The sequence below is a fragment of the Sminthopsis crassicaudata genome, chromosome 1, assembly GCF_048593235.1.
Source record: "Sminthopsis crassicaudata isolate SCR6 chromosome 1, ASM4859323v1, whole genome shotgun sequence".
Classification (NCBI taxonomy): domain Eukaryota; kingdom Metazoa; phylum Chordata; class Mammalia; order Dasyuromorphia; family Dasyuridae; genus Sminthopsis; species Sminthopsis crassicaudata.
In genome coordinates this window covers 500200978-500345156 of record NC_133617.1, presented here as the reverse complement: position 1 = coordinate 500345156, position 144179 = coordinate 500200978, and the positions used below count along the sequence as shown (strand labels likewise).

The following is a 144179-nucleotide window of genomic DNA, read 5'->3' as shown; positions in this document are numbered from 1 at the left end:
AGAAAGAGAATTGTATAAATATATTTACATATATTAGATTTAACATATATTTTAACAGGTATAATATATATTGGATTGCTTGCCTTCTAGGGGAGGGGATGAGGGGAAAGAGGGGAAAATCTGAAACACAAGACTATTCAAGGCAATGTTGAAAAATTATCCGTGCATATATTTTGAAAATAAAAAGCTTTTAAAAAGCAGGCCTTTCAAAACTAGAAGATGCAATCTTCTACAAAGAAAGAAGCATAGGATAGGGAACTCAATTTTTCATCAATGGTAATAGCAGTAGCATTTTTTTTGCTTTTCACAATAGAAACAAATGCTTTGTTAATCTCACCTGAGAACAACTGACATCTGCAGAGATGTCACTGATGAAGACCAAAAGCAGAGAAGTAAATCACAGAAACTGACTACTTTGATAAAACTTAGAGGTCATTTGGTCCAAACCCTTCATTTTACAGATGAAGAAACTGATGCTTACAGAGATTTAGTGATTTACACAAATCACTAAACTAGGGTACCGTAGATAATGAAGTAATAGCAATACTAACTATATATGCATTGAGTAGTACAGCATCCAAATTCTTAGAAAAGAAATTAAATGAGTTTCAAGAAGAAATAGATGCCAAAACTATAATGGGGTTGGGGAGAGCTCAACCTCCCTCTATCAGAACTTGATAAACCTAACCATAACATAAACAAAAAAGAAGTTAAAGCGCTGAATAGAATTTTAGAAAAGTTAGGTATGATAGACCTTTGGACAAAACTGAATGTAGATAGAAATGAATATACTTTCTGCTCAATGGTATATGACACCTACACAAAAACTGACACAGTATAAAAATATAAAAAGGATATAAAAACCTCACAATCAAATAAAGTAGTTTTTCTCTCTTAGATTCCATTATTTTAATCAGCATGTATATTGTTTTCTTGGCACTGATTACTTTGCATTAGATTATGCAAGTGTTTCTATATTCTACATCATGCAAGTGTTTTTCCATTACATTCATGTAGCACATTTTGTTTAGCCATTACCCAATCTTTAAGTATCTACTTGTTTCAAATTCTTTGCTTCCATAAAAAAAAAAAATGCTGCTATAAATATCTTGGTCAATATAGAGACTTTCTTCTTATTAATGACCTCCTTGCAACTATAAGACTCTGGATGTCTGAGAACTGACTAATTTGCATAATTCCAAATTGTTATCCTGAACCATTTTACTTGTTCACAGCCAACCAATAATGCTCTAATGTGTTTATTTTCCCATAACCCTTCCAAAATTAGCTGTTTCCTTCTTTTGTCATCTTTGCCCAATTTCAGAGTAGGCAATGAAACCTCAGAGTTGTTTTTGGTTTGCATTTCTCTTATCACTGATTGGAGCATTCTTTTATATGGTTGCTAATAGTTTGTGATTCTTCTTTTGAGAACTACATGCTTATACCCTTCATCCACTTATCTATTGGAAAGTTACAGCTTGATACCTAATGTTTTATTCATTTTGTAGTTATTTCAATGGGTTTTCCTTTCTCTTCTCTTGGATTTTGTTTTTATTATAGAGAAATGTTGTTGCTACTTGTAAGTTTATTTTATAGCCTATAACTTTGCTGAAACTCAATATCTTTACTTATTCCCTAGGATTTTCTAAGTCATATTGTCATCAAAAAAGCATAGTTCCATCTCATCTTTGTCTTTTTTATGGTTTTAGCAACTATCTTTTGTCTTATTGTTATTGCTAACATTTCTAGAATTATGGCAAATAATTATGGATAGAATGGTCTTACTTTACTCTTGTTTTTTTTTAAAGCTAGTGTGTTCTTATTGCATATGATTTGTTGTACTCACTGCTCTAACATTAGCATCCTCTTAGTTCAGATTTGATATGGAGACAAATAAGGCACTGGCAAATCACTGAAGAGCAAACAAGAGATTTACTTTTCCTTAATACAGCAACCCTTGTGCAACAAAGATACAATGGTACTTAGATTATATGGTCACCTACCCCACCCCACTCTGACCCTGCACTCCATCTGGCAAAGCATTTAGTTATTCAGTTATCAGGTATTGTGACTCATATGTTCTTGGGTCAAGTCTGAGAGTTTCTTATTGCACACAACTGAGATCTTTAATTTCCCAGACCAGGAAGCTGAATCAGGGAAAGTGGAGCCAATTAGGTTCTGGGAGGAGGTAGAAGTTATGTCAGGGTCAGGAAAAGTTCCCTCAAGAAATCATTGGACCTATCACATGATTCTTGCTTTTGGATTAAGATATTTGTTTCTTGTGATATTATTAGAGGAGGTTTTTTTGGGGGGGTTGTTTTGTTTTGTTTTGTTTTTTGTTTTTTGGAAAGGCAGTTGGGGTTAAGTGATTTGCCCAAGGTCACACAATTAGTGTTAAGTGTTTAAGGTCAAATTTTAACTCAGATCCCCTTCATTGCAGGGTTGGTTCTCTATAGATGGTGTGACATCTAGCTGCTCCCTAAAGTTATATTTATTAATGATATTTGTCTATATTTTTCCCTGGTTTAGTTGTTGGAACAATATTTGCCTCATAGAAACAGTCTGGAAGAGTAATTTCTTTTTAAATGTTTGATAATAATCTATTGGTTATTTGTATAGTACAATTTGCTATTTAAAAGTTTATTCTGTAAGTCCAGCAGAAAAAGGAGATACTTCCCCACTCTTCACCCCACTTTGGTAGCACCTTAACAATTAGTTCTTCTTCATTTTCTTAGATTAGGTAAATCGATGATTTTTACTTGGGTAAAATGCTGCTATAAATATCTTGATGAACATAGGGATTTTTTTTATCAATGGCCTCCTTGCAGCTATTAGTCTCTGGGTCTCTGAGGACTGACATTTTAGATACTTCATTTGCATAATTCTAAATTGCTATCCAGAATCATTTTACTTATTCAAGGTCCACTAACAATGCCTTAGTGTATTTTCTCATAGCCTAATATTAAATCTTTCCTTCTTTTGTCATATTTGCCAATTTGTAGGGTGTGAAATGAAACCTCAGTATTTTAGCAGCATTTTATTTGGTTGCTTTGCTTCTGAAGGTATTAATCTATTTCTTTTCTATTCTCAAGTCCATGAGTCTCTATCTGCTTCATAGATTTTGGCCATTCTTTTAACTTCTGATTTGTTGTGATTCCTCCTTGCTCATTTTCTGTTTCGTTGGTTTGATTTTCTACTCTCTTCATTTGAATTAGGTTGGCTAATGGGCTATCAGTTTGATTAATTTTTTTTTTTGATAACTACTTCTAGTTTTGTTCATGATTCTATGGTTTCTTTGATTTCCAGTTTATTTATATATCTTTTACTTTTTTAATAGCTCTGTTTCTTTTGAATTTCTTGGTGACTTTCAAAAAAAATTTTTAATGCATACACTTCATTAGTCCTCTTTTTATTTTATTAATTGTGGTGATAGGTATATAAATAATTCACTGAATACTGCTTTATTTAAATCCCCAAAATGTTGTTTTATCAACATCATTTTCATATAATTCTTATTTCTGTGATTTATTCTTTGACATACTCATTATTTAGAATTTTATTGTCATTATTTGGTTCTATTGTTTTTGTTTGTGCTGCCTAAACTGATTACTTTTCATTTCTTTGGCATTATGGTTTATTAAAGATAAAATTACTGTTTCTGCCCTTATACTATTTTTGATGTCCTAATACATAGTAAAGAAAGGTAAAAAACAGGAGACAATATATAAATGCAAGGTACTATCTCTTTAAGATTCTATTCTTTCAAATGGAATGATTTGTTGCTGAGTCAAGTCTGCTTTTCTCAGAGCTCTAAGAGAAACAATTGCTATCGCAACTACTCTAACTTCAAATCTAGAGACAGTTTGGCACTGATTTTTTTGGAATGTGACAAGCTTCATCATCCTGGAGAGATATGAACCTCAAAATTGTTGTTTTTTTTTTAAGGGATAAATCCAACTTAAATTATTTCAAGAATACTTACAAGGTGTTAACTCAGTGGAATTGATGAGATGATGGTTCTTTAGTACACATATACTTAGTACTGAGCATGGTAATGTAATGGTTCTCTAGTTCACACATACATAGTGTGCTGTAAGGATGTAATCATATCAAGGTATTTAAAGGCTGAGAGGATTGGAAATGAGACCTTCCATCTTTGACCATCTTCCTGGTGGCTCTCCTGCCTCCTGCAATCCTCCACTAAGATCAAGGCTGGTCCTGAGGTCCTCCAGAAAGCTAGCCCAGACATTACAATTGAGCTCATCATTTCTTATAGCACAATTTAATTCCATCACAATTATATGCTACAACGTATTTAGCTATTTCCCAATTGATGGCCATCCCTGCAATTTCCAGTTCTTTCCCAAAGTGAGTTGCCCTAGTTTCTTTCTATACTATTCTTCTATTTCTGTCTAGACTACTTTTAGTCTGTGATTCATAGTTCTCATATTTATTTATTCCTTTGTTACTTTCTTTATTCCTCATGGAATTAAGTTCCTAGCTATCTATTTTGAGTTACCTCCTTTAAATAATTCCTATTATTGCCTTGCAGTTCTGGCCACATTCTCCCTTATAACTGCTCATCCCTTACTCATATTAATTCTTGAAGGAGCTAGAGAACAATGGGTTGTCCCATTGCAGAAGGTTATCTGTATCCCTGATCATTAATTCTTTCCTTGTTTTCATTTTTTCCCCAATTTGCCATTAAATTTTTCTGGGTCTATTTTTTTCACCTTTTGGGACATCAGATTTCACTAGGAGCTCTGATTACCCTTATCTTAAAGCAGAATGCTATCAATAGAAGCACAATATCCCCTCAGAAGTAGTACTTTTTCTAAGCAAAGAATTCCTTTAGATTATACCCACTATAAAGTCCCCATCTCCCATTACAGAATACCTCTCCTTTAATAGGAGTATTTTTTTGCTGAGACCTTTTACTCAATAGAAATTTGTCTTTTTTTTTTCTTTCTGTTTCAGTGCCTCACTTTTATACCTCACCCATTTCCCCAAAGTTTTTCTTCTTCCTCAGAAGTTATAGGAGATATTCCCCGTTCATTATTTATTATTGACTTGGTTACTTCACATATTCCCATTTTCTTCTCTTCCTTCTGTCCCTGATTTTTTGTGCTTTCTCTCGATCTACAATTTAGTTTAACAAACATTAATTCATTTATAGATTGGATAGTGTAAGGTTTAATCCATGATATTTCCAGATGATCATCATTTTATGTAAATTCTGCTTTCTTCACCTTTTTTGTTTTGGGGTACTTTTAGAGAGAAGTCTCTTAATTATCTATTGTTATTTTATTATTGTTGTTTTGTTATTTTCAACCTAATAGTTATTTCTTTTGCCTTTTCTCCATTATAATTTATTCCATTACTTATGCTTTCCTTTATAGTGTTGTTTGGTCATTATTGTTGTTTAATCCTGTTTGACTCTTCATGACCATATTTGGGGTTTTCTTAACAAAGATACTAAAAATGTTTGCCATTTCCTTCTCCAGTTCATTTTACAAAAGAGGAGACTGAGATAAACAGGTGTAAGTAACTTACCCATATTCAAAAAGTTAATAAGTGTTTGAGTCATATTCTAATTTAGGAAGATTTAAGAAAGAGTCCTTCTGACTTTAGGCCCTCACTCTAACCATGGAGCAACCTAACTGTCCATTTTATTTGTCTTTCTTTTATTTCTTTGTAAGGAGTGTCTGCAAAGTAAATTATCACATTTGTCTTTCCTTTTTTGGTAGAAATTCTTCAAATTTACTTCTTTTATTGAATGCTCATCTCTTTCATTAATGACTAAGGCTTTCATGGTGAGCTTCTTTAATCTTTGAAATACATTATTCTATTCTTTTCCATGATTTCAGGTGGGTACAGAAGTGCCCTCTGTTATTTGAATTTGTTTTTCTTTATATTTTAATGTCTTTCTCATGATCATTTAAAGAATTTGGTTTTGATCTTTAGAATTGTTGGACTTAAATATTTTGTGTCTAGTAATATGCAGTATAGTTTTTTTTTTCTTTTAGAGGTGTTTGATTCTGTTGATGGGCATCTAGAAGTTCTGAGCAATTATCTTTTATTTCTTGCATTATAATGTTCAGATTTTTTGGACTTGTCCTGTCTTTCTGGGAGACCTATCATCCTTCTCTACACATTATATCTTTTAATTGTTTATGTATAGACATTATGTATTCTTTTAATATTATAGCTTGTATTTGCATTATTGTATATGTATAGACATTATATATTCTTTTATTATTATAGCTTTTTTTCTTCTCTTTTTCCAGACAATCCTTCACTCCCATTTGTGTGTATTGCTAATAAGTTGTTCTCTCTGTTGTTTCTATGAAGAGATTTGCCATCATAGAATCAAGTTTTTCTATTCTACCAATTACTTTTCCTTTGTAGGCCAGAAATTCTACTTCTTTGATTTTTATTTCTTTTTAAATATTTGGGCACATCTTATTATGATTTCATTACTTCTTTAGAATACACAAAATATTTTATCATCATGTGTTAATTTTCCTTTGTTTTGAAATCTTAAGAGATATTTGCACATTTTTATTTGATCCACCTTTGTTTTTAACATCTTTTTCTCTCTTGATTTATATGTTAGTTTTCAAGATTTATAACTGAATTTTCTTTCTTCTGAGATTGTTTAAAATTTTACTTCTTTTTTCTTACATTTCTCTATATTTTACCTTCTAACTTCACATTTGATTATGGATATCTGGACCTCAAAGCTCTCTCAAATGCTTCTTTTGTTACAGAATTTACTTTTCACTTTTCTCTGCCTTAAAACACAACTGGTCCTGACAGGGTTCCAACCCCCTTTCATTCAGACATAGTAGAGTTTAACATATGTTGCCCATCTTCCCGAGTTTTCTATTTCTTTAGATCTTTGAGAGTTATAGAATTGTAGTGCACTGTTATTCTTGACTAAGAAGGGTTTTTTCTATATAGACTATAGAAGGTGACTAGATAGAAAAAGCCCTTCTCAGATGGAGAAAATTGGGCATAGCTGTGTGAATTCATCAGATTGTTGTATCAATAGATTTCTTGGTGTTTTTACCTATGGAGACCATTGCAGTTACTTTACTTCTTGTTTATATTTCCTTTTGGGGGGAAAGGAAGGATTTTGAGAGTTTGGGAGGATCAAAGAAAATGTCTAATCATTCATTTTATTGTCCACAAGACCCAGAAGTCTTTTTTAAAAGAAAAGCTAGATGAGCCTGACTGAGGTAAGACCTTAGGAAAAACTAGCTCTAGCTATGTATTAGGGCCTTAGGAAATACTGCTCCTATCAATAATCAATCATCTATTAATTCCAAGATATTTTAAAAAGTGATCTCTACATTGTTCACACTAACAAGATTATGATCAATTTTTATGAATTTGTCTCACCTATGAAGTGATTCAAGGCCAAGGCAATTCTAATAGACTCATGATGGAAAGTGCCATCAGCATCCAGAGAGAAAACTATGGAGACTGAATATGGATCAAAGCATAGTATTTTCACCTTTTTTGTGTTGTTTGTTGTTTTTTTTCTTTTTTCATGTTTTTTCCCTTTTGATCTGATTTTTCTTGTTCAGCATAACATATATAGAAATATGTTTAGAAGGATCGCGCATTTTACTTATATTGTATTACTTGCTGTCTTGGGGAGAGGGGAAGGAGAACAGGAAAGAGAAAATTTTAGAACAAAAGATGAATATTGAAAACTACTTTTGCCTGTATTTGAAAAAAATAAATACTATTTTTTTTAAAAAAGGGAAAAAAAAGTTTTCCAGAAAAAGGCCTCTAACATTTGCCATGAAACTTACTCTAATGGTTGCTTCTATTCTACTATCTTGGCTCTGTTCCATGAATTGCTTAGACATTGTATTTGCAAAAGGAAGGAAGTTGCTTCTCTAGCAACCTCAAGTTTGATTCCCATCTTTGAATAGAGACTGCAGAGTTGCACTAAGAGACTATAAGGGAACTGCAAGAAAGTTGGGGCTCATTGCAGAGAAAAATAAGATCAGTTATTAGGAAACTACTGTGAAATTTTTAATGTATATTCACTATGTCCTGTGAGTGAATTAAACCCTGTCTCCTGATAAGTATTGTTACATTGAGTATTTACCCTTAAAATAGAACCTATAGAGTACCAATTCTGCATGAAGAAAAAAAATTGTTTTGCTTTGATATCAACATGAATTATGTTTTGCTACCAAATGAAGCTATCAAAATTTTACAAATGTAATTGAGTTTCATAAATCTTGTAGTTCATTCCATGAACTGTATCAATTCAAGCTTTTTTTTAAAAACAAAGATTTTTTTTAAGTCAGTTTTAGCAATTAATGTTACTCATTTATTTCCACCTCTAGGTTTGTAGGTCTCTTAGAAGTTAAGCAGGAAAAAAATATGAGAATTGAAAGGAAAAAGAAATAGATTTTTATTTTGTTTTAAATATGTTTAAAGTAGTTCCAAAAGACTACAGGTTTTTTTCCTAAGGGTATAGCAATAAGGGATTGGATTGGAGCTGGTCCTATGATTGCTTTGCTTTAGGGAAGTCCTGGGTGAAGAGGTTCTGAAAGTACTTGGCTCTGTCCCAGACATTCAGCTCCACACAGAGGAACACACCCAACTTCAATGGCTCAACTATGCAAAGTTGGTTCATCACAAACTCACTCTGTGAGGCTTAGATCCCAAAGGAGGTGAACTTGTATGGAATATCTTTGTCCTTTCTACCCTGTACAAACGTATTCCTTTTTCTTCCTTATTAATGTGTCTTCTCTCACCTGTATGTGTGTATATACACACTGTTTTTTGTATTTAAATATTTCTCCCTGGAACTTATAGTTGAAAGCATTATATTTTTTTCTGGAACACGGAAAGGTTGACTTGAGCAGCCTTTAGAAGCAAAATCTCTGGCCTTTAAAGCTAGTTTTCTATCTACTGCACTGCAGTGCTTCAAAAACAGTAATAGCTGGGTGAAATAAAAAGAAAGAAAAACACTTTTTATTTAGGGGTGGGAAATAGTTTTTGGATACTTAATGATTTGCTATCATATACTTTAAAAAATTTGGTTCTTTAAAAAAAAGAGATGGTTCAATTATAACCAATTTCTTTCAATTAAAAGTGGTACATGGCCAGAAACAACGTTTGACTACTCAAGATATTTTATGTCTCATCATTATATCTAATCATCATCTGGTGACTTGGAGAAGTAATTATTTTAAAACATCATCTGTTCTCTGTTTTGCCTAAGTTGATGAATTTCTGATCATTGGCAGAAATTGTTGTTATTTTATTGCCAGAATGTAATTGCTACTTCATCTCTGAAATTGTTGGGTTTCAGCAAGGGATGTGATCTGTGCATTGGATGAGTAGATCTCTGTGCATGAACATTGATGTCCATCTGGATAATTTGATAAAGAAAGCCTAACTTACCCTCTTTTTAATCTCCTTTGTTCAAGGTATAGAAAGAAAATAGTGCCACAGATAAATAATTTCCTCAAAATTATGAGTCACTTTATTTGAGTCTTTTTCAAGTATCTAGAGAAGCTGAGGTAAAGATAGTGGGAAAATGACATTTTGAGGACACTGAATGTACAGAACTATAATGTATCTATTGAAATATAAACCAGTATATTTACCTTTCTTCACTTTACGTTAGATTTTATTTTGTTTTTCCCGTTCATCATCTTATAATCTTGGTTCCTTTTAGTGGTTTTTGCCAGAGATATTATGATCTATTAACAATAAGGATGTCATTTAATAAATAGAATGAAGCAATCATGTAATTATTAGAAATTTTAAAAAATTGACTATATGATGATTTTTCAGAGAGAAAAAAAGCAACTTAAGTCCTAAATACAAAAGAATGAGCAGTGAAAACAATATACTTTATTTTAACATATACTGGTAGGAGCCTTCTTCATAGGTTTAGCCATTTTTTCTTTTATTATTTTTAAAAAGTACTTTATTTTCCCCCAACAGTTATATGTGTCAAGAAAAATTTTTATAAGATTTTGAGTTTCAAAATTTTGTCCTCTTCCACACCTCTCCTATTCCAAAGTTGGTGGACAGTTTGATATAGTTTATACATGTTTAGCCACTCTTTAAAGAAAATAGTAACTTATTTTATGAACTGTTCCAAAAAAATTAATTTCCAGATAACTGAAGTTTATTCTATAAATGTGAGAACTTTCCTTTCAATAATTTTATTTGAAAATTGTTCTAAAATGTATTACTGCTTCCTTCACTGCTTCTTGAACAGTACATGAAGGTTAATTTCACTTTTTTTGAGGGGGGACAATTTTTCTGGAAAGACAACATGAATAACAGATAGATTTCTGGTCCTAGAGTCAGGAAAATATAGCTTTAAATCCTTCTGTAGATATTTAATACTTTTGTGATCCTGGAACTTAAATTCTCTGAATCTAGACCCCTTGCAACAAAATGAGGAGCTCTGATAACATGGTGTCACCTAAAATTCCTTCTGGCTCCAAATCTATGGTTTAGACTCATAAATCAGTTCAGCTGTTTTTTCAGTCATGGATGGCTCTTTACAATCTCATTTATGATTTTCTTAGCAAAGAAGCCACTCCAAAGTGGTTTGCCATTTCCTTCCCCAGCTCATTTTACAAATGAGGAACTAGAGGGAAATAAGATTAAGGGACTTTCCCAGGATCACACAGCTAGTAAGTGTCTAAACCCACATTTGAACTCAGGGAGATAAGTCTTCCTGACTTCAGGCCCAGTACTCATATCGCAGAATCACCTAGCTGTCCAGACTCATGATTATAAATATTAAATATCAAAGCTTCCATGACTTTGAGATTTATAGGTTTATTTGACCATGAACAAAATGGCCTAGCCATGTGTGCTTTAATAGTTCCTCTGTTTGCTTTCAGTCTCTGTCTCATTCAATATTATGAATTTGTCTAACTCTAATAGCAAACCTTTACCCAGTAGTGCTTCTAAATATACTGTTTCAACAGCAGAGGTAGGAAGAATTAAGTTTTCAAGGGAAACCAGCAATTAAGTTTATTAAATTAATAATCCCATTTTAAACACAGTTCTGAGTCAGTAGCCTCTGGATTAAGTCCTGAAAGTGGTTTTGTGTTGTTGTTGTTTTTTTTTTTTTTTTTTTTTTTTTTTTTTAATATGGCATAAAATCTGAAAGCACCAAATTCCTGTGTGAACTTGAACTTGAACCAGTTATAACTAACAGGCCTTAAACCTGTTGATGAGTTAGGAAAATGCCTTTTGCAAGCATTTGAAGCCTTCCCCTAATTTGGGTGAATAGCATGACCATGAAGTTCATCAATAGAACAAATTTCAGGCTTTGGGGGGTGTTAGAGTTTGGTCAAACAGTGAAGACCCCAAGATCATCCATACATCACTAGTTAACCTGATTGTCTTGCTACTGCACTTCAATGACTCTAGATGAGAGTGAAATACTTAAATCCAATTCATATGCAAATCAAGACATTATCCTATTAAGTTTTTGGTCCTCTTCAAAAAGAAAGAACAATAACAACAATCCAACTCTCTTCATTTTAGAGAAAAAGAAATTGAGATCCATTGAAGTTAGATGACTTGTACAATATCACACAGGTAATGAAAGAAGCTGGATTTATACTCCTGGATTTATAAGCTTCCTGTCTCCAGGGCCAAAATCCTGTCCACTGTGCTACTTACCTGACTAAAAGAATGCTAGCCTTCGAGTTAGAAGACCTGAGTTTATATATTTGACATAAATCATCTAAGGATACTTAGATAAGGTTCTTTTATCAAGCCTTTATAGTAGACCTCTAACTTTAATGTAACATTCACTAATTGTTTACCAGTCATGAGACTTATTTGCGCAACTATAAGAATGCTGCCAAAAATACCTTCATCTTGTTTTGCTCAAATTCCATGTCCAAGTCTAGGAAGGATGGTATGGTATGGAAAGTCCCCAATTTGTTTTTGGTATTTTTGTACTACCCTTTATCACTTTCTTTTGCTTAACATAAGGAGGAACCCATCTATTCTATGACCAGTGGAGATATCCTGTGCTTTACCCAATCCTTTATGATGATACATAATTTTGGATCCTCAAAATTTTTGTATTTTGCTTTAGACTCTCTTGAGTATCTCCCTCCCTCCCTTCCTCCTTCCTTTCTCCCTCCTTCCCTTTTTTCTTTCCTTTTCTTCCTTCCTTCCCTCATTTCCTCCTTCTGTCCACATAGAATATCATATCCTTATCTATAGATTCCAAGGGGGTATTTGAGTCTTGTAAGATAATACAGGTAATGCTTTGGTGTGGATTCTTCTCACTTGTGTCCAAATTAATTCTCCATGGTTTCTAAAGGAAAAGATTTAGAAGGTGTCTTCACACTGGTAAGTTATATAAAGATTGAGGCTAGGGAGCAATTGAGGCAAAGAACCTCTTCTTTCACCTAGTCAACTCCCCCCCCAAAAAATCTAAATAAATAAATTCAGGAAGGGAAGACCCTCAGGATTTCTAGCCAAAGCATAAATGATTACTATTTATATTTAATCTGAATCAATCCAGGCCTGAACAACGACCAAATGAGGCTTGGCCTAGGACCTGTTGGTGGCCAATGAGAATCAGAATGGTATTGGTTTAAGGCCTCCGTCAAACTGAAACTTGTCAAAGACTTTAGGTTAAAAAGGCCAAGGTCTCACATTAAACCTTGGGCCATTTCCAGTCATCCTGATTTATACTTGGCCCCTGGACCCAGATGGTTCTGGAGAGAAAAGTGAGTCAGGTGACCTTGCCCAGCCCTCCCTCACTTAATTAAGTCCAATTCACTTGTATGTCATGGCGTCATCTCCCTGATGTCATGGTCCTCTTCCAGAAGGAAAAACAAATAATAGCCTCTATGAGTAAAGCTGGCTCACAAACTGGGAGTTTGTCTGTTGGAACGGTGTACACCTCCTTCTCACTCTTTTTTTCCCTTCTCCCTTTCTTCCTTCCTGTTCCTTTCTCTTCCTTCCTTCCTTTTTTTTCCTGTCACTTCCTGCATCACCTCTCTGAAGTCATAAGTCTTTTTTCAGAGCAAAGGACAAACAACACGAGTAAATCCAAATTATTACTCTATACTTTTCTTTGCCAAATTATCTTAGCCTCTCATCACTTGAACAAATCACCATGTCAGTTGCTAATCCCAGCTCCAAAAATCCTAGCTTCCTCATAAAATTACCCACCTTTAAGTGTTTTGCCACCCAACTTCCTAACTTTTTTTTCATTAAAACTTTTGATTTTCAAAACATATGCATGGATAATTTTCAACATTTATCCTTGATAAACCTTGTGTTACAAAATTTTCCTCCCCCATCTTCTTCCCTAGATGGAAAGTAATCCAATATATGTTAAAGATGTGCTGCACCAGAAATATCAGATCAACTACTAGAAGACCTTATTACTTGTAGTAATTAAATGAACCTTTTGTTGAGATCCTGTATTTCTTGGGAGGGAACCCTGCCAGTAATAAGCAAGGCTTTGTTAGAGAAGATCATCTTCCTTTAATAGTTAGTTGCCATTCTCTGTGTGGTCATTGTGAAAAAAACAAACCACATCTTATTTTATGTAGAGTTGACACTATGCAAGGTACTATTCAAAATTCTGGGAACTCTTAGGAGGTCCATGCCAGAAATAGCAAATATTTCAGTATATTTGTAGAACTCTGTGTTGAAGCACCTGTGCCCACAGCGTCGGGATATGATTATTAGTCCTGCACTTTTCCGAGGAGTAAACTTGTTCACAGATGTTATTGGAGGGGAAAAAATGTGTCCTATTTATTTAGTAGACTCACTCTGAAGAAACCATTATGCTCAGCCATGGAAATACTTTAGCTGCTTTGGTATTTCTTTAATTTTGGAAACTTTTATTATTTGCAGTGTGGACCAAAATAGTCCATGTCGCAGGCACAAATAAACATCAAATTCCCTTTTAAGATCCTAGGGATCTTAATAGTTCTGGGAGAGAAAAAGAGGAAGGAAACCTGTACGCACAGTCAATCTAACATTACTGGCAAAAGGAGGTAAATTGGCTAACCCAAAAACTAGTGTCTTTTCTTGCATCTGCAACACAAACATTACAGGAAATGTAGTTGGAATGGAGTTTGGATTCATCCCTGAGTTATAATAGACCTGCGAAAGGTTCATGCTCAGTATTCATACTCATTTTATACGAGGTATTTCTGAGAGTCACAAAAAAGTACTAACAAGAACTTTTAGGAATGGGAATAGCTACAGACATGAATCTATATTTAAGCTCCTTTTCTGGCAACCAAGAAGGAGATTTAATTGATTGACCAGTGGAAGTAGTGAATGAGAGTGACCATGGATTTCCTTTTCATAGAGTAATTGCTGCACTCCTGTGTAGTATAGTGCAGTAAAAGTGGGTATCTCATGTGTAATGCCTGTTTGGTCTCCCATAGCATCTAGGGCCATCTCTAATAGTCCTAATTTATATTGGCCACTGGACCTAGATGGCTCTGGAAGGGAAAGTGAGGCAGATGATCTCGTATAGCCCTCCCTCATTTTAAATCTAACTCACTTGCGTGTGATGACATTACCTCCCTGATGTCATGGTCCACTTTGAGGATAAAGGACGAACAACAACAATATTGTAGGAAAGCATGAAAATGTTTGGTTTGTAAGGATAGTGAAGGATACCCTCAATACCATGAAGTATTAACACTCTGTTGAGGGTGGTTTTATCTGGGCTCAGCTCACATTTGCCTAAAGTTTATTTATGTTATGTGTATGTGAGTGGACACACAAACCCCCCCCACACACACACACAGACACACAGATAATGGCTATCTGTTCTCTTGCTCATGTGTTTGCCTATGTTTGTACAGTTCAATTCCTGAAAGTGCTTCTCCAGCATCCTAGCTGTTTTGTGCTTACTTATGAAAGTGGAGAAAACTTTTTTTTCAGCGCGCATTTTCCAGAAGTCTCCAAAATCAAGTTCAAAAAAATATTATGAAAATAGTAAATTCTGAAATAATATTTGTCTGAATCTTTTGTTTTATAACAACATTAAAATTCTAAGGTGTTAGACTTACATTTACCATCTCTTTTTCCTTTTATTTCCTCTTTCTTAGTATTACACTATGGGCATGACTTTCCATGACTTTTTCTGACTTTATCTGACATTTGTGTTGCTTATTGAATTTCATGAGGTTTGTTATTGTTATTGTTTTACCCAAAGAAATATTTCAAATACACTCTCAATGAATAAATTAGTATAAATTAGTTTATTGATTAGTTAGTAGAAAAAATATTGAATGATGATGAATCTTAAAAATATTGAATGATGGATATGTGAAGTTAAATGGAAAACTTTAGGAGAGGGATGTTTATGAGAAATTTTGCCTCTTTAGGGAGGACTCCTTAGATGAAGTACCAATGGAGTATGATGAGATGACCAGGTAGAAGGCAGAGCCTGGGAAACCACATAAAGGGAGCAGCAAAAAAGGAAGAGGAATGATCCAATAGAATTATAAATTGGTACCAAAAAGGAATTAGTTTTGCATCATGCTATCCCTGGCCAAAGTAAAGATTCTAGAAGAAAACATCATTTACATGTTATAAATAGCTTCTTCCAACCTTTGGTTGTCAAGCTCTCTTTCTAAGTTTCTAGTAAGACCATAAGGTAAACGAATTAATGTTTAAAGCACCTGCCTCTCAGATGGTTAATGAGGTATCTATATATCACACAGATTGAAGTCAGACAAGAGATTGGAGATAGGCAAAAAGTGAATGGGTATGAGAGGCTTTCAGGAGACAGTGTAACCAGTTTGAAAAATTGGCTTTCAACGAGAACAGGACAGTATATGTTTAAAATGCATTCACTTTATGACTAAAGGGAGAATAGTGCCTCCAAAGCTGGCATCAGTTCTTGGTAATTATTTTCTGTCCCTTGTCCATTTTACTTGGGAGCTATTTGTGCTGGTTCATATTTGGAGAAATTTCAGCCCTTGTGGTGAGCTTATAGCAAGAGTTTTCCAGAGTTAGCTCATCTGGGCTTAGAAAAGTCAATTGCTAAATTTTCAGTATGAGGATTTATACTTCAGAAATCAGCAATAGTTAGAAATTGACTTAATTTATTATTATTGATTATCTAGAATTATTAAAGTGATAGAGAAATGTTTATAATTTAGATTAAACTTAAAAGTATATATATTTAGAGAATGGGGAAAACTACTTACTTGTTAAACATTTACTAGCACACATCTAGCTAATGGCTACTAAATCATTTCCCTGCCTCCTCCTTCAAATTTTTAAGAATAAAGTTTCAGAACCTCTAGAAGATGCATGTGGATTTTTTTGCGTGTAAATGAATATTATGAAAACTCTAACTGCAAATTAGTTGTTTGGTAGATTGGGAATTAAAATTTCCCCAAAGAAATCATTTTATTTCAAGCCTGTGTGTTTGATAAAATGTCTGTCCCTGATTTTAAAGGGAAAAATGTGTAATTGATGGAATAAATGCCATCTACCAAAATATACTATTGCCATCATTCTAATCTCTCTGGGTTTACAAGAGATTCATTTTGGTACAGAAGCCAGAGAACACTCTTGGAAATAATAATTGATTTATGCTTGCAATATAACCACATGAAATCAAGATTTCTTGTAATACATTTGGCTAAAATAAAAAGAAGTGATATTTGAGTATTATTTTAAGGTTTGCAAAACGCTATATTCATTATCTCATTTGATTATCACCATTTTTACAGAAGATCCCAGCAGATATATATAGTCCAAACCAATACTGAAATAGGGCAGATGAAAGGGCAAATAGATTTTCACTCATTTTTTTTCACAAGGGAATGGAATTTCTGGAAGTTTGAGAATTTCTTCTGGTGGATAATTGTAGATTATTTTGATACCTATGATTTTAAGTTGGAATGCACAGAATACACTGAAAAGGGTGAAATCAATTGTATAAAATCATATACTCAACAAGTGATCATCCAGCATCTCCTTGAAGACCTCTGAGAGTGAACCTACTTACTCTCTCTTGAAGAAGCCCATTGTACTGTGGACAACTTTAATCTTTAGGAAGTTGTTTTTTTTTTTTTTTTTTTCCTGATACTAAGCTTCAGTTTGCTTCTTTGTGACTCCTATCTATTCCTCCTGGTTCTTTCCTTCTGAGGAATCAGGAGCTCTCCCTCTTTCTAGATGTAGAAACTGAGATTCATAGTGGTTATGACTTGCCTATAGTGATGCAGCACAGTGCTTTAGATGGGATTAAAACTTTCTTTTGTAACTCATGGCACTCAAACGGTATACTACACTGCTTCATAGTTATTTCTGTGAGCTATATATGTATATAATGTATATATATGTATGATATGTATATATGCATATGTAGATATATGTATATGATGTGATATGTAATATATAATACTATATATATTCATGATCTATATATGTATATGACAAAGATTGACAAAGCACTTATTTCATTTGATCTTCATTCCAATTTATCAGTGGAATAGATTAGATATACAACATATAAAAATAAATGTTTTTAATGTCTTAGTATTTAATAAATACAAAGAATTCAGCTACTAGGATAAGATAAAGTAGATAATTTTGATTACATAATATTAAAGAGTTTTGCACAAATACATTTAATAAAGCTAAGATCAAAAGGGAAACAAATAACTGTGGAAAAAATTTTGTAGCAAGTTTCTCTGATAAAGGTCTCATTTCCAAGATATAGAAGGAAATGATTGAAATACATTAGAAAAAGATTCATCTTCCAATTAATAAATGGCCTGAAGATAAAAAACCAACAGTTCTCAAGGAAGAAATGAAGTCTTTCTATAGCCATATAAAAACAAATACTACAAATCATTACTAATTTTTAAAAAATGAAAATTACTGTTTTGATTTAATTTGTCATCTCAGAATAGAAGAAAAGCTGATGCTTTCTTTAGGATTATTGAGAGGAGCTAGTGCCTTCCTGTACCACACAGATCAAAAATAATCTACCTACTTATTATAATACAAAGACATTTTAAAAAAAGAAAAAATGAGTCTTTTTTAATACCTAGAAAATATGGACCACATCTATTTGATTTTGAAGAGCACACACTGTGGTGCAATAAATCACTGGGTTATTAATTAACAATTATTATTTGATGTTAATCTGAATGATAATAATCATGTTGACATAGTTTCACAAGAGAGCCACAAGGTCCAGAAAACCTATATGAATGCAATATTTCTGTGAATGAATGAATGGAATACACACTCATACACACATATGTGTACACATGTATTCAGAACTTTTTATTGAGGATTTACTAATATGACATATTGAATAGTAATATAGAGTGAAATTAAGCAAAAAGCAGCACAGGATAAAAATTTGGAATTAAGAGACAGCCTCTATTCCTGGCTCTGCTGATAACTTTTCTTTGACAAATTACACATCTTTTCAGGCCTTAGTTTCCTTACCTCTAAAATTAAGACTGATTAGATGATCTTCTTTTTAGCATCATATCCATGATTCTCATTTGAACTGTGAATCTGTCATTTTTCTTAATAAACAGAAAAGGGAAAAAAGATGATTATATTGAAATGAAATACTATTTAGTTAATTAATGTGTTGCCTATGTTAATGGATATGTCAATAAATATCTATTAAACACCTACTAGGTGGCAGACACTGTACTAAATACTGGGGATCCAAAAGGAGCTGTATAATTCAATGACAATTCAATGGATCTATGATCTTATTGATGTGGGCATTCTCTCCAGTGTCTGAGATTGCCTTCTCATCCTGAAGGACTCTTGCCAGTGAGATTTATTTTGTTTGAAAAATCATTGTCAATTTATGTGAGCAAAGAAAGCCAGAAGTAATCATAGCATAGGTCCAGTCCAGTCATTTCCTAATAGCAGAAATATTCTCAGACAGGAATTAGTAAATATCTGTCTGTTGAATCTGAATCTACAACACCATCACTGACTACTCACAAATGGCATTTTCTGTGGGCTTTGCAGAGGCATCCTAACCTAACCACAAGCAGACACACACATTATAGGGGAAATACTCACACTGCCTATTCATCTGGCTGCCTCTCTATGAGATTTAGTCATACAAGCAAAATGTAATACATACAGAGAAGGGTAGACCTGATAACAAATTAAATTTGATAGCAGTCAAGCTGTTTTCTATGGATCTCCTTCTCCCTTGTGTTCTTGAGCACTTAATAGTTAAGGGGCTAATTCACAAATTCTACCCAAATATGCTTAAAGGCAGCTATCCATGAAAAGTAACCTGATATATTCCCCTGTTCCTTTCCCCACAGGGAAAATTATCTACCCTAGTCCAACCAATATCCTGCTATACTGATTTTCTTGCTGTACTAATACAATCCATTTACAATGGATTAATTATCAGCAAAGGGGGAAATAGCACAGATTTTAGAAAAACAGAAAAGATAAAATACTCCACATCACACAAAATTTTCAGATATTTCAACAATATATAAAGTGATTGCATGATATAATGAAAGAGTGCTAGTGCTAGAGTCAGGAAATATTTGGATTAAATTCCTAGCTCAAACATTTACTACCTAACTCATCTGTCTGTCTAACTATCTATCATCTACAGATAGCCATGGTGAGCAAGTCATGTAACTTTTCTAAATCTCAGGTTCTTTATGTTTAAAATGTAGATAATCACTTCTATAGCATAATACAAATATCATGTGGTTGATGTAAAGATCAAATGAAATAAATATGGAAGACATTAAAGCATTGTTTACATAGCAAATCCTAAAAGATTAAATTACATGAGGACTTCTTGGTTCATTCATTTCAATAGTGTCTGACTCTTTGTGGCCCCATTTGGGACTTTCTTGGTAAAAATACTGGAGGGGTTTGCCATTTCCTTGTCTAGTTCATTTTACAGATGAGGAAACTGAAGCAAAGAGGGTTAAGTGACTTGTCCAGGATCACACAGTTAATAAATGTCTGAGGTTGGATTAGAACTCAGCTCTTCCTGACTTCAAGTCTGGAGTCCACCTACTGCACCAGACATCCTGGACACCCTGTATATTAAGTGATCTTTGCTGACAGGACTTTGGTTTATGTTATGCAATGAAGTAAAAAAGATGATTTCTTCAATTAATTAAAGCTCATACAATTTAATTTTGTTAATTTTGTAAATTTTGTTTACCCATTGCCTCAAAACTTGAGTACCAAAAGCTAGCTTTCACTGTTAGTTTTTTTCAACAATATACTTTACTGCAGTAATTTTAGTATTCTTTTGCCATGCATGATTCTACATATGGTACAATGAAAAGAGCACTAGACCTGGAATCAGAAGACCAGGATTCAACCATTTAGTATCTATTTGATTTTGAACAAATCACTTATTTTCTCAAGACCTCAGGTTTTTCATCATACTATAAGAGGGTGTGACCAATTGGTTTTTATCCTATTACATTGTCTAGATAAGGAAAGAAATAATAATAATGAACTATAAGCACCTACTATATACTAAGCACTGTGCTAAGCATTTTATAAAAATATCTCATTTAATCCTTATAACAATCTTAGGAAATCTAGTACTGTTATTATTCCCATTTAATAGTTAAAGAAACTGAGATAGAAGTCAAGTGACTTGCCCAGCATAACACAGAAGCAGTTGGTGCTAAGGCTAGATTCTCCCAAGCCTGGATGAGACAGCGCATGTAGATTATTCTCTCTACTGTTTAGGAGTAGATGACTCTTTCATTCCATGGGTTGCTCTAGACATTGTGTATAATCTGTGGTATTTTAGCAGTTACTATAACCTTTTTTTTCAGGGAAGTGGATTCAGAGACAATGGGCCCATGTAGGTCACTGACTACTGGTCAGTACTTTGACCCAATGGATGAGCTATCTCATTTAACTTATCCTGAGTCCAGGGGAGTAAAGTAGAATGGGTACAAAAGATATCTTCTTCTCTTTTATAGTCAGAGAAGTCACGTTTTCTTTTACACAATGGGCTGTTGAACTCTGAGAATTAAATAGTCCTTGGAACTTTTTCAGAACATGAAGCGTAGACTTCATCAGTGGTATTGTTAATGCTAGGTTGAGACTTTCTGCATATAATTTTGGTAGAGGTTCCTGTTTATAATAATCTTGAGGCTTAAGGATTGTCTGACTCAGGGGAATTCAAAGGAAAAACATTAAAGTCAATATAATTGAAGGGAAGGTGCAGGTTGTAAAATAGCAAATTTCTGACTCAGTTCTGGTTGGTATGAAACATTTCTTTTACTGGAGCAGCTAATAAAATTCTATTTTCATGGGCAGTTTTTCTCTATTATGCATTACTTTTCCTGTTTAGTGAAACTTTATTATGAGAGCTGTTTATAAAAAAAGAAAGAAAGAAAAGAAGAAATAACTTTTAAAGAGTTTTGGAAGCATTTTTCAAAATGGGAATTCTTTTCTCTTTTAGGTTTGAGACTATAAAAATCAAAGAGCCCTCATGTAATGGCATCAGAAACCATAAGTTTTTGCATTTGACAGTGGTGATAGATCTCTGGGGTTTATCAAATGGACAAATTTATACAGTAAGACCATAAGGGAAAGCAGTTTATTAGTGAAGAATTATATCATACTAAAGGAAGAACAAAATATATTGTAGAATATTAGTTCAATATCCTTCCTTTTTATTTCATTATAAGATAGTGTAAGTATGATTCTATCTTCACTCAGGATAAGTATAACTTAGTGATAAAATTAATCCTTTCTCACGGTTTTAGATATAGCAGATTTTTCCTTTGTCTTGAACTAATATACAACCGAGAATTCTATTCTCGTAATGGCAACATGGTGAACTTTTAGAAGTTAGAACATGAACTCATTAAAAATGTTGAGATTCAAAAGAAGACCCCAAAAGGTAGGAGTCATAGACTGGTATGGTGGTGTCTCAAAAGAATTTGCAGGCTTGAAACCATCTTCAAGTCAAGGGGCTATTGTAATTGTAAAGCCAAAAATGTAAAAATTCCAAAAGGATTTAGCAAAGAACCCGGAGCTAGGAGACAAATTATCCAGTTCTTCACATCACTGATATGCTAATTTTATGGCCCAGAGATAAAACTGAGGAATGGTCTATTCACTATTGTCTCAGGAATTTGGTTATCACTGACCAGCAGATTATTTATCTGACAGTTAACAATATTGTAGGACAATACTAAAACCAGATTTTAAGGATCATTGACATCAAATTGTTAGAACAAAAGTACTTTAAGGTCGGGGGATCTTATCACTGTTGTTTCCTCTAGAAGTAATACCCCATCAAAAACAAAAACTATTTCATATTCTTCTTTGTATCCCCAACTCCTAACACAGTGTGTGCCATAAATTTTAGTAGGCACTCAATAAATACTTATTGAACTGAATTTGATTGGAATTTCTTTGCTTTTTAATCTGTCAAATGGATAATACCTATCCTACAGGATTGATGCAAGGATCAAATGAGAATATGTATAAAATGTGCTTTGTAAATGTCAATTAATATGATTTAGAATCTTCCTAAATGGGAGATCTCATTGATTCATAGAATCTTAAAAAAGAAGGGATCTTAGATACTACCTAGGCCAACTTCTCATTTTCTTAGATAAGAAAACTGAGACTCAGAAGCCAAGGTCCTTTACATATCTGGGATTTTAATCCTAGACTCTTCATTCCCATTCCCAGCTTTCTTTGTATTACATCATGCTTTCCAAATGGCAAGTCCAAAAGAGGATTGGGTCACACAAAAAAATCCTTAGTCTTTTTGCAGGAAGCATATCTGCTTATGCTGGCCTATCTCCCTGTATGGGATAATAGCAACCACAAAAACAATCAGAGACTCTCAGAATAAGAAAAAGCAAAAAGTGGTATTATGGTCTCACAAGAAAGGGAATCTCTCATTTATCAAGGTATTTTTCACCTAACAAGGTGCAGAGTACAAATTGCAAAGTCCTCCTCCTTTGACCTCTTCTGCCATTGTTTGGGGGAGTTCAGGCTTACACCCCAAAAACAGAAATCTATACAAGTCAGTAGTAAATTTTATCACTAAGTTATACTTATCCTGAGTGAAGATAGAATCATACTTACACTATCTTATAATGAAATAAAAAGGAAGGATATTGAACTAATATTCTACAATATATTTTGTTCTTCCTTTAGTATGATATAATTCTTCACTAATAAACTGCTTTCCCTTATGGTCTTACTGTATAAATTTGTCCATTTGATAAACCCCAGAGATCTATCACCACTGTCAAATGCAAAAACTTATGTTAAAAGTTTTGGTTTCTGATGCCATTACATGAGGGCTCTTTGATTTTTATAGTCTCAAACCTAAAAGAGAAAAGAATTCCCATTTTGAAAAATGCTTCCAAAACTCTTTAAAAGTTATTTCTTCTTTTCTTTCTTTCTTTTTTAATTCCCTAGAGAAGAGCTATACAAACAGATATCCTCAGATGAGAGAATTCAAAGCCACCATCACCTTTAAAAGCACTTAAATGCTAATCAAAATAGTGGGAAACAGGAGGGGAATGTTCATTCAAGATGATCAAACACCTACAACTTTTTAGCTATAGCTCAACTTACTGCAAAAATCTCGTCATAATTAGAGAACAGTTTAAGACCATATTCCCATAAGAGGTTTTTCACTCAATTCATTCCACATAATCTCTCCTCTTTATTCTTTGAAGACCTCTCACCCCATTCTTGATACATTTCTTTTTTTTTTTTCCTTTTAAAAAATTAATTTTATAATTATAACATTTTTTTGATAGTACATATGCATAGGTAATTTTTTACAACATTATCCCTTGTACTCCTTCTGTTCTGAATTTTTCCCTCCTTCCCTCCACCCTCTCCCCTGGCAGGCATTCCCATGCATATTAAATATGTTATAGTATATCCTAGGTACAATATATGTGTGCAGAACCGAATTTTGTTGTTGTTGTTGCAAAGGAAGAATTGGATTTGGAAGGTAAAAATAATCTGGGGAGAAAAACAAAAAATGCTCACAGTTTACACTCATTTCCCAGTGTTCCTTTTCTGGGTGTAGCTGATTCTGTTCATTATTGATCAATTGGAATTGGATTAGCTCTTCTCTATGTTGAAGATATCCACTTCCATCAGAATACATCCTCATACAGTATCTTGATACATTTCTTCAACCACCTTGTTCTCAGTTTCCAATCCCTCTGGATCTGGTTTGTCTTTTTTCTCTGCTGGGGTCCATCCTTGTCTAACTGGACTTTCCTCTCCAGATCACTCAATCTTTCCTCTGTGGAAATCCCAGTCATGTCCCTGAAGTATAAATCTTTCCTATAAAATTTGTGGGCCATCCCATAGCTGCCCCCACCCCCTTTGAATCAGCCCATCAAGGTACCTTTAGTATCTTTTCCCTTCCCCCATACCATGTGTTATCTCTCCTAACTGCACTATGCTTTGTGACCCTACTTCTCTTCCCTACAGCTAACTAACTTAGAGTGCTAAGTCCCTTTTAGCCTGCTAGCTAAGGGCATGCCCCAACCTCATGGGGTACTCTCTTTCTACTGAAAAATTGTGAGTTCCACCGAGGAAATTGTAAAAGCCCTTTCCATGCTAACTATATGGTCTCTCAAATCTATAACAAATCCAGTGCCTTTATTGTCTAGTTGGTAATTATTTTGATCATGGCCTGGAGTTTAATGAGCCTATTCAGCATACTAATTGGGGTCCCATATGAGGCCCAACCATTTACGTCCCCACTAATTAGAGTAGGTAACCCTTCACAAATAAAAATGCCTATCACAAAAGATACAAAACAGTAAAGCAACAAAAATACTAAAAGACAGACAGATATGCATCTAGCAACAGATAGATGACTAGACTCATTTATTTAGGATATAATGAATACATATTTTCAGATTGGAAACTGCAAGATTTTACATCTACTGAACACTTGCCCCAATTAAGGAATTTTCTATAAGAGGAAGAAGCAGGGACATGATTATGATCAAAAACTGTTCCTTCAGGCCTTAGTTTGAGAGCACATACATGACAGGATAAAGCATCCTTAGGTCATCTTAACAATTCCATCTTATAGTCAGTTTTAGGAATAATCAGGTTCTTATTCAAAGAAACACCACTGGGAAAGTCAGAAGGATCTCACCTTAAACAGAGGCTAATGTTGTCCTCCCAACTCTTGCCCAGATACTAACCTCTACTTGTAACAATTCAGGATCATGTTCATCTGAGTGACTTGTGGCATATTCCTTTCAGATGGTGGACTACTGGCTTGATGATTCATCAGACAATCATATCTGAAATAAAAAATCAACTACAGTCCCAAGAGATTTTATGTCAAATATAAAATCTTATTCAAAGCTTCAGGTGAATTAGCTCTCAAGGAAGGGTCACATATCCTAAATAAGTACTGACTATACCTATTTACATTGATAATAATAAGAGATTCATCCTAGAAAGTTCACAGCTTATCTTCATATCTAAATAGGTTTTAAATTTAACATTACACAAATAATTTTACTTTAAGATGCTCAATAACCAATCGATACCAAAACATGTTTAGGTATTAACCATGTTCAAAGGGACAGTGACATAGATCACTGTTCTCAGAATCTCCCTAAACAATGGGACTTTAAATGACTCAAATGACTCAAAAACAATGACTTTAAAATGACTCAAAACAATCAATTAAAACTCACATAGAATGTAGAATAAATTAATTTCATACTAAAGAACTTTATCAGAATTAACATTAATGATTTCTTCAGCCTAAAAAATGTTAATTCAACTTTCTCCAATCAAGAACTTCCTATAAACTTTTCTGGAAATAAAAATAACAGGAGCAACATCAATTTTGTTAAAATTCCTCTAAGCATAATTAATCTTGCCTCCCACCAAAACATTCCTAATTGCAAAGTGAATTTTAGAGATTATAAAAAAAATAAGAACCTTAACAGTCCATTCTTCAGGTTCCTCCAAGGTCCTTTAAACCTAATATTTGCAGCCTCTGGGCTTCAATTTCAGTCATCTGTAACATCTCGTAAGGTCCTTTCCATTTTACTTCTTCTAGAACTACTGGAACTGCAAAGTCCAAAGGTGTTGTCTGGATCAGCAGTTCTTGTTTCCTAAGAGTTAAAAAGGTATGAGGATATGGCCAGTATGTAATTTCTTAAAAACTTATCCTTTGTTTCAAAAGAGGGTATTTCCCTTTTTCCTCCCAAATGAAATAAAACAATCTCATATGGAGAAAGTCTCAAATCACTTCCTAGAACAGTCCTAATTCTTTTAACAAAGTATAGGCAAACATTTGGTCCAAGGAAATTTTGTCTCAAGCATCAATTTTTAGTAATCTGTTTCTTAAGGATCTGATTCATTTTTTCCACTTTCCCTAATGAGAGCAGATGCTCAAGTATATGGAATTGCCACTCAATTTGCAATCCTTTTATAATTCTTATAAAATATTAGAAGTAAAGTATGTCCCATTATAAGACTAGTTTCTATCAATCCATACTTAGATATACAATGTGTTCCAATATTACTCCACTAACCCTTCTTAAAGAAGCAGAGTCCAGGGGGAAAGCTTCCACTCATCCCCAATTCATTTCATTAAAACCTAACCTGAATATTTTAGAGCCAGGCTCCCTCCCTCTAAAAGGACACTGCTTCAATACCTTCTTATTTATCTTTAGACATATTATGCACCTTTCAGATACAATTTGTTCTGCAATTACACAAAATTCTATACATCATTTTTTTTTGCTTATACTTCTTTGTTAAAGGGAGAAAGCAAGACAAACCTTAAGATTAATATTCTAAATATCTTTGGACTATATTTCATAAAATTTATACCACATATCCAGCTGGACTGACAAAATGTTAAAGCATAGCTCATACAATTGTTATAAATTACCCAATATACAATTTGGCAAGCAACATAGTAGCTTAAAAATATATTTCATCAAATTAGGAGATACAAATGTGACCTCTTTAGATTAGTTACCAGAGAACCAAAATTGTAAATTCAAATCAAATATTTAAATTTCAAATATTCAATAACAATGCACCCATACTTCTAAAATCTTATACTAGACTAAGCAAATTCACAATTTTAGCAGATACTAGTTAATAGTAATTATCTCATACAATTTGAGAATCAGAATTCCAACTTTAACACACATAGCTCCAAAATTTAAGGTGGCAGAAAACTGCCTTTTCAAGTCTGTCCACAAGGTTTAAAGCAATTGGTAGACTTTAGGAACTTGGGAAATAGAATTGGAGATCCAGGTGTTCAACTTTAGGTTTGTGGTCTGGTAACTAGTCCATACCCCATGCCAGAAATGGCGGGGGGAAGAACATGTCAAAGATATTGGGGCACCAGCACAAACCTCAGAATTCAGGCCAGTCAGGGACACCATCCTGCAGGTCAGATTCACAAACCTGAAAAGCTTGGAAAATCCCAGAGGGCAGTTTTTTGTTTGTTTGTTTGTTTTTTTCCTCCTATAAGCTTCAGTTCCAATCCTCTGAAGGTTTTAAATCATATAAATTAAACGTACTTAAAAACACAATAGACTAACTTAATTTAGCTGATAGACAGGGCCAAGCAATTTGAAACAGTCTCAGAAACCCCAGAATCTGCTAAAGTGTTTTAATGGTTCTGTAATTTTAACTATTTGTAGACCCAAATTGATCAGTTTTAGGTCCACAGAAATGTCAGGTTTTGTTGTTGTTGTTGTTTTGTTTTTGGTGTGGCAGTTAAAAACTCCCTACTTAAGAACTAGAACTTCCTCTCTCTAGCTAAAAACTATTTGCATAAGTCCAATTATGTACAAAACAAGCACTTTTAAAAAATCCTAAATAGCCAGATTTTTTCCTTTGTAATTCTGCTGAGAAAAACATTGAAGACAAATACAGGTACACACACACACACACACACACACACACACACACACACACACACACACACACACACAAACTGCTTTTCTAAATCATTCAAGCTCCCATTCTTGGCCCCACCTAGAAGTGGATTGAGGAGGGGAGTTCTAAAGCCCTTAAGAACTAGCTGGCTGGTGTTGAAGGCTCCTTTGAATTTACATCCAACAAAATGACCGTATTTTCCTATATCTTTGATACTTCATTACAATTCTTCCTGAAGAACACTACATAGATTTAGATCCAGCTACCTTCCTTCTCCAAGGCTTATCCAGAGTACTCATGTGATTACCAAAGGAAAATTGGAAAATTCCTTACAGACTTGAACCATCTAGGTTTTTCCCAATATCAAAGGGAAATAGTAGCCTTTTACAGACTACTGCCTAGATTTTCCTAGTCCCAATCCCAGTAACCCAGGTGGTTCACCAGTTACTTGACAGAAGAAAATCTTTTACAGATAGTCTCTCTTCCCCTTCCCTACTCATAAATTCCTGCTCATCTAGACTGTGCTACATAACTCACCTGACTGATTTCAAACTTTTCTTAGTTGGTTTATCTCCTACGCCCAATTAATTCTCTATCTTTGCTTATGTTTTGCTTTCTCAAAGTAGGCCTTTTAGGGACTTTACCCCGGAGTTCCTGAGCTGAGTCCAAGGATCACTTGGAAACTCTCCAGAGGGTGTCTGCCCAAGTATGGGGCGGGGAGGGCAGCTAGGTGGAGCAGTGGATAGAGCACCAGCCTTGAATTTAAGAGGACCCGAGTTCAAATCTGGTCTCAGACACAACACTTCCTAGCTGTGTGACCCTGGGCAAGTCACCTAACCCCAGCCTTAAAAAAAAAAAAAAAAAAAAAAAAGGATTCAGTATGGGAAAGACCTCTCATGAACAGGAAATATTCCTTTAGGCCTAAAGGTGTGAACTCTGAGCTAGAGAATTGTTTAGACAACCAGAGTTATCACCTTGTAATCCTAACATCAACAAGCCCCCAAACTGTGTGGGACAATAGTAACCACAAAAACAGAGTAAGAAATAGCAAAAAGAGTTTTTTACAATCTTGCAAGAAAGGGCATTTCCCATTTGACAAGGTGATAAGAGTACAAACTACAAAGCACAAAATTAAATGAACCAGAAGCCCCCCTTCTCCTTGACCTCTCGTTGTTTGGGGGAGTACAGGCTTATACCCTAAACCTAGAAATCTACACAAGTCAATAACAAAATCTTAATTTAAATTTCCTTAGAGAACTGCTATCCAAGCAGAGAGAATTCAAAGCTGTCATCACCTTTAAAAGAAGTGCTTAAATGCTAATTAAGAAGTGGTGAGAAACAAGAGGGAAATGTTCCTTCCCCTCTGAAACACCCATAGCTTTTTATCTATAACTCAGCTTGTTATTGCAAAAGACTCGTCATAATTAGGAAATAGTGTTAGGCCATATTTCCATGAGACGGCCTTCACTCGGTTCATTCCATATAGCCCTACTATTGCCCTGTTTTGATTTGATAAAATAGGTATGAGTGAGATAAGTGAAGCTTTCTCAAGAAGTCTATGAGACTGGGCCTAAGTCACATGATCCCTCTTTCCAGAGGTCTATGGAGCTCAAAGATCAGGCCTTGGGCCCAGGTGGCAGGAAGTCACATGATCTCTAGGCCTACAGGTCTCTAAAGGCCAAGACCCTAGGTCATTGACAGGAAGTGATGTAACTCACAGGAAGCAGACAACATTGGTGATCATTGGTCAATGATGGTTACGACCTTTTAGTCTATCCAATGAAAAGGCTTGGGTCTTTTGCTAGTTAAAAGCTGTTTCCTGCTGATCAGGTGCCCCCTGGATGTTCTGGGCCTCTCCCTGCAGGACTAATTAAATGCTTTCTCTTGGTACCCGAAGGTCTAGCACCTGTCCCACACAGGTATGGATTCAATCCCAGAATAATTTTAAAGTTCTAAGAGGGGAAGAAAATTGAACTCTAACAGTCGAGCAGTCTGTTCATTCGTCAGATGACAGACATTTATCAGCCTGCTTAATTAAGTGTGAAGATGGGTTAACAGTTATGTACAGCCAATATTATGTATACTAAGGTGAATGTGTATGGAGAAAAATTAAGGTTGAGAGGGGTAAATAGTGCCTTACAAGAGGGGTAAATAGTGCCTTACAAGCACTTCTGACGTCCTTTGAACTGTTTTTCACGTACAGAATTCTCCCTGATTTGGCCAAAAGGTCCCTACTCTTCTCAGCTGGCAAACGATGGCACCCACTAAAACAACTGTGACTTTCAATAAAATCCGCGGTGGGGCCAAAACAAACGTGAAAATTGTTCACTTTTCTACAGCACCAGAAGAGTCTATAAGAGTGCTGGAATCACCATTTAAAGGAATTTCCCTAAGTGCTAAAAGAACTGTGTTTTTGATGCATTTGAATGGAGATTCTCCTAAATTGTAGAAGTATTCAGAGCCAAATTTGCATTTCATACCTGGAAGTAAGACTTAGAGGGCAGGAGCCAGAGAAAACCATGAAGAGACTCCCTGCCCTGTGCTCTAAGAAAGAAGTGTGAATGATAATTGTAGGGATGTGGGGAACTAATTCTTGGTCATTTGTTAAGGCTTCTTTGGGTGGTGCTTTCGTTTAAAAAAATAAAAATACATACATGATGCAGAAAACAAATAAGATTATTAAAATAATCTTTTTTAACTTTAGGAAACCATTGTGGGGGGTGTCTTTTTCTTCCCCTCACCCCCCTTCAGTTTAGGAATTCCCTTGCCTGTGAGTTTTAATAGGATAGTTTATTGTTAAATCAAAATGTCATCACTGACCTTGGCAATGTCACCTGGTAACAAGGATGAAAGTTACATGGAACAATTTGTATCATAAGTGAGCAACCCAGTTTTCCTTCAACAGCAAGAATGTGTCATATGTTTTGTCATTCTTGAGCTATTGCTCAAGCAAAAGCCTATTTGCTCTTCCAAATTTAGTCCTAGGTAAATTGTGAACAATATGATTTGGAAAATTTTTATCTCCAATTCAATGAAACAAATTTTTTTTTTTTTTAATTATCTACTATGGGAGGAGTCAGTGTATTGTAGGGAAACAGAGACTTCCTGAGTGAATAGGAGATTTGGGTCCTAATTCTGAGTTTGTTTTGAATATTATAACATGATATAATACAATAGGACATACACATATATAATCACAGACACACATACCATATCTATGCATGTCTATATACACATGTATATGTATGCATGTGTATTATGTGGGTGTATATGTACAAACCTGTAATTAAATCGGTGTAAGGAAATGCCAGTGAAAAGCTTTTTTACTAATTCAAATTGACACATGCTCTGCAATTTATGGTGTTGGAGACTTGACTGGAACACTGAGAGGTTAAGGTTTGTCATATGCTAGGTTTGTGTCAGAGACAGGATTGAACTAAGGTCTTCTGACTGTGCAACTACTCTCTATCCAATACAAAAGATCTGAGAAACACAGGGTAGGAAACCTGCTCTCAAAAGTGCTTGGCAGCCAGTTGGATAAGCTGGACATAGCATTAAGAAAAGTTAATCAGGAGCAGCTAGGTGGCGCAGTGGATAGAGCACCAGCCCTGAATTCAGGAGGACCGGAGTTCAAATCTGGTCTCAGACACTTAATACTTCCTAGCTTGTGTGATCCTGGGCAAGTCACTTAACCCCAGCCTTAGGGGAAAAAAAAAAAAAAAACAGTTAATCATCTGATGCCTTGAATTATTAACTAAGTTATAACTATCAGTTCTTTGTTTTCAAAAAAGGGTGAGATCTATATAAAGTTAAATGATTGTAAAGATTTCTTAAAGAAGGTGGAATTTAAATATTTATTGAATGATGGATAAGAGATATATGGGAAAATACAGGATCACAAGACAAAAGATGAACCTTGGAAGATGACTAATCCACTCCCCACCTTTGTCTGACAGTTAAGGACAAGATTAAGAGCTTTGCCCAAGATCACATAAATAACAAGTAGCAGAGCCAAGAGCTGACTTTGAATTTTTAAGCCAGAAAAGAAATCAAAGATAATCTATTTCATTTGCTCCTTAAATAGGAGACAAGCCTTCAACATTTATAACTGGTTGTTTTCCACTTGAAAACCAATGGAGACTGAGACCCCAAAGTAATAATACTTGAACAAGAATGGTAACAAGAGGAATAGGGGGGGAAAATGTATGGATAACAAGAAGTATTATGAAGAGAGACTTCACAGACCTTCAGGCAAGATTTGAAATAGAGATGAGTTAGGCAGTGATGGAAACAGTGATTCTGTTGATAGAAATAGACACATCAGAGGAAGAGCTGATTTGAGAGGATGGAGGAAGCCTCAATTTTCAATCTATTGAATTTGAGAATATGATGAGTTCTAAATATAAACATATGGCAGACAGTTGAAGATAAGGAATTGAGGAGGGAAATTGAGGTAGGAGACCCTAAAAAGTCACTTTCCTTTATCATGACCTAGAAGTCAGCTAACCCCACCTCTGCTAAGTACCACTAATTTACCTTTCTATAGAGTTCAGCTGACACTGCCCAAGTTTTCTATAGAGCTGAATTACAGTTATGTACTCCTACTTAACTTTCAATAGAGCTGAATTAATATTAAGTACCACCACTTAAGCTCTATATAATTTGAACTATCACTAATCAAACTTTCTATAGCCTTACTGAAGCCTATTCAAACCCAATAGCTCTGTATTGTCTCAAATCATATATACGAGGGTGGGAAGAATGGGTGGTATGGGCAGAATGAACTCTAATTCCATCAGAGAGTTCTGCTCCACTGAGATCTCTCGAAGACTTAAAATAAACTTTTACTTTTACTTTAGTAAATTCTTTTACTTCACCTGTGCCTTGTCTCACGCATAAAAAGCCTGGAAAGTCCCCCACAGAATTGTAAATTCAGAGAAAAATCAGAATTTTATGCATGCATGCATATATGTATGTGTATGAATACGTATCTTCATATACATATATACATTTATATATATTCTTGATTCCAGTTCCTAAGCATATGTAGTCTGACCTAATTGGTGACAACCTATGTGATGGGACTTCTAAAAAAGTGGAACAGAGGACCCTGCCCTCCATCTTAGAGTGGGTATAAATATATATTGTGACTTTTCTGTTGCCTTACTACATGAGAATAGAAATCATTTTGTCTGTTGAATCAAAAATGAGCCTACATACAAAAAGTTATCAAAAAGATAAATTCTTTTTTTCCTTTCTGCTAGTCATGAGGTCTAAGTACCAGAAGATCAATTTCTGCCCTTCTTTCCAAACAGCCAACCTATGTGTACATGGCTTTCTAAGAAAACCTTTGGAGTGATGCTACTTTCTCTTTGTGTTTCCTTTAATACAGGGCTTTGTAAGATCACAAAATGTGGAAAGAACCACTAGAAGTCCAGCAGGCAAGCCTTGTGAGCTTAGCTCTGAGGGGTTGTAACTATGTGTCTGTAAGAACTGTGACCTAGCCTATCAGGGGCACCTGGGTTGCTGAGATATTTCAAGGTTCTTTTTCTATGTTAGTTCCTTTATATCATGTTCAATTGATCTTTCTTAGATTATATAATTTAAAGTATTTATTTTGTTAATATGGCTTATATGTATATATATATTTTTAGTAAATACTTCATTTTATTTTGGTTGTCAGTTTTGCTGTCCTATTGGGCTTATAATTAAGCGCAATAGTTTCTGACAATTTCTGTTTCTTCTTCCTTTGTGAATTCTTTTTCTTTTTCAATATAAGCAATTTGGTCTTCCTCTCTTTTAATCAGATTATTTTATTTTATTTTATTAGGTTTTTGTTTTTTGGAAACCAGTTCCAAATTATATTTCACAATTCAATAGTATTTTTGCTTTCAATTTGCTTTATTTATTTGCTTTATTTTTTGAATTTTTTATTTTGGCATTTAGTAGGGGTTTTTTGCAGCTTTGTCTTTCTAGTTGCCTATTCAATTTATTGAATTTTTTGGTCACTCATGCTCTTTTATTTATATTTATATTTAGAGATATGTTTTTCTAATGATATAAAAAAATTCTCTTTGCATCTCAAAGTTTCCCATGTTGTCTCATTGTCCTTCCCTTTAATAATAAAATTATCTAATTTTTCATGATGTATTCTTGCCTTCATCAAAACCCCAGAGATCTCAAATTCTTATCTATTCTTCCTTCTTAATCTTGATTTTATGATCTTCTGAATTTGAAGTTTGTTTTGTTTGTGATTTTTCTTTTCCCAACATTATTCTTCCTCTTTCCTCCCCCACAAGAGTTTGCTTGAGCTAAGGAGAATCTATTGGTAAAATTTCATTGTGAAATTTTATACCTCAGAAATCAGCAAATTTTACAAATCAGGCCTTGATTTATTTGTTGACTAGACTTTTAAGAAAGTATTGGAGAAGATATTAATGTTGCAGATTACAACTGTACTTCAAAGCACATCATGTACACATTTCCCCTCCCTGGAATATTGTCTGTCAAATATTTACCATCATGTTTTCTTCTTCCTTTCCTTTTCCTAAATTTTTTTCCTACTAAGTTTAGTGGTTTTCTATATTACATTTTCTCTGTGTATTCATTCTTGTCTTTTTCATATAAGAATAAAGAATGCTGAACTGAGAGTCAGAAAGACTTGAGTGTGACCTTAGGCAAATTACTAACCTTAGTTTTTTCTCTCTACCTTAGTTTTTTCTTCTATAAAATGGGAATCATACTATCACCCACTTTAAAAGCTATTGTTAGGAACAAATGTGATAATGTATGTAAAGCACTTTTCAAATCTCAAAGTGCAATATAAATGCTATTATCATTACTAAAAAAGCCATAAATTGTCTATTCCTCTTACCCCCTTTCTTCTTTATGTACTCTCCCCACACACATCCTTTATGTGAAATAATATTCTACTTCTTTTATTCTTTCCCTAGTGTATTTATTTATTCCTCCATTTTATTTCTTCTCCTAAAATGAACAAAAATGAAATTTATAAACTTTATCTTACTGAAGTTCCTCTGTCATATTTAAAGATAACATGATTCTGAAGTTTCTCTTCTCTCTACCCATTTGAACAGAAATACTCATAATCATTTATCCCCTTCTAAGTACTCAAAAATATTTACCTTTCTACAATTTTTTTTTGGATACCTTAGTTTTTGTCTTATTTTTTTCCCTCATGTCTGTTCTTTTCACCTAAAATTTTGGATAAGATTCATTATACTAAGGATTAATTTTTCCTTTATATTATTATACTCAGTGTTGCAGAGTAAGTTATTCTTGAGTAGAAATCTTTATGTTTTGACTTTGGAATATATTACAAGATCTCCTTTGCTTTCAAGTTGTTGCTGCCACATCTTTTCTGATCCTTATTGTGGTACTTGAATTCTTATTAGTTACTTACATCACTTTTTTATTTGTTCTTGCTTGCTCTGGATTTTGGCTTTGATATTTCTGGATATTTCCATCTGGACATAACTTCTGGTCCCTTATTTTTGGAGTTTGTGCTGATTATTCCCTCTTCTCAGATCTTTTTATGACTTCACGTTTATTTGCATGAATTCACAATAGCTTACCTATATGCCTCCTCTCCTCACCCCTAACTGCTCATGTGTATGTGTATGCGTATGTGTGTGTGTGTGTATTTATTTTTCTTGAGCTGTATAGCTGATTTCCTTAGTGTGACAGCTCTACTAACCACTATAGTTTTTTAGCTATCTTTTGAAAAAAAATTTTTTTGAATAAGGGATTTTAATTTTGTTTAATTTTCAGTTTTATTTATAATTTATATTTCTGTGATCCCTTCCAGATAATTGCTAGGAGAATAGAATAGTTTATATAGGGAGATAAGACTTCTCCAAGACCTTTAATGTGTACATTTTGTGATAAAAGATTTGTTCTATCTCTACCCTAACAATATATCTCAAATCCATCCTCTTTTCTCTAATTACATAATCATCTACTTTAGGTTCTGATGACCTTTTGCCTGTGATATTGCTATAAATTCCTAATTGGTCACCTTGTTTGAAATATCTCCTCTTAAAAATCTGTCCTTCCATAGATACCAAAATGATTTTCTTAAAGTGGCTTCCTAGAGTTTGTAGGATTAAATATAAATTCCTTTGTAAGTTTTTAGATCTCTTCATTTTGGGGGCTCAACTGTATCATATATTACTTTCCTTCCCACATCCATGGTCCAGTCAAACTGGCCTTCTTGTTTCTCACACGAGATGCCATTTCTCAGTTTTATGCCTTTACATTAGTTGGATGGCTCCTCTGCTTGGAATTTCCACCTCATCCCTACTTCATATAATCCATTGTTTCTTTCAAAATTCCATTTAAAGGGCACCTTCTATATGAAGTCTTCCTTATCTTTCCAGCTTCTAGTGTCCTTTCCCCCTATTTATATTTATTTTGAACATTTTCTTCAACATAATTTATGTTCCTTGAAGAGCTGTTTCATTTTTGTTTCTGAATCTCCAGTGACTATCATAGTGTCTAGAACATAATAGGTTTCTAATAAATGTTTGATTTATTGACTGTTGTAATAATACAGGCAAGAAATAATACATTAAAAGATTTGGTTACAGTCTAAAGAGAACACAGGGCTAGATATAAGAGATATTGAGGAATTATACCCATAGCATGTGACATCTGATTGAATTTGGATGTGAGGAGGTGAGGAAGTGGGCAATGTTATAGAAAACTGAGGTTTCAAGCATAGTGATGCCATTAAAAGAAGGAAGGAGTAACTAAGAGGTTTTTTTTGGGGGGGCTAGGTGATGAGGTTAATTTTTGATATAATGAATATTAAACATTTGGCAGACTGCAGGTAGAGATGTCCAGCAATTGATAAATATTGGTTTGATCTTGGGAGAGAATGGAGTATAGATTTGGAAGTCACTCATATAGAAATCACAAATAAGGTCAATAGAAATGGATAAGTTCACTCTAATAGACAGTATAATGAGAAAAGAAGAAAGTTGAAGATTGCTTAAGATGTAACACCTCTTTTTATGGTGTGAGAAAACCTGAAAAACAGATGAAATAGGGGACATGGTATGGTGCTAAAGAAGGAGAGAGCTAAAGTGAAGATTTTTGAGTAGATTCATTGCCTTTTAGTTTACTGAAAGGTGATCTATACAATGGTACAGACTTTTGAATACATTGAAGTTTAAAGGCAGTAAACTTTATTTTTTTTAAGTCATATTGTAGACATTTCAGAATTGACCCAAAGATTGCCTCATGGAAAACCAACTGCTTTGTTAGATGGAAAACTTCTCATGAATGTTGATTATATTGAATATCATTTTATATAGACAAGAAGGAGAAATGACACAGTCCTTTTCAAATCTAAAATGCCATAATTCTCTGTAATTATTTTGAAGAGATCAATTACCCTGTCAATTGGTTTTTTATTAAACCTCAATAATGTCAACTTTATACTTCTGCTATGGCCACTGGGGGGAAAACAATGTGAGCATTGCTTTGTGTGAGCTCAGAACAGAATCATGTAATAAGACAAGTAGCACTGCATCAATGAGATAGAAAAATAACAACAACAATAATAGCATGTCTTTTATTCCATAAAATCAACATGATTTCTATTCCTTTAATGAAAAGTTTAATGTGGAGCACAGATACAAGAATCATAGTTTTGTGAAAAGTAAAATAGCCTGGAATTTCCCAATGAGAATAAAGGTACATCTGTGAGTCAAAATGTGGGTTTTTAATGTATTGATGAGACTCTTTGGTTTTGTTGGGCTCTTCAGATTATTGTTTGGAGTCAAAAGATTCTTCATAATACCTTAAGAAGTAGAAGAAATTGGATTGTTTTACAAATGATAAAAAGATTATTAAGGGGTGAATTGCTGCTTGAAATTTCTACTACCTCATTTTTAAAATGAAGAATTTGGACTAGTTAGAAGTTTCTAAATTTTTTGTACCCTTCTTGAAGTGAACTTGCTCTTAAAAAATTTTAAATGAATAAAATAAAATACATAGAATTACAAAGGAAACTAATTGTATTGAAACAGTTATCAAAATACTTTTAAAAACAAGTTCACAGGCCTCAAGTTAAAAATTCCTGGTAGGAAATCTCTAAAAACACTTCCTAATAACTAAGGATTTTATCAGCAGTAATAAATAAAATCAACTCCATTGGGGAACTGATTGAACAAGGGCTATGGGCCTTGTTTTCAGATTGAGCTCAGAAAGACCTGAGCAAAGTTATCTTGGAAGTTGCTGCTGTTTGTTGCCTAACCAACAGATGTGAGCTACTTAGAAGCCTTCGTGAATCAAGGGCATTTTTCCAGTTTTATAAATAGAGATGGGTAAATATACTGAATTCATCAACTTCCAACTCTTCCTCTGATGTTTGGGCCTTCACAACACCCAGAAGACATCGAACTGAGCACATTTTCCCTTAATTTGGGGAACCGAGTGTAATTTCTGGAAATGGAATCCATATGTTTCTGTTTCATTTATACTGAAATCATCAAAAGGTTGTGTTGTAAGAACTATTTGATGTCTAAGATGCTTTTTGAGCTTTTCTTAAGAAAAAAAAAAAAAAAAAAGGAAGAAATCTTTAAAGTCTTTTCTCCCTTGAAAACAGGAAGACATGCTTGCCAAAACCAAGTAAACTTGAACCAAAAGGTTCAACTTATGCTGAAACTCCAAACCTATGAGTTTCAACTGGCTTCTCAGAGAAACACAAAGGCCATTTTCCCAAAGCTAGTTACTGAGACATACTTGAGGGAATATAGAGAGGCCTGTAGTTTGGCAGCTAGTCAGAAGGGACAGCAAGAGCTCTGAAGTATCCCTTGTTACCAAACTAACAAATGCTTAGGTTACTCTAAGCTTGTATAATTTTCTAAAGTCCTGAAAACAGTCATTCCAGGTCAGGGTTAAGAGCTCTTGGCAGGAGGCTTATGTGGGTGAAGCTTTAAATACAACTACCTGCCTTTGTGTGGAACTTCATGATCAAATGATGTTTTTCTGGGGATAGTCTTTGGATCCAGGACATATTTTTTTTTCTCTGTATACTATTGCACACTCTCATTTTCAATATCTAAATAGATTGTATCTGGGTGAAAGTGTGCAAAAGCTCTTTTAAAAACTTAATAAACAATTAATTCTAAGGAATCTTTCATGTCATAGTTAAAGATAATGGAGTGCTTTGATGAACTCACAAGAAACAAATAAGTCTTTTCAACTAGATGGCCTGATTCAATTAAAAGTCAATTAAAAACATTTTAAAGTGTATTTTATGTGGAAAAAAATATTCCATATGTGATACATTATATATTGCTCACTTGTGGGAAGAACCTCTGATGCTCAGGAGATAGGGAAAGTTCTAGGGATAGACATGACATGATGACATGATACAGCCTCTACCTTCAAAGCACTTACTTTATAGGAAAGGATATGTTTTATACCAGTAACAGTAAGACAAGGTAGGGAATGATGAGGATAAAAGAGAGATCCAGACAAAATATTCTTTGGAAAATGAAGAAGGAATTCAGTGTTTTCAGATGGGGAGATCAGGAAAGATTTCATTGAACCTTAAATAGGTTTTTGAAAGCTGGAGGTGAATATGGAACACATGAACACAAAGATTTTTAATAAGATAGCTTACCAACTCTACACAATGGCGAAGCAATATATGGTTGTGGCTGACTTTGAGTTGGTGTTGAAGCCAGGAAAACCTAGGTTCAAGTCCTACCTGTACTGTCTAATAGCTGTGTCATAATTGTACAAGTAAATTAATCTCTCAGTGTTCTTGGTAATTTTATAAGACTCTAGTTTTCAAAGAATGTACTGACCTAAACTGATAGTTTCCTATTATCAGTTAATTCATTCTCCCAGATCAACCTCACCTGAAGATATATTGTGAATCTTAAAGTTAGAAAATCCTTCAGAGGTCGTCTAGTTTAGTAAATCTTTATGTTCCAAGAATTACTGAAAACAGAATTAAAAGTCTTATAAGTGGTCTCTGTCATCCATTTTGGTGGGCATAAAAGGAAAAACCCACTGAATTTATGTATCATTTTTGAATATTTTTACAAATATTGTTTTGCTTAACAGATTCAGATTTATAATTAAAATATACATTTTCAAAAACCCTCCATTTTGGTGTGACTTAAGTTCTTGACAAAGGAGAATTTTTAATGTTTTTTTTTTTTTCTAGAGAAAAGGAGATTAAGCAAACAACTTAATAGAAACAACATAAAAGAAATCAATTTATTAAAGGACCATGGCCTATCCCTTCTTTTCTCCCACTAAATAAAGATCCTCTAGTATTTTATTTTCCTTCTATTCCTTTTGGGCAGAAAATTGCTGCCTCTACCTATTTTCATTGCCTGTTGCTGAGTTTCTTCATTTTTGTTTTAAACCTGTCCAATCAGCTACTGGAAAACCCAGTTACCTTCTGTTTGTTGCCAGGTTGCCAGGTTACAACCAGAGGACAAAGAGCTTAAATTCCTGTTACCCAGGCAGTATCAAATGCTAATATTCTAAAATCTTAAGGGAGAGGAGACTTCAACCTGGGTAGTTTTGTTCCTATCTCTCACCAACTCTACCCAGGGCTTGGTGTGTATATTATGGCAAAGGGCTAAAACTAAAAGGTAAGAAAGAGAATGCCACAAGCCAAAATTGTCAGGATGTTATTTTTGTGTAGTTTTTGTTTTTCTTCAGTCTTAATTTTTCCTTTTAACTAAAGAGAGACTAGTTTTGTTCCTAGTCAAGGCTTGCACCTCATCTTGTCATTTGATGATCATTTAATCCTCAATATTCTTTGCTATAGTCAAGAAAACCAAAGTAAAGTAATAAACTATATAAGATGATATTTTAAAATTCCAATAACTTCATTGTTTGAAGCTGGTAATGTAAGCCATTATTAAATTGCACTAATGAATAAAATGGAAAATCAATTTTTATGCTGAACTTTTATCATGTTCCTGGGCTATGGGGGAAGATTATAAATTGAGAATGTTTTTTAAAGATGTTTATAAATTATCTGTGAAAGAGAAAGGACTATTAGGGCAAAATGTACTCATTTAAAAATTTTTTTTAGATGATTTGATAAGTCTTCATTTATGAATTTTCAATAACTTATATCATTGTTTTTAGTATTTATACCTGGGACAAGCATTAAAAACAGATGTATAGAATGATACCTCTTTTTATTTTGTTCTCCTGGAGCTGTAAAGGACTAAATCAGTCAATACAGATTTTCTCTATATATTACATACTTACATTTATTTTTTCCTGTACTCTGATGCCAAAAAGATTCTGGGGTTAGCCAGAGTCAAAGACATAAAAGGTTTAAAATCTTTCAAGCAAGATAATATTATAATAGAGAATTATTTTCAAATATGCTATATATGATGAAGTTAATACCTCAAATTTCTGTTAGACAAGAGATGTTTTATATGCAGCATATATATGTGAATATACATTTTATGTATGAACATGTGTGTATAGTGTTGCTTATTAACAAGTTAGTTTCTCTAAATAAGAAAAAATAAATTAAACCTTTTTTTAAAAAATTGGAGTAAAATAAAATATCTTCATATTTTTACAGCCAATTTACAAATCAACAAACCAGCCCTTTGAAATTTTTGCTAGCCTGTTATTATAATGAAGCAACAGATTTCTTTATATTTCATAAGTTTAAAGAAAAATAAGTCTTATATTCCTATAGTATTCTACAGCCAAAATGCTTCTATTCTTTAATTTTATCCTACTACAAAACTATGTTTTAGCTATTTTACAGATAAGGAAAATAAGGATCATAAAAATTATATGATTTGTTCAAGTTCAAACAATTAGTACAAACTCAGAGCTGGAACTCAGGTCCCAAGATTCCTAGCAACTATTCTTTTTACTGTACTATACAATATTGTTTCTATGGATCATATTTTCTAACTTCTTGATAGAAAGTATGACCCACCTAGAATGCCTTTCTGAGGGACTATTGAAATCACCTTTCGGAAAGTCTTTTTTAAAGCTATACATTCATGAAAATACATAGAAAAACATTTTCTCAATCATACGCAAATAGAAATTTAAGAGATGTGTGTGTATGTATACACACATATATACATAAAAATACAAGCATTTTATTATAAAATTTATATCTATATATCTATAAACATATTGGTAAATGAATTAAGTTGATGTTTAATGAAATACAAACCAAATTTGTTTTTTTTCCAGAGGACTTTATCCTAAAGTACATTAAAAAGCAACTTCAGAGTGAGCAGTCATACAGAGTCAAACAACTTTCCTGTCTGGGTACAATTCCTTTCATAAGCTCTGTAATTCCACTATTTTATTAATCCCTAAAACTTCAGTAAATTACACAAGCTGTTAGAAAAAGTTGAGTTGCTTCTTCATGAGATAAGGGATAACAGCAGCCATTTTGCACTAAATATGGCCAAATCAGCCATGTCATAGAACCCAGCTTCAAAGGAAGATTATGTTACAAATGGTGAAAGAAAGTTTAAGAATGATGCAGGGAAAAGCTCTAAAAATTGCTGATTTCCAGCTTTGATGTTTGGAAACACATATGGAGCTTAATAAAAGACTTGGGCCATTTAATATGAAATAGTTTGTTTTACCATTTTTATGCATGACAAAAAAGCTCTTTGGTTTAATTATGGAAAGCAGTCATTGAGGGAAGAATACCAGGGCGGTGTTCGTACTCCAACCTAGGGCATCATCCAAGATCTCCAATAAAACCATGATATTGGCCAAAATCTTTGAACCATGATAGAGAAGAGAAAAGAGAACAATAGGGATATTGCCAGAACTTTGATCATAATAGTCTTCAGATAATATGGGAGGAGACAGTCCATGATTGTCCAGTTAAAGACTGCTCTCTTTTAGTATAATTAGTATAACAGTATAATTAATTTTAGTATAATTACCACAAACTATCACTATTTTATTTAGATTATACTTAACAAAAGTGAGGTAATGCTCTGAAAACAATAACTTCTTTCCTCCTCTTCTCACATTATTTCTCACATCTTCTCTCATCTCTTTTCTTTCATTCCTTTTTTGAATGAAGTACTCTTTCTCCTTATCAAGGCAAATCCCTCTGCATTCATTCTTTATCCCATTCCCTAACATATCCATAAGATTATCCCCATTCTAAAATATTTTTGAAATATCTTCAAATATTTGAATATTATTCAAATATTCAAAATATCTTCATTATTTTCCTCTCTGCTGTCTTTGTTTCTTACAAGCACATCATGTCTCACCTATCCTTAACAAAACTTTCTCTTTATCACAATTAGTTTCCATTTTCTCTCTCTTCCTTTAGCAAAAATTATCTAATAAAGCCACCTATATCTGGTGACTTCTTCCTCCTTCACTCATTTCTAAAGTAGAAATTTAGCTAGATTCCAACCTTATTCAACTGACAAGACTCTCCAAATTTACCACAAAATCTCATTTCTAGTCTTTTCTCAATTCTCCTCTTTCTTGACCTCTCAGTAGCCTTCCAACATTCTTTCCCCTCTAGGTTTCTATGACTCTGCTCTTTCTCCTGCTGCTTCCATCTGTTACTCCTTCTCAGGATTCTTATAAATTCTGTTCTTTTCCCTGCATATCTCTCAATTCTAATTTCATTATATTAAAATGTTTGCTTCATTTTAGCCACTTTTAGAGATTGTACTATAAAATCATTTTTCTTTTCCTTTGAGAGACTGCTTTTTGTATCTCCTGGACTTCTCTCAACACATGGAAATTCTTGCTTATTCATATTTTCAACTTCAGTACTTGGATTTTGACTTGTACGACAGGTCTAGTCTGACACTTTAGGATTTGATCCTGCTCCCATGTACTCTTGATGCCATCTGCCTTGTTCCCTGTATTCTGACTCAATATCCTGATGGCACAATACAGGTGCTGACCTCAGCCCATCTCTCTCTTTCCCAATCCCCAAATAACTAGCTGGTTCTATCCACTGCTTTTCCACTAAAAAGTCCTAATTAGCAGTTGAATATTTCACTGATCCTTGATCACCTGTAAGCAACATTCTCCCTTCCCCAATAAAATAGCATATGGGTGATCAAAAATTGAATGAGACCATTGCTCCAAGGAGTGCATAGATAGGCCCTATCTCCCTGAACAGTGATTTATGGGGACAATTTTTATCTTCCACTCATGTTTAAAAAGCCAATACTGGAATCTGATTTCAGATTTCATTGTAAACATAACAAGTACAACAATGTCAATGAAAAATCATAAAAAATTGAATTCAATCCAAGAAAATAGTCCCCAAAGAAGAGATTTGAGTATTCATCTCTTTACATCTATATCTATATCTATATATCTATCTAATTATATAGATATATATCTATATATTTGTCTATCTAACCAGAGAGAGAGAGAGAGAGAGAGAGAGAGAGAGAGAGCTCAAACTGACTTTTGGCTCCTTCCACTCCTGATCCTGGGCAAGTTATTATTTAGAAGGCCTACTGATTTCAGTACTTTCTGCAGTTTTCTGCTAAATAACCCAACCAGAGAGGAACATTATTGCATTATTGTCAATTTTATATGAAGCTATAGTTATTATTCACAGTCAGATGTCTAATTATATCTAAAGTTTCTAGGTGAGCTGAAAGGATTCTGTTCAACAAAGGGATGGATAAAATTACAATTAAAAATTTGTGGGAAAGATACCGTGATGGCCAAATGTTTGTTTCTTTAACTATTTCTCTAAATAGATACCATATTTTGATAATAATGAATATTCATAACCATTTAAAAATAATAAAGTAGAAAAGTAGGTCAATAAAGTTCTTAATCATTACAAGTGAATTTTCATTCTGTGTAACTATATACATGATATCACAGTTTTTTGGCATTAAAATAATTTAGGCTTTATCAGAGAATCCAAAGAAATTATGAATTTCTCAAGCGCTAAGTCTGTAAAACCTAACTTTACAAAGTGATAGCAATGTTAAAGAGAAACTCTTCTAAATTAAAAATATAAAATAAGTACAGGAGTGGATTACATAATAGATAAGGAATAGATTTCATTTAGTACAAAAAAAAACTGATGAGGATCTCTAAAAAAAAAAAAAACATGAAGGGAAAATCTTTGAAGAAGACTTTAGAATAACTTCTCCCATGCTTGGAATATTTCCACCTTTTTTTTCCGTCTCTCAGAATCCTTTGTTTCCATTTAGGGTCAATTCAGGAGTATATTTCTGAAATTAAAAGAAAAAAGAAAGCCATTTTAAAGGTTACAAAATCTGAGGAAAACTAAAGACACTTCAGGGCACAGGTGGTATTTTCATCACTACTACATCAGATATTAAAAAGAGACAGATTTGTTGTTCAGATTAAGATGAATTTTAAGAATGAGAATTTAGATTTCTAGACTTTTATAGCATAGGAATAAATGACTCCTGATGACGAATGAAGTGTATCTACTCCTGCCTGATAAGAATATATTTTCCTGGATTCTTGCAAATCTAATTAGAAGGATTTTAACTGAAAAGGGCAAAGGAGAAACTGTCTAAAAGTTGAGAAAATAGCAAATAAGAAATCCAGAGATTCATATAAGACAAAATCCAAGAAAGGGACTAATGATAAAATTAACAGTGTCAAATGCACAAAGTCTGAGAAACAAAGAGAAAACAAAGAGAAATCAGCTTCCTTCTCTAACCATTGTGAATAAAGTTGTGGATAATATAATAATCAATTAATTATTACTCTTGGTATTAAATAAAGTTAGGTGATCTCCTGTTTTACTGAAATGTTGGAGGACATCAACTATGAATGTCTTCATCTTTTCTTCATACACACATTTTCCATACATTTGGCTTTACTGATTTTTTACTTTCTCCTGTTAGAGTAGAAATGCCTCTCCTTTCCAGGCTTAATTCTACTATTTTATCTTTGATTCTATCCTATCTCCTGAGATTCAGCTCCATAAATCATTTTCTCTTAAAAATCCAGAGATATTTGTTCTCTACTGACTCTTTCTTCTCCAAGAACAAAAATGCTCCAATCTTCTCTAATCTCAACCTTCTCTCTATCTGACTCTTAGGTATTGTTTTATTTCAGGTCCTTCCATTTACCACCAAATTTCTAGCAAGATAAGTCTAAACTAGGTGGCTTACTACCCATTCAGTAAATTAACTAAGTTGAGCAACAATTAAAATATGTATTTATTAAATGTGTGCTACAAATAAGAAATTCTGATACTTGTTTGGTATACAAATACTCAAGTGAGACATTCCATTTAAGAATCTTTTTAAAAATTTTTTATCCATTTTAAACTTAAATACAAAATGAGCATGGGGCATTTCCATGTATACAATAAAACATAAAGAGAAGATTAAGCATAAAAACCATAAATTTCTATATAAGGTGATCTTTTTTGAAAAACTATGTTATGAGTACTATATATTGTTTTCAAAGCTATCAAGCTTCTTTATGCTTCCTTCTATGTTTTCTTTTGTTTTCTGATGTGCAGTTTTTTTTCCTCCTATCCCACCTCAATACATACACATAATGTATTTAATTAGATTTACATACATATGTGTGTACACATATATACATACATTTATTCACATGCATACATACACATATAGACATGCATGATATATATATATATATATATATATATATATATATATATATATGTATATATATAAACCATATGATACATTTTTCTATTTATGAGTTCTTTGTCAGGGGATGTATAATATTTTCTTTCTTAGGTTCAAGTCTTTCCACGTTTTTGTAAAATCGACCAGCTTATTATTTCTTATAAGCAGTAATATTCCATTACAATTTGTTTAGCCATTTTTCAATTAAAAGGCATTTATCATTTTAACCACTATATGGTAAGTGTAAAATATCTCAATGTTTTAATTAGCATTTCTCTCATCAATAATAATTTAGAGCATTTTTAATATACCTAAATATAATTTTGATTTCTTCCTTGAAAAACTGCTTGTTCATATTCTTGACCAATTATCAATTTGGGAATAACTCAAATTTTTATAAATTTGACAAAGTTTTTTATATATTTGAGAAATGAGACATTTATTTGAGAGACTGTCTATGAAAATTCCCCCCCTAATTTTCTGCTTTCTTTCTAATATTGATTACATTGGTTTTATTTGTTCAAGAAGAATACATTTTGCTCTAGTCCTTTATTTTGATTCTGTGTGTATCTCTCATTTTTAATTGTGAGGTCTTGTAAACAACATACCATCAGGTATCATCACATTCAAAATTATAATTACTATTACTATATTACTCTCCATTCTATTTTCTCCCACTTTTCTTCTTTTACCCTATTTATTCAATCCCTCCTCATATATCTAAGTAATAAGTACCTTGCCCTCCTATTCCTTAATCTACCAAACCCTCTAAGAGTTCCTTCCTTGTCTTCTCTTCTGAAACTCCTAAGTTTTAATTTACACGCACTTCTATAAGTCTATTCCTATAAATTTAGAAAACTTCTATACCTTTCTAGCTGTATATATTGTTTTCTCTTTAACCCAGTATTGATGAGGGTGGGGTTCCAGCATTACTAGCCCTCTATCCCAACTTGCTTCTTCTGTATCATTATCTTCCTTTCAAACCTCATTTGTATGAGATAATTGCTTCTTTACCACTCCCTACCCAGTTTTATTAATTTTTTTAGGATCACCCTATTATACTTAGCTTGGGCCCAAACCTTTCTTTCAAACTACCTAAGTAATAATGATATAGTCATAAGATTTTATTATTATTATTTATAATAATTTATAATGTGTTATATAACATAGCATAATATAATTTATAAAAATATAATAAAACAAATATTTTATTGATTATTAAGATAATAATTTCACATATGAAAAGTAAACAGTTTAACCTTTAGTCACCTGTAATTTGTCTTTTATGTTTACCTTATGTTTCTCTGAATCTTCCATGTTGAATTTTTCCATTGAGTTCTGGGGTGGGTTTTTTTGGTTTGTTTTGAATTTTTTTGGTTATAAATATTTGAAAGTCATTTCATTAAAAATAATTTTCCACTTTGCTAGGTAAGAGCTCTCTTGCTCTTTGAAGTATTATGTTCCAAGATCTTTGGTTTTTGAATGTAGATGCTGCTAGGTCTTGTGTGATTCTGATTGTACTCCACAGCATTTAAATCGTAGCTTTTTTAGTATTTTTATTTTCTTTTAGCTTTTGTAGTATTTTCTCCTTAAATCTTGGAGCTTTGAAACTTGACTATGATATTTCTGTAAGTTTCAATCCTGGGATCACTTTCAGGTAATAACTGGTAGATGTTTTCTATTATTACTTTACTTTCTCATTCTCAATCTTCAGGGCAATTTTCCTGAAAAAATTTCTTGCAATATTTTATCAAGACTTTTTTTGGTCTTTACTTTCAGGTAGAACAACAATTTTTAATGTATATAATATTACATATATATATTTGTATACATATGTATTCATAATTTCTCCTTAATCTGTTAATTTTCCAGATAAATTATTTTTCTAATTTATTTTTCTAATAACATGTTTCACATTTTATATTCTATTTTTTTCATTATTTTATTTAATTTTATTTGTGTGTTGGGGGTGTGTGTGTGTATATATATATATATATATATATATATATATATGTATATATATATATATATATATATCTGGAAAATTAACAGATTGAGGAGAGTATATATATATTTATATATAAATTACATAATATATATATATATATAATTACATGTGAACCCAGATTTCTATCCCCACAGTACCTATTTATGGTTAGATTCTTTTTCCTTAACTTACTCATTCTTACTTTTGTTGTATTTTTAGTAACTTATTTTTGTGATCAGATCTAATCCCAGGATATGAGAAATGGTGCCTCAGATTTTATGGCACTCTTTAGTATTATTTTCTAAGTTCTGTCCAGGGGAACCCACCTTGCCTCTCCACCCCCAAACAACAACTAGGGGCCCCAGGCAATGCCATTCAGTAAAGCTCTTCCACCACTGCCATCCTGCCTCCTGTGACCAACTAACTTCTGTAAATGAAACCAGGACCTCCACTATCCTACAAATGCCCACAGCTAGTAGAATCCCTGCTCCTTTTCTATATCCACAGGTGTAATCTTTTGTTCTCTCCCACAGCTGCAGTCCTGGGACCATGTTTGGTCAACGCAGCTGAGCCTGGTGTCCTATGACAGTGGAGGACCCTTCCATCTTTGCCTGCTCTGTTGTTTGACCATCACACTGTCCCGGAAGTAAAAGTACCCGAGAAGCTGTTTTCCATCTCAGCTGACAACAGGTTTTTGTTTGTTTTATTCTACAAAATAGACCCGAAGGTGTTTGCACTTCATGCAGGATGAATCTCTGCCCCTGGAAATAGACTTTTTTTTGAGGTCCTCTTAAGTTGTCCTAAAAGAACAACTGCTTTACCTTCACTTTCATGTTTTCTGTGATTCTGTATTTTTTTTTTTGGTGGGGGGAATTTGAAGAGTCTGGAATTTTTTGACCTACTCTTCCATCTTCCCAGAATCCTCACACCCTAAAGAATCTTACATTTTGCCTATTAGAAACAACATAACCTAGAGAGCTGGATATGTATTCTCAGAACCATGTGTTCAAATCTTGCTTTTCCCTTAATTTGCCATGATCCCAGGCAAATCACTTCCATTTCTGGGTATCTTTCAAGTTTCTCAGGATACTCTTCTGCAAAATGAGGATTATAAAATTTATTTCATAAGTAGGATCAGATATTTAGACTTGGAAGGGATCTTAGTTAAACTGCCTTATTTTATATGTAGCATAGGGATGGTGCTATCTTATCTTCTTTTTCCCTAACTTTTTCTCTTTCTCTTTGGGATCTGACCCATTTATTTCACATATGCTTTCTGGTCAAAGTTAGTTTCCCTTATGAGGTTATAACATATTGCTACAACTCACTTTTAGAGTTTATGGGATAACCCTGTTGTAGAGAGGGTTTGCATCTCTAACTCACAACTGTAGATCCTAAACCCCAACCAGTGTGTTTTACATTTAAACAAAGTAGTCATTATGACACTTTCAACTCTCTTTTGCTTTTTTACTTGAGGCAAATGGAGTTAAGTGACTTGCCACAGTCTCACAGCTAGTAAGAGTTAAGTGTCTGAGGCTGTATTTGAACTCAGGTCCACTTGACTTCAACACCAATACTCTAGTACACCATCTAGTTGCTCTAATACCTAACGTAAGAAATCACTTACTAAACCCAATGCAGAAATATTAATCATAATGTGTCGAGTCATAAACTTGGGTGCTACTCTTCTGTTAATGTATGGAGATGTATGGAATAAGCCCAAATATGCATATATCCAGTAGGTAAGGTACATGAATAGAAAAAAAAAAAAAATCTGCCTGCAATAACTCTTAGATCTTAACATCTTATTTCCTTAGAGAATAGTCTGTATTATGTGTCACCTCATGATCAGTGAGACTGATCCTTTTTTTAGGATCTTGTTTCCTCTCTTGCTGAACAAAACACTTTCTCTGCCAGAAGCTAATATTGGGACACCCAAATCATTCTGCTTTTACTCTTAAAATAAAAAGAGATTCAAAACAGAATTATTGAAGTCTGTTCCTTTGCTTGGGGAACAGAAACAATTTTCCTAAGTCTGGAATTTGAAGAGTTAATTAAGTCAGTTCATTGGAATTGGGGGGGGGGGGAGATTCTCCATCATAAACTGTTAAATGACAATAAAGGTAACCAAACCTCTGAGGGATTTCCACATTTTAAACTGCAGGTGGCAGTAAAGAGTAAAGAAGTCATGCCTTTCCTTTCTCCAACCAGCTCTTCACACATCAGAAGATTCTCCTTTCCTCTAATCAGCTTTTTCAAATAACATAGTTTTTGTTCAATCAGATTAGGTCCTGGAAGCATCCAGAAGTCCTATCTTTTTAAAATATCATAACAATAATAACTTGCATTTATATGACATTTTAAGGTTTGCAAATTGCTTTGCAAATATTTCATTTTTCCCCTTATAGCAACCTTTATATGCTATTATTATACCCATTTTACAGATGAGGAAACAGAGGTCTTTGTAGTTAAATGACTTGTCTAGAGTCACAAGGCTATTAAATGTCTAAAATCAGCAGCTTCAAAGATTGTCTTTCTCAATTCAACAGATCTCAGCTGGGTTTGGGTTAAGCTTTTCAGGAAGACACTCCCTGGTTTTAAGTGACTCACTTCTATCTTGGGATGAGAAAAAAAACTAACAGTTCTATCAGAAACCACAAAATAGGCCATATACAATTTTCTCAGTGATTACAAAGATCCTAAGGGTTTTTCCTAGCTAGGTTGTGTTAGCTGCCTCAAAGTTCTTTATAGTTATGTAAATTTGTTGCTCTTACTTAGGCTCAAAAGTAAATGTTTCCCCCTGAGGAGCTATCAAGTACCCATTTATCTGAGTTATTACTTTCAGCTCTACCCATTGTAACAAGAGATTGCTTTTCTGATTATTTCTCAAGTGGTCCTTTTCCTTTCACCTTTTCAACAAATAAAAATGTCCAAATGAAGATGATGCACCTCTCATACAAAGAAGAAAAGCCATGGTTTATGTAGCTAGGGTGATATGCTAGATCTTGGGATTTGAATGTTTTTTCTCTAATTTCAAATCTAATCTCCTTTCCATGTTGTTTTGTGAAAATCAAGAATATTTTAAAAGTTGTTCATCATAGATGTGATTTTTATTATGCCTGTGTTTATCGAATTGAATTTTGAGGAATGGGGAGAATCTAGCTATAATCCCTGCCCTTCTTTGAAAGCTATTCTTTTTTTATGATTATCAGTTTATGGGTATATATCAATTCATTGCTTGAGCCAACTGTTAAATTTTCACTGTGAGAATTTATACCTCAAAAGTCAGCAAATGCTACTTTATCAGATCTTAATATGTTGATAGTCTAGACTTAAGGCAATAAAGTGTTAATAATGCAGATGAAATTTAAAAGTGAGTCAGATAATACTTTTTTTTTTCCCCCCCAGAGAGCCTCAAAAACTTAACTTGCTGTGTGACCACTGTCTAAACAACAAAATGGCCTGCTCCTGGTCCTCACCATTTTCTTTTCTTTTTTCTTTTTTCTTTTTTTTTTTTTATTAATTTTATAATTATAACTTTTTTTGACAGTACATATGCATAGGTTTTTTTTTTTTTTTTTTACAACATTATCCCTTGTACTCCCTTCTGTTCCGAGTTTTTCCCCTCCTTCCCTCCACCCCCTCCCCTAGATGGCAGGCATTCCCATACATATTAAATATCTTATAGTATATCCTAGGTATAATATATAAGTGCAGAACCGAATTTTTCAGGAAGAATTGTATTCGGAAGTTAAAAATAATCTGGGAAGAAAAACAAAAAACAAAAAATGCTCACAGTTTACACTCATTTCCCAGTGTTCCTTCTCTGGATGTAGCTGATTCTGTCCATCACTGATCAATTGGAATTGGATTAGCTCTTCTCTATGTTGAAGATATCCACTTCCATCAGCATACATCCTCATACAGTATCATTGTTGAAGTGTATAATGATCCCCTAGTTCTGCTCATTTCACTCAGCATCAGTTGATGTAAGTCTCTCCAAACCTCTCTGTATTCCTCCTGCTGGTCATTTCTTACAGAACAATAATATTCCATAACATTTATATACCATAATTTATCCAACCATTCTCCAATTGATGGACATCCATTCATTTTCCAGTTTCTAGCCACTACAAAAAGGGCTGCCACAAACATTTTGGCACATACAGGTCCCTTTCTCTTCTTTACTATTTCTTTGAGATATAAAAGCCCAGTAGTAGCATTGCTGGGTCAAAGGGTATGCACATTTTGATAACTTTTGGGGCATAATTCCAGATTGCTCTCCAGAATGGTTGGATTCTTTCACAACTCCACCAACAATGCATCAGTGTCCCAGTTTTCCCACAGCCCCTCTAACATTCATCATTATTTGTTCCTGTCATCTTAGCCAATCTGACAGGTGTGTAGTGGTATCTCAGAGTTGTCTTAATTTGCATTTCTCTGATCAATAGGGATTTGGAACACTCTTTCATATGAGTGGAAATAGTTTTAATTTCATCATCTGAAAATTGTCTGTTCATATCCTTTGACCATTTATCAATTGGAGAATGGCTTGATTTCTTATAAATTAGTCAATCCTCTGTATATTTTGGAGATGAGGCTTTTATCAGAACCTTTAACTGTAAAAATGTTTTCCCAATTTGTTATTTCCCTTCTAATCTTGTTTGCATTAGTTTTGTTTGTGCAAAAACTTTTTAATTTGATATAATCAAATTTTTCTATTTTGTGATCAATAATGAGCTGTAGTTCTCCTTTGGACACAAATTCCTTCCTCCTCCTCAAGTCTGAGAGGTAAACTATCCTATGTTCCTCTAATTTATTTATGATCTTGTTCTTTATGCCTAAATCTTGGACCCATTTTGATCTTATCTTAGTATGTGGTGTTAAATGTGGGTCCATGCCTAGTTTTTGCCATGGTCCTCACCATTTTCAATCTATTATTTTTGGTGATAAATCACCTCTTTCTCCTTGATAACCTTCTCCTACTTTGGTTTGCATGATAAGATACTCTTCCTAATTCACTTTCATAGTTCATTGACCACTTTTCCCTTTTCTCCTTTATTTGTTCACCTTCATCTATGGATTCCATAAATGTTAACACTCTATTTGCCTGGTTTTTATTTTTCTCAACTCTCTCTTCTTGGAAAACATCTATTCCAAAGGCTTCAACTATTACCCCTCTATATAAATGCCTTTAATTTTATAATGCCATCCAGTCCTTTATGTCCAGGTGACATCTCCAACTTCTTGTTTTATGTATGCATATGTGTTTGTGTAATGTATATACATATATTAAAGCATATGTGTATTATATGTTTATGGTATATTTATACAATTATAAGTGTGTGTTTTATTTACACACATGTTATATGTATATATTACATTTATACATCTATTAAATCTGTGTGTGTATAAAACTGTCTAGAAATCACATTATCACCTCATGATCCAAAGATATCTAAAACTGAATTTGTCATTTATTCAAAAGTTGCCTATCTTCCTAAATTCTTATTTATGTAAATTGAATTACCATTCTCTCAGTCATCAAAAATTGAAATTTTCATTTTATGCTTGATTCCACATTTCATTACCCCCAAGTCTTGTCAACTTATCTCACAATCTGACCTATCCTTGCAATTCCCATTGAATCCACCTTCAATTAAATCCACAAGTACCTTTAACTGAATTCTTGAACCAGTTTTCACTGGTTTTTACGTCTAGTCTCTCTGTATTCTATTCTAATCATGTAAGCAGCCACTGAATTTATCTTAAGCAGTGGTGTCAGAGTCAAATAGAAATGCAGTCATTAAAAATCTGATGTCTGCATACTGACTTAGAAAAACCATATACTAACATTACCTATGTTCTGTTACATTTTTATCTTATTAAGTATTTTCTAACTACATTTAAATTTGGTTTAGCCATGCTCTCCCTTCCCCTTCTCATCCCACAGTTAGGGCAACAATGTCTCCCATATATGGTACTTTGTAAAACCTTATAGCATGAACTGAATAAATGTCAGCTACTATTATTAAGGTTATTATTTAAGACTTAATTTTGCCACTCCTCTTCAAAAGAATATTCATGACTCCAAGAATATTATATACCAAATAAACTGACAAACTCCTTAGCTTGGAAATCAAAGTCCAGTCTTACTCTCCACCCTTTTCCATCCTTATCAAGCTATTTATTTATCTATTCCAAGACTTTTGGGCTCAAGCTCCTGGATTATCTCCAATGTAGTCAGTACAGAGGTAGTGGTTGGGGTTATGAATGCCATTGGGCCAATGACAAGAAATAGCACAAATAAGAACACTCTGTCATCTTTGTTTGGCAAGAATATTTATTGAATAATACAGTGGAAATACATACATTTCTTTTAAGAACATTCTAAAACCATGGTTCGTTTAGCCTTGTGATTTTGATCTCAAGTAAATTCATGATTTATTGTCTCAAAAGACAAAAAAAAAAAAAGTGTAATAATAGCACAACTGGATAAATTAATTTTAGGATGATTTTAGTGTTCACTTGTTGGTGGCTCTTATATTTGAACATGAAATTTCATTCAGCTTAAAGTAAAACACATTTCATCTTGGCAATAAATAGTTTTCTTTATAAAGTGAAGTTACTAGAGGTATTTAATTATTATAATTCTCAGATATAATTGCAAGGTGATAGGGAGATTCCAGATAAAAGTTTCTTCTAGAGATTCCTGGATTAATTTATCATACTAACAATTGGGAAATGGATCCCAATTTATATAAAAGTTTTTGGAGTGAACCCAACCCTTGTTTTCCTATATGAAATTAATTTATTAGTGGTTCATTAATTATAAAATAATACTTAATAAAATCGACTTTATTGCATCCTTAATTTTTTCATTTAAACTGGCACCTTTAATTTATTATGACATTTGATATTCATAAATCTTTTGAATTATCTTCCCAGGCAAAACCGTGAATATTTTATATGTCCAGAATGGATTGATCTTGTGTATATGTGTTTTAAAAGCATATTGATTCCACAGTGTCTGGAGAGATTTCTTCCTATCTTATATTTTTTTTCCATACAATCATAGAACTTAATAAAATCCTGGTATTTGAAGAATTATGAATAAGATTTGGAACAAGATGATATAAACAAATAAATGAAAACCAGTTTCCAATACTTAAAAGGAAGTTAAAGGAAGAAAATTGGAAGGAAGATCAGTAACTAATGGAAAGTAACAAATTGTGAAATCACCAAAGTACAGAGAGAGCAAATAACTTGATTTCTTATATTTCATCTGCGGTTTCCCACACTGTGGAATGCTATGAATCTTGATCTCAAGAGGATACCCAAACTGAACAAAATGCTTCTTCTTTTTTTCCCACTGAGGTAATGGGATTAAGTGACTTGCCTAGGATCACACAGCTAGGAAGTGTTAAGTGTCTGAGATCAGATTTTGAACTCAGGTCCTCCTGACTTCAGGGCGGTGCTCTATCCACTGCACCATGTAGTTATCCCTAAACTGACAAAATTCTAAATATTTGAAGTCTTCTAAATGTCCCTTGACAATGAAATTGCATATTCTCCAAGGTCCTTTCTAGATGTAAGACTCTATGCTGTCTAATTAGCTATAAACAAGTTTTTCAGAGAAGAAACTAAAAGTCAGAGAAAATAATAGGATTTATATACTGCCTTTAATGCTTGCAAAATGCTTTGCATATATTTTCTCATTTAATTCTCACATTCCTATGAAATATTGTTGTCCCCACTTTACAGAAAAGAAAACTGAGACTGAAAGAAATTAAATTCTACTAAGTATGAGGCAAGATTAAAACTCCAATTGTCCTGACATGAGATCTAATACCCTATTTACTATAACAGTTGCCTTTTTTGCAAATGACTTTTGAAATAGTACTCATCTAAGAGTAGGATTTTTATCTTTGTTGATAAAATTGCTAGACTTAGATAAATTAATTGAAAAAGGAGAAGGAATAAAAGAGAGAAAATTAGTAATATATATTTCTGGATTCTCCCCTACCTCAAGTTTTATGGAATTCCATAGTAAAAAAAAAAAAAAAAAATCTAGGAACTCCTTTTATTCAAAGACCAGAAAAACAGGAGGAGCTCCTAGAGAAATCTTAGGACAGAACCTGATTGCCCAACATTGGAATTTCATTCCAGACATAAGAGATTGAGGTGTTGTGCAGGTCATTTGACATAAACTGTGGAAAATGGCAAAGCCTTAAAATTAGCTAGGCCTGGGGACATCAGTGTATAGAATAATTAAAAGAATAGAGTATAGGTAGGACTGAGGTGGCTGTTAATAAAGCCATCAGGAGAAGTAATCCTCATAACTTGGATTCCATACTTCTTTCATCAAACTATGACATAATTCTTTTATCCTAGATTTTGTTCATTGGTCTTGTAAGTGTCCACTGACCATATTAGGGTTGATGGATTAAGGAGATCTTTTCAATTTACTAAAGTCCTCCAAAATTTCATTATAGAGTCATTTTCACTCCAGGTTATTTAAAATTTGTGCCAGAAGAACATAAGCTCATGGCAAGTACTTCCAAGCTAGAAAAGCTTAGAGTGTGAATGTAGGAGTGAATTGTGTCTATTATATTAGAATCAAGTTTAGCTGTGTTTAAGAGGTTAATCACTTGGCTAATTAGAGGATGTCAAATAAAGATCATCTACTTAATTAAAGAGAGGTTGTCATCTGTAGTGGAGTGGATAGCCCAACTGACAAAATTCTAAATATTTGAAGACTTCTAAATATCCCGACTCTAATCTTACCTATAAAGGATTGGATTTCTCTAAAGTCCTTTCTAGCCCTAGAACTCTATAATGTCCAGTCAACTATACAACAACCAAATGTGCCCTAGATATTTTTTAATGAATTCCTGCTTAAGCCAACTTCAGAGAGTGCCACTTTTAGGCTCACAGAAATTCCAGTGATTCTTGAAAAATTGCTAGTAGGCAAAACCTGTCTCTTTTTTTTTTCCTGTGGCACTCTTCCATTTACTGTTGTCATCCATATCATTCCTCTGTTTCACGTTATTCAACACTAAATTCTTCAAATCTAGTCTTGTAATCAAGGCTCATGAATATCTGCGAAGTTATCATGATAATTTAGGTGATAATAATGTCTAGTATTTATATATTGTTTTAGGGCAGCTAGATGATGCTAGGCTTGGAGTAAGGAGGACTCATCTTCCTGAGTTCAGATCTGACTTAGATCCCTTACTATGTGATCTTTAGCAAGTTTCTTAACCCCATTTCCCTCAGTTTCCTCATCTGTAAAATAAGCTAGAGAAGGAAATGGCAAACTTATTCCTGTATCTTTACAAAGAAAACCCCAAATGGGGTCCCAAAGGATTAGACCAAACTGAAAAAATAGATTGAACAACAAATGTATTGCTTTAAGTTTTGATAAGTATTTTAAACATATTACCAAGTTTGATCTTGGCAGAAACCCTAAATTATTATGTTTCATGTTTTAGAGATGAGGAGGCCATGAATTAAAATCCTTGTCCAGTGATAAACAACTAGGAAATGTCTGCGACACTTTTTGACTCCCTAATCCAACTCTCCATCTATTGGGTCACATAGCTACCCTAAAGTATTAGCATTTTTTTCCCTGAAAGTTAATTTAATTTCATTTTTAAATTAATTTTTAATCAACAAAATTCTGCCTATTCTTTCATCCACCATCCTTCCCTATTAATTTGAGAAGGAAAGTAAAACAAAACTCCTCTTACAAATGTGTTCATATTTCTACATTGATTATATCTTTCTGTACTGAGTCTTCCCTCTCATCAAGAAATGGATTGATGAGTGCCTTCTAAATATAACTTTTGGAAAAAAATGTGTAGAAGAAATAATCGTGCTTCATATTTTTAATAGATTTCAATTGACAATCCAAAAGCTCCATTATTTCATAGTTCCCTTCCTTTTGGCAATATATTTATGGCTTACTGATTTTTTTTCTCCAAGAGTGAGTTAAGATATTTATTTTTTATTAGACTGAGTGCCTTATATTTTTATGGATACTTGAACTACTTCTTTAGAATTCTATGTTTTACACATGTATAAAGTAAAAAGGAAAGTTAAAGTAGTTTCATATTATTTTTCAATTGCTCTGAACTCGCTTTCTTTTTTTATTTTTATAATTGGGTTTTCCTTTTTCTTTACCTTAGTACCTAATAGTTTATTTTATGCTTTATTATTCTTTTAAAAATCTCTTAATTTTGCTTATCAGTCTTTAAGTCAGTATTTTCCAGTTTCTCTGCTTCTACTCTAATCTAGAGACTTTTGTACATTTTTTAAGATTGATAGTTTATCAGTCTCCTTAATTGCATACTCAATAATTATCATTGTTTCAATTTTTTTGTTTAACTCATTTATTCATGATGTCGTTATTTTGTTTCCATTTAGGTCTATATTTATTGCAAACATTTCATCTATTAATTGTAATTTTGTATTATAATCTGAAAATAATGTTACTTTTTTCTTTTAAAGTTTTTTCAAGATTTATCTCTTACAATTTGATTTTTTTGTAAAAGTACCATAGTATATTAACAATTAATTATATTCTTTGATTTTTCCCATAATTGCATTCTTTGATATTTCCCATTCAAAAGTCTTTTTAATCTATTAAATTTATTTTCTGACATTTTCTTTAGCTCTATACAACTTTTCATCATCATCTTTTTCTTACATTTTTCCAGGTCTGAGAAGGGAACCTTAGCATCTTTTTCTATTATTATGCTATTATTGTTATATTTGTAATTTATTTTCTCTTTTGAGAATATTATCACTTTATATATATGTATGTATATATATATACATACATATATATATGCCACAATTTTTAAAAGTTATTCCTTGTGCACTGGACATCTATTTTGTTTCTAATTCTTTGCTATTTTTGTGGTAGGTTCTTTCACTTTTTCTCTTCTAGTCATCATTGTTTTTCTTCCATTTGGGTGTTTTTCTATTTGATTTGGTGTGGTGAAGGGGAACAGGATTTCCAAGTACAGTCAGTTCTGTTATGTGTTTCAAAAATGTGAATTCATTCAAACATGATTGATGTATTAAGCAACAATTTGATCATATTTCAAGTTTGCTTCTGCTCAATTTCTTTTTCAAAAATAAGAGCATTCAGAAAACTGCTCCACTACATAATAACTCACAAACTTCAACTTTTCAAACACCCATTTCCACATGCAATCTTTAGGTCCTTGTCAAGATGTATGTTATATTTATTGTGTATTTTTGATGCAGTAGGAAGTGTGAGCAGAGGAAGACTAGTACACCCCATTTCCTTTATTACATCTACAACCCATATTTGCAGCAGGCTATCCGGTTTGCTTGAAAAGCCAAGGGTCATCAGAGGCCACTATTTATTGTACTATTTGTGTATTTCTTAACCATTTAACATATATAAAACCTAGGTTCCTATCTTTTTATGTGTTTAACAAAGTTCTTGAGTGTTTGTTGTGCCCTAACACTCAAAAGCTCTTAATTTTTACTGTGCAGTTTTGTGTAGAAGGTGGTTTGGGGGAATGATTATATCTCATAACAGAATGCTTGGAAGCTTTTAGCCTGCAAATAGAATTCAGTAAGAAGGCATCAAGAGAAAATTGACTAGCATATAGTGTTAGAAGAAAAATTAGATATGGAAGTTGGGAGAGTGGGGTTAATGATAGGAGAAAACATGATTTACAGAGAATTGCTTTTAAATTGAATGCTTTCAGTGGAAGGTTAAAGTCTTCAAATCTTATGAATGTTTTAAAATAAAAATATTGAATTGCTTTCTTGTTTACCAAAAGTAAAAATGAAAAGGGCAACTGATAATACTCTTCTTATTTGTTGCCTCAAATTCACAGATGTTCCTTTTTTGATAGCTAGGGGCATACCAAGAATTTTCAGTAAACATTTAACAACCACAACATTTTGGCTAGAAATAGTCAGGGTTAAGAGGTTACAAAGAGCTGTCACCATGGTTCACATTTTGTCTGGGGGACACTAAGAACCAACATGTTCCTTCTAGTCGGCAGGAGACCAACACTATTCACTTATGACTCTACAAGATAAACACTTAGATTAATTTTTGCATCACAAGATTTTCTAAAAGGGATCTTGAAAAAAATGAAAAGACTGTACAATAGAAGCTTCAGAATTGTCAAGCCAGTTTCAACTTTCAGCCAATGGGGGGGAAAAAAACACACACACACACAAAAAAAACAACTTTTGCATAGGATTCTAAAGTATCAAATAGAGCAACAATAACTTTTTGAGGAGTTATTTACTTAGGAAGACCCAGAAAGATGGAAAGATATAAAGACTCTTTATTCATGAAAAAATTGGATAAATGAGGAAGGTATGCTTCCAATGCACCAGCAAAGAAGTCATGATGAACATGCCAAAACAATTAGCATCAATTAAAGGAAAGTCTAAAACATATATATATCAGCACCACACCTATGGGTTCTACTCTATTTAACCTCCCTCTTAGCAATATACTGGTGTAAAAGCTTAGGGTAGAAAGTGTTATTAATAAAGAGTTGATATTATTGCAATACATTGTGATGAAAATTCATTGAAACCATTTCCAGGCTCCAGGTGGCCTTGACATAGGTAAAAAGCTCAAAAATACTTTGGGACCATCATACCATGGAGTTGGTAATAATTCAAAATGCACTCCCAGTATACAGAGGCTCCTTTTCTGCTATGCCAGTCCAACCTTGCCAACACAATCCTTCTGAGACATGTGTTAACCACTGTGTTTCATTTGCTATAACCTGGCCTCTCCCCTTCTCTTATCTGCCCGGCTGTGGTTTAGAAATTAGTGCTGTTATATATCACTATTGTGGTAAGATAAACAGTAACAGCTAGGATTCTAGACAGTGAGATCTTAGAGGATGTGTATCATGAAATTGGACCTACTTAAAAACAATGCCTCATTCATCTGAATTTTTTCCAATTTAAGAAAAATACATCAGTGGGTTGCAATGGGACTATTTTTTAAAGTGCCTTTCATCGTAATAAATGAATTCTAGGAACTCAATTCATATTCAATATTTTATCCAAGGTTGAAAGAGGGTTGCTGAACCATGTCTATATATTTTTATTTCTTCCTGATTTATAGGCATTGTCCAACAAAACATTCTACTTGGCAGTAAGAAAAGCCAACGAAGTAGTATAATTCCCAAAAGGAGAGATAATTCTGTTATGAAATATTTCCAGCCACAATCTTGGAAATCTAACAATAGACTATATTGTTAATAGATTGCTTAAGGATTCTTTTATTGACTGATTCATTCTTTCAACTAATAGCTTGAGTCACCCAGCATTCTGCATGTGGAGAATCAGTGACTGTTTAATGAAAAATAAAGTTCCATAGTAGAAGGGAAGGATAGCACTAGATAAATTAGCAACTATTTTATAATGGGAATACTTTCAAAAGGTTTACTAAGATATTTCCCACCCTGCCCCCTGCTTCATCCAGTCATCTTTTTATACTTTGCTACTGAAATGCCTATCTACATCTATTGAAATGTCCCATTTTTGATATTCTCCAATATAAAGGTAATTAACCTGGAATGTGCTAGTTATATATACATATATATATATATATATATATATATATATACATACACCGAATTAAATTTTATACACACACATACATACATTTTAATGTAGATTTGGATATAATAGGACTTTAGATCATAATAGTCAGATTATCTAATGTAGAGGAAGCCTTAAAATATGGGTAGCCCCCTTTGATTGATTGCATAGCCAGAACAAGCTGTGTTTTTAAAAACTGCCAGATTTGAACAGTCTGTCTTCCTGTACACTATATCTTGCTATGTCCAGAAAATGAAAAATCACATTTTGTCTACTGCATAGGTGTCATAAACTGAGCCAGCAAAAGAGGAAGAACTTTTCTCTGCTTTCTCTTTTAGTGACTGGCTCTGACAAATGGACCTAGGATTCCTTTTTCTGTTCTGTATTGTTTTCTTCATTTTCAGGGACTGGTGGCAATTCCCACTGGACTGTTGAGTTCAACTCATAATGAATTTAGAGCCAGGATTCCAGGAGAAATATCTCAGCCAATAAGCCTAACAGGGAAAGATAAATAACATAGAAAATACTCAGAACTCCAGGCCCAGTTCTTTGAACCAAACAATTAAAAAAAAAAAAAAAAGAGCAAGGGAAGAAAGTTCTTTCCCTTTCACCATTTTTAGTTGTTTTAAAGGTGACAACTTGCACTCATGTGGTAAGGCAACACAGAAAAATTGGATGCCTCCATGTTCTGTGATCTGAACATGATCTGAAATTCCACAACTCTATTATACCTGTTTTTAACATAGTTTCTTTTGTAAAACTATGGATTTTATTTTGTACATTAAAAAATTTTTAAAACTAAGATTATGAAAGGTCAATAGAGCTCTCTCTCATGCCTTCTCTTCCACTCATATAAGAAATCTTCATAGTCCTGAGTCATATTACAATGAAAGTTAAGCAAGTTAAGACTGCTAGTGTCCGGAAAACTCCTAGAATATTTACTTCCTAGTTTAGGATTTCTGAGGGACACCCATTGACTTCACCAGACTACCAAAGGGGCATTAAAAAGGTTTAAGAACTCTAATGGCTGCCTTAATGGTTGGTGGAGATTCTTTCCTATGAGTCTATCTTTTTTTCCTTTGCCTCTCCCCACCCTAAAACTAGGCTAGCTGATATACCTTGTTCTTTTTCTACTTACTTCACTAGATTAGCATTGTTGACAGAATATTAATGAGAAAGATCCTCATCAATCAATCACCAGTTACAGGCAACTATTTTGAAGGGGGTAGAGAAGAGGACCTAAAAGGGAAATGGAAGAAGTTGTGATTTGGGAGAATATCTCTTTTATTGTTTGTTACTCTGTTCAGTCATATTGGATTCTTTTTGACCACATGGACCATAACATGCTAGACCCTTTTATCCTCCACTGTCTCTTGAAGTCTATCCAAGTTCATATGCACTATTTCCTTGATACTATCTAACCATCCAATCTTCTTCATCCCATTCTCCTTTTGCCTTTAGTCTTTCCCAACATCAGGTCGTTTCCAATGAGTTCCATTTTTTCATCATGTGGCCAAAGTATTTAAGCTTCACTATTTAAGCTTCAGCTCCAGTATTTAACCTTCCAGTACAGAAAATGAATTAATTTCTTTAAGTATTAGCTGATTTAACCACCTTGTCCAAAGGACTCTTAAAAGTTTTCTCTAGCATTACAATTTGAAAGCATTGATTCTGAAGTATTAAGCTTTCCTACTAGTATAATGCTCATAGCTCTATATTGCTCTGGGAAAAAAACATGGTTTTGACTATATGGACCTTTGTTGGCAAGGTCATGCTTCTTCTTTTTGGTATTCTGTCTAGATTTGCCATAGCTTTCCTTCTAAGGAGCAAGCTCCAGTCACCATCTATAGTAATCTTTGAGCCCAACAATGTAAAATCTGAACTGCTTCTGTTTCTTCTCCCTCTATTTGCCAGGAAGTGAAGAGACCTGTTGACAAGACCTTAGTTACTCTAAATTCACTTTTTTTCTTTAAATAAAAGGTTTTCAATTTCCAAAAGATATGTATGGATAATTTTTCAACATTAACACTTTCAAAATCTTGTGTTCATATTTCCCCCTCTATTCCCCCATCCCCTCCCCTAGATAGCAAGTGATCCAAAATATGTTAAATATGATAAAAATATATGTTAAATCCAACATACGCATACATATTTATACAATTATGTTGTTGCCCTAGAAAAATAAAAAAGAAAACAAAATAAGAAAATAGAATGCAAATAAACAACAACAAAAAGAGTGAGAATGTTATGTTGTGATCCACACTCAGTTCCCATAGTCCTTTTTTCTCTTGAGTGTAGATGGCTCTCTTCATCACAAGATCATTGGAACTGGCTTCAATCATCTCATTTTTTGAAAATAGCAAGATTGTGGGGCCTCGCACACTCCTTCAGTATGCCTATACTTTTATTCTAACATTATTGCTTTGCTTTTGAAATATCACCTGTTCTTTTGTTCTACCTTAGGAATAGCAGGTGCTGAACTTTGAATCATTACCTTTCTATTTTTCCAGGCCTAATAGAGAGAGAACTATTTACTCTTATCATGGCATAAGTGTGTGAAGGGAGAAGAGAGAGAGCTTAATAATATATGTTCAATAAAGATTTCTTTGATTCCTTTAAAGCCCTTAGCCAATGAAACAAGTTGTTGGTGGATTGTGAACTGACCCAACCATTCTGGAGAGCAGTTTGGAACTACGCCCAAAGAGTTATAAAATTGTGCCTATCCTTTGATCCAGCAGTGTGTGTCTACTGGGTCTATATCACAAAGAGATCTTGAAAAAGGGAAAAACCACTTGTGCAAAAATGTTTGTAGCAGGCCTTTTCGTAATGGTAATTACGTTAGATGAATGTTCTATATAAGAAATGATGTTCAGGCTGATTTCAGAAAAGCCTGGAAAGACTTATATGAACTGATACTAAGTGAGTAGAACCAAGAGAACAATGTACTCAGCAACAAGATTATGTGATGATCAATTATGATGAACTTGGTTCTCTTCAATAATGAGATGATTCAAGGTAATTCTAATAGATTTGTAATGAAAAGAGCCATTTGCTTTCAGGGAGAAAGCTATGAAGACTGAATGTGGATCACAACATAGTACTTTCATCTTTTTTCTTGCTGTTTGTTTCTTTTTGGGAGACAGAAAAGCATGAAAACCAAGATTATGAAAGGTCAATAGAGCTCTCTCATGCCTTCTCTTCCACTCATATAAGAGATCTTCATAGCTCTTAGTCATATTACAATGAAGGTTGGACAAGAAAGACTGCTAGTGTCAGGAAAACTCCTAGAATATTTACTTCCTAGTTTAGGATTTGACTTGTAATTGTAATTCCTTTCCTTTGATTTCCTCTCTGAAAATAGCAACACTCTGGCTTGGTTATGTGTAGGCAGAAAATAGCATATGTGATTAACTAAGTTTATAAATAACTACACAAAATTATAGCGTTCCCTCCATGATTTAATTCAGTTAGTGGGCAAAGGAAAGAGGTTATAGTTTTTAGAGTTTGTCTCAAGTGTAAAAAATAATTGATTATGAGCATTAATGATGAAGAGCAAAACCTCAACCATATTGGGACTTTTGTAGGATACTGCCCAATTTAGAAACACATAGGTCCCAGTTGAATTTCAACTTTTTCCATCACCCCCAAACTATGGTATCAGAGGAGGCCCTAAGTCATCATCTAAAGATTATGAAAATTAGATAATGGTTTCTGACATTTTAGTTATGTCCTAATGATGGATTTTTATTAGTGGTGATCAACACTGTTCTTAACTCAGGAGAGAGAAAAAAAGAAAAGGGACATATCTAGTATTTCTGTGACCCCTGCTACTGGGGTAGTATAACTATTAATCAATGGTCTAAAACTGCTGTTGACTGAATAATTAACAACTCACAGCTAACTAGTAACATTGGTGGAAAAAGAAAAACATGGTTCTAAATTCATGGTTTCGTAAAATTTCATGTATGAAAAGACCTGTGAAAGGACAATTTAACAGATAAAAGACGAGAAATGAGATGAGTAATTTGGCCAAGATAACACAGATATTTAGTAAAATAGTAAGTAGTCTTTTTCTAGTTATATTTTCATGTAACTCATAATTATAGGGCTCTGTTAGTACAATTCCATACAAAAACACACACACACACACACACACACACACACACATACACACACATATATACAGTTTTACTATAGATTTTTTTGTCCTTTGAATATTATTTTTCCAAAGTACATATAAAAACAATTTTAATATTTGTTTTTTAAATTTTTATATTCCAAATTTTCTCCTTCCCTTCCTCTCTTTCCCTTTTCCTGAAACATAAAGCAATTTGATATATGTTATACATGAGCAATCATACAAAAAATCTTTCTATATTAGTCATGTTGTGAAAGAAGAAACAGGCAAAAAAAAAAAAAAAGTAAAAAACAGTATGCTTCAATCTGCTTTTAGCCTCTTGTCAATTCTTTTTCAGAAGGTGGATGATATTTTTCTTCATGAGTCCCTTAAAATTGTATTTGATGATTGTATCACTAAGAAAAGATAAAAAAAATTCACATCTGATAATCCTACAGTATTACTATATATAATATTTTCCTGTTTCTAAACTTAGTATCAATTCATTTGTCTTTCCAGATTTTTTCTGGAATCATCCTGCTTGTCATTTCTTATAGCACAGTAGAATTCCTTCACAATCACATATCTCAGTTTGTTTAGTCATTCTACAACTGATGGATATTCCCTCAATTTCCAATTCTCTGCATTCATAAAAAGAGATGCTATAAATATTTGTGTACAAATAATCCTTTCCTCCTTTTGGGAGTGTGTTATAATGGCCACTTAATTGAGTTAGATAACATATACACACCAACCATACAGTTATCACCTTTCATATTGGTGTCCCCCCAAATTTTACATTTTAATAATTAAATCCCATTGTTATTGTTAATTCAGTTCTATGTTGTAAGGTCATAGGACTACCTATCAGTTATTACTGTAGAGTGTTTAACCTCAATCCATTTTCCTAAATTTCATTCTTTTCAACAAATTGGGACATCAGCCTACCCATCAGCATTTGGTATTTTTTCACTTGTTTAGATTTGACATTGCTTATGATAGCTAGTCCTGCTTTTTTTTTTTTTTTTTTTTAAATGTCAGTTAAAGTATAATAAATTCTGTTTCAGTCTCTTATCTTTAACTTCTCTGTCTGGCTCTGCTTCATATTTGTCTGTTATAAACAATACATTGTAGGATTCTGAATTTTAATCCATTCTGTTAATTGCTTCCATTTTATGGATGAATTCATCCTGTTCACATTCACAGGTATGATTACTGTATATTTTCTTCCTTTCTATTTTCTCCCTTTTTACCTTTCTCCCTCTTTTTCCTTTAACTCTCTCCTTCCCAAGTGCTTTGTTTCTGACCCATCCTTGCCCCAATTTTTTCTTCCTTTTATCACTCCACTTCTTTCTCTAATCCTCTTCCTCTTCTACTTTCCCATAGGAGAGGATAGATTTTTATACATAATCGAATACTATGCATGCTATTTCCTCTTTAAACAAATTCTTATAAAAGTAAACTCACTACCTCCTCCCTTCATTCCTTCCACTGTAAATCTTTTTCTTACATCTTCTTTGTGAGATAATTTCCAACTTTCCCTTTCTCCCAGTATACTGCTCTCTCAGTATACATTAGTGTTAATTTTATTTTTTAAAATATCCTTTCATATTCAACTCACACCTGTGTTATCTGTCAATATATACATTTCCTAACTGCCCTAATAATGAGAAAGTTCTTATGAGTTACAAATATTATTTTCCCATGTGGGAATGTTTAACTTAAAGTTCTTTATGATTTCTTTTTCCTGTTTACCTTTTTATGATTCTCTTGAGTCTTGTATTTGGAGGTCAAATTTTCGGTTCAACTCTAATCTTTTCACCAAGAATGTTTGAATGTCCTCTATTTCATTGAATATTCATTTTTCCCTAAAGAAAGAATTATACACAGTTTTGCTGGATAATTTATTTTTTCATTGTAATTCTACCAGAATGTTAGATTATTTTGTACAAGCCCTTGGATCTTTTTGTACAAGCTGCTAAATTCTATGTTTTCCTGACTGATTCCATGATACTTTAATTTTTTTCTGGGTGTTTGCAAGATTTTCTCCTTGAATTTGGAGCTCTGGAATTTGGCTATAATATTCCTGGAAGCTTTTTTTTGGGGATTTCTTTCAGGAGGTGATTGGTAATTTTTTTCAATTTCTATTTTATCATCTGACTCTAGAATATCAGGGCAGTTTTTCTTGATAATTTCCTAAAAAATGATGGTCCAGGATCTTTTTTAAATCATGACTGGATGCAGATGACTCTTTGCTATCACGAGTTTATTGGAAGTGCTTTGAATCACCTCATTGATGAAAAGAACAAAGTCCATCACAATTGATGATTACATAATCTTATTGTTGCTGTCTACTATGTTCTCTTTGTTCTACTCACTTCACTTAACATCATTTCATGTAAATCTCTTCAGGCTTTTCTACAATCTCTCTGCCCCTTATTTCTTGTAGAATAATAATATTGTATTACATTCATATACTATAACTTATTCAACCATTACCCAACTATGAGTATCCACTCAATTTCCAGTTCCCTGCCCACTACATAAAAGGGCTGCTACAAACATTTTTGCATAGATTGGTCCTTTTCCTTTTTTAATGATCTCTTTGGGACACAGACCCAGTAAAGAGACTGCTAGATCAAAGGGCATGCACAATTTGATAGCCCTCTGAGCATAGTTCCAAATTACTCTTCATAATAGTTGGATTGGTTCACAAATTCACCGATAATGCATTTGTGTTCCAGCTTTCCCATAACCCCTCCAACATTTGTCTTTTCCTGTCATTTTAGCCAATCTGAGCAGTGTGTAGTGGTACCTCAGAGTTGTCTTAATTTGCATTTTTCTAATTTATAGTGATTTGGAGGGGCAGCTAAGTGGCGCAGTGGATAGAGCACCAGCCCTGAATTCAGGAGGACCTGTGTTCAAATCTGGTCTCAGACACTTAACACTTCCTAGCTGTGTGACCCTGGGCAAGTCACTTAACCCCAGACTCAAAAAAAAAAAAAATAGTGATTTGGAGTATTTTTTCAATTGACTAGAAATGGCTTAAATTTGATCATCTGAAAATTGTCTATTCATTTCTTTTGACCATTTGGGAGAATAGCTTATATTCTTTTTTTTTGAGGCTGGGGTTAAGTGACTTGCCCAGGGTCACACAGCTAGGAAGTGTTAAGTGTCTGAGACCAGATTTGAACTCGGGTTCTCCTGAATTCAAGGCTGGTGCTCTATCCACTGCGCCACCTAGCTGCCCCGAATGGCTTATATTCTTATAAATTTGAATCTGTTTTCTATATTTTTTAGAAATTAGGCCTTTATCAGAAACACTGGATGTAAAATTTTTCCCAACTAATTTTCCCTTCTAATTTTGACTGTATTGGTTTTGTTTATATAAAAATTTTTAAATTCAATGTCATCAAAATTTTTCAATTTGCATTTCATAATGTCTCTAATTCATCTTTGGCCATAAATTCCTTCCTTCTCTACAGATTTGAGAGGTAGATTATCCCTTATTCTCCTAATTTGCTTTAATAGTATTACTATGTTTAAATCATGAACTCATTTTGACCTTATCCTGGTATAGGGTATTAAATGTAGGTCAGTGTCTAGTTTCTTACATCCTACTTTGCATTTTCCCAGAAATATTTGTTAGTGAGTTATCTCAGAAGCTGGAGTCTTTGGCTTTATCAAATACTAGATTTACTATAGTCATTGACTATTGTTGTGTCTTGTGAACCTAGCCTATCCCACTGTTTCACTATTTTATTTCTTAGCCAGTACCAAATGGTTTTGATGATCATTGTTTTTTTTTTTTTTTTTTTTTTTTTTTTTTTTTTTTATTATATATATATATATATTTTATAATATTATCCCTTGTATTCATTTTTCCAAATTACCCCCCCTCCCTCTATTCCCTCCCCCCGATGACAGGCAATACCATACATTTTACATGTGTTACAATATAGTCTAGGTACAATACATGTGTGCGAATATCATTTTCTTGTTGCACAATAAACATTAGAATCCGAAGGTACATGCAACCTGGGCAGACAGATATTAGTGCTAACAATTTTCATTCCCCTCCCAGTGTTTCTTCTCTGGGTGTAGCTACCTCTGTCCATCATTGATCAACTGGAAGTGAGTTGGATCTTCTTTATGTTGAAGATTTCCACTTCCATCAGAATACATCCTCATACAGTATTGTTGTTGAAGTGTATAGTGATCTTCTGGTTCTGCTCATTTCACTCAGCATCAGTTGATGTAAGTCTCTCCAGGCCTCTCTGTATTCCTCCTGCTGGTCATTTCTTACCGAGCAATAATATTCCATAACCTTCATATACCACAATTTACCCAACCATTCTCCAACTGATGGACATCCATTCATCTTCCAGTTTCTAGCTACAACAAAAAGAGCTGCCACAAACATTTTGGCACATATATGTCTCTTTCCGCTCTTTAGTATTTCTTTGGGATATAATCCCAGTAGTAGCGCTGCTGGGTCAAAGGGTATGCACAGTTTGATAACTTTTTGGGCATAATTCCAGATTGCTCTCCAGAATGGCTGGATTCTTTCACAACTCCACCAGCAATGTATTAGTGTCCCAATTTCCCCACATCCCCTCCAACATTTGTCATTATTTGTTCCTGTCATCTTAGCCAATCTGACAGGTGTGTAGTGGTATCTCAGAGTGGTCTTAATTTGCATTTCTCTGATCAGTAGTGATTTGGAACACTCTTTCATGTGAGTGGATATAGTTTCAATTTCTTCCTCTGAGAATTGTCTGTTCATATCCTTTGACCATTTATCAATTGGAGAATGGTTCGGTTTCTTATAAATTATGGTCAGTTCTCTATATATTTTGGAAATGAGACCTTTGTCAGAACCTTTGTTTTTAAAAATATTTTCCCAATTTGATGATCATTGTTTTTTATAATATAGTTTTAGGTTTGATACAGCTAGGCGCCACCTATCTTCGCATATTTTTTTATTAATTCCCTTAAAATTCTTAAACTTTTTTTCTTCCAGATGACTTTTGTAATTATTTTTTTAATTGTATAAAGTAATTTTCTTGGCAGTTTGTTTGGTATGGGATTAATTTAGGTGGAATTGTCATTTTTATTATATTAGCTTGACAAAGCTTGACACGAGCACTTAAAGTACTTGCAGTTGTTTAGATCTTACTTATTTGCATGAAAAGTGTTTTGTAATTGTGTTCATATAGTTTCTGGCTTTCTCTTGGCAAATAGACTCCCAAATATTTTATATTAAATTAAATTAAATGGAATTTCTCCTATCTCTTATTGTTGGACTTTATTAGTAACATTTAGAAATGCCAATAATTTATGTGAGTTTACTTTATATCCTGCCACTGCTAAAGTTAATTATTTTTAGTAATGTCTTCATTGGTTCCTTAGGATTCTCTAAGTATACCATCATGTCATCTGCAAAAAGTGATAATTTTATTTCCCTGTTATATACTGTAATTCCTTCAATTTCTTTTTCTTCTCTTATTGCTAAAACTAACATTTCTAATACAAGATTGAATAGTAGTGGGAATAATGGGCAAACTTGCTGCATCCCTGATCTTACTGGAAATGTTTCTAATTTAGCTTTGTTACATATAATGCTTGCTGATGGTTTTAGATAGATGCTACTTATCATTTTAAGGAAAATGCCATTTGTTGCTATGCTCTTTAGCGATTATTAATAGGAATGGGTGTTGTATTTTGTCAAAAGCTTTTTCTGCATTTGTTGAGATAATACAATAATTGCTAGATTGGTTATTGAGCTCATCAACTGTGCTGGTAGTTTTCCTGATTTTGAACCAGCCTTGTATTCCTGATATTAAGACTACTTAGTCATAGTGTATTATCCTGGAGACAAGCTACTATCATCTCTTTGCTAATATTTTATTTAAGATTTTTGCATAAAATTCATTAGGGAAATTGGTCTATAATTTTCTCTGTTTTGGACCTTGCTAGTCTAGGTATCAGCATCATATATGCTTGTGTTATTAAAGGCATTTAGTTGGACTCTATCTCCTATTTTTTGAATAGTTTATATAACATTGGAATTAATTGTTCTTTAAAATGTTTGGGCCGAATTCTTTTGTAAGTTGTTCTGACCCTGAAGATCTTTTCTTAGGAAGTTCACTGAGGGTTTGTTCAATTTTTTTTTTCAAAAATGGGACAATTTAAGTAATTTATTTATTCATCTGTTAATCTGAGCAATCTATATTTTTGTCAGTATTCATCCATTTCAGTTAGACTGTCAGATTTATTGGCATACAATTGTGCAAAATAGTTCCTATTTATTGCTTTAATTAATTTAATTATGGGAGAGTTCATTCCATCTAATTCATAGTTACTATGATTCATTCTATATTCCCCATTATTCTACTTTTTAAAGTTATATTTTTCTCCCTCCTTTTACCTTTTCTCTCCTTACTTTTGTATTGCTTATGACCTTCACCTCCATCAGTCTGCCTACCCTTTTTTCAGCCCTCCTTTCCTTATCCCTTTCCCCTTTTACTTTTGCTCTTCCTTTTATTAGCATCCCTCTTTTCTTTCCCCTTTCCTTTCATTACCTTACAGGGTGAGACAAATTTCTATACCAAACTATGTAATTCCTTTTTTGAGCCAAATCTAATGAGATTAAAATTTAAATAAAGCTCATTCCCCTCCCTTCTTTTCCTCAATTATATAATAAGTCTTCATGTGGCATAACTTACCCCCATTTTACCTTCCCTTTTCTCTTCTCCCAGTACAATCCATTTTCCATGCCTAATTTTTTTATATCACATTTAAGTCAACTTATAGCTATACTCTCTTAAGTATAACCCCATTCTAACTGCCCTGATAAATTTACAGTTCTCAAGGAGTTATACTTATCTTCTTCCCATATAGGGATGTAAACATTTTAACTTTAATTTTTTTTCCATTTATCTTTTAGTGCTTCTCTTGAGTGTTATATTTGGAGATCAAATTTTCTGTTTAGCTCTGGTCTTTTCATCAGAAATGATTGAAAATCCTCTATTTCATTGAATGCCCATCTTTTCCCCCTTAAAAGATAATGCTTAATTTTACTGGGTTGTTGATTCTTTTATAGTCCAACCTTTTTTAACTTCTGGAATACCATATTAGAAACGTTCAAGTCCTTTAATGTAGAAGCTGTTAAATCTTGTGTTATTCTGACTGTGGCTCCACTGTACTTGAATTGTTTCTTTCCAAATGTTTTGTGTTTTTTCCTTGATCTGGGAGTTCTGGAATTTGGCTATAATATTCCTGGAACTTATGATTTTGGGATCTTTTTTGGGAGATGATTGGTGAATACCTTCAATTTCTATTTTACTTTCTGGTTCTTGAATATTAGGATAGTTTTCCTTGACAATTTCTTGAAAGATGATGTCCAGGATCTTTTTTCAATCTTGACTTCAGGTAGACCTGTAATTTTAAAATGATCTCTCCTGGATCTATTTTCTAGATCAGTTATTTTTTCCAGTGAGGTATTTCACATGGTTTTTTTGTTTGTTTGTTTGTTTGTTTGTTTTCTCTTAAGGTCATTAGCTTTCATTTGCTAAATTCTAATTTTTCAGGGATTATTTTTCTCAGTAAGCCTTTGTGTTTCCTTTTTCAATTGATTAATTTTGCATTTTAAAGCAATCTTTTCCTCATTAGCTTTTTGTATTTCTTTTTTGCACCACTCTCAATTATTTTCCTAATGTTTCTTCTATCTCTTTTGCTTGATTTCAAAATCCCTTATGAGCGCTTTCATAGCCTGAGTTCAATTTTTATTTTTCTTGGATGCAAAAGCTTTGACTTTATCTTCTGAGTGTGTAGTTTGATCTTCCTTGTCACAATAGTAACTATGATCAAAAATGTTTTCTGTTTTCTGATTATTTTCCTAGCCTATTACTTAGTTTTTAAGTATTTGTTAAAGTAGAGCTTTGTTTCCAGGTTGGAGGATGCATTGTCCCAAGAGTTTTGTGCATTTATTTTCAGAAAGGATTCTAAAGATCTAACCAAAAGCACTCTTTAATGCCATGGAGTTGTTAGGAGTGTTTCCCCACTGCACTCTCCCCCTCCCCCCCCCAATAGCTGTATGTTCTAATGTACTAATACAACAGAGTCCTACTTTACTGGTAATGGTGCTGGTGCTGAACCTGAGGTTGAGGCTGTGCTAGCTTGGCCTGCACTGGGATTGCATAATAGACTTCCACCCTAGTTCCACAACCTTTTCTGCTGAACTTTTAAGTCCTTTTTAGTGTATTTAGGTTGAGAAGTCTAGAAACCACTAGTACTGATGCTGATTCACAAGTCCTTAGACCCTTCCTACTTTACTGGTATGAAGCCAGGACTGGGACTCAGGCCAGGATTGTGCTGGCACAACATGTACCAGGATGGCACGCTGAACTTCCACACTGGTGTCACAGACTTTGCCTGCTTACCTTCTCAGTTGCTTTTGCTGAAAAATTCTACTTCAGCTTTTGGGGTGTTTCTGATGGTCTACATTTTTTTAGAGCCATTATTTAAAGGAACTTAGAGGTGTTTGGGGGACAGATTGGGCCTTTATTCTGCTCTTCTTGTCTCCACCTCCATATTCTATTTTTAAGGTGTTATTTTCTTCAGTATTGTTTTGTAGCTCTTTTACCAAGTTGTTGACTTTTTCATGATTTTCTTGTACCACTCTCATTTCTCTGCCCAAGTTTTCCTCTACTTCTCTTTCTTGATATTCAAAACCCTTTGAGATTTTTGATAGCCTGAGACAAATTCACATTTTTATTTGAGGCTCTAGATGCAGGTGTTTTGACTTTGTTGTCTCTTCTGAGGGTACTTTTTAATCTTCCTTGTTACCATAGTAACTTTCTATAGTAAGAATTTTCTCAGTTATTCTATCATTTTCCCAGCCTATTTCTTGACTTTCCTAAAGTAGGGTTCTGCTTCTAAGGTATAGGGTATACTGTCCCAAGATTTAGGGGTTCTGTGTAGCTGTTTTCAGAGATACTTTTTAGAGATTTGTAAGTTTTCAGTTCTTCCAAGGTAGTATAATCTAAGGAAAAAGAGTTCAGATGAATTCCTGCCTTACTCCACCATCTTGGCTTTATCTTCAAGTATCTTTATTGTGTTTTTATTGAAATAACACCCATTTTATATTTACTTCCAGGACTCTGATATAACTTTTTTTTATCAAAATTTATTTTAATAGATATAACATAGATTTTAATTTCTTATATTCTAAATGATGCACAAGCTCTTAAGGAAACAAAATACCAAAAGCCAATGAATGAATACCAAAAAAACTAATTCTCCTCAGGATCATATATGAGAAAAAAACCACATAATTTTATTCTAAAATAAAGCATGTCATTTCATTACCTCTGGTAGAAAAATTCATTTTTTTCATACTTTGGAGAGTCTATATATTTTCAAATTTATTTGCAAAACAAAAGATTACTAAGATTTCCCATTTTGTACTATTTAAACTTTATAAGTTCTGAGAAGCTTTCATAGAAAGATGGTTAGGAAGAGCCAATGGTAAAAACAAATCTAAATTTCACCATACTCCATCTAATGACCTTCCAGAAGTCAACTTCATTATCATCATCATCTTCTTCTCCTGCCCTCCTCCTTCTCCTGCCTCTTGCTCCTCTCTTGCTCCTTTTTCATCTTCTTTGTCATTATCTTCTTTGTCATTATCCTTCTTCTTCCTCCTCCTCCCTCTCCTCCTCCTCCTCCTCCTCCTGCCTCTCCTCCTCTCTCTCCTCCTCCCTCCTCCTTCCTCCTCCTCCCTCTCCTCCTCCTCCCTCTCCTCCTCCTCCCTCCTCCCTCTCCTCCTCCTCCCTCCTCCCTCTCCTCCTTCTCCCTCTCCTCCTCCTCCCTCCTCCTCCTCCCTCCTCCCTCTCCTCCTCCTCCCTTCTCCCTCTCCTCCTCCTCCCTCCTCCTCCTCCCTCCTCCTCCTCCCTCCTCCTCCCTCCCCTCCTCCTCCCTCCTCCTCCCTCCTCCTCCTCTCTCCTCCTCCTCTCTCCTCCTCTCTTCTTCTCCTCTCTCCTCCTCTCTTCTTCTCCTCTCTCCTCCTCCTCCCTCTCCTCCTCCTCTTTCCTCCTCCTCCCTCCTCCTTCCTCCTCCTCCCTCTCCTCCTCCTCCCTCTCCTCCTCCTCCCTTTCCTCCTCCTCCCTCTCCTCCTCCTCCCTCCCCTCCTCCTCCTCTCTCCTCCTCCTCCTCTCTCCTCCTCCTCCCTCCTCCTCCTCCCTCCTCCTCCTCTCTCCTCCTCCTCCCTCCTCCTCCTCTCTCCTCCTCCTCCCTCTCCTCCTCCTCTCTCCTCCTCCTCCCTCTCCTCCTCCTCTCTCCTCCTCTCTCCTCCTCTCTCCTCCTCTCTCCTCCTCCTCTCTCCTCCTCCTGCCTCTCTCCTCCTCCTCCCTCTCTCCTCCTCCTCCCTCCTCCTCCCTCTCCTCCTCCTCCTCCCTCCTCCTCCCTCTCCTCCTCCTCCCTCTCCTCCTCCTCCTCCCTCCTCCTCCCTCTCCTCCTTCTCCTCCTCTTCCCTCTCCTCCTCCTCCCTCCTCCTCCTCCTCCCTCCTCCTCCTCCCTCTCCTCCCTCATCCTCCCTCTCCTCCTCCTTTGCACCGCTGAGATTTTTCCTTCCATTCCATTTCAACTTTCTTCTTTTAGGTTACTTTACAGAAAAAGTGTCAAGGCTGACATGATTTAGCTCATCCAGAATTATTGAAAATTAGTCTTACATTTAGAAAGCCAATAGTCAAAATTTGTTGATAGTTTTAAAATTGTTGATTTTTGGATTTTTTTTGTCCTCTTTACCACTTTTCTCATGATCCCTGCAGAAGTGGAAAGAGGGGTTATAGGGTCAAAATAATTTTGTATTTTTCTTTGTGTCCATACGTTGCCATAGTCAATACATTCATTATCAGTCAGCCTAGTGGTGATGAGCCTTTTCATACCTAGTGGGGCTGGTCGTTAAAAAAAATAGACTCTGTCCCCACTTTTGAAGACTTTCTAGCAAAGTAGAATCTGTCAGAGTTTATACTATGCTGGGAGAGCTTTTGAGTACCCAAAGTAACTTCTGTGCCACAATGAGGCATCAAGTATGATTTTGTGGAGAATTTTTAAATTATCCAGAGCAAAAATTCATGCTGATTTAATATAAATGCTAGCTAACTAGCTAGATATGAAACTCTATCAATGTAGCTTTTATGGATTAGAAATTTACTTTTTTTTTTTTTAAATAATAAAGCTTAAAATTCTAGCCCACTTACAGTAAGGATTTTGTTGGATTAGAATGTATTGAATTCAGTCTGCAGAGACTCACCCTCGTCCCTAATAGCCTTTTACTAGTTATGAGTATGAAGCCTATTAATTATAGCCAACTCAACAGTCACCATGAACTTCTCTAATCTCTATAGATTATCTAGAAGAGAGATAAAGACCAAGAAAACTTATAGAAGTCAGTGATCCAAATAAAAAAAGAAATTCTTAGCTATTTTTCCCTTCTTGTGCTTACCACCTTTTCTGAGTCAGTGAGATAGCAAATTCGAGAGAGACCATTGAAGGTCACAACTTTCAATATCCCTGAGTCTCAACAGTTCTCAAATGTCACCAACCCTTTCAGAGGGTTACCCACCATGATTTTGAGTCAATAATTTTATTTGCCTGTGTTTATCCTCTAGCTTCTAAAAGTTTCAGAGAGAACTTTCACTTTCTATATTAAAAGCCAAACCTTGTAATCAGCATCTTTATGGTGTTCTATTACTTAGGGAAAGAGCTAACTGAGAATAATGGATCTTTGGTTCCTATACACACCCCTAATTATATACATCATTTTCTTAGAAATTATATTCTGACAGAAGCTGGCCTTAAGATCCTCATTAAACAGCTAATATGCAGCGATAAAATTAGGTAAAACTCAGCAGAAAGGGAAAAGTACAAAGTCAAACATCTTTTATTCATTTTACTTATGATTAGTTCTGATACCTTTCTTTAATTTGTATTATCATTTGTAGGCATAATTATCCTTTATCTGTTGATATGTATCAATATATTATTAGTATTTATATTAATGAGATATGATTAGTATCTCTAATATTTTATGTATAATACTAATACATATGCTTAATAAATTTTTGATTTTCTAGTAGAAAGTATTTTTGAAGTATTAAATCAATATTTAATTTGTTTTTCTTCTCCATTCCCCAATCCCACATCACCTTTACAGAGCTATTATTTATTAACAACATGCAGTCTGGATTTATACATCCCTTCCATCTGTGGATACATGAAGTTTTCTCCCCAGTCCCAGGAAAAGAAGAATTTGGGAATATGGTGTCACATGGATTAAAAAATAAGGTATTTCAAAAGCATTTTTGAAAAGTCCTATTGTAGAAATATCCAAAATGAACCACTTTAGTCCAGAGGAATTTGTGTCTATATATCCTTGACCAGAGAATGGATATATTTATAAAATTTTTCTCTTTAAATGCTAGCCTAATTGTTTTTAAAGACATGTTTGGGTAACAGACCATGGTTTTAAGTCCATAAGTTTGATACTTTCTAACATTGTCACTTAAATTAAATAGTCTTTATCTTTTTTTAAATCAAACTTTATTCTTATTTTCTAACATTAAACTCCAGCAGCATACGAAGCACTGAATAGATTATCTTTAGTTACCACATACTTTTCAATTTCCTCTGCAGTGGTTGGTTATCACTATTTCAAAAAGATATCAGCTGGTCTAGTCCACTTCATATAAAAACCAAAGTGGGGCAGGACTTGGCTCTGGCGTGAGTCCTGGCTTAAGAACAAAAGCTGAATATCTGACCAAACAAATAAACCTAATAATAAAAAATGGCAGAGAGGATCCCAAAATAAAATCCCAGAGAAATCTGTCTTGAAGACTACATTTTTACCTTTAAGGGAAAAATAAAAACTAACCCACATTATAGCAAAGAGTAGGGAACTCTATAGTATAAAGAGTGTTGTTATAATATATTTCCTCTGGATAAATGAATTTGTACAGATGGTATCTTATGTCAAGTTAATATTAAAAATAGTGAAGCTATTTCTAGATGTTATATTTTAGAAAGGACTTACAAAGTAGAATTTGATTCAGAGGGTGATCCTCTAGACAGAGGACTGAGTACTGTATTAAATAAGGATCAGTGAAGGAATTTGGGATGCTTTGACTGAAAAAGAGAAGATTTGGGAAAGGTGACGAAGAAGAGGGTAAATAAACATGATAGTAGTTTTCAAGTATTTGAAGGATTATCATATGGGAATTAGGCTGGTTCTATGGGGTTCCAGGAACAGAATCAAGCAAATTTCAGTTCAAGGTGAGGAAAGTCAAAGTGAAATGGTTACCAAAGGTGATAATGAGTTTCCTGATCACTGGAGGTATTCACACAAGGGCAACCTGACAAGTTGTTTGCATCTTTATGTAGGAGTTGAAGACCTTAGAAGCAGTTGGAGATCTCAGATGTTCCTTCCAACTCTTATTCTTTAGGTTTTTGACAGCATGGAATTTAAGATAATATTCTTTGTTAGAGGCAGGTAGGTGGTACAGTGCATAGAGCACAGGACCTGGAGTCAGAAAGACTTGAATTCAAATCCAGCCTCAAACACCTAGTAACAGTGGGGCCCCAGAGTAATACTTAACTTCTTTAGTTAAAAGTCTTCATTTTTCCTCATTTTTAAAATGGGAATAATGATTTTCATGATAGTTTTTTAGGCTAAAATTAGATGTTTGTAAAGTGCTTTGCAAATCTTGAATCCCTTTATAAAAAGGGATGCTATAAATGTTAGCTTTTTTACTACTTCCCTCCAAAAGTAGACAAGTCAAACATAGTGAAACAATAGGATAAACTGGCACCCTTCTGCTAAGACCTAATTCTTCTCTGTCACATTCATTACTACCCTTACTATACACTAACATTAAGAGGATCAAAGGAGTACAACACCTAAGATAGGCCTACAGTTTTGTGCATCATAGGACTAGACTGAAGACGTTTGCATAATTTCTCCTCTTCCTCTTTAGCCATTGAAAGCTATCCTTCAAACTGGCACTGTGGGACATACAAACAGCATGAGATGGTGGATAAAAAGTTAGCTTTGGATTCAAAGGAGACCTGAGTTCATGCCTTAACTATGATATTTAGAAGCTTTATGACCATGAATAAATCACTTAATTTTTCAGTGCCCCCCAGAATACTTATCTGTGAGTATAGCTGATCCGTTTTGGTGGGGAGAGTTATAATTTTAGGAGTTCCTCACACTGATAGAATCACAATCAAGAATCTATCTCTATCATCAAGAAAAAAAAATAGAATAAAATGATGCCCAGGATATTTAAGTTTGACTGGAAGGCTTTTTAGCTACTGAGTCAAAAATGTATCTACTCTTTATGATCGTGCCTCCAATTTTTTTTCTTTCTCTGGAATGTTTGAGTTTCTTAATGATTCGTGATAAAGTGAAGGGTACAAGATAAATTATTAGTGTTATCCCAAAACCTGAGCTGACATTGTGGAATGTTAAGGAAAAGGCTTTTGAAAAGAACATGCTTAATTTCAATACTAAACAGAGTGGGGAGATCATTGAAAAGGTTGTGGCCCATTCACAATAGGAGATTATCAGGAGAAAATGTAAATTGGAGAGAGAATTGGATTAAGAGCTTCAGATGCCCAAAGATGTATTCTTACTCAGGAATAATAGAGAGAGATGGAAAGGAGACAGATTGATGAGAAAAAGAACACTGATTTTGTGCAAACCCAAGTAGGGGTAATAGCCTGAACTAAGAGGACACCTTAACTTACTGAAATAAGCAATTATCCCATCTACATATATAAATTTCCCCAATATTGTCTTCAATATATTGAAAGTCAGCATAAGAAATTATATGGGAATTTTGAGGGAATTTTTCAGAAGCCGCAGATGACACATGAAAGCCAGCAGATAATAGAGAAATTATTTAGAAACTCAGAAATAGTATTATATATTTATGTATATGAGTGTATAGAATTGTATAATATCACTGTATTTTATCTTTTAATGACATGATAATTCAGACTTCTCTGGCAAAAGAGAGAGCCAAAAATTCTTACATAGCTTTTCCATATCATGGGGATGCCACACCTCTAATTCTGATGATGTAAAAAGGATAAATAACTGTACATGCAAGGAGATCTTTCTGTAATCTATCTAATTCTAAATAGATTTTCTGAATCAGTGTCAATTTGAGACTACTAATTCTTACCCACATATAAAACATGGTTCCCTCTACAATAATCCTTTGATATCTAATTTTCTTGAAGAGATTCCTTGTCTTTACCATTCTATTATTTTCTTCTATTTCTTATCATTGCTCATGTAAGAAAATCTCCCCTCTTTACTATTTTCTGGAATTCTGCATTCAGTTGGATATAACTTTCCTTTTTTGCTTTTTCCTCAGCTGCTTGTAAAGCCTCATCAGATAAACATTTTGCTTTCTTGCTTTTCTTTTCCTTTGCAAAATTGCCTCCTTTACAATATTATAAACTTCTATCCATAATAACTCAGGCATTCTATCTTCAAGATCTCCTTTAAATATAATCATCAGCTCCACTTCATATTTATATGACATGTTATTGAGGTCATACTAATATGGCTTGTAAATTTGACCCTATATGTATCTAAATCTTCACAGAATTAAGCAACTTTGGCCTCTTTAGCATCAGTGGTTGAAGCACAGACTTGTATAACGATGATAATGAATATTTTTCCATGTATTCAAAGAGATATTTTTCTGTTATTTTTGAAATGATACCCTCTTTCTTACCCTCTTATTGACTGAGGACTACTATATTTCTTCTAAGGGATTTTTGCCTACAGTAGTAAATGCGATGATCACTTGAATTAAAGTCACCCATTGCCATCCATTTAAATTTGCTTACACCCAAGATATTGTTACATAATCTTCCCATCTCCTGTTTGACCACATTTAGCTTATCTTGGTTCATAGATATTAAATTCTAGGTTCCCATATATTATTGATCTTTCTTTATAGCAATGGACTTTCCTTTCATCCCCAGATATATCCACATATGATCTGCTTTTAAGCTTTAGCCCAGGATCCTCATTCTTTCTAGGGATACTTGTAGTTATTCTCTGCTCTTTCTCAGTAATATGTGCAACCTTCCTACTTAAGAGGTTTATCTTCTGATATCATATCGTTTATTGTTTTAAAACTTGCCATTGAGTTTTCTTGACAAAGCCACTAGAATGGCTTTCTATTTCTTTCTTCATTGGATCACCTTTTGTCAGAACTTCCTATAATGATCTGTCTTGGGTAACTCTGCATATCATTGCTCATAGTTTCTTTGAGCTATGTAAGCCCTTCTACCATGGTCTAGAAGGATTCAGACCACATAGCATTTAACAAAAGGGAAAGTGTGCTTAACAGTGTCATGGAAATTATATTCAGAAAAGATAACATTTTAGATGACTACAGCTTCCCACCTTCAAATTTGTACTATACATAATAAGTAGGATATGTCTAATTTGAAGATCCCCCAAATTCTCATGAGCTAAGCTTTTATTCTTAGGAAGCCAGGAAATTATGACAATAGGTTGAAGCCTTCTGGACCAATTAAGTCTTGAGGATGATTTCAATTTTTTTTAAGGGAAGAACTAGCCTTATCTACATGAAGGAGATGTTTTAATCACAGTAGTGGTAATGTTTTAGTCTTTGTTTTTTCTTTAAGCGTTCTCAAAGCTCTGAAATGCCATATATTGCCCTAGAGCTGAAGTTTTGCTATCTTGCTATATAATTATAATCATTTGGTCTATATTTTCTTTTAGGTCTCGAAGACTTCTGAGGGTTTAATGGAAACTTTACAATACTCCAGACTGCTGCCTTGCAATGAAGATTTGGATACTAGATTTTTGGGACCACAGTATTTACAACAACATGGGGCTTCAGGAAAACCAGCATCATACTAAGAAACCACCCATCTTAAGCCCTGCCTTATGGGAAGAAAGATCATCCTGAATGGAAAAATCAAAGAAGAAAAAGAATACCAGTAGCTTACCCCACAGTGTAAATAGCTCATCAGGGTCCAAACAGGGAACATTTTCTAGTGATTCCAGCTTTGATTGCACTTCACTAGAAACAGAATGGCTTAATCCTAAAATCATAAAAAAAAAACCTCAGTTAAAGAGCCCAAGTATTGTCACCCTACTGAAAAGATCCAATAGGGGAAGCATGTCTGATGGTCCAACCCATTCCCCTATAATACCACCTAGAAGACCAAAACTTAGATTGTGCTACATTTGTGGAAGAGAATTTGGTTCTCAATCCATTTCCATTCACGAACCCCAGTGCTTACAGAAGTGGCATATTGAAAACAACAAGTTACCCAGAAATCTCAGAAGTCCAGAGCCTCAGAAACCAAAACCTCTCAGTGATTCGAGTAGTTCTTATGATTCACAATCGAGCGACAGGGCTGCCTTCGGGAGTGCTCAAGTCCAACAGTTGCCTTGTGAATACTGTGGTGGGACTTTTCTGCCTGACCATCTTATTGTTCACCTAAGAAGCTGTAATCCAAAATCTAACTTCTCTGAGAGTCTCCTTGGCAAGAAGAAAACACTTGGTGGATTTGTGTCTCCTCCAACAACTCTCCTCTGTTACATCTGTGGCAAAGAGTTTGCCGGCCAGGCCCTTTCTGCCCATGAATCTGAGTGCCTGGAGAAATGGAAAGTAGAAAATGAGAGACTCCCCAAAGTACACCGCCAGGTACCCCCTCAAAAGCCAAAGCATTATTCAGCCAAGCCACCCAAGCCTGAGAAGCAACAAACTTCGACCGACAGTCATGAGGGTCAGGGCCAGGGCCAGGGCCAGGGCCAGGGCCAGCTCATGGTTTGCCCCAAGTGTAACAAGACCTTTAGAGCAGACCGTCTTCAAACGCATCAAAAGATCTGCCAAGTTCAAGTCTTTGGAAATGGTGGGAGGGAGTTAGTCAAAGTACAGCAACAAAAGAGCAAGGCAGGACCCTCCAGATCTGAAAAGGTAATCTCTTGCACAAAAGATTTACTATAAGGGCCATGACTCTAAAAGAAACTTTTCTCCTGAACAGTTTCTTTAAGTGTCTAGCTTCTCTCTTTGGAACCCATGATGAATCTGAGGGGAGGTGAACCTTTTTTTAATATCAAAGAAATCATGATTTGTCCTATTGTTTTCTTCATTCTCTGAATCTTTGCTGTCCAAGGGGAAGAAAAAGATGGACATATCCTATTCTTTGGTTCCTATGGGTTTTATCTTTGGGAGGGGCTGTTACTTGCAAATGAGTCATTAATGCTGTTGTCTATGTTTCAGTGTTATAACTCATTTCAATAGCCTGGATTCATAGTGGTTTATTTCACTCATCTGCATTAGGAATTTGTTTCTGGCAAAACTGAGTTATGCTGAGTTTATTTGACTAAAATAGAATCTGTGTCAAAAATCCCAGATGACTAAAGCAATACACATTAGAGTACTTTTTGGTAACTCACAGACTTACTATTGCAAACTTTTTCTTTAAAAAAAAAAAAAAATCAATGGATAGCTATTAAGATGAAGAAAATACCCTGACACAGCTGTTATTCCACATTGGAAGGGGAACAAAATAAACATTTATATAGTCCTATATGCCAGATAATACTGTGTGCTATGTTTAATAATATCTCATTTAATCCTCACAGTAACCTTTTGAGGTTTCAGAATAAATTGAGGCAGATAGAAGTTAAGGATCTTGCCCAGAGTCCCCTAACTAATAAGATTCTGAGGTTGGTTTGGAACTCAGGTCTTCCTGATTCTAGACCCAGCACTCTATCCAGTTTGCCATTGGCTTCCAGGATAATAAATAAGCATTTCTTAAGCACATTCTATGTGTTGGCTAAGTGCTATTCATTGCTTTGACACAGCAGTGTCCTTCATCTCTACTGAATCCCATTCGCCATTGGCTTAGTGCTCCCCTGGATACCATGCCAGGGGCTTGTTATATCCTTTACCTTTTGGGAGTGAAGAGCTACTATGCTTTTTAACCAAAAGCTTTTATGATTGACTGGGGTGCAAAATTAGATTGTTAGAATAGTAGGGTGAAAGACACTGCCCTTATTTAATGTGATGGATGAGCCTAGATCAATATATGCCCACCTTCTCGGGCTTACTTTCTGAAATTCTGATTAATCAAATAAGACTAGTTTGACTGATTGGGGAATCTTGCAATGTAAAAGTTATTTTTCAGGACAAAATAGGAATGATTGCTGATTTGTTCATTTGTGATTTCTGTTTTCCTTTAATAATTTTTGTTTCTTTGGGACAAATGTATTCCTTTTCTTTCATTTTTTTTCTTGTTTAACATATCTACATATATATATATATATATATATGTATATATATATATATATGTATGTATACAAATGTATATGTTGTATATATACATATATGTGTTTGTATTCATGTTATGTGTATTTGAATTTTAAAATACCCAAAGGATTACATTGAAACACCAGAAAAAGTTACTATATTGGGTAATTTCACAGTGAATATTTACAGAAGAACTCGAGGGACAACTAGATGGTAAAATGGATAGTATTGGGCCCCATGTCAAGAAGTCCTCAGTTTAAATTTAGCCTCAGATACCAGCTATGTGATCCTGGGCAAGTTACTTCACCTGTTTGCCTCAATTTTTTCATCTATAAAATAAGGATAATTATAGCATCTGTTTTTAAAGCTATGAGGATCAAATGAGATAATAATTAGCACAGTGCCTGCCACATATTTGTGCTATATAAATATTAGCTAAATTGTTATTATTAATTTTCTTATGTAATGAAAATTCTAAATTTTAAGTGTGGAACAAAAAGGCACTATACTAGTCTAAAAAGTTCCCCCCTGCCCCCCGCCTTTTAAAATTTCTTTAAAATCATCCAAGATAATCTGAATTAATTGAGAGAGAGAAAGAGAGATAAATAATACTCCTTGTAAGGGTTATTTAGTTCTCTGTATTTGTATCCCCAGTACCTAGTCTAGTGCCTAGCATAGAATAAGCACTTAGAAAATATTTTTTCATTGATTGAATGTGTGTGTGTGTGCCACAAATTGGATTCCTTGGTATTCTGATTTAAAACTCTGGGGGGGAAATGCATCCAGTTAAGAAACTGACATTCTTACTTACAGATTATGTATATGGAATACTTGGGTGAGGATTTAACTTCCTTCTATGCTCCCAAGAAAGGAACCAAAAAGCAAAGTGCAGCATGTACTATCCCTATGTAGACAAACTTGCCTAAAACAAAGTACTTTAGATGGATGTCTTAAAATATTTTGCTAATAAGCCCTAATTTAGGTCCATTCATGGCACACACCTCCACTAAGCTTAAGGGAATTCCAAGAACCAAACCAGAACTCTTCAAAAGATGCTATAACTTGTATATGTCAGGGTACAAGTGTCACAAATTCCATTCTGTAATAAGTATGTCAACAGGAACTAATTGCTCTCGAGCATGTTCTTATCTTCCTAGGACTGCTCATATTTTCAGATAGACGACAGAAAAGCCATCCAAGATGCATCCCTTAGCTGCATGATTTAAAAAAAACAAAAAAAAAAAACTTTTTTTTTTTTAAATTTCTAAAGCAATTCAGTCTTTAACTACACTATTTTCATTGCAATAAAATTCTTCAGCCTTTTCCCTTTCATTTCCTCTTTGGTGCAATCTATTGAATTTCCTTCCTTTTTTCTTTCTTTCTTTTCTTTCTTTCTTTTCTTTTCTTTCTTTCTTTCTTTCTTTCTTTCTTTCTTTCTTTCTTTCTTTCTTTCTTTCTTTCTTTCTTTCTTTCAGTCATTCTGTTACCTACTAACTCTTAGTCTCTGCCCAAACTCTTCTATTCTTCTTTCTAAACAATAAGACCATCAGTTATACTTTTAAATACTCTTTACTTTCTCAATATTTTTCTAGAAAAGCATTCTAGAATGATAAAGTAACACTGTAGTGCAAGAGCCCTCACTGATATATATCCCATTAATAAATAGTCAATAGACTCAACTTTTAGCAAATTCTTTTACTAAGTTGGCATTATAAAAACAATAATTGCAATCCCTTCCAAAATAAACATATGCATGCACACACATACACATTTACAAAAACTTCAGGTATATTCTCCAAAAAATACACATGGAATTCATGAGAAGAGTAAGTTTATATTTAGAATATAATGGAAATATGGCTCATATGTAAGGAATATTATGTTAAAGATACCATGATTCCTCACATTGGAAGTTCTTTCTCTCTTTGTAAAATCCATATATAACTACTTTGGGGTATGATATCAGTGCCAGATAATTACTTAGCTATTAGTTTGGATTGACTTTAAAATTTTGTAACTTTCTTGAGTTGTTATCCAATACTTCTCTCTGTTATATGAAGTCTCATTACTTGAAGCTTTTTTCTCACTCTCCATCTATCCTCAGCATGTCTCTGCTCTCAGATGGATGTGTTGTCTCTTATTGCCAGTATCTCTAATGACATAGTCAGTGAGACTAGTGACTGTTACTTTTCCCTCCCTCCTTGTTGCTATCTTGTATAAAAGTAAGGATCTAATATCATAAAGCACTTTTAATCCTAGAAGCTTCTACTGGCTAGATTGGCTAAACTCCTAAAATTCATTTCCTATTTTTAAACATAGGCCAAAGGAGGGTGAATTATTTTTTAGCCAATAAAATTGGTTTTTTTCTTGCCTCAGAGAAGTTTGCACATAAGAAAGGAATCAAGACATAGAAAATTGGGCTTATATATTAAAAATCTGCATTATTATTGTATTATGAAATTTTAGGAAAATTCCCCAAGACCTACTACTTTTATGATTAGATTCAGTCGATTAATTCCTTAATTTATTCATTTGAAGTGCTTAGGCCTTTTGTAGTTACATTAGTTAAAGTAGGATTGGAATATCTCTCTATGTTCCCTTAGTAAACATTTGATGTTTCCAAATTAGCCAGAATGCTTTGGCAAAATATGTGTTCAACAAATTTTGGACTTGGGAAATTCACTCTCCATTTGCTAGTGACTTGGGAACATTTATTTAAATGTTGTCCTTCCATAATACTTTATACTAAAAGAGTACTGAAATGAATATGTGTCATGGTTCCCAAACAAATGTAAAATTATCATTTTGTCATATTTCCAAATATGTAAAGACATAATTTTGCTAATAAATACTATTTTATAAAGTTCTCATAGGTTACCAATCATCCTAGTGCTTAGAAAGGTCTTCCCCAACCCAAAAACAATAAAAGAAAAAAAGTCAAATATGTTCTCTCTTAGAGAAAAAATCTTGCTCTCTACAGAAATATTAAAATATGTTGAGCCCTGTGCAAAGGAAATGGACCTTGGGTTTAATAAAAGTCAATCTCTAATCCTTCAGATGAGAAATTAAACCACTTTGATTTGGTGTTTGGATAATAAATAGCTCTGGGCCTGGCACATTTACTATTTTCTTTCCCATTAAGGTCCATCTCCTAGACTATTCCCAGCCTTGGGCAATCTTGACAAAGAAACCACACACTCCCTCCCCAGACAAACACACACACCCAAGTCTGAGATAGTTGGTGAAGTAGCAATACCTATAATAAGAAAAAATGTTGTCTTATCATCCATCAATGTTGTCGTTGTGGAAATTAGACCAGGAAAAAAAAAAAAAACTTGGGTCTCCCCAAATTTAATTCAATACACAAATATTAAAACAAAAGAAGTTATCTCAAAGGAATTGGTTTTACTTGTAAAGCAGATACACTGGAAAAGTGACTGTCCAATTATAATTTAAAACAAAATAGAGAATACATTTTTTTTTCTTCATTAAATCTTGGCACATTTTAGTACATAAAGAGTCCTGGATGGAGAATCTTTCCAGTAGTTCTCTTTTGTTGCAGCAATGGAAAGAGAAAGGGAAAGACTTTGTATTTGAATTTCATATCTGAATTTCATAGAATTAAACCCAGGGAATAAGAAGGCCCCTTAAACAGAGGGAATGGAATGGACTTAAGGATAATTATTCAGAAAGAACAGAAGGGCTGTTTGTTAAATGCCCAATTTGTTAAAGTACCCATATCCAAATTTATATTTCCTGAATAAGCCTCCATGGAAGTATTCATTCAACTTGTACAATTATATTACAATCTCCAGCAGGTCAACTGCTAATGGGATAACTTTGTAGAATTTCACTCTTAACATTATAGTTCTCAATTCCCCCTACCTATGTGCTTCCTATTAACACTTAGTAGATAATTAGCATTTAGTAAAGGCATTTGCTTTGATGATATGGTAAAAACATTTGCTACAAAATAGTTTCTTCCAAAGCATGGAAAATACTTTCCCACAAATACATAAAGTGTCATTGGGAAAATTAAGCTCACATATACCCAAAAGGAAATTCAAAATCTCCCTGGTTCTGAAAATTTTGAAAAGTCCCTTCTATCCTCATATTTTGTATTATACAAGTTTCCCAATTACTAGGCTGAACTGGTTACCAGGAATTATTCTTTTCTTGGATCCATAGCTAGAATTGTCTTTAAATTGTTGCCTCCATAATTGTGTCTCTGGCACAATGATGAATAACATTTCCTTTCCAGATGGTTCTTAGCATCTGTGCCCCTCTGCTCCCAAATGGATGTATTATCTCCTTTTGCTTTAGACTCCCCAATGGCATCACTGTTAGATGGAGAAGTAGGAAACATCTTTTATGAACTCTGTCCCTTTCCATATACCCCTCTCCCTTGATGGACTCTAGGACAGGTACAAGGATCTATAAAGAGTTCCTGAACCTGGAATCTTACATCATTGGAGTAGTTGAACTCCTGGAATAACTTGCTGTTTTTATACATAGGCACAATGGTTTAAGAAATTGTCTCAGCCAATCATATTGCTTTCTTGGCCTTAAGAGAGAAAATTTTGCATTGGTTCAAGGAATCAGGACTTAGATGAATCTTGTTTTTACACTAAAATCTAGTACTGTATTATTTTATTATTGTTAGGTTGTAGGAAAGTTCCTTAATGCCTACTACTTTATGATTATATTCTGGGATTAACCAGTTCAACTAGGTATCTAGGCCTTCTGTATTTCTATTAATTGAAGTATGTTGGGGAGAAGGAATAAATGGAATGAAACAAAACCCCCTTACACCAGGTTATACAATTTGGGACCATACTGGAACCTTAGAATACAAGATCAGATTTGCCAGGCATCCTCATCCCATAATCATAACTGAGGAACATTTTCCACAACTCTGACCTGTTTATTCCTTTAAAGTGAATCATAATATGTTCCCTTACTAATGCATCAATTCCTTTCTCTTCTATTGACTCATGTAGAGACCAGTGATTCAATTAGAGTCAAGAAGCTTCTGTTACCTTTACCCAATTCAAAAGGACTCCTTGAAAACTTTATAGGAGTCATATTGTAGCTTGATTTTGGCCATGAATTAATTAATTGTGTTGGAGCAAGTTACACTTGGCTTTTGTTTCTTCATTTGTAAGACAAATTTGAAATAATCTGTTATAAAAACTGTTAATTTTTATATGGGGGAAGGGGAAAGAGAAGTCAATACCTTCTAACTAAAAATTAATCTTCGAAGTCACTTTTACTACTCCTACTCTTCTACCCTTCCGTAAAAGAACAGAAGACATTGAAGCATAATATGCAAGCCAGATTATCTTCTTAATTATAAATATTCTCCATATTAAACTAGTATTTTTAATACGTTTTAGGAGAGCAAAATAATTTTAAATAAAATAAAAATTGCTCAAATATTTTAAATAATTTTCACCCTTAGAATTAATTATCTGTTAAATTCTTATGTAGATGATCCAGATGGAAATCCATTTTTTAGTGCTAGCAATTTAATTTCTGGCAAATTCTTTGTCCTTTCTTAAAAGGGGCTGATTTTTTTTTATTCTGCTGGCTTTATGCTCTTTTAGACCATTTGGAGCAAAGATAAAGTTAATAACATTTAACAAGAAAGCCTTTGTTTAATAAACTTTTAATAATTATATGCTATTTGGATAATTACATTGTTGTATTATGTAATGTAATGTGAAACATTCTTTCTAATATCCTTTAAGAAAAATATCTACGTTTTACATTTTTATATTAGACATTGAATATAATTTTATGACTGATTTTGGAAGATGTAATGCATTTAATTCTAAAACCTTGTCACACATATTTTTAGCATCTGGTGCTGCCATCTGGTGTTTTTCTCCTAATGTAACTAATTTACTTTTATGGCTTTTTTTTTTTAATCCTTTCTTGTTATTTTACAAGTATAATGCCCATTAAAGAATCACTTTTTATGAATTCTCAAATTTACAAATAGATATACCTAGGTCAAAAAAAGTTTGCAGATTTTATCAAAGCATTTCACAGATAATAGCATATTCTTCTGGGAAAGATATGAGCTAAAAGTGAATATAGAAAATCTTTCACATGAATACTACAACCAAACTGGATTATTCACTATTCTCTTCCCTCTCCTTGCCTGATATACTTAAAAGTCTTTCACATCTGGAATGGACTTCCTCACATTTCTACCCATAGAAATGCTTCCTTTCCTTTAAGGCTCAATTCAGATGCCAATTTTTTCCAGAAATTATTTCCCTAATCTTTTTAACTAGAAGTGATTCTTTCCTCTTTAAATCTTTTAGGCATTTAAATCTATATTTAGACATGGATTTTAATTATTTGTGTATATATTTCATCCCTGTGCGCATGCACACACACACATATACACAGATTATAAACTCCCTATTGATATTGTTTTTCATCTTTGAATCTCCAGCCCGTAGCATAGTACCTTATACATAACAGATGTTTAATAAATGATTGTTGAATAAATCAGTGACCTGAGAGTAGTGTTAACAGGAAGCAATCAGAAGTTATAAAAAATGTCTAGAGATCTTTGAGTCCATTTCCCCTTGTCCAGAACAGACAATACCAGAATTATTTTATGTAACTGGGTGGTAACTGTTCTTAAGCAATTTTCTCAAGATTTACCCCTATTAACATATTCAAATGTGTTTTGCTAGAGAGTCATTCTAGGAAGTCCTTAATATAAATTAATTAATTTGTTTAGCAAAGAATTAAGTAAAACTGTGCAAAAAAGAATTTAGATCTATGAAATGTCTTGTCTGGCTATGTCTAAAGGAATGGGGATCTGATGCATGTGTAGAACACCTGGAATGAGATTTTTTCACCTCAAAAACCTGAAAAGCCTGTTTTTAGGACAGTTCTAATCACATACAAAGGAGGTAGCTTGGAGAAACAGACTGTGGAGGAAGTGAATACATTTCTTTAACTAAATCCAGGTGGCTAGCCACATATTGGAGAGGAGGCTTGAGGCATCCAAAAAGGTTTATCAGCCTCAGCCAGCATCTCTTTGCCTAATGTTCCTTAATGCTCTGTGACTAGTGAAAAAAAAAAAAAAAAGTAACTTAGAACTCTCTGAGTTCAAAAGATGCAGAGGATTCCTTGACCGCCCATAATTTCAGTCAGGATTTTCAGCCAGTGAATCATGGATGCTTCATGGAACACTGAGTGATCTTTTATACCCTAATCCAGTAAGCCCAGACTTACTGGGCCTTGATAAGGTGTCATCAAGGCATCTCTGAACATGAACTTGGTGAGACCAGTATTTTATAGGAACTAAGATGAGCCTACTATCTCCAGGGACTAAGATGATGTAGGAAAGAATATAATTTTGAGCTATGGATAGGGGAAATTTTGTACTTTGTCTTCTCTTGTCTTCTCTGTCTTTGAAGTAAATATTACTTTGTAAAAAGCTACCTTGTTAAGGGATTAATGGGACTGGGGAACTAGTTACAGCCCCCAAACAAATGGGGGAACAAAGCTGGTGGGGGCTTGAGTCAGTGACACTAAAAGAGAAACAACTTCCTTGGAGTAGCCTGAAAACATGAAAATGTGATCTAGCCTGCTTCACTCTGAGATCAAGGGGGATAGTGCACTGGATGCATTTATAATGCACTGTAAGGTTTATGTAACACATCAAAATATCTCCTATGAAGTAGATAGTACAAATAAAATGATCTTCATTTGCAGATGAAAAAACAAAGTTTGAGGGGTGAGATGACTTTCTGATATCATATAGTAAATATTGATAGAACCATTATTCAAACTCACATCATCAGATACCATTGTTCTTTCCACTGCCCTCAAATTTAATTTGTGGCCTCCCAACCCTCCCTCTTTTTAAAAATTGATGGCAACTGCTCTTATAAACATGTATAGAGCTAACATTCTTGGGGAACATCCAATTAAATGCTTTATATATATGTCCATGGATGTTCATAATTCATCACCTTCAAAGGATGACAGTTATTGTCTGAAAACTAAGATTTTCTGGCATAGTGACATATTTAGGCAAGAATGGAAATTTGTTAACAATCACTCTCTGAAATGTCTACAGTAATACTTTTAGTTCACCTGTCCTGCCTCAGTTGTTGTTCTATGACCTTTTCTACCTGTATATGATCTTGCAGAAGGCAGCAACTTGATTGAATGCAGTCTGTACCACTGACATTCATATATTAATACCAAACAATAAGAAATGTCTCCAGACTCAGTATCTGCAAAGAAAGGTTTACTGGGGTCAAAAGGAAGGTTGAGAAAAAGTTTAATCAAAACCATTCCCTGACTTCTCTCCCTCTACTTTACCACGGCCAACCAATATCCTGCTAGGGAATGAATCAACTCTGATTTTCATAAATTTAAAAGGAAAAAAAGATGTGAAACTTTTTTTACAGTGGTCCTCAAACTTTTTAAATAGGGGGCCAGTCCACTGTCCCTCAGACTGTTGAAGGGCTGGACTATAGTAAAAACAAAAGCTCACACTCTGTCTTTGCCCCCACATAAAAGTCCTCAGGGGGCCGCATATAGCCCGTGGACCATAGTTTGAGAACCCCTGCTTAAAACATCTTTGAGACTGTGTTCCCTTCAGCAACATGGACTTTTAATTTAGAGATTGTACTTGGACATGCTTTTTTTTAAAAAGCTTGTCTTTCAGGGTGAACTGTTAGAATGATTAAAGTCATTGTCACATACATTTAAATGCCAGTAGATGTTATTTTCAGATATAAAGATGTTTTCAAGTGAATGACATTTCCAATTAATGGGCAAAAGTCTTTCCTGTTAAGTCTGTTTTAAAAAGAGCAAAACAAAACACCAAGCAGCAACAGTCTAGTTACTGTCCAATAGCAGTCTGGATTGGAAAATTCCTTTACATGGAATCCAGTGATTTCCAAAAATAATTTAATTTTGAACAATGATCCTTCCAGATGTGACATTTGGGTAGAATATTTGGAGAATGCCAGAAACAAATGTTAAATTCTAGTGGTATCTATAATATTGAGCAACCTCTATTGTCCTTGAGATTTTCAGTAAAATTCTTTATATGAAAAAAATTTTATTTATTGTGTGAACATATATAAGCACAAGGAAAGATGGGAGGGAAGGACAGAATTGGTAGTGTATTTTTAAACTATGTATTTTGTTTCAATTGTGTTACCTATCATTTTCTCTTTTTTTTCCTCCTCCCTGAAAAACTCAGTTTTCCATTCTGATGACTGGGAACATGTATGGGTTACTGGAACAAATTAAATAGAGATCTTTGATCTTCTGAACATATTCACAGGTAGAATACAATTAAGACCAGGTGACCAAAACTTTGCCTCCAAGGTGCTGACATCTGGAAAACCATGCTCACTCCCCAGAGTAGTCCTCTTAACCTATCTTTTTTCCTTGTGTTCCATATCACATGACACAACTATATTCACTACAGGATACAATTATGGAACCCTTTTAGGAACTTTTTTTTTCCTTATCATCATGTCTTGTCTGACAGAGAGCTCCCTCTTCCTCCTTCCTGCTAAGCATACAAAAACTGTAGATATAAGTTAAACTTTCTTGGAGGGGGGGGGAGACACATTGCTTTTTTTCCCAATGTGATTACACTGGACATTGGCAGGCTGTCCTCTATGACAGTCCATTCCCCAATTGAACGTGCTCCATGTTCAAGAATTCCTTGTTATGTCTTTGTCCAGGAGAGGTAAAGTTAAATGAATAATAGTTGGCTATTGTCAGAATTTGGAAATACCCAGCAACAACAAGCAGCAAGATATTTAAGGGAAAGGATTTTTCTGAAGTCCCATCAGGTGTGCCTAATTTGAAAAGTCGTAAGGTCAGCCTTAGTGTAACTTGCTGTAAAAGTAAAATTTTGGATTTAGAGTCCAAAGACACTCGAGTTCCTCATCCCAGCTCTACCATTTAATTTCACTAGGCTTTAGCTATAAAATAAGGAAACTGGACTAAATTATTATTAAAATCCTTGTACCTTCAAAACTGAAATACAATAACCTAAAATGAAGAGCATCATCTCAGAATATTAGATTCTGGAGTAAGAGGTCTAAGTTCAAATGTTTCCTCTAATGTTTACTATTTTATAACTTTGGTCAAATCATTTAATTGTAGTGTCCCTTGGTTTCCTCATACATAAAATAAGTATGAGGTCTCTGAAGTGCCTTGCAGATCTATATAATTTCATTCTCTCTTTATCACTTACCTATCTTAATAACCTTATGATTTTGAGAGTTTATTGATCTGGAATTCAGAGATCCATTTTAGTTCCCACTCAATGAAGGAGTCCCTTCTACAATCTTCTTAATAAGTAGTCATTCCACTTCATGTGATGAACTCACAACCTTACAAAGCAGCTCATTACAGTTCTTTTGAGGTAAATATAAGGTAAGGAGGCTTTTTTCCATATAGTGAAAACATACTTGCTTTCTTGAAACTTTCAGGCTAACTGTAGAACTGAGCAGTAGAAAAAGTATTGAATCTGGATTCAGGAGTCTCAAATTTGAATACTGAATTGTGAACTGTCTAGTTCAAGTCCTTACACATTTTACCAATGTAACTTTGAACACGATTTTTTACCTCCCTTTCTCAAGGAAAACCCTTTATAACTTTAAATGAGTTGTAAACAAGAGTAGTAGTGGTATTGGTGATTCCATTCTTAAGTTTTGTTTTGGTACCTAGAACTAATTTCTAATCTAATTTCCCTTGATAGTCTTTTAAATAGTTGAAGATATGATCTGTTTAAATCCAAAAGTGAACTTTATGAATTAATAGTCATTTAATAAGCATCTATTTGTGATAAGCAATGAAGAGTATCCTATGAATTTTGAATTTCTAAGATATCCTTGGCCAACTCACATAAAGTTCTCAAATTGAAGACTATTAGCAATTCAATTCCTAATACTCTTTGCAACCCCTTTCCCATTATCACTACTTAAGCAGAAAGACACCACACAAAGTTGAAGCCATTCTATATTCTTTGTTGCACTGATTGCCATGACCACAGAACTGATTACCTAGTAACCAGCACAGATAAGCCTTTGAACTAAATTGTTTCTCAGGCAAAATGTAATATATAGTATCTTGATTAGACTGTTTTAGAAGCCTTTTATTACAATAGAACCACAAGAACTTGTATCCTCTTGACATAGCCTTCAAAAATGCAGAGCCAGATTTATGCCATGATGATCCAATTGTATCATTTAGTAGTCAGTTAATAAACATTTGTAGGTTTTTTCTGTTTATTAAAAAAAATAATAGGGAAAAAAAGACAGAAAAGAAAAACAGAACAGAACATTTTCATATGCCTAGCAGATCAAGAGGATTTAAAATATATAATAAGAAATCTTGAAATTAGAGAATTTCAAGAAAGGATATGTAATTGTAGAATGATTTATATTCATGTGTCCATCTTTGCTTTCTTGCAGATTGTTTTGTTCTCTTCTGTATACTTTTTTTTGTTACTCTTTTCCCCCTATTCATTCTCCCCTACTTCCCTTAAGTGGGGTACAATTAAGCACAGATATATTTTCATATACATATATAAATATATATACATACACACATACACATACATAAATATACACATTTGTATACATTCACAGGCATTCACAAATTTACACACATACACATATATCCATATCTATACACAGAGCAATATGCATACATATTTACACACAAATTGTGTGTGTATATATATATATATATATAAATGTATACATACATATATATATATATACATACACATATACATATATGCATTTACCCATATGTAAGCATGCCATATGACTGATATATAATGTTGATTTCTCTCTTGATTGAATCTTAAGTTGTCTTTGTAAGAGATCCTTGGTCATTTTGTCACACCTCCTATTCATTAAACTCCAATGGTTTCTTGTCATCTCCAGGATAAAATAAATTCTCTTTTTGATGTTCAAAGCCTTTTACAACCTACCTCTCCTCCCACACTGCTTTTTGGTGGTCTTCCATTTTTCATTCCTAATACTTTGTTTAATAGTTGCAAGTTCATTGAATGTCTATTATTTTTCATTCAGTATTATGGATAATTTTGCTGGATGCGATATTTTTGGCAACAGCCCTAGTTCTTTTGATTGTTGGTAAATATGATTCCAAGACTTGTGGTCTTTTATTGTAACTGCTGTTAAGTCCTTACAATTCTAATTGTAGCTCCAGCATATTTGAATTGTTTTTGTTTTGTTTTGTTTCTTGCAAAATTTTCTCTTTGATCTGGGGTTTTTGAAATTTGGCAATAATATTATTGTGTTTTCCACAAAGAATCTCAATGAGATGGTGATTGGTGAACTAATTTTTCTACTTTTCCCTCATGTTCTATCATTCCAGGATAACTTTCTTGGATAATTTCTTGAATTATTGTCAAGGTTCTTTTTTTGGTCATGGTTTTCAAGTAATCCAATTATTATTATATTTTCTCTTGATCTGTTCTCAGATCTGTTGTTTCTTATAAGATATTTCACATTCTATTTTTTCATTCTTTATATTGTTTTGTTATTTCTTGGTCTCTTATAGCTTCACTGGTTTCTCTTTGCACAATTCTAATTTTCAAAGTTTTCATCTTTATGACATCGTATTTTCACAATCTTCTTGTTTTTCTTGAATGGTTTTTTATTTGTTTCGTTTTTCCTCAATGTCTGTCATTTGATTTTTAATTTTTTCTAAAACTTTTTTCTATAAAATTTTCTATAAATTCTTTCTAGGCAGGAATCCATTTAGCATTACTCTTTGAGATTAGAAGCTTTTTTATTTTACTTCAGTAGTGTTTTCTGAATTGAACCTTAGTCTTCCCTATTCCCATGGTAAGATTCTATGGTTGAGTTGTTTCCCATGGTAAGTTTCTGTGATTGAGTTGTTTCTTCTTTGCCTGTTCATTTTTTTTTTTTAAATGAAGAGTATTAGTGTAAGCACTTCTAAAAGTAGAAGGTGGAAGATATCTATTTCTATTTTCACTTCAGTTCTCCCCTCTAACCTGGAACCCCAAAGCAAGAGCTCCCTCCCCATTCCTGCAAATGCCCACAGCCAGCAACTTTCTTGCCCCAATGTTTTTAAACTCACTAGGTATGCTAGTTCCTTCTCACCCAGGGCTGCATCTCTGCAGCAGAGCTGGGGGTGGTTTTCCTAATCAGCTAAAATTCCCTTCATCTACTTAGACTCAGACCCCTGACTTCAACCCTCAATCAGGGAAGAAGTGAAAGTTTCTGTGCCTACTGATAAGGCTGCAGCCAAATTCAGTTCTCCCTAGGATGTCCTCACTCAGTGTTTCTGAAGAGCTAGCCTGACGGTATTCTCACTTCATACTGGTTAGGGCTCTTTCTTCAGAGGGTTGTGCCAGGAGGACCCCTATTCTGCCCCAAGCTTTCTTGATTTTTCAGCAGTTTGTTTTCTCTGAGGAGAAAATATGTTCTGTTTGGAGGGAAATCTGGAGAGCTTGAAATTTACCAAACTACTCCTCCATCTTTGCAAAATCATCCCCCTGATAAGTATTAAGTTCCTACTATATGCCAAACATTGTGTTAAGCTCTGATAATATAGAGAAATACTGAAAATAGTTACTAAACTCAGGGTGCTCACAATATAAACTCTATACAAACAAATCTATGTATAAGATAAATAGGAAATAAGCAACAGAGAAAATACATTAGAATTAAAAGGGATTAGGAAAGACTTTCTATAGGAGATGGGATTTTAAGGAAACAGGGAAACTAAAAGGCAGAAAGGAGTAGGGAGAACATTTCAGGCATGGGAGACAAGCAAGTAAAAATGTCTGCAACTAAGAGCCATAGTATCTTGTTTGTAGAACAGCAAGAAAGCTATTATCACCAGATTGAAAAGTACAAAGGATGAAAAATGGAAGAAGAATGAAAAGGAGTATGGGAGGAAGGGATAGAATGTAAAAGACTTTTAGAACCAAATAAAAAGAATTTATTTTATCTTGGAGATGACAGGGAACTCTTGGAGATAGGTGGGATGAGACAACAGTATCACAAAAATCTAGAAAGAGGAGAATATCGAGAAGAGGCAGCAATATCAAAGACTACAGAGAAGTCAAGAAAGATGTTTAAGAAAAGGCAATTGCATTTGGCAACTAAGAGATAAGTGGTTGCCTTGGAGAGAGTGGTTTTGGTTAAATGTTTCATTCAGAAGCCAGATTATAGAATTAAAAAAAAGAGGAGTAGAAGAAATGGAGACACCTATTGTCCATTGAGTCAGTGGAAATGCTTATATAGACTAAATTGTGAAGAAAAGATCTTGTACAAAAGAAATTTATACTGTAAGTAATATAAACTTGAAAGGATTGAGAGATTGGTTTTCTAGATAGCTGAAAGAGTGGAAAATATTAAACAATTAAAAAAAAACATAATTTTGTTACTGTGAAAAGGTGTGGCCAAGATGGCATTGGTTAAAATCCACATGCTTATTTTCTCATCTCTATTAAAATATTCATAGGAATGCTTTATTATACACAAAGGACATCTGAATAAAAGTAAAATAGGCTTTTGAAAATGCTTTTTTAAAAAGAAAAATGGCAGACAAAATAGTCATTGTCACAAAATTGAAGGAAAGATATAAAAGATTACACTATTATATTTTTGTTCATTATAAAATAGTATTTTACATGTTGGAGTAAAAATGTATGATTAGGTCTCTTCTAAAAGGTTGTCTCCCTAAAATATGTAAGCTAGGATGTCTTATCCTTGGTTTGCTGGTCAAAGAGATCACTAAGTACATGTTTTATAATAAGCTCTTTTATCCTATAACTTTTATAGAGAATTCTCAAAGGCAAGAACAAAGCAGAAACTGGGAATTTCTCTGTTCTCCTGAGACTATAAACCTCTCACTTCATTTCTATTCATTATAGGTCACCTGGATTAGCTTCTCATCTGGTTGGCTGGTAGGCCTTGAGGCTAGGCAATTCCTCTGTAGTATCCTAAGAGAGGGGGGAAAGGAGAAAGAGTGAGGGAAGTTGATTGGAGAAGAAAGATTCTCCCTTGAAAACCCAATAGAAAGATATAGGGTATTTTGGAAGTTTTCAACCCCATCTCTTAAAAGGGAGAGGCAAGAGATTAGATGACCACTATATCCAAATGGGGCTAACACGTTAACAAGTGCTTTCTCTCCCTTTTGGAATGTAATAGGGACAATGTCAAATCTTTTTATTGCCAACTCAACCTACAAAAATGCAAAAAGCAGGGGAAGTGGGAAAATGCCAGGCACTTGTGCTAAGTATTTTACAAATATTATCTCATAGTATGTACTTAATAAGTATTTGTTAAGTGAATAGATGAATATATTTTATCTATTGGAATTCTTATTAAAATGCAAATATTCTTGGTAGTCTAATAAACATTCATATGGCAATTTTACAAGTATTGTCTCATTTAATTTTCATAAGGACCCTGGGAGGAAAGATACTATAAATATTATCATCGTCATACAAGGGAAGAATCCGAAGAAAAAAGAGGTAGGTAAAGCCCCCCACTTAAACTATTAAGTTTACAGAATATATTAAGTATATAACTATTAAGTATAAGAAGTGGGATTCAAACTTAGATTTTTCTGACTTCAGGCCTAATGCTTTCTTCACAATACTATTCTGCCTCTTCTAAAAGTAAATTTTTTTTTTTTTTTTTTTTTTTTTTTTTGGTTCATCCATGTTTTAATTGAATTAGGAAGTTCCCAGGGCAAAGTTTCTCTGTAAATCATAATGGTAGAGAATTGCCTGGGGCACAGAAGAATAAAAAGGATTGCAATGGGTCAAAGGACCAGTATGTATTAAAAATAGAGATTTTAAAATACCATGGTCTTCCTGATTCCAAGGCCAGCTCTCCATCCACTATGCCATGGTGCATATTATCAGTTGTTAGTTTATCAGAGTAGTCCACTGACCTTAAAATGGGCCATAGGACAAGTAGACAAGGGAGTGAGGAAAAGGAGGTCCAGAGCATAGAACTGCTTAAGAGAAAAGGAATCTAGTCTCTTGGCAAGTCAATCCCAGTGAAATAGAGTCCCTCCACATCTAAGGGAACTTTTGAAGACTTGGAAGCAGGATATTAGGGACAAACACAACCCACATCATAATTTTGTCATGGTCTGATCCATATGCAAAACATTATTTCCTGATATTTTAAAAAATGCCATTAATATTTACTCATTTGCACACTTAGGTTTTGACTTCATCCCCTCTTATTTCCTGATATATATATATATATATATTTAAATGCCATTAATAGTGACTCATTTGCACACTTAGGTTTTGGGTTCATCCCTCACCTTTTGGAAAATGCATGAATAATAGATAAATGCAGCAAGATATCTGGGAATTTTACCATTTTGGCATTTTGAAATTCTGAGGGGAGAAGGAATGGTCCTAGTTTCTAGAGGACTCCAAAGATTTCCCCTCCAGCCAGAGCTCAAATAAGGCACTCCTACACTTGGCAACAGGTTTTCTATTCTCTATTCCCAACTACCCTTTAACTTCTCAATTCCACACTCCTAGTTTGAATTCTCCAAATATCTTAATTTCCCCTTTCCCTGCTCAAGACTATCAGTTTCATGTAATCCAGACAGATCTATGGCAATGTTATTCAATGATCCAGCAAAGGAGCTTTAAAAAAAATGAATTGATCAGACCCAAGGCGGCAGAACAGAGGCAGCAATTCAGCTGAACTCTCCCAAGATTCCCTTCAAACAACTTTAAAATAACACCTCAAATTGGATTCTGGCCTGCAAAGTCAACAAAACATCAGAGTAAGACATTTTTCCAGTTGAAGACAATTTTTGGAGATTGACCAGATCAGATGGGTCACCAAAGTGGTTGATCTGGAATACAGTCCATGCCATGGCAACACCAACAACAGGCTTTAGAAGCAGCAGCAGCAATGGCAGCATCATATTTGAGGCTTCTCAGCCCAGAAATAGTTAAGAGGTCAGGCAAATGGTCAGAAATAGATTACAGGGGACCCTTTGTTAATACTGGATGCAAGACTAATGAAATTGTCTATAAGGAATTTCAAAGAGTAATTCTAAGTGAAAAGAAGGTACAGGGCCCAAATCATAGTTTCAGGGCAGAGAAAGAGGGTCCTTCACAAGGGAATAGTCCCTTGATTTCAGTTTAAAAGTTAAAAAACAAACACAATAGTGCTTATAGTCACAGGAGAGTTGGGGTCCAAGTAACAGTACCAAGGGCAAAAGGAGATAGTATTTGTGTATAAGAGACCTGGTCACAATTCCAGACCAAAATGGAACACTGATATTTGTAGTTGTAGGGTAACAAGGACCCTTCCTAGGTAAAAACCAGAGCACAGGTCAGAAAAGAAGTGACCATACCTCTTCTTTTTATTATGCCATATTGGAAGCACTAAAAACTTCCAGACTCACAGAACCAACTCTAAAAATAGCACGAAAAACCTAAAGCGTAGGACAATGTTGCCTGTACACCAAGAGCCTGATTTTAACATAAAGTTAAAAGTCAAATAGGCTTGAAAAATGAGCAAACAGAAAACCTGACTATAAAAAGCTATTACTGTGGCAAAGATCAATACACAAACTCATAAGACGACAAAAATGTTAAACATCTATAAGTGAAGTCTCAAAGAAAAAAAAATGTGACCCAAACACAAGTCTAACAAGAATTCCTAGAAGAGTTCAAAAAGGATTTTATAAACCAAAAAAGGGTAGAAGAAAAATTGGAAGAAAAGTGGAGGAAAGGGAAATGAGAAATTATGCAAGAAAATTATAAAGAGAGTCAACAGTTTGGTAAAAAACAAAAAGGCACAAAAAGTAATTGAAGAAAATGATAACTTAAAAGAATTGGCCAGATAATACGAGGCATAAAAATCAACTGAAGAGAAGAAATCCTTAAAAAGCAAAATTAGCCAAAAGAGGTACAAAAATTCACTAAAAAAATTACTTTAAAATTAAATTTGGGCAAGTGGAAGCTTATAACTTCAAGACACATCAAGAAACAATAAAACAATCAAAAGAATGAAAAAAGAAAGTGTGAAATATTTCATTGGAAAAATAACTGGCCTGGAAAATAGATCCAGCAGATATAATTGAAGAATTATTGAACTAGCTAAAATCCATGATCAAAAAAAGGGCAGCAAATACATTATATATATGTGTGTGTGTGTGTGTTTGTGTATGTGTGTGTGTGTGTGTATGTGTGTGTGTGTGTATGTAAATACAAGGAAAACTGCCTTGCTATCTTAGAACCAGAAGTAAAATAAACTTGGAAAGAATTCACTAATCACTTATTGAAAGAGATCCCAGAATGAAAACTCTAAGGAATATTATAGCCAAACCCCAAACTTTCAAGATCAAGGAGAAAATATTGCAAGACCCCAAAAGGAAACCATTCAAATGCCATAAGGAACCAGAGTCAGGATCACAAAATACTTAGCGGCTTTCACATCTAAGAACTTTGAAATATAATATTCCAGAAGGCAAAGAAGCTAGAATTATAACCAAGAATACCTGCCTAACTAACACAACTGAATGTAGAACCTCAGAAGAAGAACTGAGAGGACTTTCAAGCATTTTTCATGAAAAGACTAGTGATAAATAGAATTCAAACACAATTCAAGTATACAAAGGTAAACTATGAAAGAAAAATCATAAGGGCCTCCATAAGGCTAAACTGTTCTTCATATATGGCAAGAACTTTATCATTATTAGAACAGTTCAAAGGAGTATACACAGCACTGATGTGATGCAATTATGAAGAGATCTCAAGAAATAAGGGCTTAAAAGAGATGCACTGGGGGAAAGGGGAAGGAAAAGTAAGAAGAAGCACTTAGGGAAAAATTCAAATGACTAAAAGCTCACATCAATAAAATAGAGGAAGAGCAGATAAATGAATTGAGCATTCAGTTAAAAAAATTAGAAAAAGAACAAATTAAAAATTCACAAACACAAAATTGGAAATCCTGAAAATAAGAGATCAACAAAATTGCAAGTAAGAAACCCATTGAACTAATAAAAGTATGAGCTGTTTTAATTTTTTTTAAATAATAAAATAGGTAAACCATTTTTAAAACATTGATTAATTACTAAAAGAGGAAAAAAGCAAATTACCAGTATTAAAAATGCAAAGGGTGAACATACCACTAATGAAGATGAAATTAAAGTTATTGTTAGAACTATTTTTTCCAAATATATAACAATTAAGTTGGCAAACTAAGTGAAATAGATGTATATTTACAAAACATAAAGTATGAAGATTAACAGAAGAGGAAACAGAATGCTTTAAATAAGACCATCTTAAAAAAGGAAATGGAACTAGCCATACATGAACTGCCTAAGGGAAAAAAAAAAACACCCAGGATTAATAAGTGAATTATACCAAACATTTAAAGAACAATTTCAACACTGTAGAAACTTGTTTGGAAAAAATCAACAAAGGAGGAGTTCTATAAAATTCCTTTGACAACACAAATTTACTGATACCTATGAAAACATTTCTCTAATGAATATTAATGCAAAAATTTTAAATGAAATATTAGAGATTTGTAGCAATATGCCACAAAAATCATACATTATGACCCAGTGGGGCTTATACCAGGGATGCAGGTTCAATATAAGGGAAATTATCAACATTAAAATAATCAAAAATCATATGATTTTCAAGTAATATCTAAAACCATATGCAACTATTATTTGTAATGGGGATGAACTATAAGTCTTTCAGATAAAATTAGGGTGAAGCAAGGATACCCAATTACCATCATTATTGAATAATATATTAGAAATCCTAGCTATAGTAATAAGGGAAGAAAAATAAATTAAAGGAATCAGAATAGGAAAAGAAGCAATTTTCACTTTTTGAAGTTGATATAATGACATACTTTATAATTTTGGCTGCATTGTTTTTGTTTGTGCAAACTTTTGTGCAAACAATTTTCATTCTTTGAAGATCATATAATTATATAGTTAGAGAATCAACTAAAATCTAGTTAAAATACTAATTTTGGCAAAATTGCAGGATGTTAAATAAACTCACATAAAATCATTTTTATATACCACCACCAATTTCTAGTAGAGATAGAAAAAGAAATTCTACTTAAAATAACTGCAGACAATATAAAATACACAATTTCAAAACATTTTCCACACAAATACAGATCTAAAAACCTGAAGAAATATTCATTTGCTGAGCTAATAAAAAAAATATATGTTAACTTACTTATTCAGTTCCCTATCAATCAAACTACCAAAATATTTTATAGAGCCAGAAAAAATTATAACAAAATTCATGTGGAAGAATAAAAGGTCAAAAATATCAAGGGGATTAATGAGAAAAAATGAAAGTATATGCCTAGCAATATCTAATCTCAAAATGTATTAAAAATGAGAAATCTTTAAAAAAAATTCTGATACTGTCTAAGAAGAGTGGAGTATCTATGGAATAAAGTAGGTATATAACACTCAGTAGTAAATTACCAAGTATTATGATATTTAAGAAACCTAAAGACAGGTTCTTTGGGAACAAGAACTTACTATTTGACAAAAATTGCTGGGCAAACTGTAAAGAAGTTTGAAAAATAATAGGTATTGATCAACATATCTTATAGAATATACCAAGAAAACATTACAATGGGTACATAATTTAGACATGAAAGGTGATATCAGCAAATTGGGGGAGCATGGACAATTTTATCTATGGATTAAGGGGAAAATTTATTGAGGAAACAAGAAATAAAATCACAGGGAGTAAAATGGATAATTTTGATTAAGTTAAAAAGGTTTGCACTAACAAAAACAATGCAGCCAAAATTAGAAAACAGGAAATTGAGGGAAAATTTGCATTATTTCTCAAATACTGAGGGAACTGAGTCAAATTTATAAAAATACAAATCATTCTTCAAGTGATAAGTGGTCAGAGGATCTGAACAGGCATTTTTCAGAAGAAAAATCAAAGTTATATTTAAAAAGCTCTGAATCACTATTGATTATGCAAATTAAAACAATTCTGAGATTCACTTTATACCTACCACATTGACTAATATCACAGAAAAGGAAAATGACAAATGTTGGGAGAAAGGAGATGTGGAAAAATTGGGACACTAATGCATTATTAGTGAAATTTTGAGCTGATCCAACCATTCTGAAGAGCAATTTGGAACTATGCCCAGGGGGCAATACTGTGAATACTCTTTTAACCCACCAATACCACTACTAAGTCTATAGTCAAAGAAATCAAAAGAAAAAAAAATACACGCAAAAAAGGACTTATATAAACAAGATAAGTACAGCAGCTTTTTCTGGTGGCAAAGAATTTGGAATCAAAGGGATGCTGATCAGTTGGGGAATAGCTGAACAAGTTGTTGTACATGATTGTGGTGTAATATTGTGCTATGATAATCAGGATGGTTTCAGAAAAACTTGGGAAGACAATATGAATTGAATATGAACATATGAAATATGAATAGAAGAATGAAGTGAACAGAATCTGAATGGTGTATACAGTAACAGCAATGTTGTATCATGATCAATGGAGTGACTAAACTATTCCAATTAATGATCCAAGATAATTCCAAAGCACTTTGATGATAAATGCTATCAAGGAACAAAATAATAGAGTCTGAATGTGAATTGAAGCTTTTTTCATTTTATATTATTTATTGCAACATGAATAACATGGAATTTTTTTACATTACTTCATATATATAATTTATATTACATGCTTTCACAGTGGTTGGGGGATAGAAGAGGAGAATTCAAAACTCAAAAAAAAATTAATGAATGCTAAAAAGAAATAATGAAATTTAAAAAAAATTTCAGTCTAGGGAAAATAAAAAAAATTAATTTTTATTTAGAAAAGCCAGATAGCATTGATATTGGGGCAAGTAGATGGCATAGTGGATGTTGTGATAGGAGGGAAGTCAGGAAGACCTGAGTTAAAATTCTACTTCAGACACTAATTGTATGACCTTTGGCAAGTCACTTAACCTTATCTGCCTCAATTTTCTCATCTGTAAAATGAGCTAGAGAAGGAAATATCAACCACTTCAGTATCATTGCAAGAAACTCTAAATAGGGTCACAAAGAGTCAGACAAGGCTGAAACAACTAAACAACAAAATGTAATTTTAAAAGCCCTTGATATTATTATAGTTCCTTGAAGTAGCCATAAAACATCATATTTAAACCCTATATGCACACACATCTATATATACTATTTATTATATACAAATACATATACAGATGCTACAGTCAAAAGTATGACAACTATAATGATTTTCTTCAATGTTGACAGAACAGGGTGCCTGAGGATCTGACCCGGCATGCCAACATTTTAAAAATATAGGGGGATGCACCCTCTTATCTTTAAGGCTTTTGCCAGACAACAATAAGTATTGTTTTCCCCAGAAGTCTACTTTCATGTGCTCATTGTCCATACCTGTCTTTTAGGATTTTTATTCCTTTCTTCCCAATTATCATTAAGATGTAAGTTGAACTTTGGTGTATGGGCTTCCCAAACTATTACCATACCACTTCCCTCCTTGCCTTTACTGAATTATCTTAGGCACAAAAGTTTCTAGTTACAGAAATTTTCAGTACTACTGTTTTCCTTGCTTCTACCCCATCCCATATGCCTTCAATCACTAACCCTACTCAATATCCCTTGCTTTAAGGCTGTTCTGCCCCCCTTTTAATGTAGTCCTCTTTCTAACCAGCTTCCCTCAGACAGGGCCTACCTTAGTCCTGCCCTATCTTTCCCAAATACTGTCCTTTTTGATGTATCTGCCCTTAGGCCTACTAAAAAGCTTTCACAGTCATAATCCATTTCTATAGAGCTTTTCATTGAAATTTTGTGTTATCTTATTCCACAAAGGCTAAAGTCTCTTTTATGCCTTCCAAAGTAAAAATTATTTAATCTTATTGATCATCTCCATTATACTTATTGCAATGGGAAGGAAAGGGCCTTATTCTGTTACTAATTTAATATTCATTATCAACTTTTTCCTTACCTCAGGAATGGTAGAAATTTTAGATCAGAAAAAAGAGGAAAGGAGTAGGGATGCTGAGGAAAATTCTAAATAAAGGCTTCCCACCAACAGTAGCCTAAATCAGTAAACATTTATTAAACAACATTTAAATGCCCCTAGGAAATAGGGATACAAAAAAAGGAAAAAGATAGTCCCTTCCTTGCCGGAGCTTACAATCTAATGGGAAAGAAAACATTTTTAAAAAAATGGATAAAGCAAGTTACATACAGAATAAATTGGAAATAATTAACAGTAGGAATGCACTGGTATTATGAGGAATTAGGGAAGACTTCCTGTAAAAGGTGAGATTTTAGTTGAAATTTAAAGAAAACCGAGTAGTAGTTCAAGTTAAGGCAGGAGAATATTCCAAATAAAAACTTTAAAAAACTGTATGCATATATGTTACATGGATATATGTATACATAATGTTAAAAAAAATAAGCCATAACCAGGAATAGCTGAGCTTGGGGGGAGGTGATAAAGAGAAGTAGGGTAGGAAGTACAAATTACAAACTGACATACTATTATTTCAGGGAAGATAGAATTTTGTGATAGCCTTCAAATGACAAGAGATGGAAGGGCCTACTTTACCTAAACTATGAGTGTACAATACACATATAAGCATTATGATAACAGCATATTTCTTATCTGGAAGTTAGTTAACAAAAGAATGATTGCTACTTGGTTGTGTGGGGGTATATCTGAGAAGGCTGATATTGGTGATTCAGTCTTCTCACTAAACATCTACACATGAAGGAACTTTCCTTGGGTCCTTGGCTACAAGAAGTTATTTACCATTCTCTTACTCTTTGGTAATTTCTTCCTAGCCTCCAAATCATCCTGAAGCTCCCCTGACATCACAGCATGACTGAAAGCTATATATCCCAGACTGTTTGGACTCCCATTGCTCTTTTGCAATAGGACACAGCTGTAGTTCATTGTCTGAAGATGTGCTTTTCCCATGCCCTCCTTGTTGTGGTTGCCTTACTTACTCCTCATGTGGTAGCTGCTTAAATATACTGCTGTCATCCATTCCCCACATGTATCCCACCCAAGAAAATTATGTTTGGGACAAGAATTTTTCAGTGCTGGTAAGGCCAATTCCATTATGGAGCTTGATTTTTCATAATCCTTGCTCACCATTTATTTAATAACTAAGCTCAGAAGTGATGTGCACAAGTACAAAAATGCACTTGAGACAAAAATATGATATACATTATGTTTCCATGCTTCTTTTTAGAGGCATAAGTTCTATAAGCTCATATTTTTAAAATTTCCTTGAATTTGTTCAATGCCTCTTCTACCAGGTAGCATGTAATTCTTTGTAGTATATATTAAAATTAAAAACTCCGCATAGAAAGGTTATATGCTATTTTCAGGGAATAATGACTTAAGAGCTTTTGTTACTGTTACCATCTCTTGGGTGATAGGGAGCCCAGGAAATCAAAGGAAATAGTGCCACAAAATATTTTTAAGAAATCTAATTCCAAGAGACTCATGATGGAAAATGCTGACCATATCTAGAGAAAGAACTATGGATTCTGAATGCAGATTGTTTTTTTTTTTTTTTTTTTTCTTTCTCATGGCTTTTCCCTTTTGATCTGAGTCTTTTTTTTCACAATATGTTTACCATGACTGTACATGTATAACCTATATCATATTTCTTGCTCTCTTGGGGAAGGGGGGGAGGGAGAGAGGGAGAAAAATTTGGAACCTCAAAAACTTAAGATGAATGTTGAAAACTATCTTTATGTGTAATTGGAAAAAATACTATTAAGTAAACAAAAGAAAAAGAAAAAAGAAATGCCATCAAAGCAAGTTCTGAGGCTTGTTGGTAGAATAAGAGTGGTATTCCCTGGGGCCCCACCATTGAACTATCTTTGGTGTTTAAGCAATGGCTTGTTTCCATAGTAATTTTTAGTAGACAGTGAGGTAAAGTGGATAGAGTGCTAGACTTGAAGTCAGGAAGACCTGAAACATTAACTATGTGACTATTAGCAGATCATTTAATGTTTTTTCAGCTTCAGTTGCCTCATCTGTATACAAATGAGGGTAATAACGGCACCTATTTCCCAGGGTGATTTTGTAGCTCAAATGACATATTCTAATGTTTTGCAAAATTTAGAAATCTACATAAATGTCACTTAGTATTAGTATTAGTTTATTCAACCCAAAATATGGGCAGTTAACAATGAGTGTTTTGGAGGTAGCAGAGATAGTCAAACTGGGTTATTCAGTACAAAGTAAATTTGCCAGAACATTACTGAATGTTCCCTTTGTTTTATATTGCACAGACTTTACCAAAGAGAGAGAATTCCAGCATTTCTTAGCAGTATAAAACAGGACAATTAACAGCAAGAAAAACATTGTTTAGGTAATATTATGATAATTAGCAGCAGTGGCTAAAGAATTAAAAGTTATGTGAAAAATGGGTCCAAGTTATAGCAGTATACATACATATATACATATACATATGTATATGTGACTATATATGTGTGTGTGTATGGATATACATATACACACACATTTATACACACACATATATACACATATACATATGTATATACCCGTCCTAGAATTTTTAGGTCCCTCTCTTCATATTCTGGCTAACCAGGACATACCCAGTAGTTAATAGAAGAAAAAAGAAACCGTGAGCATAATAGACTTCTTGTTTAAAGGGGAATCATGTTTCATCTATTGGACCTGTGATGCAGGAAATTAAGCTTTTATATATATATATAGTGGAATAATGATATTTTCAGTCATACTTATCCCTGTCATAAAAGCTGCATACAGCTTCTTAAATGAAATCTGCAATTTTGACACTTTCAATCTAATTCTTTGCTCTGCAATAATGTTACATTAGCTAAATTAAGACCTTCCCTTCCACCTTCCTTGGATTGCACTTTCTATGCCTTGGCAAGCTAAGGCCAAAGCACAGTAAAGACCTAATTCCCCTGTTCTTATCAACTTCCCCCACACCCTAAACTTTCATTTCCCTTGGCCCTATCTGTGATGACATATCCCAAAGAATCAGGAGACTGCATATTATAAGAAAAAGGCTTGATGTGGTTTCTGGCTAGAGTTTCAATCTCTCCCAGTCTTGCCTTGTTCCCTGTTCATACACATCCATGGGTTTTTGAAAGTACTGGAGGGACAGGCTGGAGACAAAACCCTGGCAGCTGGCAAAGTCACAATAGACCCAAATTGAAAATGGCTGAGCCTTCTGCCTGATAGTGATGAAGTTGATGAGAAATACAAACTGCTCTTACCGTAGTTCGGACTGGATAGGTCGTGTTCTTTACAGTGGTTGGGACTGAATTGCATATAGTTCCCGAGAACATATGAATTAGGAGTTAGGGTGTTCAGAACTCAAAAATGTGGGGCAGGTTCCAAGTTCAACTGCAGTTCAATTAATATAATGCATGGATCTAGGCTTGGAAAATATAGAACACATTAGCTTTTTATGTTATTAATTTTCTTTCACATCCGCTTTTATTTTTCTGTATAAGTTTTCTGGGCACTGTGCTTATTCTCTTTTTTTAACTTTTTCTAACGAAGAAATCTTTTACAATATGGCATAAATGTTGTTATTTATGAATACATCATTTATTTCCATGTATGTTGAATTAAATAGTAGCTTTGGTTCACTCTTTTTCATAAAGAAATTTAATAAAAATGACTATTTTTATTCTCCAAAAAGAAAGTTGCTTCTTCATTTAAAGGGACCTATCTATACCTAAATAATCTTGCAAGTACATTAACAAGTAAAAATTGTAAGATTATTGTTACAAAAATAATTTTTAAAGAATAAAAACTTTTAACATTTTCTCTCTTTGGGTCTTAGTTTACAATTCTTTTCCTTTTACCCCACTCCTGTTTTCACAATTTTTATCACTGGATTTTAAATTTTTTTTTCAAATTCATCTTTTGGAAGACCTAAGCCTGCAGGGGGAAAGGAAGGTGGGAGAGTGGATTAGTTTTCCAATTTGGTTTCTGTATTGAAATAATTAAGTAGGGATTTTTTCCCCCTCAATTTTTTTTCCTACAATATGTGACAATTAATTTTGCTCTCCTTGGCCTGCTTTGACATGTAGCATATCAAAAAGTCAAAAGCTATGGTGATTCTGCTTGGGTGAGCAGAGGTTATACACTGTTAGTTATTGCCTCTGTAATTGGCCTTGTACAGCAGTAATATCAATCTCTCTAAGACTCTGTATCTCCTTTTCCAGTTGACTAACTTTTTTTCCCCCCATAATCTTCCTGTTTTTCTCGGATGGTTTTTATTTTTTATTTTTTCCTCAATCTCTCTCACTTGATTTTTAAAGCCTTCTGAATTCTTCTATAAATTCTTTCTGGGCAGGTAGCCATTTAACGTTACTCTTTGGGGTAGAAGAGGCTTTTTTTACTTCACTCTGAAGATGAGCCCCGGTCTTCTCTGTTCCCATTGTAAGTTTCTATGGTTGGGTGGGTTCTTCTTTACCTGTTAATTATTTTTTTTTAATTTTTAATTTTTTAAAAAATAAGAACCATTAGTGTAAGTACCTCTAATCCTGGGTTGGGAGGGATGATGCCTCTAGCTTCACTTCAGCTCTCCCCTCTGTCCTGGAACCCCAAACTAAAAGCTCCACCCTCCACAACCAGCACTGTCCCTGCCCCACTGCTTCTGCACTCACTGGGTGTGCTGGTTCCTTCTCGCCCAGGGCCGCAACTCTGCACCACAACTGGGCCTGATGTTTCTACCCACCAGAGGTGTCCACAGACCCCTGACTCCTCACGTTGTCTGGGAGATGAAAATTTCGGTGGTTCCTGCTGAGGCTCCAACCAAAACCAGCTAGCCCTAGGGGTCCCCTCAAGCTGTTTCCGTGGAGCTAGCCTGGAGGTATTTACACTTCACACTGGTTAATCCCATCCTGAGGTCTTTCTTCTATTGTCCTAGGAGGACCCCTGTTCTGCCCCAAATCTTCTTTATTTTTCACTAGTCTATGTTCACCCTGAGGCAAATTTTGTTCTGTTATTGAGGGAAATCTGGAGAACTTGAAATTTTGTGACCTACTCCACAGTCCTCCCAGAATCCTCCCAGTAATGTCAATCTCAAAAAAGAAAATGGGGGTCACTAATCTGTATGTAAAGATCCTTGCAGCTTAGTTTTAAAATGCAATATTAGCTATGTTTTAGTGTATATATTTATTTCATAAGACATTTCCCAATTACATTTTAATCTGATTCAGGAGTAGCCTGCACATGTCTATTATAAAACTGTCTATCCAGGTATCACCTGGAATTTGGAATTCCAAGCAAGGCCAGCTTGACAGAATAGTAATTATATGGGTAATTTAGATGAAATTATTCTACCTTTCTCTAGCCCATTTTTTTTTTGTTGTTGATGTTACACAGGTCTTTATTATCTAAATTATTCAGATTCAAATTCCCCAGATAACCTTTGCTTATATTGTGTTCTTTGTTTACCTTCAAAGAAACCACATATATAAATGATTTGAGAGACAGATTCTATGTGTTTATGCTTGGTGTTGAATTGTCTATTGCCTTTTATAGTAAAAAAAAAAATAGCTTTTTTTATCTCTGGGAACTCTTTTGCCAACTTTCTTCTACTGAAAGAGAATGAAATTTAATCTGCTTATTAACTTTTATGGATTAACTTATAAAACATTTTCTTATGTTAGATTTTAACATCCCAAAGTTTTACTTAATTCATAAAACCTTGGCTCTGTACTTTCATGCCTCCTTGGTTTTATATACCTATATATATGTAACAAACTCACTAATATAAAACAATGATGCCATACCTAACATAGCTATGTCCATCTCTAATCCCTATTCTCTTCTGCTTACTCCCTAAACCTTCACTCTTATTTCCTCCCACATTCTATGGTTAGCAAAATACTCTTTGTCTGAAGTCTCTTTCTCTTATATTCCTGTCATCTTATGGTACAAACTAAAATCTGCTACTTTCCAAGAGATATAACATCCCATCATTATCCGTTCCAATGTTGTCCATTCCTCCACTCATGCCTCTAAATCCATAGGAACAGGCAAGTTTTCCTTTTTATGTATCATTCACTCATCAGTGATCAGTGTACCCTGCTCCCTGATTATCAGATGACAGCATTTAGCCTGCCAGATCTAAATAGCTTTTAAAAATAGGTATTTATTAGGAGAGCATAATTTGTACAATATATGTAAAATGTCTCCCCAATAGTCTGTGACACACTCTTCTAGTAATTAATTCAGGAGAAAGTGGGCTGCAACTTAGAACACATATGGCGAATATCTGATATGGCAAATATCTGATCCTGGAATTCCTTTTGCTGAAGTCTTCAAGATATTTCCCTTAGGGATGCTACAACTTTTCTCCTGGGTTCTTTAGAGAGTTCCTTAGAAATGAATCTTCTCATTTTATAAAGTCTTCTCATGTGAATAGAGAGACTAACATTCATTATTTAGAACACCAATAGGAACTCTAAGTTCAAAAGCCTCTGGACTGTTTGAAATTCACAAGATCCTCCTCCAGCTAAAATCAAATGTGGTAAGGGATTTTTACCTTGCCCTAAATCTCCTAAGCAATTCCTTCTTAGAGGGTTGGCTGAAGGCCTCCTCTGATAGACTCCCAAGTGTTTTGAGTTCCAAACTATTTTTCTCTTTTTTAGACCAAAGCTGCTTAAACTATGGATTGCCACCCCATATGGGGCAACATAGGAGTCACAAAAAATGGGCAATAATAAAAGGTTTCTGAATCCAATGACCAAAAATTTATTCAGAATCAAATTAGTAATGAATGAACCTGAGGTGTTTTCATAGCACACGCCCATGTTGCTTAGCATGACTTCATTGCAGCCTTGGTTCTGAATATACAATATGTGCAATTTCCATTGCAAATGCATGAATACTGCCTCGGGCCAGATTTAAGACAAGGTCATGTAAAAATTCCTCAGGTGAAAAGGAGCATGAGTGGAAATAGTTTAAGAAGCCCTGTTTAGACAATCACAGAGAACTTTGTTTTATCCACACAATACTTTCTACATAATATACCTTCAGTTCATCCAATAGCTCTCAAAAACATCTAAATTGGTCAAGATTTTTCCCACTTAGGTCACGACTATGGACCATTGAAGTGACTTCTATGAACCTCCATTTTAAGAAAGAGATATCCAGGTCAATCATGTCTTGATTACAGCCCAGGGTGCATCTCCATAGATTTTCTTTACCATAAAAATATAAGCTCTTCACCGTGGAAGTTCACTTCATCCCTAGATTTCTTCTCATATAGAAAGTACAGTCAATTCTGCTATAATGCTTGTGTTGAAAATTCCAAATTTGTTCTAATACAACATACATTAGGAAACAGTTGCAACATAATGAAAATTTTGAATCAGATGATGTTGGCTTAAGTTCATTTTCTTTCTTGAGAAATAATGAGAATAAAGAAAACTGCCCCAATTCACAATTGCTCACAAGCTGCAACCTTTCTGATGTCCACTTCTACAAATAAACTTTGGATCTTTTTCAAAGTCATATTTATTGAATTGGTACATTTTATTGAATTTAATTTGGTTCATCAAATATCTATGGGCAGAAGAAGGCTAATTCAAAACACCCCCCACACACCCCCCACACACACACACAAACACACACACACACACACACACACACACACACACACACACACACACACCTGGCCTTTGAAGACCAGAGTTTTCAGCCTGTTTCACTTGCATTAGATATTTCCAGCCTGGGTCCTCTGGGAACCAGAACAGCCACTGTTTATAGTAGTGTTTATGTATTTCTTAACCATGCAACATGTATAAAACTGTGCTATCATTTTATTAGACTAAAATATTTTTAACATGGCATTGATGTTTTTGAGTGTTATGCCTCTAGTCCTATATTCACTATAAATAATTCCTGTGGTTTTAATTAACCTTGTTGGTATAGCACAGTTCTTTTAGGGAACATACATCTTGTTATAGCAGAACTGACTACATTCTCCATCCATTAGTCTCTCCCTCTAATCAGATGATGATTCCTCCCAATACCTCCATTTAAAGGAAGAGATCAAAACCAATCATAATTTCATTCCTTTCTAGACTGCAAGTCCAATTCATCTCCACAGGACATTCTCTATCATCTCTACCCTAACCTGGTACCTCCATTCTTCCTCACATCAATTTTCAGCTCCCATTTATGTCCTATCTTCCCCATTAGAATTAAAGCTCCTTCATGGAAGAAATTGTCTTTTTTTTTCTGTTGGTATCTGTATATTTAGCACTTAGCACAATACCTGGCATATAGCAATGCATTAATAAATACTTGGGGACTAAGATTGGTGGTTTCAGTGACTAACTGGTCTCATTTGGGTAAGATCTTAGAGGATAACATATTAATATTATACTCATTCCCCAGTTATCCTATTTGCTGTCCTCTGAAAAGCTGCTGGAATATTTGCCAAATATCCAATTCCAAATTGGAAAGAATTTAGGCAATTCTTCATTGTTCTTTTGCATACTTTCTCCAGTGATTTCTACTAAAGAGTCTTGGGAAAAGTGTATGATACAATTTGTAATCAAATTCAATAATTAATATCCTTCCATACTTCTAAATATTTGGTGACACACTTTAACAACTAGTTCTAATAGGTCATAGACAGAAAAGAAAAAAAAAAAGGAATAGAAAAAAAAAAAAAAAAAGGAAGGAAAATGAAACTTCCCTTTTCAGAGAGAAAGCTTGATCACTTCAAAATTCTCCAGGCAGGAAAGTCTTATCTTCACAAGGATTAGAGAACTGTCATCAATTAAAAGTTGCTCCCTCACTATTTGAGTGAGAAATCAAACTGTCCTGAGGGAGAAGAAAAAAAACTCTTCATAATTCTCTCAGCATAAAATCATTCAACTAGCAACTGAATAAAAATTTTACATGATCTTTTTAGAGGCATACCTAAAATTCTCCAGATGTCTCTGTGCTGTTGTCTTGGAGATCCAGACCAATTTCTTTTGAATCCTTATATGAAAGGGCACCTGAAAGTTTTCCCAAAGTACCCCTGCCTATTCAAGAATAATCCAAATAAAATTTTGAACCTCTTATTGGTACAAACAAGCTAACTTTAAAAATTGTCAGGAAAATCTTCACAGAGGTATTGGGGCTCTTCCCAGGACACTGGACACTTGAGTTACTAACTCAAAATTTTTATCCTATGGATCTATAAAAATAAAAAAATTAACCTTTTGAACTTATTTCCACTGTGATGGAATTATCAATGTTTCTCAAATCTCTTATGAATTTAATCTTAGGGAGGAGCATTGCCCATAACCTCTATTGAGGAGAGAATATTTCTGCCTGCATCATGGAGCCAGGCAACTTAGAACTCCCATGTTAGAATATTTGCCCAAATTGGCCCAAGGCAGCCCCATCATTGGCAATTAAAAATTTAGGCAAGCCTCTCTACTTTATTCTACCTATTTTTCCTCCTATTTTATTCCTGTGACTGTCTATGCTTGGATAAAATGACTAGGGAATCCAAACCAAAAATACCGGCCATGTCATTTCTGATATTGCCAATATTGAAAAGCCCATTATAGTCAGCTGGCCCAATTACATAGCATTAATAATCTTTTGACTATCCCCAGTTCTGTCAGTCCCTTTCCTAATGTTCTAGCCTATCATTTACCTAGTATGAATAAGCTCTGTCTTAAAGAAAACTTATATTTGCATTAAGAAGTGATATTTTGTAAACATCCCTTTAAGGGTAATTATAAATTGAAAAAGCTATTAAACTTTATGCTCCTCTAGAGAAAGGAAAAGGATTTGTCAAGCTGAAGAGTGATAAGAGGCCAATGACCAAGTCATGAGCAGAGAAAATTTTCTGCAGTGCAGATGTTCTTAAATGGACAAATAGCATCAAAGCCTGCAGTCTAAAGTAATGAGCTTCCCTGAGCATATGGGGTTTTCTCCTACATATGCTTCCTTACAGGTTCCTGTATAACCCCATTCTTTACTATCAATGCTGAATTCATTGATGGGAAAGTATGATCCAGGTTTGTCTGTTATATTGTAATATATTTTTATTTCTGCATTGATTTTACTTATTATCTATGATGATGCCTTTTTGGTTAAGCAAATAGTTAAGTTCTAAAAGTATCATTATTGTGAATGGCTGGTTGCATAAATACCACCAATGAGATGATACCAAGTACCACATTACACTTACATAAAGTCTTACAGGCTCTGTGGAGCTATAAATAAAAATTATTTCCCTTGAATTGAGGATGGAGATGGTATGAAAAATAGTGGAGAACCCCATAGAGAGCAGTCTTAAAATACTGATAAGGTTCCAGACTGAAGAAAACCCATTCCCATTAGAAACCTACTTCTGTTTATTCTTGGAGAAAGGAGGAAAGATGGGTACCTGGCAAAGAGATGCCTGACAGAGCGTAAAGTATGGATCTAGGAGAAGTAGGATGGAGCTGCTTAGTGCCAGCCAATGGAGTACTGTAAAGCATGGAAAAATCTCCATGAAATCTCCATGAAGCACAGATAGAAAGGTTTTCTCACCCCACTACTATATAACATCAGAGGCTCTATAATAAGGCTCTATTTACACTTTCTCTTCTCAATTAAATCATGACTTTGAGGGCAGGGATGAGGCCATTTTTTAATGTTTATAAAATTGTGTCGCTGAACCCAGTTCAGTGCCTGCTGAATAATGACACTTCAATAGTCCAATTGATCTATGATTTCATCAATATGAATGTTCTTTGAAAACAGGCAATCACAAAGGGTGATAATCAATATTTTAAAAATTTGATCATAATCAAATTAGGAGAGAAAGTAATAGTTTCCCTCTCAGATATATTAAGAAGTTAAATATTTATGACCAAACAAGAAATAAAGAGCATTTATGAAATGTAAAATGAATAATCTTGATAATATAAAGTTAAAAATTATTTTACAGAAATGAAACCAATATAACTAAGATTAAAAGAAAAGCAGAAAATTGGGAAACAATTTTTACAGCAAGTGTTTCTGATAAAGGGCCTCATTGCTCAAATATATACAAAACTGACTCAAATACACATTACCTAATTTATACATGGTTAAAAGATATAAACAGACAATTTTCAGATAAAGAAACCAAAACCATATGAAAAATGTCTTAAATCACTATTGTATAGAGAAATGCAAATTGAAACTATTCTGAGATACCATCTCATATCTATAAGATTGGCTTATATCACTGCAAAAGGAAATGAAAGATGTTAAAAGAGTGGGAAATTTGGGACACTAATGTACTATTGTGAACTGATTCAACCATTCTGAAGAGCAATTTGAAATTATGTCCAAAAGGCAATTAAATTGTGCGTATCTTTTGATCTAGCAATACCAATACTAGTTCAATATCCCAAAGAGACTTTTTAAAAAATGAAAAAGTACCTATTTGTACAAAAATATGTATAGCTGCTCTTTTTGTGTTAGCAAAGAATTGGAATTTGAGAGGGGATGCCCATCAATTAGAGAACAGCTAAATGATATGTATATGATAATAATGAAATGATATTATAAATACTATTGTGAAAAGATTTACTTGAATTAATGCAAAGTGAGTGAGCAGAACTAGGAGAACAGTATAGAGAGTAACAGCATATTGTACAATAATCAACTGTGAATGATTTAGCTATTCTCAGTAATACAATGACCCAAGACAATTCCAAAGGATTTATGATGGAAAATGCTATTCACATACAGAGAAAGAACTGATGGAGTTTGAATGCATATCAAAGCATACCATTTTTTCACTTTATTTTTTTCTTTTTGGTCTATTCTTTTGCAACATGACTAACATAGAAATATGTTTTGCATGATTGCACATATATAATCTATATCAAATTGTTTATATTATGAAGGAGGGAAGTAAGAAAGATAAAAAGGAAAATTTGGAACTCAAAATTTTAAAAAATGAATGTCAAAAGTTGTCTTTAAATGTAATTGGGAAAATTATTTCTTAAAAAAACTATGCAGTCACAATCAATCCATGCCCTTTCACACTGTGGAATTTTTGTCTTGCATTTAACAAATATTTACTCAAGTGCATTTAACTGAATGTGATTACAACTATTCAGTTTTTCCATGCAAATGATGTTTTTGTCAGAAGCAGGGTGCTTCAAACTAAATTGGTCACTGCCATAAATGAAAACATCCTTTTGAAGCAGTGTTTTTTCTTCCTTACAATTCAATGTGAATTGAAATTTCACAGTATGAATATTTTATCTGAGAAGTCCAACTGAGATCACAGAACTTAGATTCTGTTAGATTAGACCTTAAGATAGCTTAAAGAAAGGTACTAAATAATCTACTTGGCCACGGTAAGGCAAAACATTTAAAAAAAAAATTACAAGTAAATGTATTTCAAAACCTGAATTATATTATAACAAGTTTCTATTCTTGCAGCCCTTAGTGATAAGACGACCACCAACAATTATTTGCTACATTTGTGGTCGTGAATATGGAACTATGTCCATCAGTATCCATGAGCCACAGTGTCTGAAAAAATGGCATAACGAAAACAATTTGTTGCCTAAAGAGTTTCGGAGACCTGAACCCAAAAAACCAGAAGTTAGAAACATCGCAGGTAAGCTACTAGAGAAAACAAGAGTGAAATTATATGGAAAACAGAGTTCTTTCTATCTTTCCTAAAATGTTGAGGATGTTATTTATTCATATTTTCCTTTTATTTGTTCATAATTATAAAATCTAAAAAAAAATATTTTAAATTTTGGACGCTGCTAAATGGAAAAACTGTCAAATTGTAATTTCAAAAAAAGTTTGCATTCAAAAAGAATAGACATATTTTCTCCTCAAGGCTAAAATGAGAAGCAGGATATTTATCATCTGATCTACATGACCTTAATTAAGAATCATCTTTCATACAGCATTTAAAAATGGCATCCAAAATGTAAATCTTTAGCTCAGACCCTAACTATGCAACCCCTCTAACCATAAAACTTATTCTATGGCTCTGATAATATTATTATGAGAATAATGCTTTATAAACCTTGAAGTATTATACAAATATTTTTATTATGGTACTATATGGTAATCTTCCAACATGAGGATATACCTTAGTGTTCATGGAAAGACTCTTATTTATCTACAATAGTTAAGAACACATTTCTCTAGTACAAGTACAGAATTGTCTCATAACATTTCTGTAATATCATTGTCTGACTTTTAGTTTGATTCAGGGACTACACTAATTCCTCAAACTCCTTCCAGGAATGGTGCAGAGAGTTTTGTATTCCCTGTGGAACTGAGTATTGACTGTCATAATAGGATTGTAGACATTTCCAGAAAGAATTATGTATAGTCCCTTCTTAGAGGACAAACATATAGATATAGATATATATATATACTTATAAATGTGTATATATTATATACATACATATTGTTGAGTCTTTTCAGTCACATCTGACTCTTTATGACCCCTTTTTGGGATTTTCTTGGCAAAGATATTTGGAATTATTGTTTGCCATATCCTCCCCTAGATCATTTTACAGATGGGCAATTGAGACAAACAGGATTAAATGATTTGCCTTGAGTCATACATCTAGTAAGTGTGTGAGGACAGATTTGAATTCAAGATGAGACTTCCTGATTCCAAGACCAGTGTTCTATCCACTGCACCATGTCGTTGTCCAGGTGTGTGTGTATAAAAGGAGCTAAAAAGAGCAAAAGCCAGTAATAGTACACATGGAAACTATTTAGATTACTGATCGCCATTACACTTAGTAGCCTAATTTCCCTAAGTTTGTTCCTTTCTCTCTGCTTACCATTACATCTCCTTCTCTGCATGAGCAAAACTTTCAAAACTTTCATGTTTCTGGGAATTGGGATGGAAATAATTTACTCTGAAACCCAATCTGTATTATTGTGAAAGCATTTGCATGCTGGTTGGACAAGGATAGTCATTGTAACTGAATTTCCCTTAGTTTCTCCCTTTATCTTTGCTGCCTCATAGCTATCAATGCAAATATCTCTTATTTTTTATTGTCTGTCGACAACTATTTTATTTTTTAATTTTCATTTTCCCTAGTTACAAGTAAAAAACTTTTTTATTATATATGTATATATATGTATATACATATACACATTCATTTTTTTTTTTTTTACATATTTCCTTACAAATTATGTTGGGAGAGAAAAATCAATAGAAGAAAAAAGAGACAACATAGTTGATTTGCATTCAGTCTTCATAGTTCTCTCTCTGGTCTGGATGGTGTTTTTCCATCCAAAATTTATTGGGATTGCATTGAATCATTGAAATATGCTGAGAAGAACCAAATCTGATCACCACACAATCAATCTTGCTGTTTCTGTGTGTACCCTTTTTTTTTTTTTTTTTTTTTTTTTTTTAGTTCTGCTTGTTTCACTTAGCATCAGTTCATGTAAATCTTTCCAGGCCTTTTTACAATCAGCCTGATTGTCATTTTTTATTGAATAATAATATTCCATTACTTTTGTGTACCATAATTTATTCAGCCATTCCCCAATTAATGAACATCTACTCATTTTCCAATTCTTTGCCACCACAAAAAGAGCTATTACAAACATTTTTGTACAAGTGGGTTCTTTTCGCTCTTTTATTATTTCTTTGGGATACAGACCCAAGAGTGGCACTGCTGTATCAAAAGGATATGCACAGTTTTATAGCAATTTGAGCATAGCTCCAAATTGCTCTTCAGAATGGTTGGACCATTTCACAACTCTACCAACAATGCATTTGTGAACCAGTTTTCCCACATTCCCTCCAAAATTTATTATCTTTTCCTGTCATCTTAGACAATCTGAGAAGTATGAGGTGGTACCTCAGAGTTGTTTTTATTTGCATTTCTCTAATCAACAATGATTTAGAGCATTTTTTTTCAAAAAATGACTGTAGACATCTCTTTTAATCAAAGAACCTTCACACTGTAAACTCCCACCACTTTGACTTTAGAGACTAAAGTTGATGTAGTTTCCTCATCCAGCCTCAATCACACACATGGTCCTAGTCTATTAAATCTATTCAAAGCCTTTTCCAAAATTATATAAACCCTTTTCAGTGATGCTTCTGCATAGTTTCATTGGACAAAACTGATTGTGCTGTTAAAGGATGTTCTATTTGGAGTAAAACTGATCTGAGCAAAGAGAAAGTTAAACCAATTTTTTTTTCAAGAGGCTTTTCAAAGTACTCAGAAAACATTCATTTTCTGCTTATAGCAAAGACTATAAGAGAAAATCTGTCTTGTGCTGAAAGTTATTTGCTTATTGGGAACAGAGACATTTAGAAATCTAAAGCTGTTATATATTCACATGAACTATTAGATATGACATATTTTAAATGATTTGAAGCCCTAATGAAGAAATATAGGATGTATATGAGACAAAAAAACTATATGATATATATGTGAACATATGCATACATATATATGTGCATAAAGTTCCACATTAAAAAATTTGTTTAAAATTATGCCACTTGTTTACCATTCCAGACTTCTCTTTTTAAGGTCCTTTTGTTGAAGCAGATCTATGCTATTTCTCTAAAATAAAACTCTGTTTTTTATATTTTTTACCAATGAAGATTATATGATTTAGATGCTATATATAGGTATGCATTTATGGAAAGCTTCTATTTTAATAGCTATTCTGCTTAGAATGCTTCCACATTTTTTAAGAAAACTCACTTTCTAGGTAAAAGGTACTATGATTTTAGAGTGAAAACCAGCTGGAAATGCTGGTTTCCTCAAAATGCTGTTAAGTAATATAACAGGGGAATAATCTAAAGAGCTATGTTCCTCTCCTTTGGTAAGTTCATAAGAGCTTAAGTATCTCCTAAAAGTAGGACATAAAACAGTAGTTTCATGATTGATGGTGATGATGGGGTGATGATGATGATGATGGTGGTGTGTGTGTGTGTGTGTGTGTGTGTGTGTGTGTGTGTGTGCGTGTAAATAGAGAAAAAGGGAGAGGGAGGTGAGAGAAAGTAAGGGAAAGAGAGAGAGGTAGGTTCCCCTTTTAAGGCAGTTGAGTAAATGCTCTGGTCCACAGTTAGCTTTACTCAGCCTTTGGGACATTTTGCAGAAGCAATATGATTTAGTTTAAAAGGCTCAGTCAACAGGTATTTCCTGAAAATATTTTCCATAAAGTGTTCAATATGATTCTTCAGAATAAAAACTGATCCTGTTTTCTCTCCTTTTTTTATTTTTCAGCCAAAGGCTACTACGATCTCGATGGTATAAATGAAACTGACTGGACAAGTGCCCAGAGCCAGTTGGTTCCATGTGATAACTGTGGGCGTACCTTCCTTCCAGACAGACTAGCTGTCCACCAGCGGTCCTGTAAACCCAAACAAGCCAAGTAAAGCCCTCTCTCTGAACCAAAGTGTTACAGATTTAATCTCATTTGAAAGTGATGGTAAGAAGGGGGGGGGGGGTAATAAGAGATAAAGTAAGTGGAATAACAGGTTCAGAGGCTGATAAAACAAAGAATTGGGAGTGGTAAAGGAGAGTCAAGGCTGAAAAGCCCATCAAGGCATAGCCCTATTCATTAATGATTTTTATCAAGTTACCATGAATACTCTTTTTACCTCTTAATTGATAGATTGCTTAAATTCTCTGATAATCTCTGATACAGGGATATTTAGGTTCTTTATTTCCCTACTTTTTCATTCAATATTACAAAAGTGCTGTTATTCAGCAATAGAGATGGCCTTAGCTTCCACAGGAAACATGGGAATCGATACCTGTCATTTCTTTCATTGACTTTTTCATGAATAAGATTTTACATCATGAGTAAAGGCCATTATTCAGCTAAAAAGAGCTGTGTGGACACTAGTAGGCCTCCAGCACTCCTAGAGGCTGATTCTTAGTCCAATGAAACTTGGATCCCCTTCCTCTCTTAACCTCTCTTATTTTCCTGAATTATTCTGCTACTTTTCCCTTTTTGGGTCCAAGAACAAATGTTAATTGAACAGAAGAGGTATTCAGATTGGGTTGTGAATTTAAAGTATTGTATCCAACTTTCACTCAGCTTCTGTCCAATAAGTCAGCTGGGGAGAACACTTAAGGTATCTTCTGCCAAGGAAAGTCACAAAGAAATCATAGAACAAGTACCTCCCTCAAAGTTTAGGAGATTATCCAAAACCCCTATGTCAGAAAAGGGTGGAGGTTCTTTTTAATAGAAATCAACCTCATCAGAGCTTTCAACTTCCTCATTATGGTTTATAGGTATTTAGTTATTGAACTCCAATGGCTCTTCCAGGAAGCTGTATGCCTCCCCACTGAAGGTTCATACACAGACTGCAAATTGTGAAACTATTATAACTCTTGGAATCACGAGTGCATGGGCACGTACACACACACACACACACACACACACACACACACACACACACACACCTACCTCTTATCTTGGGAAGGGTCCAGGTCCTGCCAGGAGGCTCAACAGGAAAGCCTGCTACTTCAGGCAGCTCTACGACTCTCCAGCTCCAGGCTTTTTGCCCTGTGCCTTTGTTCATTGTATGTCTCCCTTCCAAGGCCACTCTAGATCAACTGATGGTTCAGCACATCCCACATTCATGATTTTCCATAACACATACAATTCCATAGTAGAGACAGTTGCAGCTGTCTTGCCATTCTCACCTACATCTCTTTCTTCTACTGTGAAGCAAGCCAGGAGAATTAGGCTAAACATTCTAGTTAGATTCATTAATAAGAAGCAGGACAAAATAACTTTTTGTTTGTTTCTTACTATATCCTAGCAAGAAACATCTCTCTCAGAAAGAATGGTTAGAGAGATCAAGGTTCAATACTTGCCTTTACACCTAGGCAGAGGTGTCTGACCTTGGCCAAGTCAATTAACCTTTCAATGTTCTAGGCAACTCTGAAAGTTTTTAAGTTGCTTATACTCTACTGATCTGTATTGTTAGAGGGAGTTCCGGAACCCGAGTGTTCCCTGAAATATGAAATCACAGGTCTATTCTCTATCCCTTCTTTACCTTATCTCTACTCTTATCTTACTCTGTTTTTTTGTATCATGGAACTCGTGACATCCTGAATCCCAGATTAAGATAATGTCTTTGGAAAGCCACAAAGTTAATTATAAATAACATTTTCATTTGTATTTTGGGGGAGAGGAAGATAGTAAGTAGATTGATGTATGTTAATCACTTAGTGCTTAAAGCACAGCATAAGTAAATTTGACAAATGAAATAGCTAAAGGCATTGACAAATATTAAAAATTTACATAAAATATTTAGTAATTATATCAAGGATTTTAATCATCAAATCCTTACTATTTAATGCTTGTGTGACCTTGGACACATCACTTAATTCTGGAACTCACTTTCCATATCTGTAAAATAAGAATATTACCCTAAATAACTCACAAACTCTCCTCTAATACTGTGAGAATGTGTGGATCCTGAATCTGCCCCTAATTAGTTGTGACTTTGGGCATATCACTTAATTCTAGGTCTGTTTCCTCATTTGTGAAATTAAGGGAAAAGATTAGATGATAGTTAAGATTTCTCATACCTCTAATGAATTAACTGCATGTGTGTTGCTGGTCATTTTAAGAGATTCACTTACCATGAAGTGAATGTACATAGGACTCTAGACTATGTTGTTTAATATTTCAAATGTTTATGCTGCATACTGCTAGGGCAAAGAAGCCAAAAGCAGCAACAAAAAACATCTGCTCTGGCTCAATGCATTTACTGCACTTGGTATAAGGAAAAGAATCTAAGGCACTTTGCTCCCCACAAATATTCAAACACAATTCTTGATTCTAAAGGGTGAGAATTCTTGAACAGCTGAAAGGTGTGAGTTTTACATGAATTTTTACAGAACAAAATCCTCAATCTTGCTGAGTTGATGGCCCCTGTGGCACAGCTCAACCTGGGTTTCTGCTATGTGCCAGTGGCTTTAAGGAAGGGAGTCTCCAAGTATATTATGTATTAAAATCTGGAACCAAGCAACCAATTGTAATGACATCAATGTACAATTATTGGCAGGATATCAAAACAATACAACAGCATTTTATTAAGAGGAAACATGTTTGCCTGTACTACCCTCCTCTCAGTTAATTGAGGGGGACAGGGAAAGGAAGAGAGAAAGAGGGAGACTAAAAAGAAAAGGGAGAAGGCAGAAAAGGTGAGGAAAGACAAAGATAAGAGAGGTAGAGAGAGAGAGACAGAGAGAGAGAGAGAGACAGAGAGAGAGAGAGAGAAAGCCAAACAGAGAAGATGGATCTCATCTGAAGAGAACTTCTTACACAGTGGATGGAATCTTCAGGAGTTAGGAAGGCAAATCAGATTATCTGAGAAAAGAACAGTAATAGTTTTGGAGATTACTTCCCATTGATGATACAAAATGGACTGAGGTTCAAGTCCTTGGCAAAACTGTTACTGGCACTGAGCTTATTGTCATTATTATTATTGTTGGTCCAGACCTGTGATTTCTTCTGTTTGAGGGTACTACTGCTATGAAAACAGCTGTAGAGTTGCTTAGCAGGATTGAGAAATTAAAGAATTTCTCCATAATCACATGACTAAAATGTGTCAAAGGAGGCATTTGAACTTAGATTCTCCTGACTCCACTCCACTCCACATTCTAGCCACTATGCCCTGCTACCTCTCAGTAGTATTTTAGGTATCTAAAAATGTCATGTCCCTGTAATCCCTATTAATTTGTGCTCAGCAAACTTGTAATTCCCCTTTCTAGTGTATGTAGCTGTTGGGCTGGCACACATTACAGGATCTCTGATATTTACTTGCATTGTCATTAAACAGTACAACTGTTTAACGAGAAGGAGTAATGGGGATTGGATGTAGTTACTGTAGGTTTGTTAGTGCAAATGAGAAACTTCTTTCTGCTTGGGAAGAGACAATCCATCCTCTGGTTTGACAAGCATTTTTCTTAGAAATAGGTCATGTGAGCTCATCTGGCAATTTAGTAACAGCCACAGGAACCTCAGACTTGCAAATGGATATAATCTGGCTATGGGGCAGAGGGAGATGAATTTGAGCTAAGAATATGGAGGTCAGTGCAAATTTAAAGCCTCAGAGCTTTTAGAAGTGGCTGTAAGAAACAGCCCTTACCTCAGGAATATATTCTTATGAATATATCATGGCTGGAATCTTTTGCCTTCTGTTTCTAGCTGCCTGGCTGTTTCTAGCACATAGCATGCTTTCTGAGACAGAGGCCTAGGGGCTCTGGAAGTAAAATCAGATCATGGTGTGTCTAAGCTTGACTCATTCTGGTGTGGAACCACTTCATGCCCTTTCATTCACCCGACTTTATTATTTTTTTTCCTTTGGCCTCACAGCCAGTCAAGGAAAGGGAGAGAAATTTAAACCTTTTCTTTTACCTGGGCTCAAGAATTCATTCTTTCCCTTGGCAACTATTCACTTTTCCTTATCAAAATGACTCATTGCCTAGATCACATAAATGGCTTTACCTGGTTCTGCTGGCACAGTACAGTGTCTGTGAGTACAACAGAGAGAATTGAAAAATGTTTTCCTGAATTTGGTAAAAAACAAAATTCACTGGAATGCTCATGGATTTGTAACATTTTAGAGCCATGAGAGAGAACCTATCTATTTTACAAATGAGAATATTGAGGTCCAGAAAAATGAAATACTTTCTGAATGTCAAACTAATAGCAGAGATAGAATTGGAAACAGGTTTCTTACCATCCAGTTCAGTGCTCATATTGTTGAGGGCCCCTTGGTATTCCTTGTTTGATCTCCAACTTCTTTGGGACTTGGACCTTTGATACAAGATCTGGTCAAACTAGTTTGGGCTATCTGAGCTGGCTGGGGTTTTACAGCCCCCATACTAATCTGCTCAGATAGACCAAATGCCAGCAGGAAATTCCTTTTTGGGAAGAGACTTCTGAATCTCCCCAAAAGATAACAAGAGAATCCTTATCTTATTTACATCACTCTCCGGAACCTCCTTACATCACTGCATCTGGATGATTGTGCTCTTGTATAAAACAGAGTCCTCAAAAATCTATTCTTTGCAAAATTGGCCTTGTACCATGCAGCCATTTTGCCCACCGGCTCTCCGGTGTTTCCATTCTAATCAATAAAGACTATGTTTCCATACAGCATTAAGTAGCAAATTCATTTGCTGCCGACCCTGCCCTTGGTTACTTTGGGGAAGGAAGGAAAGAGAGAAAAGTAACTGACCCATCTCGGTTTAGACCTCAGTTTACTCCTCATCAATATGAGTGTGCTCTCACCATATGATACTTTAATTGCTGACAGTTACTCAAAGAAGGGAGCTATCTGGGGAAGTGATGAGAAGGAAATAGAGCTATATCACCAAGGAAAACTGCAATCTAGTATTAGAAGACCTGAGTGCTAGTCTTGATTTTCCAACAAAGATCCCTTTCAATTCAAAATACTCTTAAGATCTTTGACAAAGGGAATCAGTAGGTGTCTTAGTGGATAGAGCACTGGCCCTGAAGTCAGGAGGACATGAGTTCAGCACTTCCTAGCTATGTGACCCTGGGGCAAGTCACTTAACCCCAATTGCCTCAGGAAAAAAAAAATCTTGGGCAAGAAAATTTTTAGGTCTCAGGATCATCTGTAGATCATCTGTAGAATGAGGACATGGGATTAAATTAGATTAAACCTTCCAAATTCTATTTTATGTACATGAATTGTGTACCCTAGAACATAACCCATGTTAAACTCCCATTTTAAAATCCCATTGAAACTCAAGTTAACAAATTTATAAACTTTTAAGTCCTTACAATTTACCAAGCACTCTGGTAAATATGGGGGGAAACAAATACAAACAGAAAAAAGTTCTTGCTCTTAAGGAATTTACATTCTAATGGGAAAAATTTTTTTAAAAGTGGGAACTAAAAAGATTGGCTTTCAGGTAGGAGAGAGAAGTTATTCCTGTTGACACATGGTAGAAAAAGTGAAATCTGCAAAGGAATGAAGACTTAGCTGAACTTGAACATTTTTCCTAAGATGGAAGTTCCAGAAAGAACCAGCTAATCAAAGGAAAAGGAACTGTTATGAGAAGTACTTCCAGGATGAGAAATCCAGAATGAAGTGAATTTCAAAAGTGAAGCCTTTTGTGAGAAAGTATCAAGAGTGGAACCCAGAAAGGAAAGATTAAATTGAATAAGTCATAGGTTACTAGGGTTTAAAGCTAGACAAGACCGTTAGAAATTAACTTGCACAATCCCATATTTTTTATTTATTTATTTATTTTTTACAAATGAGGAAACAAATCCAGAAATTGAATCAGAGGTAATAAATCATAGAGTTGGGATCCCTGTGTAGATTCTAACAATTGCCCATTTCAAGTACACAAAGAAGGGAAACAGAAGTTCTTGGACTTCTTCAGATTTTTAGTTTCATCTGATAGTATCATTTACAAAACATTTATGGAATTAATCAATTCAAGTGAATATGAGCAAGTGAAGATGTGCTAAAAGATGATTGAGTAGGTCCCAATAGGCACATTTCTACAATAAAAAGTGCTAGATGAGCCACTTCATAAAACTGAATAGCATCTGTGTAAGTTGGAAGCACTAACTATATAAAATCCTTTACAATTTTACAAAAATGGCTTTCAAATGCATACAGCAGGTGAACCCATATGAGAAAAATCTCAGTATTCAGTTCGCCAGTAAAAGTACAATCACTAAAGCAGATTGGGTTGTAAATAGGAATAGGAAAGATCCTTCAAAATCATTTAGTTGAACACCTGCATTTTATAAATTAGATTATAAAATAAATTATAAATTAGAGAACCAAAACAATTTAAGGTCATAAAGCTAGTATTATGAGAGAGCTAGGTCTTCAAATTCAGTATCATATTAGGATATATCAAAGGGCACTTAGACATTAAATATTGCTTTAATTCAGTAAAGCAGATAACCATGATCTTGAACTGTTACACACTGTATAGAACAGACAAACTTTGGAGGTGAGCTCTTTATGGATAAAAGCATTATTAAAAAAAATTAAATCTCACAATTGAATTTGGTGTGTGTGTGTTTTTTCTTCAAAAATAAAATGGAAAAATGCAATTAAGACAACTTGGTGATTTTCTTTTGGCACAAATGATCCCCTCCTTCCTCCTACTCTGTCCTATTAAGACTTAAGTCTTTAGTCACTCTTTTTTTAGGGAGTTGCTAAAAAGATTTAATTGTTTAATCTGAAATGTTAGATGGCTTAATTGTTTAAACAAGTCTACAAATAAGTCTTTGATTGCAGTGTTTTGAGAGCCTTTGTCCTTGTACCTATAACTACATACTGTATAAAGCTCAAAACTCTTGTGAAGATGATTTAAGGGTCAGATCCAGGTATATAAAAAAATGAGAGGACAATTAATTCATTGATAAATATTCATTGGTTAAAACTAATGGTTGGATAAAAATAATTGGGAATAGGACCCAACCCCACTAAAATGACAAAATTTGTAGTTTCTTTGGTATCAGCCTATATTTTTGGTATCTCTCTCCTTCCTAAGGAACTCAGTCCACAGAGTTCCAGTGGTGTTATGCCCTCATCTGACTCTCCAAAGCTTTGCAACTACATCATCCTGCCCAAGTTTGTTGGCCCCAGGCAGTGTATAGGTTCCAAACTTTAAACTCCTTCCCACCATGGAAATTTGCCCGTTCTGTGCCAAATTCTCAGAGTTCTATAATCAGCTATTCCACTGAGAAACAACACATTCATGATAAGGTTTTTATGATTTAGTGCATTACGTCTCTGGGTTATTTTAATTTTTAACAAATACTGAAGGCAAAATGTCATGATCCAAAGGAATTTTAAACTCGAACCTAGGAGTTCAGGCCTTGTGACAGGGAAATGTGAATAGAGACTTTCCCACTGTGTTCTCAATTAAAATTCAGCTTTACCTCTGTTTATTCTCAGGATGTTAGCACCACTTCAGCCTCTAACTTACCCATTTCAACTTTCAAAAATCATCTATTTCACATCTGTAAAATGGAAGAATGAAATTAGATCTCTAAGATCCCTTCCAGATATATTTATGATAACTAATTTGTAACATGGGTAAATTGGCTGATAGAGACCATTTCTTAGAGAGGGTTCAGATATTCCTTACTTGATTGCAACAACCATGTGGAAACTTAGAGGGAAATTGTTTCCAGGCATGTGAGGACCCATTACAGAAAAAAGATTTGGCATTTTAATATGATGTAAGAGACCCCAAACAATCTCTCGTTCCTCGCTCCAAACTCTTGGCAGCAGTGAGGGGGCATCTATATAAAAGAAGAAAAGAGTTTCTGGCTATTGCTCTCTTGACACCATTCTCTAGGGAAGAAGATGTGACTACTGAGTATATGGAAGGATATAAAGATAAATGGCATGTAGCAGCTAATATGGACTTACCAAGGTACTAGGTAGCCTTGTGATGCCTTTAGTTCTTTTGTGATTGATCTTGACTGAATTTAGGTAAATGAATACTCCAAGGTGGATGGACTCATGCTTTTAATTAATCTTGTAAGTTCATCTAGAGGTCTGTGAGTAGCATGGTGGTAGCAATAGTGTCCACTAGAGTGGGTCATTACAAAAGAGAAGTCCCTATTCCACCACTAGAAGAAGGTTCAAGGCTGACTCTTTACCAGCTGAAGTAAAATTTAAAATGGTCATTTAGCAACCTTTCAAACTGTTTTATGTCCCGATGTAGTTTAGTAACCAGCCTTTTAGAAAATGTTATACTGGATTCTGTTTAAATCATTCTGTTAATAAACACTATGCATTTTTCTCTATGCAGAAATAAACATCTCCATATGGGATTAATGTTTGTACATTGAGTATCTTTATTACTCTGATGAAATTAAAATATGAATCGTCACTTAAGTCATGAGTAAAATTGTTCCCTGGATCCCTGGGATTGAGGTTTGTCATAAACCAATGAGTAAGAAGAACCTAATCTTGATAATTAGAGGCCACATTTCCTTATAACTGAACTCAGATCCCATCTTGTAATGACTGGTTATACTACAGAGAGTAAGTAATGCAGGATTCCAACCCTTCTGGGCCCAGCTTCAGTGCTTTTGTGGTAGGTAAAATTACTGCTTAGTGCCACTGTTATGGCTGACTTCTTTAAGAAAGCAAAAAGACATATTGTTCCCCTGTACTCATCACCAATCAAATATCAGACATCTGTGATATTACTTGTGCTATAAAATGTTAAGTCCTGTAAGGGGACAAAGAAAACTCACCTTCCCTTCAGAAGCTTATCAAAAAAATTAAAAATACAAAACTTTATGATAATTTTGGAGAGTGAACACCTGAATGAACAACAAACTGATAACTGTCTTGACTAATTTGTACCTACTCTCAACTAATATCTATGATTCAGAGTTGCTTTCTCCTGGCATAATTCTTGCACTCTACTGCTACACCCTACATTTTCTATGCTATTGCCATTCAATAACCTGTCTTCCTTTTAAAATTCATTGTTTTGATTAAATCATCTAAGATTCTTCTTGATGTAGTTCACTAGCTTTTTGGTCACTTTCCTAAAGAATTCAGGACTCAGTTTATAATCTTTCTCTGTTCACCCATATCCCCTATATTTAAGAAGAATCTATATTTATACTGATGTCCAATCGCATCTAGGGCTCCTAATTGTTCCGATGGTTTGTATTATCACTTTGACTCAGTCTCTCTTGGGGATAGTCATACCTTAAATCTCCTATCTCAACATTTTCTTACCTCCATGATTTTGAACTTTGAAATTCTCCTTTTTGATAAAAATCTCCCTTACCAACTTTCATTTTTGTCCTTTTCATTCATCCTCTACTTCTATTTTAACAAAAATCTCATTCTATACAAGGATCACAGTGCTATTTGTGCCCTCATCTGCTATATTCTCTACCATAGAGAACCAAAAAATCAGTAACTGTGTGTGTATTTAGGATGTAATACCAAATTAATATCAAAAAGCAAATAATGGAGTCAATCTCACACCTCATCTTCTCCAAACCATTCTTTCCCATCCCTCCCAATTAAGTAAATCAATCTTTCATAATTTTATGCACTTCAGGAAAGGAATTATCTGGAAACTCCACTAAGAGAAGAAAGGGTTTGTGGAGACCATTTGTCTTATGAGATAATGTGGTATAATGAAGAAATAGCTGCCTTCAAATCCAGAATGCCCTGGATTCAAAAACTGCCTTTCACACATACTGGTGCATAATCCTGGGAAAGTCATTTAAGTTCTTAGGGACATAGACATCTCTATAATGTTACAGAAAAAAGAGTGTCAATATGATAGGCTTCTTCATCACCCCTCTTCTCTATACCAATAAATCACAATGCCTATCCTGCATGCCAAAAATTATACTTAGAATACTTATCCTGCTTATGTCCACTTACAGTAATTGAATTTAGGTGCTACTTTTTTTTCAATGAATCTTTCCCTTATTCTTCCGATTGAGTTTGCCTCTCAGTTTACCTTGTACTATATTAAAGTGAATGTAATAACACCTGGAAAAGGAAATGGCACACTGCTCCAATATCTTTCTAAGAAAAACCCAAATGGGGCCATGAAAAATTGAACATAATTTAATCACTGAACAACAATAACACTTTGAATGACACTTATTCTCTGTCTCCTATTCTTGCATCCCCTATATCTCTTGAGAACTTTTATTGAGGATCCTGGAACTTGTGGCATTTCTTCTTTTTTCCTAGCCCATGAAAGTTGGAAGAAAAATCTTTAGATGGAGATACTAAACACTGAGAGATTATGAAATCTCATTGAAAACTAAGAGATGCTGAACAACACCCAGCAGGTGTGAAAATCAACAAGAAAAGACAGATATCCTATGGGAGAGTCAGTTTAAATGGGAATGGGTGCTCCTAGGTTCCACCAAAGTGGTTTGCATCATCATTTACTTCAGAACTTGTGATATTATTAATGTAGAAATTACCTTCAGTGTAAACATCTCATCCTCACCTGAGACACTAAAGTTTCCTGGGGACACTGAGGAATTGGGATTTGCCTCTTGTTATTCAGTATGTTCTGAAATGAGGACTTAAATCTAAATTATCCTGACTGTAAGACTGACCTTCTATGAATGAAAATATATATTTTCTTATGCCAATATTTAGATTATGTAATTACTTGTATTAATATTTAGGGACATTATACAAATTGGTATGAATTGTCATAAAGAAACAAAAATTCAGGAAGTCAGTTAACTTTTGGAGGCTTCAAATTCTTAATTTGGAAAATGAGGAAATTAAAATTGGGGATCTTTTCCTATTCCAGTATTCCATGATATGATTCTAAACTTAAGGAAAAGAATAATAATACTAACATTTATATACTACTATTATGTACCAGGTACTATGCTAAGTGCTTTACAAATATTTAATCTGCACAACCACTATTGGAGATTAAGTACTTTTATTATCTGCATTATTATTATTTACAATTGAGGAAACTGAAATTCACAAAGGTTAGAGTCCAGTTTTAAACTCAGGTCTTCCTAACTCAAGGCTTACATCACTATCAACTGTGCCACTAGTTTTACTTTTTATATTTTCCCCTTTTATTTTTATAGAGCTTTCTTATTTGCCTTTTTATTCTTTTCTTCTCTTATTCTTTTATTCTCTTATTCTCTCCCCTCATTTCCCCTCCATATTCCATGTTTCTCATAGCTAATATAGATTAGAGTGTTCTACTCAGGAAAAGAAGGTATCTGAAAGAAATAAACATTAAAAAGGCATACAGAAAATAGAAATCAGATTTTTCAAGATTTCCCAAGTCTCATTTACTTTGCCAGAAAAAATAAAATGAAATATATATTGAATTCTGAGATTGTTTTCTTCTAGACTAAAGATTGGATAGAGAAGAAAATATAAGCTTATTTTCAACTTTTAGCTTTAATAAGCCAATAAAAATGGAGCATTTAAAAATTAAATTGTCAAATACATTTGAGATACATTATGATCATCCCAGCATAGCAATAAAGATATATTTTATCAGTTTTCCCCTGGAAAATTTAATTGGAGACAAAACAATTACACAGTACTATCATGGAACAAAAGGCTAAGTCACAGTGAGTGTTTAAGTTATAACAATCTTACTTGTATACTTGTGTAAAATGTGTTTTCTGTCATCTCAAAATGACGATGCATAAGGGAAACTCAAGAATTTAGCATAATGTTTAACACATAGTAAGCACTTAAATGTTCAAATGCTTGAATGATTTATAATATTGTGAGAGGAAAAATAATAATTTCATTAAAAAGTGTCAAGCCACAAAGATTTACAACCCACCCAGTCTGATTAGAAGTTTCTTGAATTTTAATACAAGTTATCATCATATAGTAGGTTTCATTTCCTTGTTTTTGTGTACCAAAAGAAAACTAATTAAAATTAAATTAACAGTAAAGGTAATGAAAGTCAAGAATAATGTATGAAACTGAACAATTAAACTCTTATTAATTCCTTCTTAATTCTGGAAAATATGCTTTAATATGCTTCAGGTAGTAATGATCTCAACAATGTTACTTAGGCAAACAATGTAATTACATAGTACCATTTTTTAATTTCAGAAAAATCTTGCTTTTAATTATTCCAGATTAGGTTGATCATTCATATTATATTGCATGTTTGGATAAAATCTCATTTTCAATATATAAACATCTGGAACCAAGATTTAATTATCTCAATATTCCAAGGATTCATGATCTCATCATTATGGTCTTATCACTGATGCATAGCATAACTCATCCATGGTTGTATGCATCTCTTTTCCAAGTCCTCCCAGATATTCCTCTCTGAATTGGGGTCATTCATAATTAGAATTAGAATAAAGAGTTTCTGCATAAGTATGAGAAGTTTTAAAAGGTGATCAGTTTCTTCTACCCATTTCAATTCCCAAATTTGACAGCAGTTGCATCCCCAAGTCATTAATTAAATGGTAAAACAATATGTATACTAGAGATAAAAAAGGAGAAAACCTATGTGTAGGACTTATGTATTCAAATGAGAGTTTAGAGTAAATTAGAGGAAGATGTTTTGTCTTCCACAACTCAATCAACCAATACAAATTTTAAAGAACCTACTACATACCAGGCACTATTCTAAATACAAAACGAAGAAAGACAGTGTCTTCCCTTAAGGAGTTTACAAATTAATGATACAATCAAATATCTGCATCTAAATTGGGGTGATGTGATGGTTTGAAAACCTCTCTTCTGGATAGGAAATGTCTCATATCTGCCATATGTTATGGTCAATATCCTTCCTTTGGGGAAGATGAGAGTATGGTAATAGAATGTTCCCAAATTACTGAAGGCTGGCTACCCAAGGGGATGGAGAGAATATTTTATTTGATCCTAGATACTGTAGAGTTACTTGAGCCCTGATGGACACATCCATCAAGTTAGAATTGGTTTTAAAGATAAAAACAAAAGAAAGCATTAAACAATTATAAGTACATAAGTAGATGATAAATATGGACATGGAATTTCTTGTGAAATTATCTGGCTAGTGCCAGGAGGATAACCCTGGATTATCCTCACATATTTATTGAGGTGCTGCTTATGGCTTTCTCCCTAGAGAGTCTACATATGAATGCTATCTCAGGTCCCATAGGTCAGAATAAATTTTCAATACACAAGGATCTTAACAAGGAGAGAAGGGCCTCGGTTATTCATATAATTATGTATAAATGTACATGTGCATATTGTTCTAGCAACAAAATCGATTTGTTTCTGTTTCTTAGAGGAAGGAAGGATGAACTTACCGAGAATTTTAAGAAGCAAATATATCTTTATATAAATAATTTGAAGCACCATAAAAAACAAAAGAAAACTACAACAAAAGGCAGTATGAAATGAATCAGGGCAATCAAATTGTAAGGGCCCCTACAATGGATCCACATACAGATCTTTCTTATTTTTTCCTGAAATTAAAAAGTTATATAGCCATAGATACCTGACACATGGGCCATTTATCAAGTTATTCCTTGCTTTCACTAAGTGACCAGCATAGTTTCTTTTTTTCATGTATTTCTGTAATGACATCATTTGAGCCACTAAAGTCAAATTCAAATAGAAAAGGAGCCATTAAACTTTACATGGGCATCTGGGGGCATAGTGGATGGAGGGCCAGGCCTGGAATTAAGAAGACTCAACTTCTTGAATTCAATGGTGGCTTTAGACACTTACAAGATGTGTGACGTTGCACAATTCCTTCAATCTCATTTTCCTTCAGTTTCTTCATTTGCAAAATGAGCTAGAAAAGGAAATGACAAATCACTCCAGTATCTTTGCCAAGAAAATTCCAAATAGGGTCACAAAGAATCTGACACGACTGAAAAGGATGGCACAATGACAAAAACTTTACAAAAGAATACAAAATATTGACAAATATTGACTTTAAAAACCATATATTAGTTATTTCTGTTTTATTGTATTTTTATCTATTTTTATTAAAATTTCCTAATTATATTTTAATTTATTCAGTTGCCTGCCTTTATTTGATCTTTCTGCTTTAAGATACTTCAGCAGTCCAATTTTTGTTTATAAAGTGTTTCAACAACTACATGTCCATATGTTCCTTTTCATTGTTCTTTAGAAATCCTCAACTACAGTTTTTCATAGGCTGTACTTTTCCTCAACTTGCAACCATATAAAATCATCACAAGAATATTTGTACTCAGTAAATGTATCTTTGTGTCATGGAGATCTTTAAAAGAATTTATCTTTTTCCAAAAGGTAATTCACCCTGCTCCCTTTCTCTTCTTAGTCAGTTCTAGGCCTGATTCTGTTCCTTTAGCAGTGTCACTAAGATTTATATATTTAGCATCACACTTAGCACACAGTATGTACTTAACAAATATTGGTTGATGGATGGATGGATAGATGGATGAGTAGATGGGTGATGGATAGCTATCTTACTCTACTATTTCATTGTAATAAAAAGTATCTCTGGCTTCTTGAAAACTATGCCAGGGAAAAATAAGATCTGATATTGTTGGAAAGGCTTCAAGTACAATTGGGACAACAGATGACATCTGCTTTCAGAGGATCAGCCAGTAGTATTCTCATAAATATGCAACAATATGCTTTGAAGTTTAATTTGCATTATTAACATTTTTCCACCACTTCATCACAAGTTTAGACAATCAGCAAAACAATATGTCCAGTCCTAATTTATAGTTTGCAGATTTTCCAGGTATAAATGCTCACACTCAAATTTAACAGTGAACTCTTGCAAACTGATTCAAGCAGCATACCTCTGGGGTCAGCCCAACTACACACAAAGATCACCACAATAGGTTTACCATGTAGGGCTCAATTCTTTGACCATGGCAAACTATGAAAAATGTGAAATTAATAAACTTCCTTTAAAAAGTCCCCCAAAATATGCAAGTCTATATTAGCAAAAGATAGACTGTGTGTATTTGGCATTCTTTCAGCATTACAGTAGACAGGATAACAGAAAAAATTTTATTTGTATTCTTCATGTCATATCTACCAAAAAATTTGACTTAAATTGGAAGAGGAAACGTGGCTAATATTTATGATTAAGTAATAGCAATGCTGAACTCTATTGGCCAGCTCATCCTAAAGGTTTTAAATCTACCTCAATCTCTCTACACCCTGGTTTATCCCTGTAAAAAAAAAATCAAGAGGATTAAAAAAAGTAATATTAAAAGGTAGCTCTAAAGAGGTAGGAAGTGCAGCCAATTCAATATAATACTGATGTATAAGTGATAGAAACAATTTGCTTTTAAAGGTTTCTATTATGGTATTTCTGCCCATATTTTTAAATCTAGAATTATTATCTGTATCTTTTCCTCTTTCCATAACCTTGAAATTGTTGAAGGACTCTAAAAGAAATTTTGAAGAATTATGAAAGAAATTTTGAAGGTTATGGACTCTTGCCTTAGATATGATATCTATGTCACCATCTTCTCTATCTTTAGATAGTTAAAATCTGGAATATGAAATCTGGATACGAAGTATCAGTCAATATTACAATTCAAACTGGAAAACAAAGCCCATTGTAATCCTCATACTTGAAAATGAGTGGCAGTTTATCCTCAATAATGAGAAGATCCAAATCAGTTTCAATTGATTAATAATGACAGAACCAGCTACACCCAGCAAAAGAACACTGGAAAATGAGTGTGGACCACAACATAGCATTTACAATCTTTCTGTTATTGTTTGTTTACTATTTTTGTTTTCCTTTCCAGGTTGTTTTTACTTTCTTTCTAAATCTGATTTTTTTGTGGAACAAGATAACTGTATAAATATGTATACATATATTGTTTTTAATATATACTTTAACATATTTAACATGTAGGGGACTACCTGCCATCTAGGGAAGGGGGTGGAGGGAAGGGAGAAGAAAAGTTGGAACAGAAATTTTTGCAAGGGTCAATGTTGAAAAATTACCCATGCATATGTTTTGTCAACAAATAGCTATAATTTAAAAAATAAAAATAATTAATCTCCTTGAACAAAGAAAAATAAAAAGCAAGCAAGAAAGCAAGCAAGCAAGCAAGAAAGAAAGCAAGAAATAAAGAAAGAGAAAGAAAGAAAGAAAAAAAAAGAAAGAAAATGAGTGGCAGTGATGTATTGTGACTAATTCAAAGGGACTTGTATAATCAGATTATTAAATTTTCAGTGTGAGCACTTATATCTTGGATGCTGTGTATTACATCTCAATTAATTGTTTTGTAAATCATCTAGACTTCATAAAGTGATGGAGAAACTGTCAATAATGCATATTGAACTTAAAAGTGTATTGTATATACATTTTTCTTGAGAGACTATTTTTATTAAAGCTTTTTATTTTCAAAACATATACATAAATAATTTTCAACATTCATGCTTGCAAAACCATGTGTTCCAAATTTTTTCTCTCCCTTCCTCCAACCCTCTCCTCTAGATAGAAAGTAATCCAATATATGTTAAACATGTGCAATTCTTCTATACATATTTTCGCAAATATCATACTGCACCAGAAAATCAGATCAAAATGGGGAAAAAATGAGAAAGAAAAAAAGCAAGCAAACAACAACAAAAAAAGTGAAAATACTATGTTTTGATCTATACTCAGTCCCCAGAGCCCTCTCTCAGGATGCATTGGAACTGGCCTGAATCACCTTGCTGTTGAAAAGAGCCAGATCCATCAGAATTGATCATTGTATAATCTTGCTGTTGTTGTGTACAATATTCTCCTTGTTTTACTCACTGCACTTAGCATCAGTTCATGTAAATCTGAGGGACTAATTGTTAAAACATTGATCATGTTGCTGCTGTTAAGGAGTATCACAATGGAAAAGAAACAATAAAAAACATGTTTGTAAAGCAATTTGCAAACAATTTATTTCAAAAACAATCTTTTATATCTATCCACTTCTCCCTTTCTGAGATTCACCAAGGCATATGATTAATAACATTCTAGTAAGAAGTGCATTTTGGGAAGTGGGATCTCTTAGAATCTGATGAAAAACACATTGGGAGTGAGATGAGGGCCAAGGAGGAATACTTAGCTATTCCAATAGTTTTTTGTTTGTAGAACAGCTCAAACTTTAAAAAGTGCAAGTTTCTGGTTATAGAAGTAACTCCCAAAGGCTAAAGTCTTATTTTTTATTCACTATAATAATTTCATCCAACCCCAATAAGGAAACTGATCACTCTAAAGGTGTTTTCAATTCCAGAGGTGAGTTGCAAGTAGACAAGACAGAAATACATAGAGTCCAGCAGGTGGCGATATAAGCATTTCTCTCTTGCTTTATCTTCACTGAATCACTTGAATTACATCTGAATTTGCTAAATATTTTTGAAAACAAATATTTTTTCAATTATCTTCTGTAACCTTTTTGTCATGAGAAGTAGACAAGAAGTCACAGGGATAGATCTGGAATAAAGGCATAAGAAAAGTCTGATTTGTAAAAAACAAAATTTGTTTACTGGGAAAGTATATTTTCATGGCTACTATATATATTCCCATTAAAAGTATGTTTCATTAAGTTAGAAAGAGAGGTTAAATTTTATTTTTTTAAATGAAAGCTTTTTAGTTTCAAAATACATGCAAAGCTACTTTTCAATATTCACCCTTGGAAAACCTTGTGTTCCAAATTTTTGTCCCTCTCTTCTCCGTTCCCCACCCTAGACAGCAAGTAACTCAATATATGTTAAACTTGTGCAATTCTTCTATACATATTTCCACATTGATCATGTTGCATAAGAAAAATCAGATCAAAAAAGAAAAAATGAGATAAAAAACAAAAAGTAAACAAACAACAAAAAAAAGGTGAAAATACTATGTTGTGATCCACATTCAGTCTCCATACCCCTCTTTCTGTCTCTATCCATAACAAGTCTATTTAAATTGGCCTGAATCACTCAATGTTAGGGGAAAAAAAACATCCATCAGAACTGATCATATTATAATCTTGTTACTATGTACAATATTATCTTGTGTCTATTCACTTCACTCAGGATCAGTTCGTGTAAGTCTCTCCAAGCCTTACTGAAATCATCCTGCTGATCATTTCTTATAGAACAGTAATATCCCATTACATTCATATACAACAATTTATTTAGACATTCTCCAACTGATGGGCATCCCCTCAATTTTCATTTCTTGTCATTACATAAAAGGGCTGCTACGAACATTTTTGCACACGTGGATCCTTCCTTTTTTATGATCTCTTTAGGATACAGGTCCATTAGAAACAATGCTGTGTCAAAGGGTATGCACAGTTTGATAGTCCTTTAGATATAGTTCCAAATTGTTCTCCAGAATGGAGACCAGAACTCCACCAACTATGTATTAGTGTCCCAATTTTCCCACATTGCCTCCAAATTTATCATTATTTTTTCCTGTGATCTTAATCAATCTGAGAGAGGCATAGTGGTAAGGTTGAATTTTAATAACCAATAGCTAAATTTAGTTTTTTCCCCCTGAAGCCAACTTATGAATAAATTATTTAGTAAGTTTATTTTATCTTCCTCAAACCACATATGGAATCTTGGATTTAAGTCCAGACACCACATTTTTAGGAGGATATTGAGAATCTAGAGAGTGTCCAAAATAGGGCAGTCAGGATGGAGAAGGATCATATGAAAACAACTAGAGAAAGGAAAACTTAGTTGGGACATGATAGTTCACTTGTATGTAAAATTATTTATATTATAACATAGCATACTAAAAAAACAGAGACATTACCTTCCCAACAAAGGTCTGTGTAATCAAAGCTGTGGTTTTTCCAGTAACAATCTATGCTTGTTAGAGTTGGATTATAAGGAAAGCTGAGCTCCTCACAATCAATGCTCTGAAATTGTGGTGTTAGAGAA

General features: G+C 34.0%; 1 protein-coding gene across 5 annotated transcripts; it reads left to right on the top strand.

Annotated features, from left to right (window-relative positions):
* The first annotated feature begins 29773 nt into the window (after positions 1-29773).
* Positions 29774-125215, top strand: LOC141550644 (zinc finger protein 474-like). 5 transcript variants are annotated; one of them, XR_012484651.1, is made up of 8 exons: positions 40428-40589; positions 49122-49278; positions 78549-78679; positions 83163-84369; positions 101192-101260; positions 113491-113669; positions 121247-121427; positions 125044-125215. XR_012484651.1 is itself a non-coding variant. In XM_074281512.1 (7 exons), exons 4-7 carry the CDS (start codon positions 83353-83355, stop codon positions 125193-125195), a joined length of 1419 nt encoding a protein of 472 aa, XP_074137613.1. In that variant the 5' UTR covers positions 29774-29864; positions 49122-49278; positions 78549-78679; positions 83163-83352; the 3' UTR covers positions 125196-125215. The 5 variants fall into 5 exon arrangements, 4 of the variants coding, with proteins under 4 accessions (XP_074137613.1, XP_074137616.1, XP_074137617.1 ...); XM_074281512.1 differs by lacking the exons at positions 40428-40589; positions 113491-113669 and adding an exon at positions 29774-29864; XM_074281515.1 differs by lacking the exon at positions 113491-113669 and having other exon boundaries at positions 40406-40589.
* The last annotated feature ends 18964 nt before the right edge of the window (positions 125216-144179 follow it).

Bases quoted from the DNA above. Each gene is read 5' to 3' on its own strand.
- LOC141550644 (XM_074281512.1), top strand. From the start codon at position 83,353: ATGGAAAAATCAAAGAAGAAAAAGAATACCAGTAGCTTACCCCACAGT. The intron at 84,370-101,191 runs GTAATCTCTTGC...AATTTTCATAAG, and splicing joins GACCCTCCAGATCTGAAAAG to GACCCTGGGAGGAAAGATAC. The intron at 121,428-125,043 runs GTAAGCTACTAG...TTTATTTTTCAG, and splicing joins AGAAGTTAGAAACATCGCAG to CCAAAGGCTACTACGATCTC.